The sequence below is a fragment of the Pyrus communis genome, chromosome 4, assembly GCF_041283825.1.
Source record: "Pyrus communis isolate YQ-2024b chromosome 4, ASM4128382v1, whole genome shotgun sequence".
Classification (NCBI taxonomy): Eukaryota; Viridiplantae; Streptophyta; class Magnoliopsida; order Rosales; family Rosaceae; genus Pyrus; species Pyrus communis.
Genome location: NC_142568.1, coordinates 4,547,331 through 4,691,509, shown reverse-complemented (window position 1 = coordinate 4,691,509; position 144,179 = coordinate 4,547,331). Strand labels below are relative to the sequence as shown.

The 144,179-nt window shown below is 37.4% G+C and overlaps 10 protein-coding genes and 1 pseudogene across 52 annotated transcripts; 7 read left to right on the top strand and 4 right to left on the bottom strand.

Annotated features, from left to right (window-relative positions):
• The first annotated feature begins 5,541 nt into the window (after positions 1–5,541).
• LOC137723605 (pentatricopeptide repeat-containing protein At1g71490 pseudogene) lies at positions 5,542–18,387 on the top strand (annotated as a pseudogene). Of its 37 annotated transcripts, XR_015961503.1 has the most exons (12): positions 5,542–5,741; positions 8,026–11,112; positions 11,546–11,575; positions 11,835–11,926; positions 12,052–12,298; positions 13,671–13,842; positions 14,065–14,119; positions 14,276–14,320; positions 15,349–15,469; positions 16,056–16,103; positions 16,386–16,451; positions 16,806–18,387. The product of XR_015961503.1 is annotated as a pentatricopeptide repeat-containing protein At1g71490 pseudogene, transcript variant X37 (transcript). The 37 variants fall into 37 exon arrangements; XR_015961502.1 differs by having other exon boundaries at positions 8,026–11,926; positions 12,052–12,101; positions 12,206–12,298; XR_015961497.1 differs by having other exon boundaries at positions 14,588–16,103; positions 16,386–18,387.
• Positions 18,388–30,677: 12,290 nt separating this feature from the next.
• Positions 30,678–35,879, top strand: LOC137709139 (uncharacterized). Its single transcript, XM_088693208.1, has 2 exons — positions 30,678–31,655; positions 34,938–35,879. Exons 1-2 carry the CDS (start codon positions 30,678–30,680, stop codon positions 35,877–35,879), a joined length of 1,920 nt encoding a protein of 639 aa, XP_088549334.1.
• A 19,991-nt stretch (positions 35,880–55,870) lies between these two features.
• On the top strand, positions 55,871–58,787 carry CT-BMY (chloroplast beta-amylase). Its single transcript, XM_068461775.2, has 4 exons — positions 55,871–56,496; positions 56,966–57,176; positions 57,456–57,566; positions 57,698–58,787. The coding sequence occupies exons 1-4, from the start codon at positions 55,970–55,972 to the stop codon at positions 58,487–58,489; spliced, it is 1,641 nt and encodes a 546-aa protein (XP_068317876.2). The 5' UTR covers positions 55,871–55,969; the 3' UTR covers positions 58,490–58,787.
• Positions 58,788–59,419: 632 nt separating this feature from the next.
• Positions 59,420–60,777, bottom strand: LOC137722708 (Putative membrane lipoprotein). Its single transcript, XM_068461776.2, has 2 exons — positions 60,444–60,777; positions 59,420–59,560 (listed from the first exon to the last, which is right to left on the bottom strand). The coding sequence occupies exon 1, from the start codon at positions 60,648–60,650 to the stop codon at positions 60,462–60,464; it is 189 nt and encodes a 62-aa protein (XP_068317877.1). The 5' UTR covers positions 60,651–60,777; the 3' UTR covers positions 59,420–59,560; positions 60,444–60,461.
• Positions 60,778–62,415: 1,638 nt separating this feature from the next.
• Positions 62,416–65,964, bottom strand: LOC137723725 (putative nucleobase-ascorbate transporter 10). Its single transcript, XM_068462918.2, has 14 exons — positions 65,725–65,964; positions 65,499–65,596; positions 65,227–65,403; positions 64,996–65,096; positions 64,787–64,862; positions 64,483–64,542; positions 64,159–64,343; positions 63,958–64,054; positions 63,681–63,767; positions 63,518–63,576; positions 63,337–63,428; positions 63,157–63,234; positions 62,778–62,926; positions 62,416–62,681 (listed from the first exon to the last, which is right to left on the bottom strand). Exons 1-14 carry the CDS (start codon positions 65,936–65,938, stop codon positions 62,463–62,465), a joined length of 1,692 nt encoding a protein of 563 aa, XP_068319019.2. The 5' UTR covers positions 65,939–65,964; the 3' UTR covers positions 62,416–62,462.
• A 12,080-nt stretch (positions 65,965–78,044) lies between these two features.
• LOC137722640 (light-harvesting complex-like protein 3 isotype 2, chloroplastic) lies at positions 78,045–80,118 on the top strand. The gene is made up of 3 exons (XM_068461687.2): positions 78,045–78,616; positions 79,513–79,650; positions 79,748–80,118. Exons 1-3 carry the CDS (start codon positions 78,235–78,237, stop codon positions 79,999–80,001), a joined length of 774 nt encoding a protein of 257 aa, XP_068317788.1. The 5' UTR covers positions 78,045–78,234; the 3' UTR covers positions 80,002–80,118.
• Positions 80,119–83,193: 3,075 nt separating this feature from the next.
• LOC148697331 (F-box/FBD/LRR-repeat protein At1g13780-like) lies at positions 83,194–84,691 on the top strand. The gene has a single exon (XM_088693207.1). The coding sequence runs from the start codon at positions 83,194–83,196 to the stop codon at positions 84,538–84,540; it is 1,347 nt and encodes a 448-aa protein (XP_088549333.1). The 3' UTR covers positions 84,541–84,691.
• Positions 84,692–86,143: 1,452 nt separating this feature from the next.
• On the top strand, positions 86,144–88,331 carry LOC148697330 (uncharacterized). The gene has a single exon (XM_088692384.1). The coding sequence runs from the start codon at positions 86,869–86,871 to the stop codon at positions 87,814–87,816; it is 948 nt and encodes a 315-aa protein (XP_088548510.1). The 5' UTR covers positions 86,144–86,868; the 3' UTR covers positions 87,817–88,331.
• A 587-nt stretch (positions 88,332–88,918) lies between these two features.
• Positions 88,919–93,093, bottom strand: LOC137723127 (glutamate dehydrogenase 2). Its single transcript, XM_068462296.2, has 9 exons — positions 92,704–93,093; positions 92,482–92,595; positions 90,498–90,719; positions 90,308–90,382; positions 90,081–90,197; positions 89,734–89,984; positions 89,524–89,599; positions 89,349–89,435; positions 88,919–89,264 (listed from the first exon to the last, which is right to left on the bottom strand). The coding sequence occupies exons 1-9, from the start codon at positions 92,809–92,811 to the stop codon at positions 89,079–89,081; spliced, it is 1,236 nt and encodes a 411-aa protein (XP_068318397.2). The 5' UTR covers positions 92,812–93,093; the 3' UTR covers positions 88,919–89,078.
• Positions 93,094–104,866: 11,773 nt separating this feature from the next.
• LOC137722748 (tRNA/rRNA methyltransferase (SpoU) family protein) lies at positions 104,867–124,567 on the bottom strand. 6 transcript variants are annotated; one of them, XR_015961466.1, is made up of 31 exons: positions 124,282–124,567; positions 123,866–124,195; positions 123,511–123,673; positions 123,240–123,377; positions 122,772–122,853; positions 120,485–120,759; positions 120,253–120,366; positions 119,520–119,779; positions 119,045–119,293; positions 118,782–118,943; positions 118,013–118,150; positions 117,652–117,888; positions 117,039–117,166; positions 116,485–116,608; positions 114,502–114,663; positions 113,343–113,490; positions 113,147–113,247; positions 112,472–112,633; positions 112,114–112,161; positions 111,667–111,774; positions 111,464–111,538; positions 110,910–110,960; positions 109,521–109,664; positions 109,291–109,421; positions 108,662–108,776; positions 107,640–107,699; positions 107,312–107,564; positions 106,860–107,011; positions 106,683–106,753; positions 105,629–105,785; positions 104,867–105,516 (listed from the first exon to the last, which is right to left on the bottom strand). XR_015961466.1 is itself a non-coding variant. In XM_068461826.2 (31 exons), exons 1-31 carry the CDS (start codon positions 124,351–124,353, stop codon positions 105,349–105,351), a joined length of 4,551 nt encoding a protein of 1,516 aa, XP_068317927.2. In that variant the 5' UTR covers positions 124,354–124,567; the 3' UTR covers positions 104,867–105,348. The 6 variants fall into 6 exon arrangements, 3 of the variants coding, with proteins under 3 accessions (XP_068317927.2, XP_088548509.1, XP_088548508.1); XM_068461826.2 differs by having other exon boundaries at positions 108,689–108,776; XR_015961465.1 differs by having other exon boundaries at positions 105,051–105,516; positions 108,667–108,776.
• Positions 124,568–129,657: 5,090 nt separating this feature from the next.
• On the top strand, positions 129,658–134,497 carry UGLYAH (ureidoglycine aminohydrolase). Its single transcript, XM_068461858.2, has 13 exons — positions 129,658–129,856; positions 130,102–130,230; positions 130,820–130,907; positions 130,981–131,057; positions 131,144–131,183; positions 131,316–131,382; positions 131,990–132,075; positions 132,346–132,427; positions 132,660–132,716; positions 132,800–132,838; positions 133,548–133,618; positions 134,140–134,193; positions 134,320–134,497. The coding sequence occupies exons 1-13, from the start codon at positions 129,820–129,822 to the stop codon at positions 134,387–134,389; spliced, it is 897 nt and encodes a 298-aa protein (XP_068317959.2). The 5' UTR covers positions 129,658–129,819; the 3' UTR covers positions 134,390–134,497.
• The last annotated feature ends 9,682 nt before the right edge of the window (positions 134,498–144,179 follow it).

Below are 144,179 nucleotides of genomic sequence, written 5' to 3'. Positions count from 1 at the left end.
GTGGTGATTTGGGGTTCTTGTTTGTGTGTGATTCAGAGAAGGGAAAGGGAGGGCACGACAAGAACGGGGGAGAGAGCTAGAGACAAAGAGAGAAGGTAAGGGAGAGAAAGAAAGTTGATAGTTTTAGAAAGGGAGAAAAAGGGTCATGGGTCCAAGAAGAAGAGGAAGAAGGCGGGCCGGGTAAGGGGAAACCAAAAAGGAACAAGGGCCCCACGTGGCACACACATTAAGATCCAAAAAAGAAATTTTAAAATCGAGGGTGGGTTTTACAATCTACCCCCTTTAAAAGAATTTCGTCCTCGAAATTTGAAATAACTTACTACACTGAAAAACTCGAAGATAGGAAGAAGAAAAAAAATATATATATACACACACACACACACGTAACGAAGAAACCACGTCGGAGCGGTTGCATGAAAGGGAAAATTCCACACCGTCATGATCGGGTTGCAATGATTCAAGTATGTAAAATACGATAACGTCAAATAGATATGTCCTAACATATAGGTCAAAAGCTCGTACTGCACTTAAAATTGAAAATGGAAATACTTCCCCAAAAACATTTGTAACGTCAGATAACACGTATAACTATAATATAGTAAGTTAAAAATACTTGTATTGGAAACCAAAACCGAAAATGAAAGTGGGTCTCACCCACACATACGTAACGTCACGTACTATGAGAAAAGTTGTCCTTGGGTCAAGCCCTAATAATGATTACTCGAAAACATATACCGTAGACGGGTTTACTTGCCTACTTGCTTACTAAACCAACGAAGAAGCCATCGATATCACAGTCGGCCGACCGCGATATCGACCACACATTGTTGTCTCAATAAGCAAGCAGTAATTTCCTAAGGGTGCATAATTTCCCACATTGTAAATTCGATTCTCCAGAAACAAGCTTGCAAAACTCCTCTATCAACTAGTGTTACCTGCAGAAACTCTCGTACCCTGTCGCGAAAGTGCTATACCCAAACCGAACAAAACAAAAACTATTGTCGTAAAAACTTCATCCAGTACCAAGCACACCATCCTCCTCAGTTCTTCCAAATGTGACCAACTACTCCAAAGTTTTGCCAACAAAGAACCCGTTGAAAAATTTACCTTAAGATTTAAGAGAAGTGGCTACCATGTTAATAGTAGACCCAAAAGCTCGACCTAAGCAAGCAGAAAACAAGAAGTCACCTTCCTCAACAAGCAGTATCTCTTGGGAACTGTTGTAGTGCTCAATCCACCTCTCCATTTTTGCTTAGTTTCAGATTTCTAGTCAAACAAGGTCAAAGTTGGTGGAAAAGATAGACTCATAAATGATTGACCTAAAAACCCCATAAGAGCACACACCATTCGAGAAAAGTGTAATTTCTAAATGTGCTTAAATCATAAGACAAGTGAACACAACGCGTCTTCCAAGATCTAGATAGTTCGAGGATGATACCCTTAAAATAATTGGGCTATGAACTTATATATATATATATATATATATATATATATATAGTTGGGAAATAACTACTAGAGTGTGATATGATGCCTAAGAATTGTAGCAAGATGATATGAGATGTGCCTATTCATTTCTGCGTGAAGATAATGATAGGTGATGCAATCCGCTGACCACCTGCACTACAACCTTCACCAATCCCTTACTAAAAGGTGGCTCAAACCTCAAGGCCACATGAAACTCTTCTTGATAGTCTGGTGAGCTTGTGAAAAAATTATGCTCCTAAAGTTCCTGTTCAAATCGGTAAAAATTGGGTGCACACTTCTGGCGAATCGATCGATCGTGAATTCCTCACTGATTGAACGAGAAATCATGTCGAGAAGGCTGAAAGAACACTAAAGAATTTGAGGGTCAAAACAAGTCCATTAAAATCTAGAGTACAAGATATCGGGATTTGAACTAGAAACCATACCGAGAACAAAGAAGTCACTGTTTATGATTATTTGGTTAATCATCACAGTAAGGTTGACTGGTGCAGAGCCAAAAATAATCAAGAGGCGACACGTGAATTTTTGGGTAAAAATGACAAAATTACCCTCAAGGCACACCAAAATTCCTACGCGCGAGCAGTGGACAATCATCCCTCAATCAAATCAAAAGTACCCAAATATATATTTATTTATAACCTATTTCATCCACCTATTTCATCCATCCCTCATCATATCTTCTTCACAAAGTAACCCCTAAATCATTCCTTTTTTTATTATATTAATTAGCTAATTAATTGATTAATTATTCAATTAATTTGCTAATTAAACACAAATCATGAACTTCACCCACAAATCCATCCAAGTGGTCGGTCCATCTCCTCCCAAGGTGGCTGGCCACACCCCTATATAAACACCGTCATTTTCTCCAAAACTCAACTCGAATTCTCTTGCTAAATTCTCTAAATTCTCCAAACACTTTTCCCTCAAAATTCTAACTTTGGCATCGGAGGTTCTTCGGCCAAAGCCCCCCTCCCCCCCATTCATCGTGGGTGCGTGAGGCTTTTGGCCTTGACCTAACGTGTTATTTGTTTTGTAGGTGCAATTTTGTTCAAGAACAAGGAGAAAGAAATTTGCATCCACAAATTGGTACTTTCATTGAGAGTTAAATCACACACTCGTAGAAGACTCTCGCATCCAAGGTTTTTCGTTTTCTTATTCATTTGTAGATTTTTCGTACGTTCTTATTTTTGGAATTTTTATTTTTAAAAATTCTTCGATAAAACGTAAAAGAAAAGTACAGTGGCAAGAGATTTAGAAACCTCGAAGAATGAAAATTCCAACATTTAAGGATTAGAATCGCGGCGACTTACAAGGCTCAACACAACAATGAGTGGAGCAGCACCACCCTCATGGGGCACCATTGTGGTGCCACGGTGGCCACCACGACAGCCACCCTCGACAAGGCCCACAGCGCCACAACCACGACCTAAGCCGTGCCATTCAAGCCTACACGGGCCTAAGCCCAAGGCGAAACGGCCCAAGCCACTTAAGCCCGATGCAAACCCAATACGTTACCAAGCTGAGCTCTAGCCTCGCACACATCTGCACCACACGTCGAGCAGCCCACTCTCGTGGCCCAACTTGCTCCTGCCGGGCAGCCCACTCTTATGGCCCAGCCTGCTCCCGTGGCCTTCTAAGCAGCCCAAATCGATGCAAGATTAGTTCCACCATCCCTGCTTCAAGTTTCTGGGCCTACAATTGGATCGGGGGCATTTTTATCATATTTCTCTACGAATTTGACATTTCCTAACTCAAATCTCGTGCCCGGAGTGTGACAGCCCGTCCGAAATGGGTATATTATTTTATCAGTGATCTATATAGACTCTTTATACAGCAGTGTTGGAGTCTTACGACAATCAAGGCAGTCGCTCCCAACTACATCCAATTACATGAGTGCCTATACTGTTATCTACATCATCCTTGACTTTGTAACCATAATAGACAAACTTGCTTTTACAACAATGAGTGTCTATATTGTTATCTATATCATCATTGACTTTGTAACCACTATAGACAAACTTGCTTCACAACAATGAGTACCTGTACTATTATTTACATCATCCTTGACTTTACTGTTATCTACATCATCCTTGACTTTGTAACCACAATAGACAAACTTGTAAAATGAATTTGTAACCACAATAAACAAACTTGCTTTACAACAATGAGTGTCTATACTGTTATCTACATCATCCTTGACTTTGTGACCATAATAGACAGACTTGCTTTTACAACAATGAGTGCCTATACTGTTATCTACATCATCCTTGACTTTGTAACCACTATAGATAAACTTGCTTCACAACAATGAGTACCTGCACTATTATCTACATCATCCTTGACTTTACTGTATATTACTTTACAAAAAAGGCATATGTGGTATATTACTTTACAAAAAGGCAAAAAGCATTGGCTGATGACTAAATTGAGGGGCGTTTTAGGCAGTTCGCTATTAATGAACAGTAACGCTGAGTTTGGGTTTTAGTATATATATATATATGTAAATAATAGTATGTGATATGTGAGAAGGAAAATTTAATTCAAACGAGAATCAAAATCTCAATTCTCGGTAGAAATCCATTTTAGCAAATTTAAACATGACAAGTCCTAAATTGTAGGAATTTAAAACTCTAATTATGGGATCAGTTTGATAATAATACTACTACTAAAGATATTGAGAGAAAAGCAAAGATCAAATGCTAGAAAGCAAATGTATCAACATTACTACATATCTATAATTCGAAAATAAGCAAAGTTATAATACAAAGTTGAAAGTCGATATTAAAACTTCTCCCTCAATCTCTCTTAACCACAAGTCCATTCATTCATCCATATATGCTTATCCTCGTATTCCTCCTTATTAGTTGTTGCATTTTGGTACAGCTGGTACTTAGAAACCGTGCAATAGACAACTACGTCGAATTCGAAGCTTGATCTTGAAATCTCGGATTTGTATAGATGAAAACGCAAAAATAATTCATGTTCAAGAGAGAACAAAAGACATTTGTCATTCATCTTGTGTCTCCCTAGAAAATGCGACCACTAATATGCAAATTGTTTGCAAACAATGAATATTTCTTGGAAATATTGAAAATATCGAGAAAACTGACTCATTTTCGAAAATATCACGGATATGAGGTGAAGTTTAGACTTCACCCCCTTTCCATATCGTTCCCTGAATTTTTGAATATTTCAGTGGAAATATCAAGCATATCCACGATATTTCAAACACTGTGTTGGATGATAAATTTAAGATTAGTAAAGAATGTCTATTTTTAAATTTTGTTTTAATTTTCTTATTTGGTTAATCTAAAAAAACAATAAAATTTGAATACGAAATTTAATATGTGTATATATATAGTCATTAATATATACTAGCATATGGGCACACACAAAGTGTGAAATTTTTTTTTTATTTTTGTTTTTGAAATAAAAGGAGAAACGAAGAGAGTGATAGAGAATGTGAGAGAGAAGGATTTTTTTTTTTTTTTCAATTAGAAATATGTTAGGATTATATGTAGGTGATACTTTGAAGAAAAAAAAAAAACAGCAAAATTTGGTTGTGTGAAATTACATTTATGCCCTATATTTCTTATTCATGTTCTGTTTTAATTAGAGAGTTAAACTGGTAATTTCATATAGTTTTGGTTGACAATGAGTGGTTTATTAAACAGTAGAGATGAGAGATACTAGTTAGAAAATGTAACAGTAGTGGTGGTAGTGACGATGGTGATGATAGTGTGTAGTGGTTGCAGGTTGTGATATCAGTGGTGGCTATGACAGGGGCCACAACCGTATATAGTGGTGCCGGCAACCATGATGGTGATGATGATCGTGAGTGGTGGTGGTAGATGACGGTGACATGTGACAGTCGAAATGACACTTATTTATATAGAATTTAAATTTAAAAATTAGAGATTTCAAATTCTAAATTTTCTTTTTCCACTAAAAAATTTTAAATTACTAGGTTTATGAATCTTTGGAAGTAGTGGACGTCAATTTATAATTTTTTTTTTTCTAATTTAAATTATTTTCTTCTTCCAAAAGTTAATTTCCAGAAGCGATACGTGTTTATCCATTTGCGTGGCACGTCATGATTAATGGGGTACTGGTACATAGTATCTAAGAGACGCACGGCGGGGTAAGCGAAGGAGAGATCGGAATGGACGGCTCTCCAGGCGGCGATCTGTGTTCGGTTTGTCATGGCAACTTCGACACTCCTTGTCAGGCCAATTGCTCTCACTGGTTTTGCGGTACCTTTCTTCCTCCCTCACTCTCATTCCTATTTCCTCGCTTACATTTCAGTCAGTCAACCAATGTTGTTATTGGTTTTGTGCAATCTAAAAGAACCCTAAACCCAATTTGTCTTCGATTTCTCCGTTCAACTGTATTTTATGCATTTTCGAGAAATCGCTTTAGATATCCGTTAACAGTCATTATCATTTGATATCATAGAAACCGGTCATATTCATTATGGACTGTTAGTCTCTTGATCTTATTGAAGTCAAAACAGGATGTCATTTTGTACATGTAATTATACTCTGCAGAGTTCTGTAAATAGGAAGAACACTTTTGTGTAGGTTTCCAAGACTTGCATCTTAAAAATGTTGAAAAGGAAACGCGTATATGTAAAAAAAATATTCCCCTCTCCGCTCCCAATGTCTGTTTCATTCCAAGTAGAATGGACTTGATATTCTTGGTCTGCCTATCATTTAACGTCTGATATAGCCAGTTTTTCCAAGCACAATTCCAAGTCTGGTTATAGATCCCGCGGATGCCCGTGGTGCCTATATATATATATATATAATGATCATTTGATTTGAACTTGATGATACAGCTCCTTAACTCATTCATCATTCATAGAGGCCCAATGCTGTTTTGAGCTTGACTCTAGTTATAGAACATCTCTCGCTTAGGCTTTAACCTTATGTTTGGATGAGAGATTTTCGAGTACCAAGGAAATTTAAGCTCTATTGTTAAAATGCATCACAAGAACACTACCAATGAACTACTCAAGCACTTTTAAGCTACTACTAAAACACCTTTAAATGACACCTTCAAGGAGTTATTTGAAAGTTCTATCAAATGTATTGCATCTAGTGATTTTCAAGTCCCTTTATCTATTTTTTGTAGTGCATTCTTAACAAATTTGTCATACATTACATGGAACTTAAAAATCCCCTCTCCAAGCGCACTATAAGGACTTTTGATGTTTGACAAGTTTACTGCTTCTAATGGGTAGTCTTAGTTTCTGGTTCCTTACTGGAATACGTGATGCAAGACAATAGGAATAAATACGAACGGGGTAGATATCTGGACTCACCCCGGCCTTTGGTATCACACCAAAAGAGTATTTAGATAAATTCCAGCATCACACCGACCTTCTGCATCACAACTGATTTTAAATACAGATTGAAGGGAAATAATGCAAAATTTCCTTCTTGAAAAGAAGGAAAACTTAAATAGGACCACAATTGCCAATTTTATTAGTTCAATTCAATGAATTACTTTCTCTCTCAGAGACCTTTTTTTGTTACAAGAGATTAGTACAGATTCTAGATTCCTAGTTAAGAGCTAAGCCCTATACCCTAAGCTTTTAAACGGTGACTACATCCTAAAGTAATCAACCATAAATTCTACTCTCTAAGCCTATAAAAGATTAAAGAAAAAAGAAAACTAATGAAAAGGGCTTGAAAACTTTGAGTTTTAACGATAAGGACAAAATAAAGGTAAAGTTAATAGTATCAGTATTGACTTTTTAGTGTAAAAATGTGGTTTTTCGTTAAAGTGAACAGTACTGGGAGCTTTTTGTTAAAGTTCCCTAAAGAAAATGGTCTTTGTGCCAATGGGTGTGGAAAAGTAGAAAAGCAGCTGGGCGCTGTGAAGGAATAGGACTCTACTTGTGCGTTCCCAAAAATTCAGAATTTGTTACTGTGCCAGTGGCCACATCAGAAACTGTGTAACTTGCCTTGGTACTTTTTGTTTTCGCAAAGTACTTAACCAAAACCTGTTATGTGTTGTCTTGTCATTTAGTAGTTTGAGGCACTCCCTCATGCACACACACAAGCACACGCATAAACACACCCTACTTTCAAGTTATTCTATATGAACCATTTAAGATGTATACATGTGGTGACTGGTCTCACATTTCATGACTGTATAAAGGCCTTTTAGCCAAAATGGTTCTTGAGGTTGGCACAACTCCTCACTTTGGTTTTTGAGATTTAAAATTGACAGAAGTGGTCCCTGAGATTGTCCATTGTCAATCATTTTGGTCATTTCGTGAAAATCTCCATTAAATTGAGGGTATTTTTGTCATATCAACCCCTCCACTTGAATTGGTGGTTTCTTAAATTTAACGAAGATTTTTCACAGAAGGACCAAAATGATTGATGGTGGACAATCTCATGGAGCACTTCTATCGATTTTAAATCTTAGGGACTAAAATGAGTAGTTATGACAATCTCAGGACCATTTTGGCTAAAAAGCCTTGTATAAAATATGCCCTTTCTAACACTTTCTCTAATTATTTTTCAGGAGAGATATGGTTTTCTTTTTAATCTGATCAGTTGTCCTTGATCTTAATAATCAAAAGTGGATCTCCTATTAGCCAGTTTTCTTGAGACCCCTGCTGCAAATTCGGGCAAAGTCATGCAATCAGTTCTTGCTTACCATATTATTATGTGCAGAAGATACTTTATAGTGTATGCCACCATCTTATTCTCGTTTCATCCCAAGAGGCCTTTCTATATCTCAAATCCAAAGATTCATACCTAAAAGTTGGAAGGAAGGAACGAAACAATTTGGGAAATCATCTGCTTTATGTATTTCGGAAACAGGTTCAGCTGTTGATGATTCTATGATAGATTCTCTTCTTACATCCATCAAGCATTATGCAAGCCAAGGAAATTTATCAAAAGCATTCAAAACTATCTCTCTTGTCCAGCTCCATGCCGCTTCTCCTACTTGTGACCTTATCTTACATTCCATCTCTTCTGTTATCTTATCTTGTGCCAACCATAAAGCATTACCACAGGGTGAACAACTTCATGCACATATTGTCAGATTGGGGTTTGAACAACACCCCATTTTGGTTCCCAAGCTGGTTACATTTTACTCAAGCTTTAATCTCCATGCTGAGGCTCGTATCATTCTTGAGAATTCAAATATGTTGCATCCTCTACCTTGGAATGTGCTCATCTCTTCATATGTTAAGAATGAACTTTTGGATGAGGCTCTCTCTACGTATAAACAAATGGTCAACAAGGGGATTAGGCCAGATTGTTTCACTTACCCATCTGTTCTCAAGGCTTGTGGTGAAAAATTGGATATAAGTTTTGGCAGGGAGGTGCATGAGTCCATTGATGCTCATTGTCAAGAGTGGAATTTATTTGTGCATAATTCATTGGTCTCCATGTATGGGAAATTTGGGCTTCTCGACGTTGCTCGTCACTTATTCGACAAAATGCCCACAAGGGATGCAATTTCTTGGAATGCAATGATCTCTGGTTATGCCTCCAAGGGCATGTGGACGGATGCATTCGAGCTGTTTGGAAACATGCAGATGGAGGGTATTGGGGTTAATATCTTACTTTGGAATACCATTGCTGGTGGGTGCTTGAGGACAGGTAATTTCAGGGGCGCTCTTGAGTTGCTTTCTCAAATGATAAGTTGTGGTATTTTATTGGACTCAGTAGCATTGACAATTGGTTTGAGTGCTTGTTCCCACAATGGAGCCATTAAATTAGGGAAGGAAATTCATGGTTTTGTGATTCGTAGTGGTTGTGATGGGTATGATAATGTTAATAATGCATTGATTACATTGTATTCTAGGTGCAAAGACCTTAGGAAAGCCTATACTTTGTTTGAATTGATAGAAGATAGGAGTATAATTACTTGGAACTCCATGCTTTCTGGTTATTCTCACATGGATCGAGCTGAGGAAGCTTCATTCTTATTTAGGGAGATGTTGTGTTCAGGAACTGAACCTAACTATGTTACTATTGCCAGCATCCTCCCTCTCTGTGCTCGGGTAGCAAACCTTCAACATGGGAAGGAGTTCCACTGCTACATTACAAAGCGTGTAGTGTTTGATGATTGTTTATTGCTACGGAATGCCCTTGTGGACATGTATGCCAGATCGGGCAAGGTTTTACAGGCGAAAAGAGTATTTGGTTCAATGTCGAAGAGGGATGAAGTAACTTATACTTGCATGATTGTGGGATATGGAGTCCAGGGTGAAGGAAAAGCTGCACTGAAGTTATTCGAAGAGATGACCTTGTTACACATAAAACCAGATCATGTAACTATGGTTTCAATTTTATCAGCCTGTAGCCATTCCGGTCTAGTAATCCAAGGCCAAATGATATTTGAAAAGATGCTGAGTGTATACGGTATAACTCCCGATTTGGAGCACTATGCCTGCATGGTTGATCTCTTTGGGAGGGCCGGTCTGCTAAACAAAGCAAAGGAGATTATCACAAGGATGCCTTACAAGCCAACTTCTGCTATGTGGGCTACACTTATTGGAGCATGTCGGATCCATGGAAATATGGAGATAGGGGAATGGGCAGCTGGGAAGCTGTTAGAAATGAGACCAGAAAATTCTGGTTACTATGTGTTAATTGCTAACATGTATGCTGCTGCTGGTTGTTGGAACAACCTTGCGAGAGTGAGGACTTTCATGAGGGACTTGGGTGTGAGGAAGGATCCTGGCTGTGCTTGGGTTGATGTGGGCGATGGATTTTCACCCTTTTTGGTGGGGGACACAACAAATCGGCTGAGAGATGAAATTTACCTTTTGTTGGATGGCTTAACGGAGTTGATGAAAGATACTGATTCCGTTGTCAATGGGGATATAAGTTCAGGTTATGATGTTTTTGAGGATTAGAATAGAAGGAAGCTGATTATACAAAAAGGATTGCTAACACAATGTCATGTAAATTTATTTCAATTCTGTAATCTTGAGAGATACTTGCAGATCCATGGGTTTACCAATTTTGAAGTGAAAATTACTCTCTTCTAAAACCCCGTGGATAGGTACTGTTCATTAACAGTGCCCACCGGTTTTACCCCTCTTTCTCTTCATGTTTTTTCAGCTTTTGTGGGTTTGTATGGTGATTTGGCCATTTTGCCCCTCTCTCATTTATTTTTCCCGTGCGTGCGTGTTGTGTTTTCTAGAGAAGATGCCTTCCACTTTTCACTTTCCTCTTCAATTCTTCTCTCTGTCTTTCCGTTTCTCTCTATTTCTCTGTCTGTCTTTCGATTTCAATTCTGATCGGATTGTGTGGAAGGGTGTTTGGCCTGTTTATCTTGCTGTTTTCCGTGGTTTAGGTGTGTTTGTTCAGGGATTGCTTTATTTAGAAATTTTTTGAATTGATTGCTGTAAAAATTCGACTTTTCACCTTTTTTGCTAAGCGTTTTGTTTTTTTATGTGCTTTGCGTGTCGTTTCGTCTGATTTCGTTTTTTGGTGCAGGAAACATTCATCTTCCAATTTTAGGGGTTTATTGTGCGAGCTTGCATGCCCTTTCTGGGTCATATATGATTTGGTTCTTTTTTATTTTCAGGAAGAAGTGGTCATCATTTTTTTGCCACTTTTGTGTGTAGGGTTCGAGGTGCTTGAGGTATTTGCTTCTAAGTTGTTTAATTTTTTTTTCCTTGAGTTTTAAACTTTTAACTGAAATTTGTGACTTTTTGTGCATAGGTTAATTTGTGAGTTTCAAGGGGATTAAATTACCCAAATTACCCAAATTACCCAAATATACATATATATTATTTGAGAATGCAATTGAGAATTCACTGATTTCTGGAATTCAAATAATTTATAGGTTATTGCATTCACATCTTTATAAGGAGATATTGACATGGATAAATGCAGTAGATTAATATCACCATCTAAAAATCTGCACTGCATTCTATTACCACTCATTTTAATAACATTTATAATCACATCTGTCATGCTAAAATTTTGTGCCTGTTTCTTTTAAATTTTTCTGCTGATAATGTTAATAATGTTGTTGATAATGTTTTTGTTTACAATCGACGGTCAATGGACAGAACCTAGGGAAAGAGTGAAAGAGTATGCAGGTATTTCCTTTGTTTTGGTTGAGTCACAATTGCCCAGTGCATATAGTTTGCTTCAATGTTCATCTTCCGGATTCCTGTGCAATTTTTTTGAATCCCAAATGATTCAAATTCAAATTTGTATAAGTTGATAAGTGTTGTTGTCGACACCCAATTAGTTGCAAGCTTTCAGCTTCTTAAAAAGCTAAAACGTCTTTCTTTTTTACTACCTAATTGCTTATTTTCACCAAATTTACAGTTCTCTCTCTATGTCTCTCCTCAGCTGGATCGATGACAAAAAAAGTACATAGGGATGCATTTGGCTCCCACTTTTGAAGTTCCTTCCATGAGCAGGCACCTAAAAACTGGCGATTGGTGAGCTCAAAAAAGTTGATTTTTTTCTTTATTCAAATTTTTATGATTTTAGTTTTAAAAATTTGGATTAAAGAAATATGGAAAGTTTCCAGGTCTGAAATTAGCAATTTTACTTCATGCAACAGTCCAAGAAATTCGTTGTCAGATAACGGCTGCAGCTTGGGCTTTTCCTTTAGTAAATTCTTTAAGTTTTCATTTGTTTACAACCAAACTTTACTGTTGTTTTACACTCTTAGAAATTTTCGCTATTGCTCTTTAATCTGACTCTTTAGTCAACAGAAAATCTTCATTGAGTATATAATGCTTGATGGAATGAATGATGAAAAGCAACATGCACACCAACTCGGAAAATTGCTAAAGATATTTCAAGTGGTAAGTTCTAATCTATGAACTTGCACCATATGTGGAACTTCGGTCCCTTCTTTGTCTGTATTTGTTGTTTCTAATCTTATACTTCATTAATTTAATACCTTTTAATCCAATTGGTATTCTGAATAAATTCACAGCCAGTAATGAAAACAAAGTTACAAGCTTCCAAAAAATTCTACGAGACACTTATGGCAATCGAACGACAATTTGCAAGGAAATGAGTCAGGATATAAGTGGAGCATCGGATCAGTGGTGAGAAACGTAAGCATGTCAGTCAATTCTCTTAGAAATGGATAAGTAAACTGGGTTGTGGGTTTTCGCAGACGATATAGTGTTGATAGATGAAACTCAGGAAGGGGTAAATGCGAAGCTTAACCTTTGGAGAAAAGTGTTGGAATCTAAAGGTCTTCGCATAAGTCGGTCAAAGAGAGAATATATGGAGTGCAAGTTCAGTGCAAATGGAGGCCCAAATGAATTAGGGGTGAGGATCGGAGACCAGGAAGTACCAAAAAGCGTCCGCTTTCGCTACCTAGGATCTATCTTGCAAAAGAACGGAGAATTAGATGGAGACCTCAACCATAGAATACAAGTTGGATGGATGAAGTGGAAGAGTGCATCCGGCGTGTTGTGTGACCGTCGTATGCCACTGAAGCTCAAGGGAAAATTTTATAGGACAACAATAAGGCCGGCAATGCTGAATGGCATGGAATGTTGGGCATTGAAGCATCAACACGTACATAAAATGGGTGTAGCGGAGATGAGGATGCTTCGTTGGATATGTGGGCACACGAGAAAATATAAGATTAGGAATGAGGATATCCGAGGTAAAGTAGGAGTAGCCGAAATTGAAGGAAAGATGAGAGAAAATCGATAACGGTGGTTTGGACTTGTGCAACGAAGGCCTACTGACACTCCGGTTAGAAGATGCAACTATGGGACAGAGGTCTAGGGCCGAAGGGGTAGAGGAAGACTTAGGAAGACTTTGGAAGAGATTCTAAGAAAAGACTTAGAGTACTTGGATCTAACGGAAGACATGACACAGAACCGAGCGTAACGGCGTTCTAGGATTCATATAGCCGACCCCACTTAGTGGGAAAAGGCTTTGTTGTTGTTGTTGTTGTTGAAGAAAGTGATTATAGATTCTGATATTGAAGGTTTGTTTCGTGATGCAATTGCTACACACATTAACTGCAACAAATTCATTTAAAAGAAACTTTTGTTCTTGCTTTTTGCATTACTGGTTGAGAAATATCCATCACCCTATCTGCTTATAATTTTTCTTGCAAGAAAAACAAGTAAGTTGTGAAATATCTTTAAGTTCCTTAAAAATTAAGATTATTGAATTATTTTCCTTTTTTTTTCAATCTCAATGCAGCTTTGTCCAATCCGCTTAACTAATGGAAAGGGCCAGCTTCACTGGTAGCAACGCAGAGGAACCACCTCTTAATGGTGCTTTTATGAAAGCAGAAATCTCTTAAATTCTCTCTTTAAAATTGTTATCCTTTCCTTGCGTGCAAACATACCCTTTCTTTGGGTTGATAGCATTGGTTTGTACCTCTATCCTCTTTCTTACTTATTAAGTATACTAATCCTTATTTCTTCTTAATTAAGCTTTTCTTGGTTGCTATTGGTTTCAGTATTTAACTGTCCTAATTTGTGTTTTTTTTTTCATTGTTTTAGAGAGTTTTAGTTCTTGGTTTTTCTCTATTGTTCTCTATTGGTTTTATATTCTGGGTTGATTTAATTAATTGGGTTTCTTTTCATTTCAGATTAATTGGGATCAATCAAAGGTTAGAAGGGTGCAACCGGTGGTTTTTGGAAAGGGTTGGTTGTTCAATTTTTCATTTTTGTCTTTATGGTTGTTTGAATGGACCTTTGTATAATTTAAATACAACTGAATTGAATGGCTATTTTTCTAAGTTGTATTTGCTTTCTTAAATTGATTCATTTTCGTTGATAAAAGGTAATTTGGTTTTGTAGGTCAAGGTTTTTCGGCAAGAAAATTAAGCTGGAAATTCAATTGAGGTATCAATGCTTGCACTTGTTTAAATAAGTTAATATGAATATTGATTTCGATTTGACATTAAAATATATCTTGGATAGGCAGCAGGTATATATTTGTCAGGAGTACTAATTAATTACGTACTGTAGCTCACCGATTTGTTAAATTCATTCAAGCGTTTTTAATTTTTTTGCTAATTAAATTACAAATAAGTATTAATGGCCTTCATTTGGTACCAATCAATCAGGAAAGAGATGAGTTGTTTGAATGTTTGATTTTACTTGAATCAGAGTCTCCAACTAGGAGAAAGAGAAGGATCTGAATGGGAGCAAGGCACAACATGAAACAAACGAGTTCAAGAAAATTTTATGTTCAGGGGATTTGGGGAGAGGGTGACTAATTATCTGAAAAACTCAGTTATATGGTTGTTCCTCTTCGAATTACATGAACATGGTTGTATATTTATTTCTTTTGTGTCAATTATTAGAAAGAATGCACTGGATATGGAAATTCTTTTAGACATAATTAACAGGAACATCAAAATGGTTAATTCTACTCTGCCCCCGGTTATATATTTTCACCTCACAATGTTCCTTTCCCTTCTCTTGACATGGTAATTTGGAATGGTAGTGCATGATAGTAAGAGTTATATATTTGATATGCCACTTGGAAATCTGGTAATTATTTGGGCAAACGATCGTGAGGTAAGACTAAAATGGGTTCAGTTATGTGTTCATTCAACATAGAGTTCATGCCATTTAATTTTGGGAACTTTAACGAAAAGCTCCCGGTACTGTTCACTTTAACGAAAAACCACATTTTTACACTAAAAAGTCAATCTTGATACTATTCACTTTATCCTTTATTTTGTCCTTATCATTAAAACTCAAAAGTTTTCAAGTCTTTTTCATTAGTTTTTCTTTTAATTTTTCTTTTGCTATTTTCTTAGTTTCTCATCCACAACATATGGAGTGTTGAAGATGGACCGTTTTCTCTATGTAAGTACTATGCTAACCGTTGTGCCAATTTTTTTTACTTTCTTATGTGTCAGTCGATCAGAGCAAATGTTGAGTGCATTTGCTCTTGACAAAGAACCATATATGCACACTTTGGAAGAGGAGACCACTCCATTTGGGTTGCTTGCAAGGGGCATTTATGCAGCAAAACTTAAGGTGCGTGGTAGTTAGTTGGGTGAATGATCGCGAGGTAAGACTCAAATGGGTTTGGTCATGTGTTGATTCAACATAGAGTTTATGTCATTTAATTTTTCTTTTGCTACTTTCTTAGTTTCTCATCCACTGCATATGGAGTGTTCGAGATGGACCCTTTTTTCTATGCAAGTACTGTATTTCTTTCAATCCAAAATTTCAGTGGTCATATAATCTCGATCATCGTAGCACTTATTTGTCACTATCGTAGCACTTATTTTTCACTATCATTATAATTTTCTGAAGGGTAACTGAATAGAACAATATTTTTGTCATTTTTTGCATGTAAATGGGACAATGTGTATTAAATCTTTTGTATGCAAATACCATTGTCAACCCAAAGCCACAAGAACTACCTAGGTGGAATATGTCGATTTAATTTTTTTGACAAAGCTGTCCAGTTAACGTTTTCATTGTAAATTGGGTTAACTGCCGCAATTCTTTTACGTAATGTATTGGTTTTTTTATTGGGCTTGTATTTAATTCTGTTGTGTGTGTAATTTTGTGTTTTGTTTTGGTTTTTAACTAATATGTGATGGTTGATATGCAGGAAAACTTTTGGTGCTCCGGTGGACAACTTTTGTCATATTTTATCAATGTAAATCAAACAATATATATATATATTTTTTTTTTGTTTTTGGAGTAATGAGTTTTTTCAATGGTGCTAATTTTTGAACAATTTATGATGCTAGTTGTAAAATTTAGTCAAAATTTTTTTTTAACAACTATGAGATAGTTTGATTTCAATTCATAATTACTTATTTTATTAAATTTAAGCTTGCATCTGTTAGTAAATCTTTATAAATACATAGATAATGTTGTATGTATAGTTTTTATAATGTTGTTAAGCATTTTCAGTGTGTTCTTTTTGTGCATGAAGGGTGAAAAGGGCGCTGTTCGCAGAGGCAAAACAGGGGACATCTTCTACTTCATATGGGAAAAAGAGGTTAGTTTGATTGTGATTGCTTTTCTGATTTGGTTAAATTCGAAGTTAGTTGGCTTGCGTCTAATTTAGTCGTTTGCGTTGTTTGCATATGTAGTTGTTTTGTAACATAGTTGATTTGGGTTTGTACAGGTTTTTTCCATACTATGCACATGCATATTCATGTTATACTCAATGTTATTCACTTCATCGGATATTAACAATATTTTTCTCTTGCATTTTTTTCCCATGCTGAATTGTCAAACGACAAGCAATATAAACTTACATGAATTTTGTTTCTTCATTGTTAATCTACTGATGCAAGGGATAATTTGAGCTTTTACATTCTTTTGAACATTTTTCATATTTCACTTGCAGGATCAATGTCACTGTACACCTTTCCGCAACTTTTTGTTCTGTCTATCTGCCTTCCTCTATGTAATTTTAGTCAAATTGAACTACTTTTTTTTAACTTGAGATTTAACTGAAGTGCTAAGAACTTGGTAAAATGAAAGTTTACTTTGGTTTGATGACATTTAGGTGTTCAATATTGAGTCTATGATTATATGGTCCACAATCATTGGATATATGATTTTTATATGTTTTAACCATGATATGTCATAAAAATTTTCAATCTTGCAGCTACAAGCAAGTCACACTACCCGCAGCAACGCACAGGTCACAATTTCTAGTATTCTGCTAATATGGTGCATGATAGAGTCTCATGAAGAATGCTTGAGTTGTCCCACTTGAACTTATCACATGATTCACATCAAAAGATTGATGCCGGGCATAATTGTTTTCAGATTTTATCTTCTTTATGTGCTTTGACATTTCGGTTTTGTAGTGCATGACTGATTTGACATAATTTTGCTAATTCCAGTCCTGCTAGTGGCTATTTGCCGAAACTTCTTTATAGAGAAGTTGCACCTTTGTGAACTGACAACATTATTTCTTTTCTGAGTGCAGAGACAGCAATAGTAATTTTCCTAGAATATGATTTTTACTTATTTTAGTAAGGTTTTTCTAATGCAGACTACAATATCATGTTTTTCGGTTTTCTAATGGCATCTCATTGTCTATTGACTTCTCAAAACTCAAGTATTAGCGGCATTCAACACTTCTGTTTGTTTATAGGGATCGGTTACTTTTGTGTCAAAGGGAAACTGCTGGCGTTATTTTCCTGTTACATGCACCTGGTGGTGAGAGCAACTTCACAGGTTTGTTCCTTTACTCGAAGTCCCAGTCTCCTGCTGGGTTTGGGTTTAATTTCATACGGGTGTTTTCCATTCTTCTTCTAGTCTTTTCTCCTATGAAAGTAATTATATTTTGAGTGAATATTGCCAGAGCTGGTTTCGAGGGTATTGTCTTGATCCTTGACTCCCGCGAGTCCTGGTCTCCGCTGGATTTTTGTGCCTTCCACGTTTATTTGCGAATGCTGTGGATCTCTAGTGGTTGATTCGGAGAATGGGATTAACTGTTCTTATTTGTGTTTGAGGATTGTTTTGAATTCAGCTATGTTAAGGTTTCTTTGGATTAGATTGATGTCTAGCTATGGTAGCTGGTTCTTGATATACATTTCATAACTACTTCAAGCTTAGAATTGTTTGCACCGTAACAATATTTTATCGTGACTAGAGACAACATTTGGTTCTTGCATTAGTTTGTACTGTAACAAAATTTTGGGCCTTCGTGTGCTGTTGTATTTTTGGCTACGGAACAAGAAGGCAGGTGGTGTATAAAAGAAGATATACCGTATACGGCTTCGGGGGATCGATCCTCGAATTGAGTTTTATTTATTTTTTTTTGCAATTGAGAAGCAATCTCCTTGCCAAGGAAGGGAAAACCCTTCAACTACTACCTAATTTTATTATGTTGATAAGATTCGTCTGTTTCAACGATAAATTCTTGTTATTGGTTTGTTCAGTTTAATAATAATATCCAGTTTCTTTATTGATCAGTTGATGTGTGTTCGCTACTTATACGTAGGGCTGGTTTTGGTCCGGTAATCAAAACGAAAGTCCCATCTCGTAAACTGAACAGAAAAAGTTGGGAAGGAGAAAATAAACCAAAACCAAACCAAAGCAAGAATTTGTATATCTTAAGAGTTTTTCCAAAGTATTATCGTCAAATCTTCCAATCAAAGGGAACTTACTAGTTGTATCTTGATTATGTTAAAAAAACGAATCAAATAATGATATGTTGAAGGCGCAACCTCGATGCCCTAGGATTGTTGGCACAAAATGTTACCGTAGCAGTGAACCTATGCAAAACAAGTCTTTCTCCTTTTTTAGACACTCAAAGTTTTAGGGACCAAAGTGAAAGAACTTTAAAACTTTAGGTGGAAAATAAGAAATTAACCATTTTTTAATACAGCCTAAATCTTTTTACTTTTTATACTATAAAGAACTACTACTTAAGGCCCCAAATATAACATTTACCAAAAATAAATCACGGCAGCCGGATTATCATGGGCATGGCGGAGGCCGGAGGATCAAAAAGTAGTACACAAATCTAGAGAGAAGTTTTTTCAAGTCAATTGACGCTTGAACAAAGCAGCACCGTCCTCAACATCAACAGTTTTAATTGATCCGCTGTGTGCCATAAGTACTCTGTACACTCTCTTGGAACAAACCTCACCCAATCTTCTGTCTTCGCCGAGCAAACCTTCCATTATCAAGTCCTAGAGTTGAAATTCCTTAACGGAGAAAGAGATGAGTGGTAGAGATGGTCCCACCGGGCGTGCTAAATTTGTAAACACGAATTTTCCTAAAACAAGAACATGTGTACAAAATAATATTTTGTATTAATTTTGGGGTTACAATCTCTTTTACAATTTGTTCCTCTGATTCTATCTTTGTAAGGTGTAGATTTGTGAATAAGCTGTTGATCCAAAGGGCCGTCGGGGCTTGATCTAGGGATGAACAGTAGTGCAGATTTGTTGATGTTGTTGATCCAAGGGGTCGTTGAGGCTTGATCTTGAGGAACAGTTGTGTGGATTTCTTCAAGGACCGTTGGGCTTGATCTTGATGAACGATGATGAATGGATCTTCAAGGGCCTTCGGGGATTGATCTTGATGAACAGTTGATGAACGGATCTTCAAGGGCTTTTGGGCTTGACCTTGAAGAACGGATGTGTGGATTTGTTGATGTTGTTGATCCAACGGGTCGTTGGGGCTTGATCTTAGGATGAACGGATCTTCAAGGGCTTTTGGGGATTGATCTAGATGAACAGTTGATGAACGGATCTTCAAGGGCTTTTGGGCTTAATCTTGAAGAACGAGTGTGTGGATTTGTTGATGTTGTTGAACCAAATGGTTGTTGGGACTTGACTTAGGATGAACGGATGATAAACGATGAACACTTTCTTCAAGGCCCGTCGGGGCTTGATCTTGAAGGTTTAGGGAAGTTTCTTCAAGGGCTGTCGGGGCCTGATCTTGAAGGAGGATTTGACGAAGAACGAAGAGGGCTTTCTTGATCCTTCGGGATTTGCTTGAGAGCTTTAGAGTTTCCAAGCTTCAAGGTTTTGGTGTGATGTCAATTGGTGAAGTGAAATGAATGAAATTTGCTTCTATTTATAGACCTTTTCAAGGCCTAATTTTGAATATAATATTTAGATGAAATAAATCATTTCTGCCAGGTGTTGACACATGTCATATTTGATGACTTTTCTGATTTATTTCGATTTTTCATTGAGTCACATGTTACGTGTAAAATTTATGTGACACGTAAGTGTTGAAATTTTAATTATTGGTCAACATTTATTTCACCGAAATTTCGATGTCTACAACAATATTCTCGAGTCCTTGTTAGTGTGAATTATGATATGCATTGTGGTTAATGCAACCACAATGCATACGCTATGATGTGGACTATAAGCAATTTTCTTGCGTACGCTGTGATGTTTGGGTGGAATGCTAAGGGCTATTACGCATGCCCAGTTTGCAAAGGGAACACAAAGTCTAGTTGGCACGCTGGAAAAATTTGTTACCTAGGGCATTGTAGATGGTTGCCGTGGGACCATGAGTGGCTTCGAAATGAGACAACCTTCTTCAATGACACATAGATTTGGCCAACACCTAGAGAATGGTCCGGCGATGAAATTTTGGTTCAGGCGAATTGGTTAGATTTTGCTTCGTTGGGCAAATCTATAAATAGGACAAGGCCACACACACATCTAAACTGGACACACATGACGAGGTTGTTCGAGCTCCCGTATTAGTGCAAATTAAAATTGAGACACAACATCAATGTAATGCATGTTGAGAAAAATGTGTTTGATACACTGGTCGGAACTATACTAGATATCGAGAGAAAAACAAAGGATGCAATAAAAGCTCGGATCGATCTGAAAAAAATGGGGATTAGACCAGGTATATGGATGACGAGGGATAGAGACATAGCCAGAAAGAAGCTCGCATCGTTTTCGGTGAAACCGGATAAGAGGAAAGAGATTTCTATCTTTTGTAAAGTTTCCAGATGGGTATGCATCAAACATCGGTCATTGCGCAAACGTGGATGGAGGCAAATTTTTTGACCTCAAGAGTCATGATTGTTATGTCATACTTTAACGCCTTCTCTTAGTGGGAATTCGACACCTCTTGCCCCAAGACGTGATGAAACCGATTATGTTGTTGGCGAGATATTTTTTCTCAATTAATTGCAAGATCTTTGCACAAGTCCAATGTTAAACAATTGTCATGATCCACGTGATGATTCACTTGCCGGAGGAGGCACTTCTAGCTGGACTCGTCAACTATCGATGGATATATCCGATAGAAAGGTATATAATCGTCATAAATACTTTAGTTCATGATGTATGTATGATTTGACTAATTTTATACGATATTTTGTTTATTGATGCAAACTATTGTGTGAATTAAAAAAGAGTGTACAGAACAGGACAAAGCCCGAAGGATCAATCGTGGAGGCATGGGTCGCATTTAAGTCGCTTACATTTTGTGCAATGTACCTACAAGACATTGAGATTACGTTCAACCGACAGCAACACAATAATGATGGTGGTGTGAGAAGTAAAAAACTTTTTGTTTTTGCCCAAATCACACAACCCTTTAACGAACCAATCAAAAGGGAGTCGTTTGACAAAATGGACATGGAGGTAGCATATTGGTTTGTACTTAACAATTGTGACGAGACAATTACTTACCTAGATGAGCATGAAGAGTTGATGAAGCGGGAACATCCTTCACATTTATATGCCAAAATGCATCGTGAATTGTTTCCTCGATGGTTTCGTGAAAATGTAAGTTGTTCGTGTTTTGGGTTATTTACATAATTTGTAAATGTTAAACTAACACGGCAACTTTTTCTCATTTATTTTGGTTCTTTTGAGCTAATGATTGTTTTAGGGGAATCAATTCTTATGTACACTAAACTTCCATCGGTGTCGTGTGCATTTTTATTAACAATAAAAAGCTTTTTCTCTGTATTGCAAACAAGTCTTCTTATAATTAAAATATTTGAAATCCCTGGTCTGTAATCCTCTTGATTCATGGTTTTAACGCCTCCTGATGAAATAACTACAATGTCATCACTTGTTTCATAGATTAGACTTAAACATTCTACCCATTGTTGAGTTTCTTTAACGAGTTTCACCCATTTGTCATAAAATTAGATGAGGTGACTTCATACCATCTCAGAGTGTTGTTAGAATAGAATATAATATGATATTTGATTCTTTTTTTTTTCTTTTTCCCACAAGTCTCAATTTGTATTTGAAACAATATGTAATAAACTTACCAGGTCTTCATTGCTATCATACTTTTACAGGTTTTGTTTTAAGGTTTTGATTGATAAAGCAAAAGCTCCTACAAATTTAGCACAGTGGACTAAGAATTCGGGGCTTTTATCAATGATATATCATAGGCCACTTTAAAGGTAAATCCAGATGTGAATCGCTATGCAATTTAGTTTTTACTTTTAGCATGTTCCGAGTGACCCTTGAATTTGCATGTTTAGTTGTTTTTGTTTTACTATTCTGATGGGTATGTGCGTATAACTATTCTGTTTATCCCCATTCTGTGATGGTGTTTGCTGCATTGTTGCTACACAATCTCTTATGGTTCCATTGCTGGCCATAAAAGAAATTTCTACTATTTTTTTCTTTTCTTTTTTAAAATTTATTTATCTGCATATTATTTTGGTTTGTTGAAATTTCGACTATAGTTTGCTTTGTGCTGGACGTAAAAGGTTTTTCTTTAATAATTATATATAGGTTCAGTGGTGGGTTTCTTTGGTTCATGTCTTACATGGTGGTTAACCATGTTTTTCATGGTGGATCACCTTATGACTAGCTTTACCTTCTTAATATGTGTTCGTGTGTGTGTGTGTGTGTGTGTGTGTGTGTGTTTATGTATGTATGTATGTATGTATATATGGTTACACAGATGCTTAGACATGCCACCCAAGCCTAAGCATTAGGAAAAGTTTGTTCTCTTTAGTTGGTGAAAGAGTTTATATTCTTTCGGTCTACAATGGATGTACATTCCATTGGCAAGTCCCGTTCTTACAACTTAATTTCCATGTAATTTTGTTTTTTTGATTTAATTGGGTTTGCAAAATTTGGAATTTTTGTGTTGATTTTGGTTTGGTGTTTATGTCAATCTGGGTTTGAAATTTGAGTTCTTGGCAATCAAAATTTTAGCAAATTTTGTAGGATCTGTCAAATTGAACCTTGAGCTAGATTTATTAATAATTAATGAAATCCCAACATAATTTCGATTTGGGAAATCGGAATTTTGCTAGAAGTTGTGGATTCAGTCACAAATTTGTAATTTGGCTCATTTTTTCATATGACTTTCACTCTGTTTGCAGCTTTGTTTTGATTTTTTGGATTGCCCTTTTGATTGTTTGGTAGGCAAGACTACGATGCCGAAGACGGCGAATGAAGTGAAACTGATGAGTTTTGGCAAGATTTTGGAGAAAAAAAAGACAGTGGGTCAGTGTAAATTACCTTTGGTTGATATTGGTGGGGGAATTATCATGATGCGTGTTGTTGGACAGCCAGCTATGGAAAAGCTAAAACAGGTAATGTTTCCGTTAGGAACTTAATCTCGGATTTTGTACAAGAATATGCTGGGGTTGGGTGGCCGACGGCATGACATATTAAATTTGGCCTTTTAGTGTGCCTAAACTGGCAGGGATGATCAGAATTGATGTTTTTAGTTATTAAAACGTGCTATTTATGCTGTAAACTACACCAAAGGAACGGGGGATGGTTGGAACTTTGAACCCGGGATGCAGTGGGGCTAAGAGAAATATCCTCCCCATCGGCCAATCAACCACTTGCAAAATAGCTGTTAAAATACCTCTGCTAAAAATATGAGCTTTACTTCCTGCACTTTATTTTTACTGTGATGTGGAAGTAGTCTTTATAATGGCTTATTTGTGATAATTGACAAAGAGGTTTGTGTTTAAGACGAGAGCAGTGCGGTCTTTTTCTTGCAGTGAAATATGTATTTGTGAATGTGGTTTTGTGGGATTGTTTTGATTATTAATTCATTGCCAGGTGCTGTTATCCATATTGTATCTTTTTTTGTGGAAATGATTTATAGCTCATCCGGCTTATGGTTTGAAAACCCGCAGCGGAGCTCGGGCATTTTTGCTGGTTTGATCTAAATTAATAGGTGAATATCTTTGTCCTGCAACTTTCCTTGCAGTTCGATTGAACACTTAGTTCGCAACATGCTGTCGTGCTTTGTCTATCCCTTGGTATGAAGCTGAAAATTGTAGTGTCTTGGGGCTTGTTTGGATGTACTTTTAAAATGATTGAAAGCATTTTTAGAGAAAATTTTTTTTTGGTTCCAAATGCACTTAAAATACTTTCTGCAAGAAGCATCAGTTATGTGCTTCTTCCAGGAAGCACTTTAAGTGTTTTTCCATAATTTACTTGCATTTTTACTAATGATTGGCTCCAAAAACATTTTCATTAAAAACGCTTTCAGTCATTTTAAAAGTATATCCAAACAAGCTCTTTATCCTTTGATTCACCCACTGTAAGCCTACTTAGCTCCAGTTGAAGCCATTCAGGTCAAACTGTCTGTAGCTTGAAGTTACTTTTATTTTTAGAAATGTTTATTAATTTTTTAAAATTTCAGCGGAAATCAATTGAAACGAAGTACAATTTGATGATTGAATTCAGGGAAAATGCAGTGGAGAGCCTTTTCTCGCTCTCAAATCTAGCGAATCGAGCTGGACCACCAGTTCATCCGCACCACCAACGTTCCTCCACTTTACTAAAGGTAAGCGATCCATCCTACTCTAAATTTAAAAAATTTGAGGGGTTTTGTTTCATTTTCAATACCAATCAGGTAATCAGTCTGCATGAATGGATTTGATAGATTGAAGCCCCGTCGACCTGATTGGAGTGGTCTATGCCAGCATGGAGATTGTTTCTTTGCTCATTAGAGGCTGGCCTTTTTTGACCCTGCTTCTGGAGATCAACCTCTATACAGTGAAGATAAATCAATTGTTGTCGCGGTAGGGTCACGTTATATATTTTTAAGTTTTGTGTGGTTTAATTTATTGAATATTTGAAAAAATAGATAAATTTTCAATTTTCGATTACTGATACGATGCATATGTTGATTGGTGATTTTGTTGGATTCACTCAGCTCAAGTATATGATATTTGAATTGCTACATTTGAGAATGTGATTATGTTCCTACCACCATTTTCCCCACCTTTTGGGGGAATTATTCATGCTCACAATATATGCATTCAACCCCACATTTTCTAGTGGAAGCTAAAGCTCAATCAAGATTGAACACAATATTTGGGTCAAATAGAAATAAAAAGTAGTTTGATTAGTGATCAGACATGCTTTACAACAGAAAAACAATAAAACCAAGAATCATAATTTGTGAAGATCAATCTCAGCTTTCTTCACAACAACATCAATAGCAGGGAGAGGTTGAGAATAGATTGGACAAGAGGGAAAGGTTGCCCAATCAATCATTGACAAGAAAATTTAGTATCGAGTTACACAAACCTACTTTGTATTAAGATTGAATGAGTTGCATAACATTTATGGATGAAATGATATTAGAGAGAGAGACTACAATATGTGAGTAATGAATTAGTCAAATAAGCCGATGAGCCAGTTACCCGGTTTGAATGATCACTCACATATTGTTGTAAAGCTCATTGACTTGATTGCTAAGCCTTGAATGAATTGCAATACATGATCTTAGGTTTTTATTTTCTAAATGAGTGTAAAGATAAATTTACATATTAAATTGGATTTGTGAGGGTAGCGTAGACGTCAAAATTTCGATGAAATAAATGTTGACCAATAATTAAAATTTCAACGCTCACGTGTCACATAAATTTTACATGTAGCGTGTGACTCAACGAAAAATCGAAATAAATTGGAAAGGTCATCAAATAGGACACGTGTCGATACCTGGCAGAAATGATTTATTTCATCTGATTATTTAAATCCAAAAATCAAGTTTTGGAATTCTATAAATAGGAAGCCAAGGCATTCATTTTGGAGGGGAAAGAAAAGAAGAAGGGAATTTACATCACACCAAAACCTTGAAGCCTTGAAACTCTAAAGCTCTCAAGCAAATCCCGAAGGATCAAAAAAACACTCTTCGTTCTTCGTCAAATCCTCCTTCAAGGTCAAGCCCCAACGGCCCTTGAAGAACTTCCACTGACTCAAGATCAAGCCCCGACGGCCCCTTGAAGAAAGTGTTCATCATCCGTTCATCCTAAGATCAAGCCCCAACGACCCTTTGGATCAACAACCTCAACAAACTCATACACCCATTCTTCAAGATCAAGCCCAACGCCCCTTGAAGATCCATTCATCAACCGTTCATCCTTAGATCAAGCCTCGACGGCCCTTTGGATCAACAGCTCATCCACAAACCTACACCCTACGAAGATAGAATCAGATGATCAAATTACAAAGAGATTGTAACCCCAAAATCATTAAACACAAAAATATATTTTGTACACGTATTCTTGTTTCTTGTTTCAGGAATTTTTCGTGTTTACAAACTTGGCACGCCCAGTGGGACATCTCTACCTCTCATCTCTATCCTCAAATCATCGAAAAACGCAAATGGCATCAAGAAAGGATCAAGCTGTTCCTGCAATCAAAGCAAAGAACAAGAACATCATCGCCGCAAGTGGTGATATTTCGGGCATCATAACCCGAAGTAAGGCAAGAGCTCTTTTTGCCGCGGCTTCCGCCCCTGCATTAACTCTGTCAAAGGAACAAGAGCACTTGAGGTACGAGTCTGTGATCACCCTAGCCTCGCTAAGGGCATCAAAGGGGGAAAGCCCGAGGAAATACTCAGAGTCCCTACTCTCCGACGTTGATTCGAGCGGCAGTACAACCATGCAAGTCATGACCACTGGAGCAACTTCAATCGAGGAGCAGCTAGCTCAGATGAATGAAGCAATCGCAAAGCTCACACGGACTGTGGAAGAAAAGGACTTGCAGATTGCCGCACTTGTCAACCAACTAGATGCGCTGCCCGACGTGAAAGTCGACCCAAATGTTGGCCTATTAAAGAAAGAAGTCGACGAAGAAGAGGAGCCACCAGCGGAGAAAGTTGAAGAGAAGCCGAAGCTAGACCAAGCAACGGTATTCATGGGATCTCTCTCTATCCAGCAGCTACAGGAGATGATCGCAAGCACTGTCAAGACACAGTACGAAGGAAGCTCGCATGACTCCGTACTGTACTCAAAGCCTTACTCCAAGAAGATTGATGCTTTGAAGATGCCAAGGGGTTATCAGCCCCCAAAATTCATGCAGTTCGATGGAAAAGGCAACCCGAAGCAACATGTCGCCCATTTCATTGAAACTTGCAACAATGTTGGGATAGAGGGAGACTACCTCGTCAAACAGTTCGTGCGTTCGCTAAAAAGTAACGCTTTTGACTGGTACACTGACCTCGAACCTAAGGCTATCAACAGTTGGGACCAGCTAGAAAGGGAATTCCTCAACCGTTTCTACAGCACTCGTCGTACTGTAAGCATGCTAGAGCTGACCAGTACGAAACTGTGGAGAGATGAACCTGTCGTCGACTACATAAATAGATGGCGCTCCTTAAGTCTGGATTGCAAAGATCGGCTTTCTGAAACCTCTGCCATTGAGATGTGCGTTCAAGGCATGCACTGGGGGTTACATTACATCCTCCAAGGCATAAAACCAAGAACATTCGAAGAGCTAGCAACTCGTTCCCACGACATGGAGCTGAGTATCGCTAATCACGGGAAAAAGGAGCCGATTACTAACTTCAATAAAGATAAAGTATTCGCCCCAAATGTAGACAAGACCGGGAAGAAGCCCGCTAAGGAAGCTTTCTCCATCAACACTACCCTCATCAAGACCTCCTCGGCGCCCATCAAGATCTCCTCCAAGAAGAAAGCGAAGGAGATAAAGACAAGTGAGCCTTCTCGCACCCAAGACAGATACAAGAGCACCTTGAGAGAGTTGGAACAAAAAACGTACCCTTTTCCTGACTCTGACATAGCTGCCATGTTAGATGACTTGCTGGAAAAAAAGGTGATTGAGCTACCTGAATGCAAGCGTCCTGAAGAAATGAATCGCACAAACGATCCTAGGTACTGCAAGTACCATCGTATTGTGAGCCATCCTGTTGGCAAGTGCTTCGTTCTCAAAGAACTCATCATGAAGCTAGCACAACAAGGGCAAATTGAGCTCGACCTTAAGGACACGGCCGCAACGCATACCACTACAATTGCGTTTGGATCGTTTAATCCTGTGCTTCTCCAAATGACACCTGACCGTTCCCGTGAATGCTCAAGTTGCACGGCACCTCCTACACAACCATCACTGGAGAGAAGCGACCAAGATGCACATGCTGATGATGAAGAAGGATGGATATTGGTAACCTACAAAAAAAACAAGGAAACCAAGACCACGAGTCATACAGCCAAAGGTGGAACAAAGAAGAAATCACCACGGCCGCAACAATGTGAAGCCTAAAAGAAACATAAAGCATAATAAAACAACATATGCTAGGGAACCTATGGAGCAGGAGCCACGCATTCCCGTTTCCTTGCATGAGTATTTCCCGAATGACTTTTTCCAACAGTGCACTACCGTGGCCTGTCACATGGTTGAAGTAGAAATAGAAGAGCCCTCAAAAAGCAAAGCTATCGCCACTGAGGTAGAAAAGACCCTCACACTTGAAGAAGGTCTGCCAACACACTTTAGCATCGAGGAAGCGCTACCATTGCCAAAAAAGATGCGAAGAGCACTAGCAGCAGTCTTGACAGGTCCCGACGACCACGAAGTGCAAGAAAGTAACGACGAAGGCTCGAAGCTTCAGCCACATGAATGTGCCATATGTTGTGCCACCCATGACGTAATTAACTTCACTGACGAAGACCTACTGTTGGGATCAAAGCCTCACAACCGTCCTCTCTTCGTCTCCGGGTACATAAGGGAATACAAAGTCAACCACATGCTTGTGGATGGTGGGTCGGCCATAAACATCATGCCAAAATCAACAATGACCATAATCGGCATCAAGGTGAATGAACTATCCTTGAGCCGTCTGCTGATCCAGGGTTTTAACCAAGGAGGACAAAGGGCGATGGGCATGATCCGAGTAGAGATGACCATGGGTGAGCTCAAATCAAGCACAATATTCCACGTGATTGATGCAAGAACTTCCTACAGCTTGCTCTTAGGAAGACCTTGGATCCACGCAAATGGGGTAGTACCGTCCACCCTTCACCAATGCCTAAAATTTTACCGAGAAGGAGTGAAGGTGATCCAAGGTGATACCAAGCCATTCACAGAAGCCGAATCACATTTTGCAGACGCCAAGTTCTACATGGATGAAGACATGGTACCCGAAGCCCTTCCGGAGGAGATCAAATCCACGGGCAGAGCAGCACTTAAAAAGCAGGAGTGGCAAGCCATGCCTAAAAAGCAAAAAGAGCAGGTCGTGCCATCTTCAAGTAAAGACGATGACGAGTTTGCTAAACCTGCAACAACCAAAGGGAGTAGGATGCCGTCAGAAGAACCGAACGCACCCATATTTCGATATATCCCGATGTCAAGAAGAAAGAATGGTCAATCTCCATTCGAAACTGGAACAAGAAAAGCCGACACACAGTGGCACGCGGATAATGTGAAGTTGCTCAAGACAAATGCAGTTTTGCCTTTGACACAGCTAGGGGGTGCTAAGGTCACAAGACTACCACAAGGCTTCATAAAAGCTCTACCAAAGAAGGTGGAATCAAGCTTTCTTCCAACCAAGAGGACAGAGGAAGGTTTCGACCCTAACGCCTACAAACTCATGTCAAAGGCCGGGTACGACTTCGCTTCTTCTGCGGTGGCTGGAAAGAAGGTTTCAAACACTGTCAATGACGAAGAACGTAACCTCACCAAAACTCAAAAGAGGTTGAAGGAGCATGGTTACGGAGTTAACAACAACAAAGCCGGACTTGGTTTCACACCAAATGCACCTGTGATGATTTCAAACAAAGCGAAAAACATTAGCACTCAATACGTCAGCGTGAGTATTGAACTAGACCAAGAAGAGCCTAAACCCTCCCCTCGGATGTCGGTCTTCGATAGGATGAGCCATTCAAGCTCCAGAACTTCAGTGTTTAATCGCATTGGTGGTCAAGACCGAACCTCCGTCTTCAAGAGGCTTAACGCGCCGACATCCCAAAGCTCTGTTTTTGAAAGGTTGTTAAAGCTTAAAAAACAAAGCAACACAGTTATCTCTCCTCTGCGACGATCAGTTTCAGAAAGATTTGAAGATAATGAAAAGCCTTTTGGAAAGAGGAAGACAACACCAAAGGAAGAAAAGCTCGATGGGTTAGGAGAAAAAGACGACGTTCGAAGCTTGATTCCTTCAAGGATGAAGCGCCAAGCAATCCTAGAGGTCGACACAAAAGGACCACTGAAGGTAAGGAGGTGCATCATCGTCCACACTGGCAAATCTTCATGCCAATAAACCCAAGAGAACGGCACTGAAGATGAAATCCCTAAGAAAGATGTCACTTCTGGCTCTTTCGACTCAAAGTCTTCACCTCGACTGTTGGGGGCATGCTACAAGTCAAGTGAAATTGAAGGATGTCACTCCGAAGAAACTACACGAGAAACATATGTCTTCTCCACAAGTGCACCAATCAGAAAGGAGGGAAAGCAGCTTTCGCCAACCTCCAGAACAATGTGAAAATGTTGGAGATAATGAAATTTCGACACAAAGATCGTCGATCCCCATCACAATGTGCGGCCTCTTCCCAGAAGACTTCTTCAATTACTCGGTCAAGGTTCCTTCCTATGAAGATTGCGAGGAACGCCTCTCCCAGAACACCAGACAATCCTTATGCCAACAAGCTCGAGAAGACAGCACTGAAGAGGAGATCCAAGATGTTTTCCACATCACGGTTCAAGAAGGTAAAGAAGACGAAATCCCCGAGGAAGATGTCACTGCTGCACCACCACAGCTCGAAGATGGGGGGCAAGCCACGGTCGATGATCTCAAGGAACTCAACTTAGGTACAAGCAAGGAACCAAAGCCTATCTTCGTAAGTGCATTATTAAGTACAGATGAGATAGAGGAGTATTATCAGCTGTTGTTAGAGTACAAAGACGTCTTTGCCTGGACCTACAAAGAAATGCCCGGCCTGGACCCTATCATCGCTGTTCATCATCTTGCGGTCAGGCCTGGAACACGACCGATAAAGCAAACTCAAAGACGCTATCGATCTGAGCTTATCCCACAAATCGAGGTCGAGATCGACAAGCTAATCGAAGCAGGCTTTATTCGAGAAGTGCAATACCCCAAGTGGATCTCCAACATCGTCATTGTCCTTAAGAAATCAGGACAAATACGTGTTTGCGTAGACTTCCGGGACCTCAACGATGCTTGCCCAAAGGATGACTTCCCCTTGCCAATCATTGAAATCATGGTGGATGCAACCACTGGCCATGAGGCACTATCATTCATGGATGGCTCTTCTAGGTACAATCAAATTCGCATGGCCCTCGAAGACGAGGAACTAACAGCCTTTCGTACTCCAAAAGGTATCTACTGCTACAAGGTGATGCCCTTTGGTCTAAAGAACGCTGGAGCTACGTATCAACGCGCAATGCAGAAAATCTTCAATGACATGCTACACAAAAACGTAGAATGTTACGTAGATGATGTGGTGGTTAAGACGAAGAAAAGATCAGACCACTTGAAGGATCTGCGAATAGTGTTCGAAAGGCTGCAAAAATACAACCTCAAGATGAACCCGTTAAAGTGTGCGTTTGGCGTCACCTCTGGAAAATTCCTTGGCTTCATCATCAAGCACCGTGGTATTGAAGTGGACCAATCAAAGATCAAGGCCATTCAAAGCATGCCCGAGCCAAGAAACCTGCACGAGCTGAAAAGTCTACAAGGACGGCTAGCCTTCATCAAACGCTTCATCTCCAACCTCCCAGGGCGTTGTCAACCGTTTAGTCGCCTTATGAAGAAAGATGTTCCATTCGTATGGGACAAAGCATGCCATAATGCTTTTGAAAGCATAAAGAAATATTTGTCAAGTCCACCTGTCCTGGGGGCACCTGTGCCCGGGAAACCACTTATATTGTATATTGCTGCTCAGGAAAGTTCAATCGGAACACTCTTGGCGCAAAAGAATGAATCCCAAAAAGAATGAGCACTTTACTACCTCAGTCGAACTCTCACTGGCGCTGAGTTGAACTATTCCCCAATAGAAAAGATGTGCCTCGCTTTGGTGTTTGCCATTCAGAAACTCAGACATTACATGCATGCTTACACCATCCACTTGGTTGTTAAAGCCGACCCTATCAAATACGTTATGACTAAGCCAGTCTTGACAGGGCGACTCGCTAAATAGGCTTTGCTTCTTAATCAATATGAGATCATCTACGTCCCAGCTAAAGCCGTCAAGGGACAAGCGCTAGCAGACTTCCTTGCCGATCATCCAATCCCGGCTGATTGGAAAATCTCAGACGACTTGCCTGACGAAGAGGTGTTCTACATCGATATTTTCCCGACATGGACGATGTTCTTCGATGGATCCGCACGAGCAGACGGAGCAGGGGCATGAGTAGTATTCATGTCGCCACAAAGGCAAATACTACCTTACTCCTTCCAACTGAATGAGCTATGCTCCAACAATGTTGCTGAGTACCAAGCATTGATCATCGGGCTCCAAATGGCGATCAACATGGAAATCACAGCTCTTGAGGTATATGGCGATTCCAAGCTCATAATCAATCAACTCTTAACTGAATATGAGGTGAGGAAAGATGATCTCGTCCCATACTTCCGGCTAGTGACCCAACTGCTACAAAAGTTTGAAGCTGTGACACTAGAACATGTGCCAAGAAAGGAAAATCAAATGGCAGACGCTCTCGCCAATCTAGCCTCGAGTATGACACTAGGAAAAGATGAAGTTGCAGACGTGCCAATTTGCCAAAGATGGGTGATTCCGCTCGTTAATGAAATGTCACTAGATGATACAAATGTCATCTCAGTACTTCCAGTCGATGCTGAAGAGTGGAGACAGCCGCTGATCGACTACTTAGAGCACGGAAAGCTTCCAGATGATCTTAGACACCGTTCCGAAATACGTCGACGAGCACCTCGCTTCCTTTACTACAAAGGAACACTCTACCGACACTCTTTTGAAGGAGTGCTCCTGAGATGCCTAGGTGAGGAAGAAGTTAATCAAGCCATGGAAAAAGCACATTCAGGTGTGTGTGGGGCACATTAGTCTGGACCAAAGCTACATTTCCAGCTTAAAAGAATGGGTTACTACTGGCCGAGCATGGTGAAGGACTGCCTGGAACACGCCAAAAGGTGCCAAGCCTGCCAATTCCACGCCAACTTCATACATCAACCGCCCGAACCATTACACCCTACAGTTGCTTCATGGCCGTTCGACGCATGGGGATTGGACGTTGTAGGACCAATTACGCCAAAGTCATCTGCAGGGGAAGCTTACATCCTAGCTGCAACAGATTACTTCTCCAAGTGGGCTGAAGCCATACCTTTAAGGGAAGTAAAAAAGGAAACTATTGTTCGTTTCATCAAGGAGCATATCATCCACCGATATGGGGTGCCTCGCTACATTATCACTGACAACGGAAAGCAGTTCTCCAACCGACTCGTGGATGAGCTTTGCGACAAATACAAGTTCAAGCAGCACAAGTCTTCCATGTATCATGCTCCGGCCAACGGCCTCGCGGAAGCATTCAACAAGACGCTATGCAACCTCTTGAAAAAGGTAATCGGCCGAACAAAGAGAGACTGGCATGAAAGGATAAGTGAAGCACTTTGGGCATATAGGACTACACATAGGACTCCTACCCAAGCTACACCTTATTCTCTCGTATATGGCGTAGAAGCTGTTATACCGCTCGAAAGTCAAATTCCCTCACTAAGGATGGCTATACAAGAAGGCTTGACTGATGAAGAAAATGCAAAGTTGCGCCTTCAGGAGTTGGAAGCGCTGGATGAGAGAAGGCTCGAAGCTCAACAACACTTGGAATGCTACCAAGCACGGTTATCCAAAGCATTCAACAAGAAAGTCCGCCCAAGGTCTTTCCAAGCCGGAGATCTCGTGCTGGCATTGCGTAGGCCTATCATTACAACTCATAAGACAAAAAGCAAGTTCACATCAAAGTGGGATGGACCCTACGTAATACAAGAGATCTACACCAATGACGCCTACTTAATCATGGCAGAAGACGGGTTGAAGATCGGCCCCATCAACGGTAGATTTTTGAAGCGTTACTACCCCTAAAGCAAACGCACCACGCTCCTGGCCCGCAAGAGCATAAACTGTGTACGGCAAAATCATCATCAAAACCATCACTCATTTGAACTACGTCATGACTTGATCCCTCCTCAACCAAGGGTACGTAGGCAACTTGAAACTTCAAAACTTCAAGTACAATCACATCAAAAAAAAAAAAAAAAAAAAAAAAAAAAAAGGCATTTGAACTACGTCATGACTTGATCCCTCCTCAACCAAGGGTACGTAGGCAACTTGAAACTTCAAAACTTCAAGTACAGTCACATCAAAAAAAAAAAAAACATATGTTACTATGTATTAGAAAAAATATATATATTCTCTATCCAAAAAAAAAAAAAAAAATTAAAAAAATTAAAAAATTAAAAAAAATTATACATGTTAAAGTGGGTTTGCCTACACTTAAGACCCATGCCAACTCAAAGAAACAGAAGTTGAAGTCCACAAAAAGGAGCAGCCCAAATCCAAGCCCAAGCCATGCCCTCATAACCTCCATCGGATTTCGATGTGCAGCTCGACCTATCACTCTATTTTCTCTCAATGAGACCGAAAAGCATATACCATGTAAATAGGCCCATATGAAGATGGCTTTATAGTATGTCGGCAAACCCAAATCTCTCATGATGGGCTGGATTGCCGAGCAGGAAGCCCAAAATGAGTACGCAGTTAGAAGCCGCCCACTTCCTCTCTAATCCCAATCCAATTATGGGGAAGATCTGTTTCTCATTTGACATCTTCGCCGTCACCTCCTGCGATTTCACCACCCAGCCGTTGACGGAGGAAGATGAGGAGGTGGTCAAGTCCGTCGTGGTAGGAACCATCCCTTCGTACTCTCTGGAGTCAAAGCTCGGAGATTGCAAGAGGGCGGCAGCTATCAGGCGCGAGGCACTGCAGAGGATTACAGGGAAGTCTCTCACTGGTCTGCCATTGGAGGGTTTCGATTACGAGTCAATTTTGGGTCAGTGCTGCGAGATGCCAGTTGGGTACGTTCAGATTCCGGTTGGGATTGCCGGGCCTCTTATGCTCGACGGTAGAGAGTTCTCCGTGCCAATGGCCACCACCGAAGGTTGCTTGGTTGCCAGCACCAACCGTGGCTGCAAAGCTATCAACTTGTCCGGCGGAGCCACCAGTGTGTTGCTGAGAGATGGGATGACCAGAGCGCCTTGTGTGAGGTTCAACTCTGCTAAGAGAGCTGCCGAGTTGAAGTTCGACTTGGAAGACCCCAACAATTATGACACCTTGTCCACGGTTTTCAACAGCTCGAGCAGATTCGGTAGGCTTCAGACAATTAAGTGTGCCATTGCTGGGAAGAACTTGTACATGAGATTCACCTGCAGCACTGGTGATGCTATGAGAATAAACATGGTCTCCAAAGGTGTGCAAAACGTTTTGGATTTCCTCCAGAATGACTTCCCTGACATGGATATGATTGGAATTTCGGGCAACTACTGCTCAGACAAAAAGCCCGCTGCAGTGAACTGGATTGAAGGTCGCGGCAAGTCAGTGGTCTGCGAGGCTGTGATCAAGGGCGATGTGGTGTTGAAAACCAACGTGGCGTCCCTTTGTGAACTTAACATGCTCAAGAACCTTACTGGGTCTGCAATGGCTGGAGCTCTCGGTGGCTTCAATGCACATGCCAGCAACAGCATCCACTAACTACCTCAAGCTCCTCACTCCGGCCACTGTGGTCAAAATCGGCGAAGAACTTCAGTGACCGCTGTCAAACGACTAGCCGATCGCGAAGCTCGATGCTTTGCACTACTTCAAGCTCTGGCTGCTTCTGCACCTCCGCCATGACTGCTGCCTTTGAATGTGATCAACAAAACCAAAGTTTGTCAACTCACACCCAAAGACCTCATCCATCTTCTTGCCTCTGCTGCTGCATTTGAATCGGAGAAGAACTTCAACGACCGATGTCAAACGACTAGCCGATCGTGAAGCTCGACGCCTTGCACTACCTCCAAGCTCGACTCCAGCTCTCTGTCCGTCTTCGTCCTCCTCTGCGAGCCCTCTCCTTCTACCGATCAGCTTCAGCAGCACGGACACCCCTTCCTCCTCCGTCTTCTCTCGAACTCGGCCTGGGTTTTCATCCACAAACCTAGCCTTGCAGAGCACCATATATATATATATATATAATATAAAAAAATAAAAAATAAAATAAATAAATAAACAAAATAATAGTAAAGAAGAAAAGTATTGATGGTGCCAGGCGCACCGAGAGCAATTATACAGACAGAAAGAAAAAAAAAATGATGCATGCTACTATTAGCAAGTCAAAAGAAAAAGGAAAAGAGGAAGCAATGATGATGTTGGGAAGCAATGATGAAGGCCATCATTCGTGTAAAAAAAAAAAAAAAAAAAAAAAAAAAAAGAGGAAATAACACATCTTGGTGATATATGTTTTATCTATATTTAGCACAATACACTGAATAAAATAAAGCATGTCCATTGATCTCCGAGAAATTACAAGTGCTTACCAAAAAAAAAAAAAAAAAAAAAAAGATGGAGCTTTCACAAAGGTTGTTCACGTGAAGCTCCACTACTTGGCAAAACTCCAGGAGCGGGAGGCATCGAAGATAGATCATTCGAGGCCTCAATACTTGGTGGAACGCTAGATGACGCAGGAAAAAGGTGCCTCTAGAAGAAAGCCGCAAACCTTTCACGGTCACTTTGAATTCGACCTTCAGATTCTTGCAACTCATCAAGCTTCCTCTTCATGCTTGTCGAATAATTATTTGCAAGCACGTGCAAACCTCTATTCTCGCGCTTAAGCTGTTGGATCTCTTGTTTAAGATTTTCCACCTCCGCCATCAATGATTCAACTTGACGGGATCGAGCAAGTAGGCGTTGGCCCATGTTGGACACAGAGCCTGCACACTGAACACTGAGAGCGAGGGACTCTTGAACGGCCAACTCATCGGACCGTCCTGAAAGCAGCCTACTATCCTTAGGAGTGAGAAGGTTCCTAGCTACTATTGTAGCTGTTGTTGCATCCGTCATCATGGAGTCTTCACCTGTAAGAGGGCCATTAGAAGATAAGAAAGAAGGGCGCCATACATTACCTTGACGGGGCGCAACCGGATCACTGCTGAGACTCAAATCTAAGCAGATGTTAGATGGGTTAGCCATTTTTCAAAGGTGTTCAAAGAGAAGGTTTGGAGGGAGTAAAATCTCAAAGGGCCGGAGACGATTTTCAAGAATGGGCAATCTTCAAAGTGTGCATGTTGGAGGTGATCGATACCTCTATAAAAAGCCAAGGCGACACGACCACCGATTAAAAAAAAATCGGAATTTCCTGCCTAAAGTTCGGCGACGCTCTCTCGGCTTTTCAGAAAACGCGTTCAACTTTGTCAAAAGATCTCTGACAAAGTTGAAAACACGTGGAGGTCATCATCGCAACTACACACTTTTGCCGACAAGCGTGAAGTTCGGCGACGCTTTCTCTGCTTTTCAGAAAACGCGTGCAACTTTGTCAAAAGATCTCTGACAGAGCCGCATCCGCACTACTCCTTGCCGTTCAGAAATCGAAGAGGCGTTTGTTCAGAAATCGAAGAGGCGCTAGCTCAGAAATCAAAGAGGCATTCGTTCAGAAATCGAAGAGTCAGCACTCTTTTTTCAAAAAGCCGGATTTGCTGGATCAAAATTTTTGTCGACAATGGTAAAAGAACAATACCACCACTTGCTATTGGGAAATCCCTATATATGTCAACCTTCATCTTTTATGGCAAGGCAGACCTGCAAAAAAAAAAAATGTCCAACTCTTCCTCAACTCTGAGGGCGCACTCATAGCAAAGCCTCTCGAAATACTCAATTTTTTCTTCTTCCCCGAAGAAGATACCAGATGCCTGGAGTACAGATGAGGCAGGAGGAAACGGTAGATAGAAACATGCGGAGACAAGCACAACAAATATATGTGCTGATTCATTCGCTGCTTCTTCAAAAGCAAAAGTATCTCATATCATCAAGGGCGAAAGCAAAGGTATCTCATATCATGTTTTTTCCCTGTCTTTTCCTTTGCCCTTGTTCTCACCTGCCAGGACAAGGACAGAGAAAGCAATATGTCGGAACCTCCACTCAAGCTTGCGTTGCCACCAAGAAGTGATGGTCCATTCAAATGCAAGGTTTGCATTCCACTCCTGCATCAGAGGACAAATACTACAAGAGAAGATGCCAAACCTGCATAAGGAAATACCACTTTTGCAAAGAGAGCAAGTAAGGCAAGTGAAAATGATACATCGAAGCATGTGGAGACAAGCACAACAAATATATGTGCTGATTCATTCACTGCTTCTTCGAAAGCAAAGGTATCTCATATCATGCTTTTTCCCTGTCTTTTCCTTTGTCATTGTTATTACTCGCATGGCAAAGAGAAAGAGAGCAATCAGCCGGCACTTGGAATCAGTCTTCCGATCTGGAACCGACTGTCTGGAATCTATTCCTTGGTTGCTTACCTAGCATTGCTCTCGAGTAGTCATCTTCAACGGTTGATACACTTCCAGAGAAGGGATCGCATCTGCCTGGAGAACAGCTAAGACGAGTGACAATGAAACATCAATCTTGTGGATCGTCAGCAAACGCAACAACTGCATATGCTGAGTCATCCTCTAACCCTCTTCAAATATGAATTGGAAAGATTGAACAAAGAAACAGGTCATCACCTCCACCTCGTGCTTGCCTGCCATGTTTCTGAATCCTGAAACCGCTCATGGTCTTATTTTCACTCAAGATCAAGCCTCGATGGCCCTTGAAGAAATCACAAGTCCGATTCAAAATGAAGTGTTCACCACCCTTGAATCAAGTTCAACTCCAAATAAAAGGAGTTAAGTTCAGACCTTCGGGGGAGACCAAAAGAACCCTCCAGCCCAGTTCAAGATTAAGCCTGTGGAAGATCAACGATTGGAGGAAACCAGAAAATCTTCCAGTCGAACTCAAGATCAAGCCTCGATGGCCCTTGAAGAAATTTCCAGCCCAATTCAAGATCAAGCCTCGACGGCCCTTGGGTTGACATCTACATTAAGGGACTTCAAAACACATCTTCTACACGTGACAAGCACATGTCTACGACGCGCCTTGAAGTGGGGGCATTTGTAGACGTCAAAATTTCGGTGAAATAAATGTTGACCAATAATTAAAATTTCAACGCTCACGTGTCACATAAATTTTACATGTAGCGTGTGACTCAACGAAAAATCGAAATAAATTGGAAAGGTCATCAAATAGGACACGTGTCAATACCTTGCAGAAATGATTTATTTCATCTGATTATTTAAATCCAAAAATCAAGTTTTGGAATTCTATAAATAGGAAGCCAAGGCATTCATTTTGGAGGGGAAAGAAAAGAAGAAGGGAATTTACATCACACCAAAACCTTGAAGCCTTGAAACTCTAAAGCTCTCAAGCAAATCCCGAAGGATCAAGAAAACACTCTTCGTTCTTCGTCAAATCCTCCTTCAAGGTCAAGCCCCAACGGCCCTTGAAGAACTTCCACTGACTCAAGATCAAGCCCCGACGGCCCCTTGAAGAAAGTGTTCATCATCCGTTCATCCTAAGATCAAGCCCCAACGGTCCTTTGGATCAACAACCTCAACAAACTCATACACCCATTCTTCAAGATCAAGCCCAACGCCCCTTGAAGATCCATTCATCAACCGTTCATCCTTAGATCAAGCCTCGACGGCCCTTTGTATCAACAGCTCATCCACAAACCTACACCATACGAAGATAGAATCAGAGGATCAAATTACAAAGAGATTGTAACCCCAAAATCATTAAACACAAAAATATATTTTGTACACGTATTCTTGTTTCTTGTTTCAGGAATTTTTCGTGTTTACAGGTAGTTTAGGTAATAAATTTGGATTTAAAGAGATATTGATAGTTTAATTAAAAAAAAATATGACTCTAGAAAGTAAGTTAGGTGTAGAAAGAGATTATATGAGTTTAAATAAAATTTCCCTAGGTCAATTTTCCTCTGCTACCCCTAAACGATAGCCCTCGTCCATGCGACGGAAAACACACCTCTCACTCATCAGGTCACCATGGACAGTGCATCGGCCAAAAATACTTAACGAAAAACATTTTCATCATTTTAAAAACATTTTCAAATGATCCATCAATTTCTATTATTAACCGGAAAAGCGTTTTTTTTTTCTTCTTGAAATTCAATTTTATGGTGAAATTGGAAATATTTGGTGAAGTGGAAACATAGTACGAAATATTGATAATATCGACGAAATATCGAGGATATTTCAATTTTTTTGAATCATGGATATTTCGGAACATATCCATGTACATATCGTACAAATATCGACAATATCGAAAAATATCGATGTCGATAATTTCGCTCACACTTCAACAATATTTTGTCAAAATATCGGTGTAATATCGCTAAAATATCGATGTAAAGGAACGAAAAAACACACAAAGGGGATTTGAACCCCTCTCATTTTACTCCTCCAACACCTTAACCACGATATATCACTTATGCTTTAGTGATAATATGCTAAAATATTTATATTTATATGAGTGGCATGTTAACAATTACATGCAAATGGCTTTATGTTGCTTGTCATGAATGTTACCCTTAAAATAAAATTCAAATGGTTACAATTTTCTTTTAATCTTTTTATTAGTGGGAGAAGGGGATTTGAAATCGGGATAATTTCAACGTTGGAAGAGAAATACTACTGAACCAATATCTAGTTGGCAATCCATGGGGAATATTGTATTTTGAATCCGAATGCATGGCGTGTGTTTGTGTGTGCTGAATATGAGGGAGGGTGAATTGGACCATTTTGTGGGAGAAAAATTGAGAGGGGAGTTTAAGAAGGCTGGTGCAATAGAATTAACTCTGGGATATTAGGTTGGTTTGAAAGTACTTATAAAATAATTGAAAATATTTTTGATATTTAAATCAATTCTTCATAAAAAAATTCAAGTAAATTCTAAAAAAACATATAAAGTATAAGATATGCATTTCTGGTAATACTTTTGAAATTCAAAATCAACAAATAACCAGTGTATGAGACTATGAGAGATGCCAAATAGATTTTCTCAAAGTGGGATTCTTCATAAACTTTCTCTCACCTCATGCTTTTGATACAATATTTTATAATGTTGACATAAAAATTATGTAAAAAACAAGAAGTGATAGAAAATTTATAAAAAGCCCCGCTTTTAAGAAAATCTCATTGGCATCTCTCCTAAGATAGTAACTTTAGGCTATCTTCCGGAAGTACAATGTTACCTTTAAGCTATCTTTTGCTGTGCGGGGAAAAGTGCTTAGAAATGAGTGTTGTCCTTCCCATGTTTGAAAACCCCAGCCTTTGAGAAATGATTTCCTGCGTTATGGAAAATAGCGGAAAAATACCTGAATCACAAAAAGCAGTAAAAAGCTAACCTAAATCCCACTTAAGCTCAAACAACCAGATGACCAAATCTCCCCAATGTCATCAACTAATGATTCGAATGTTGTGAGATGAGAGAGAAGCAGTGGTTGGTGCGACTGGTCTTTCTGTCTTAGTGGGCGTCTCTAATTATCAGATAGAGAGTGAAGATGAAGAGAGAACAGAGCTGGCGAGAGAAGGAGACGGGGAGAATGGCGAATGAAGGCGAGAGAGAGCAAAAAGAACCCGACTAATAATCTAGGCCTTTTGGACGGTTTTATTACGCGGGTGTACGGCGTATAAAACGAGCGGATCGTATTAAATTAATCTAGTCCAATTTAATACGGGAAGACGCCAAACGACTGAGTTCGTATTATTAGTCTTATCCGCTCACTTATACTACCAGCCAAACGAGGCACACAGTTATGATTGGTATTTTAAAACATTATTTCTATGTTTTTAGGCTGGATTTTAGTTGTTTTTATGATTTCGTCTCTTCTTAACATATTTAAAAACTAGTGAAGTTTCTTGAAATATAATGAAATTTTTTTTGTTTCTATATATCAAGCTCAAAAAAAAAATAAAAATAAAAAACTAAAAAAATAATGTTTTAAAACAAAATAAAATATAAAAACTATGGCCCACCACCCTCACATTAATCTCTCGCAGCCTCGCCCTTTCATTTTCCCCAACCTTTTCTATCTACACTTCCTCCCAAGCTGCCATGGCTCACCACCATATCCCATCTCCAACCATTCCTCTCTACACTTCTTCCCACGCCGCCATGACTCGCCACCGCAACCCATTAAACTATCTTTTTAACGTTATTTCTTCTGAAAATCAAACCGTTCGTACCCAATATTAGACCATCGAGGTCGTTGGATGGGTAGAATTCTTGGCTATTGGATGAGAATATTGTCAGAATAATTTTCAATTATTTTCTAGGGATAAAATTGTGGTTTTAACCATAATAATTATCTCTTAATAATATATTAAATGATCTAAACTTAATATTATTTTCTTTACCACCTGGTTTGAATTATATGGGAATTATATCCTTGACTCCAATTGAAAAAAGGAGTTCAAACATTGTGCAAAGATGGGGATAGTTATCACCACCAAATATCTTTGGCAAGATGCCAAATATTCTAATCAAGTTGAATTGCATGCATTATCACTCTCCAAAAACGTGGGATAGATTAGAATATGTTGGTGGCTTGGTGATCAGAGTTGGAAATTGGAGATAAGGGGGAATTGCATGCATGTGGTTCCTAATGGTCGGCATAAGGTTTACATAATTCCTAATTGGATGGGGTTGTTACAAAGGTGCACGATCAGGATGGGTTTCATGGCTGAGAAATATCCCCATAAATACAAGACCTTGTGCGACAAGAAAAAGACCTTGAACTCAACACACAAAATTGTTTGCGCAAATCTTCGCTTTACATGAAACTCTCTTAAACCTTTGAGAAAGCACTAACTTTCCTACCTTCATCAACAGACCTTCATTTTGGATTAACAAAACTATGTTGGCAACCGGTGACATGTTATCTTAACTTCGTCAACAGAACTTCAATTTGGATTAACAGAACTGTGTTGGCAACTGGTGACATGTTCAGGTTGGAATAACAACACTGGAGTCGTAGAGTCAGGCGATTTAGAGTAACAACACTGCTTCAGGTTTGGTTGACTATTTATCCAAGTCTCTGTCGACAAGGAGTCTTTGAGTCCTTATTGAAAGAGGTCATATCATCAGCCTTTTTGGCAAAGTAAGGTGTTACAAAGTTACTCAGTGTTTGGCAAATTGAAAGTCGAACCTTATTTGGACTTCACATAAGTTCATCTCATCAGTCTTCTCGACGAAATGAGGTGTTACTTGATTACTCAGTGTTACCAGGTTATTCACGAGCAACGTGCTTAATGATATAAAAAATAAATGAAAATTATAGGCTGAACATTAAATTCAACCTGTATTAAATATTGGCCAAACATTAAATTTAGTTTGTACTGAATTCAGCCTGCATTAAAGGTCGACCATTACATTTGGCCTACATTAAAGGCTGAACATTGAATTTGGTCTGCATTTAATTCAACATGCTCTAAGCAACGCTCTGAAGATCTAGAATTTATCACACACTCGCATTTCAGTTTTAGATTGTGTGGTGCAGGGATCTAAATGAGACATATTGAGTATCATCCACGATAATTCGCGTTGTTTTTCCAGAAATGTTGATGTTCTTATCTCCCCTTAATGATGAGAAGACTGTCTCATCAAAGTGACAATCCGCGTAATGAGCGGTAAAGAGATCACTTGTCAAAGGTTCTAAGTAACGAATAATTGAAAAAGAATCATAACTGACATAGATTCTCATCCTTCTCTAAGGACCCATTTTTGTACGTAAGGGCGGCGCAATTGGCACATAGATTGAACTACCAATGAAGCATAGATGCAAGATGTCGGGCTCGTATCCAGTTATCAACTGAAACGTAGAATAAGGTTGGATCACGATAGGCCTTCGGTGGACCAACATGGTTGCGTGACTTTATATGCTGACTAATTATTTAAACTTATAGGAGAAGAATCACTAGAGTAATAGATAATCTAAAACAAAATTTATTTAGGATTTACACAATCAAAATTCAAAAAATATTTATAACAGATACATGACTTTATATGTTGACTAATGATTTAAAAAAAAAAAAAAAAAAAGATTTTATGAGAAATACCGATGCATGTATATCCATATCTACCAAATTGCTTGCCAATTATCATGGTATTACCTACCTTTTTATTCAATGCTATAATAATTTGGTGTCGAAATCGTCGTCGACAAAGATTTACATTAGTTGAATGCTAGTCATAGAACCATTATGTGCAAAATTTCATACCAAGTGTTAAAATATAAAAGCTTTAAGCTTGGTTTATCCAAATCACGGGTGGAGCCACCTTAAGCTCAAAGGGGGCGGATGCCCCCACTCATTTTTTTTTTTTTTTGTGTGAAGAAAAAATGTACTCTTTCAGTTGTTTGTAGCATTAGTATTAACTCTTTCATATGCTATTTTTATTGTTGAAAGAACATTTTCGGTCATGAAATTTATAAAGATTGATTGTGAAATTGTATGAGAGACTAATGGATAAATGATAATATGGTTATTTTTGTAGAGAGAGATGTTTGATGGTATTGGTAATGAGGTTGTCATGCAACGCTTTCAAAACATAAAAACACATCGATGGATATTGTGATATGTTATATGAAAAACCTTATGGACTAATATATAAGTGTTTTGTTTAGTATATTTTTGTGCTTTTTAATTTGTGACTTTATTGTTTAAAGATGCTCCCATCCATGCATATCTTTGGCTTCGTCCCTAATCCAAACACAAAATTTATTGTTAGAGCTTTTCTCACCGATGTATGAGTATCCCTCATTTCATTCCTTTCGCAGCGGCCGACCCTAGCTATTTCCAGGGTCGGTGGCAATCATTCTCTTCTCCTTTTTTTTTTTTTCCTTCTCCTTCAGTTTCCATTTTCCTCAACTCAGTGGCCTGTTTACCACTTTCCTCCAACCCCCTGTGCATCAGCTTTCTTTGATTTTTTTGCCCTTTTTCTGATTCCCCATTCCTTCCACTTTTTCCCATATTTCCTTCCTTCCACCTTTCCCATGTTTCCTTCTTCCATCTTTTTCCCTTTCCCCTTTACTTCCACCTCCACATTTCTCGATCCGGATCCGCTTCATCCTTCAACGTCTTTGTAATCTAGATCGGCACCCGCTTATCTTCACCACCATTTATTGCACTTCTCTTAGAAGGTGTGTAGAGCTTTAGCTCCGGTGTTCACTATCACCTTTTTCTTTTAGTTTTCCTTTGTTGGTATTGTTGCTTTTTCCCATTAACTTCCTTCGATTTGTGTCGGCTACCGCTGTGGTGTTCGGTGACGAAATTTAGGGGGCGTTTGTTGCGCCGGACTATCTCGGACTGGATTAGCTTCAAGGACTAAGCTGGACTGGCTTAGACTAAACTAAACTGGACTAACTTAGTGAAGCGTTTGGTGCAGTATTGGACTAAGAAGCTGGATAATAACAAATTCTAATATTATATTATTTAATATATAAATTATTAATATTTTATTACGATCTTATCTTTTTCTCCATCTTTTCCTACCATTTCCGTCCCACTCTTTTCCTCATCTCTCATCGTCCCACCATCTCCCTCTTTTTTTCCTCTTAGACCTCTCAATTCATGTCTCTTTCTCATTCCTGGTCAAACTCCTTATTGATTCCAGTCTCTATTTCTCTGTCCTCCCTCCCTCTCTAGCTATGCGTTGTTCGAACGGAACCTCACGGCTTCAATTTTCCCGACGAGTTGCAGGTTTCCCGATGTGTTTTCTGGCCAACCCTCGTTAAATTGGATGAAGTTAGCACCGCCAAAAAATTCATCACCATCCCTGGATCGAGATCTTAGCTTTGAATGCTCGAATCTGTCATGGATTTGAAGAAGCCCAAACAGGCCGAGACTTCCAGGCCATTTTCCGGCCACATTCGACCACATTTTAGCCTCGATTCAGGTAAAATCGTACTCTTGTCACTCCCAGCTTCAATTTGGTATATTTTATATGAAAGTTGGTTGTGAAATGGATCTGAAAGAGAGTCGGAAAGTTAATGATTGATCTAGGTGACCGGAGATGACGAGGAGTCTGTCGGGAGTGGTTGTTGAGCATGACGAGGACGAGAAAGATAGGATAGTCTTAGCTAGTCCCATGGTTATTGGGGGTCTCGCTAAGACCTCTTAGTGAAGGGTTTTGTCCATGCTAGTCCCCTTTAGTCTCATTAATGTTAGTTCCAGCATAGAACAAACACAGTATTGGACTAATAGCTAGTCCAGTCAATCCAGTCCAACTTAGTGAGGGCAAACAAACGCCCCCTTAGGGCTCTATGTGCTGGGGATGTTCGTTCGGCGAGCGGGTTTTCAGCAGTGGCGGTAGGTAGTTGCTAGGATTTGCTTTGGTTTTTTTTTTTTGTTGGGCTCAAAACTTTGCTTTGGGCTATTCGGTTACCATGGAGATCTATTTTTTTGTTTGTGTGTTTACTGTATTTGGGCATCTTCTTATATTAATTATGTTATGTTGGTAATAAAGTAACATTTGACAGAAAAAAATAAAAATAAAATAAAAAACATAGAAGTTATTGACTTTTGGTGAAAACCCCATGCAGAATTTTAGGTAAAAATTTGGACCTCAGTGTACATTGGATTTTCAATAATTCAATTCATCTCATATTATACAAACATGTTTATGAACTTTTATATTACGTTAAGTGATGGAAGAATCCTGTTAGTGATAGATTTCAACCATGACAAATATATTCTTATTTTGCTTTAATTTCTTTCAAAATCTATTATTATGCATTTACTTTATTTACAATTTTGCGGATTATACAAATGAGGATAATGAGATTGACTTTCAAGGTTTATAAGGTATAGCTTTTGATATAAAATTTGGTGGATACGTACAAACATACATATTTAGAAATTAAACATGTCATTAGGAATAACTATATTAGGTATGAATTAGGTGTTTTCAACATATTAAGGTAGTCACTAAACATGCATAGATATTTCTTTAAATTGATTTACTCGGCACGTAAGCTTTTAGTCATCATATATTAACACGTATCTATCAATATTGAAATAATAATTGACCTTCTATAAATTCGTAGATTGTGATTAAATTTCAAATCTATCCCCCATTGGTCAACTTTAAATAGAGAGCCTTTTGGACCACTATATATACTTGGTTATTGTTGCAGACATTTCAGATGTTCTAAGAATATTGTTTTCTTTGGGTTTGATACAGTTGGAGGTAAACTCTAGTCGGTCGATGATTTACCAAGAAGCTAATCAGAGAGTTTGCATCTCGACTTAGCTTCCTGGTAAATCATGGATTCGATTAGAGCTTGATTCCATGTAATAGTTACTTAGTAATGAAGACGAATTCTAATTGGTTAGCAATTTACCAAAAAATCTTTGGAATAATATGCCATAGGTTTTTTGGGTAAATCGTTATTCAACTAGAGCTTGGTTTTTCAAGAAGAATTAACATGCTATCACAAGGTTTCCGCCAAATATGTCACCCTTTTTTCCTACGTTTTGTTTGTTTGTTAATATTCCATTTGGTTTTTAATTTACTATCAATTTGCCCTTCTTGTTAGATTGTTGCCTCTTTATCTTCAATGGTTAGGAAAACTTTGCATATGAAGGCCGGTGACGTTGAAATAGACACATTTCATAGGTGTATAATATATGACCGACCATTTCAACATGAACAAACCGGGCAAGTAATTCCACACGCGCCTTGCCAAATAGGTCACAAATTCTCCAAATTGATGAACAATCAAAGATGGAATCGCTTCCAACAAAAGCTCAACCTATCACCAAAAAGGCATATTTGATTACAAGGTTCTAAAATGTGTTAGTCGGGCAGCTTGCAAAGACTTAGCGTTTAGAAGCTTAGGCGGTTTTTCTTTTAACTAAATTTATTACCTAATGATAATAACATATATTTAAATGTTTCATTATAATTTAAAAAAAAAAAAAAAGATTTTCTATTTGAAAACAAAATGTAAAATGAAGGATATATCAATTATAAAGAACTAGATGAAGCTCACACACTATGTGTATATGAAAGATATAACAATATATATATATATATATATATATGTGTGTGTGTGTGTGTGTATTAATTAATGAAATCCTCTTTGTCAACCAAAAGAGGGTAAAAAGACTACTTAGTCTTCTATCACACAAAAAAAATTGATGGACAATAATGTAATTTCATAGGTTCAAATTTTACTATTTTTTATTGAAGCCTCACCTACAGGTGATGTTAATATACCTCCTATATTTATAAATAAAATAAAAAAATAAAAAAATAAAAAAAAAACCAAAAACAAAATGGAGTTTTAACGAAAAGTCCCCACTCCTCCCACGTTCTCTCTCTCTCTCCCTCTCTCTTTCTCATTTTCTAAAAAAATATGTTCATACACACAAAGTGTGTGGGCAAATGCTAGTATACATGGAAGAAAGAGAAATGTGAATAAGAGAGGGAGAGGTTTTTATTTCTTATTTTTTAAATTAGAGACATGATTAATGATTTCATGATATGTGGTTGAGGGAAGAAAAAACAACAAGTGCATAACAATTCAGATTACTTTGCAATCAAAAAACAAGAAAATTTAAAGATTGCTGTTGTTATTTCACATCCAGACCTGAAGCAGTATCCTATTGAAAATGGTCGTCTGCAAAGTCTTGGCTCGAAATAAAGCATCGTTGACCTCCTCATCATTATGGTTCGACCATTTTTATTTTCATTTGTTAAAACAAATCACTCTTATTTTCTTAACCATTCGGTTGTTTCAGCGACCGATACTTAAGAAAATAAGGGGCCCATAAGCAACGTGCTTACATATATAAAAAAGAAAAAATTATAAGCCGAGCATTAAATTTGGCATGTATTAAATATTAATCAACATTAAATTTGACTTGTACTGAATTCGGCCCCTATTAAAGCTCAACATTAAATTCGGTCTGCATTTAATTCGGCATGCTTTGAGCAACGCTCTAAAGATCTGGGATTCATCGTACTTTAGTTTCAGATTGTGCGGTGCGAGGATCTAAATGATACATAGTGAGAGTCATTCACAATAATTCGTGTTGTTATTCAGGAACGTTAACATTCTTATATCCCCCTAACTATGAGAAAATTGTCTCATAAAGGTAACAATTTGCGTAACGAGTGGTAAAGAGATGACATGTCAAAGGTTCTAAGTAACGAAGGATCGGAGGAGAATCATAACTAACATAGATTCTCATCCTTCTCTGAGGACCCAATTTTGTACGTAAGGGCGGTGCAATCGGCACATAGACCGCACAACAAAGACATGTAAATGCAAGATGTCAGGCTTGTATCCAGTTATCAACTAAAACGCAAAATAAGGTTGGGTTGCGACAGGCCTCAGGCAGTCCAACATGGCTGTATGAAGTATTGCATGGCCCTAGGTAAAGGTCGGGAGCCTAGTACGTATGTACAACGATCGAGCAATCAATTGAAGGTGCTTAATGAACGCTTTTGCCAAGCCGTTTTGGGTATAAACATGGGGTACAAGATGTTCAACTTCAATCCCAACGAACATGCAATAGTTATCGAAGGCGTAAAAAAAAAAAAAAAAAAAAAAAAAACCAAGAGGAGAGGATTAATTTTTCCTTCAAGTACAATCCTATGGGAAAAAAATCACTAGAATAATAGATAATCTAGAAACCAAATCTATCTAGGATTTACATAATAATAATTGTATAATGTTGATATTAGATACGTGACTTTATATGCTGACTAATTTTATGAGAAAATACCGATGCATATATGTCCATATCTGCCAAATTCCTTGCCAAATATCATAGGTATTAACTACCTTTTTATTCAATGTTATAAGAATTTGGTATCGAATTCTTCATCAATAAAAATTGACATTAGTTGAATGCTAGTTTTAGAATCATCATGTGCAAAATTTAATCCCTCTTCTTTCCACCTTCACATTCCTCAATTCGGATCAGCTTCATCCTTCATCGACTCCACAATCTGGATCAGCTCCCACTTATCTTCACCACGATTTATCGTGCTTCTCTTAGTAGGTGTGTAGAGCTTTGGCTTGAGTGTTCAATCAAACCTTTCTTTTGGCTTGCCTTTGTTGGCACTGTTGCTAGTGGGTTGTTTTTTCCCACTAGCTTCCATCGGTTTGTGGCGGCTACCTCTATGATGTTTGGTGGAGGAGTTTAGGGCTCTGTTTTGGGGCTTTGTGTGCTTAGGATGTTTGAGGCAAGCGGGTTTTCCTTTGTGGCGGTAGGAAGTTGCTAGGGTTTGCTTTGGTGTTTTTCTGTTTTAGGGTCAAAACTATGTTTTGGGCTATTGAGTTAAGATGGAGGTCTGTTTTTTTGTTTGTGTGTTTATTGCGTTTGGGCCTCTTCTTGTATAATTACTTTATGTTGGTGATAAAGTAAGCTTTGACAGGAAAAAAAAACACACATAATTTACTAATTTTTGGTGAAAACACAATACAAAATTTTGGGTAATTCATATCATATTAATTATACAAAATTTTTATGAACTTTTTTATTACGTTAAGTGATGGAAGAATCCTACTAGTGTTAGATTTCTACCATGACAAATATATTCTTATTTTGCTTTAATTTTTTTATTTAAAAAATTACTATTATTATGCATTTACATTATTTACAATTTTGCAGATTGTATAAATGAGGATAATGAGATTGACTTTCAAGGTTTATAAGGTATAGCTTTTGAATAAAATTTGGTGGATATGTACAAACATACATATTTAGAAATTAAACTTGTCATTAGGAATAACTATATTAGTTATGAATTAGGTGCTTTCAACATTTTAAGGTAGTCACTAAACATGCATAGATATTTCTTTTAAATGATTTACTCGGCACATAAGCTTTTAGTCAGCATATATTAACACGTATCTATCCATATTAAATTAATTATTGATCTTCTATAAATTCATAGATTGTGATTAAATTTCAAATATATCCCCAATTGGTCAACTTTACATAGAGAGCCTTTGGACTACTATATATACTTGGTTATTGGTTCAAACATTTCAGATGTTCTATGAAAATAAAATTGTTTTCTTTGGTTTGATATAGTTGGAGGTAAACTCTGGTCGGTCGGTGATTTACCAACAAGCTGATTAGAGAGTTTGCATCTTGACTTAGCTTTCTGGTAGATCATGGATTTGATTAGAGCTTGATTTCATGTAAAAGTTGCTTAGTATTGAAGATGAATTCTAGTTGGTTAGCGATTTACCAAAAACATTGTTGGAATAATATGCCATAAGTGTTTTGGTAAATTGTTGTTCAACTAGAGCTCAATTTTTCAAGAAGATGGAACATGACTATCACAAGGTTTCCACCAAATATGTCACCCTTTTTCCCTACCTTTTGTTTGTTTGTTAATATTCCATCTTGTTTTTATTTTGTGGTTTTCTTTTACTATCAATTTGCCCTTCTTGTTAGATTGTTGCCTCTTATGTTGAATGGTGAGAAAAACTGAGCTCCATATGAAGGTTGCCCAATAACGTTGAAATAGACACATTTTCATAGGTGTATAATACATGACCGACCATTTCAACATGAACAAACCGGGAAAGTAATTCCACACATGCACTTGCCAAATAGTTCACAAATTCCCCTAATTGGTGAACGGTCAAAGGTGGAATCGCTTCCAACAAAAGCTCAATCAATCACCAAAATGACCATATTCGTCATTCTTTAAACCAGATTCTAAGATGTGCTAGTCAGGTAGATGTTAAGAGTCTAGTGTTTAGGAGGCCTAAGCGGTTTGTTTCTAATTAAATTTATTATATAATAATAACAAAATATAAATAGGGAATTGTAATTAGCACTCCAACAACCTCATTTGGTATTCCAAACTTTCTATAATTAGAAAGAAAAATACACGTGTGAGAAGTATAAAATGAGATTGTTGGAGTACTAATAACATTTACTATAAATAAATGTCTAATATAATTTGAAAAAAACTAGTATTTGCTATTTGAAGACATAAAATGTAGAAGGAAGGATATATCTAAATGAGGCCCACACACACTGTGTATGTAAATATAAAAACAAAAAAAACAAAATTTTTATTTGTGAAAAATTATTTTAATGCCTATAATTTATATTTTCTAATACTTTCTTTCAATTATGCATGGAAGGGTATTATAGTATTTTTATTAGTTTTTCTTTTTGTTGACATATATCCAAAATAAAGTAAAAAAGTTGAGGTTTTAGAAACAAAATAAAACTAAAAGAATAATGTTTTAAAAACAAAATAAAATATAAAAATTGTGGCTCACCACCCTCACCTTAATCTCTCGCCATCTCGCTTTCTCCAACCTTTCCTCCTGCACTTTCTCCTTCGTTACCGTGGCTTACCACCACTATCCATTAATCTAGCTTTTAAACAGTGATTTGTACCAATTTCTGAAAATCAAACACAATTCTCAACCAAAAATTTCAATTTTCGACCTAGCACAACGATTTGTTTTACAATTGCACGTCCAGACCGCCTAGGCATATAGAATTATTACAATATGAGTACGAAAAATTTGGTGTTCATATTGTCATATCAAGTCAGTAGAATATTTTTTCATACCGAAATTTGGTATAATAATACTAATAAATTTTATCATACCAAAAATTTAATACAAAAATCTTGATACGATAACCGTCCCACGTCCAACCCTAATCATATCAAATTGTCCCATTTCGGAAAGCAATAACTGGTTACATAATCTCCGACTTTAATTATTCGACTATTTTGTTTCTTCCTTGTTTTATTTTGTTTGGATGTGAGTTGTTTTGGTTCACGTCTTGAAGAAAGTGGTAATATTTTTGCCACGTCGGCTACACGTCTGCAACACCAGGTTTTCTTGGCACCAGATTTTCCTTTTATAATAATTATTTTTAATTTTAAAAAAGAAAAGAAGATAATTTTAACAAAAAGCTTATAATACTGTTCATTTTACCAAAAAATCATATTTTTACACTAAAAGGTCAATTCTAATACTATTCACTTTACCTTTTATTTTGTCCTTATCGTTAAATCTAAAAAATTTTAAGTCATTTTCATTAGTTGTTCTAAAGAATAATTGCAAAAGCAGATGACTCAGATATGAGAGTGACTGAGAAAGTCAAAGAGATAAGGTTTTCGTAACCTCCACAAGAAAACTTATGGTCCACCTATTAACTACACGCCCACTCCAAATCATCACTTGCCTAAAAAGGACCACAAAAATCAACATCAAGATCTAAGAGGTTCATTGAATGCTTTTTGTTATTTTAATGAATATCGTACTTTTTTTTCGTACGATCTAATGATCATCTTAATTAGCATCGTCTAATCTGAATCTTTGTAAATTAATATCGTTTTTCTACGTACGTTCGAGAGCAATATTCGTGAAGACGAAGGTTGGATTTTATATACAAGTTACTTTTAAAATAATTCTTCCACTTGTCCATTTAACAAGCCAATTAAACCATTAAGCATGAAGAAAGCAAGGTGGTGCTCAAAATGTTCGGAGCACTGCAGATTTATTATCAATAGGATGTCGAATTTTTCCCAGCAAAACTTAGGTCGATATATTAAAAAACATGCGACATTTATAGATTAATTTGGTTAATTTCAAACATATCTCCCTCTCACGTTTTCTATTACCGGGTTGCTGGTGGTGCGACTAGGATGGGAATGGCCGTGCACCCCTCCTCACATCTACTCATTGCGTGATTAGTACAGACGATGCGATCAAGGCCGAGCTTTATAATTTGGTAGTCCTACGCGAGCCTTAGAAGTGGGCTCTAGAGTTCTCTGACCTGTGACCCTTTGTACATGGCCGGCTCTAGATGCGATTGTGAGATGAAGGTGTACATGGACTGCCAAAACTTTCTCACAAACAACTAAAAAAAAAAGGCAAAAAATGCCAATCCATGGAGAATCAGTCAATTAAACGAATATAAAAACGAAGAAAACAAATGCCGAGTCATTGAAGCAGTTAAGTTTGAATAGTTCATACTTGGGGGCTTAAAGACTTTGTTAGAACCACATGCCAAATTGGTAATGATATTCCAGCACTACTACCTTCTCTCTTATCCAAAATCAACCAAAGCCAAGAAAATTTGTAATTCTTGAGATATTTTCTGATTCACAAAAATGCAGTGTCGTCTGTGTGTGCGTGTGTGTGCGTGTGTGAGAGAGAGAGAGAGAGAGAGAGAGAGAGAGAGCATCCATAGACCAAAGACAACCCCAGCTAGCTTGTTTGTGCACTGTTCAAAACAAAACCACCCAATGCTTATCACAACAAACTACAGATATAGGTCCTACGTTTCGTTTCGTTTCGTTTTTCACAGAGAAAATTTTATGGCCTCGGTCAATTGATAAACTACTCCAAGCAAATAAACCAACATTCGAAAATAAAAGGAAGAATAACGTACCTGAAGATATTCTCGTATGCTAGCAATTACAATCTAGATATTTTGCAGAGTGGTACCTAGCTACATTTCATTATTAACGAACATTAAAAGTGTTAAAACATGTATACAGCAGTTCATAAACAGTTTGACATGCTCAAGCAACTTTCTTAAACATTTTTGGGATCCCTAATAGCGTCGTCTGATAACTGATCCCTAAGGCCAAGGTTATGGTGAATAGAAAGATAAACCTACTATTGCACTGTACTGGTTAGATACAATGGACTATAACCAAAATAAAGTAAAACTCAAATCACCTGCAAAATTCCTAAAATAAAGATCAAGACGATCGAGTGAATCAATTTAAAAACTGAATATAATTCCTCTAGCTAGACCAAGTTTAAATTACAGTAAGTATATACTATCTGGTCACCATTTTATGAGTTAAGTAGCCACCGAAACAAAAGCCTCAATTCAATCACTTCACGCGGGTTTAAGGATAAATGAACAAACTTGGATAAAAACACGGAAAATGACAGGTTAATATGGTATTTGGTCTAAAAATATCGCAAGGCATGAATCATCCGTTGAAGATATTTTCATCTTTAGAGAAGAGCTCAAGATATTCCAATTTTTCACAAGAGCTAGCTCAAGATATTTTAATCATATAAGAATATCCAACCAAGATGCATGCATGCATGCATGGTTGCTGCTTCAAGTGTGTTGATTGCAGCTTCAAGTCTGTTAAGCATTCTAAATAAACTATCCAAATCTTATGACTAATATACCCCTGAAAATCATTCCTAAGTCCTAAGTCAAGGCAGTCCCAAAAACAAAGGAGAAACAAAACCATTAAAAATTTAATTGGTTTTTTTAATTAATTTTAAAATTTTTACCTGTACTATAATTAAATCCAGAAGTCCTTGTCGTTAATTACTAGTTGCAGATATAGCAAACGACTTTGAAAAATACAAATTCAAAAGCTCCTTGTAATAAAATAAAAATTCACATTTTCCTGGAAATTGCAAGAATGGAAAAGGTGTAAACACTTAGAGAGAGAAAACGACTTTGAAAAAGTGAGCTGAGTCAGACCAACAAAATAAAATAAAAATAAAATATCAGCTGACCTATTTTGATCTTTTGCACTTTTTCCCCTTTCAACTGGAGCCCGCCAAACTGGCCAAAGAAAAAACCTTAAGAGGGAAGTCATTTTTATAAATAAGGAAGCAACCCCTTCATCCATTATCATCACTTTTTTCTCCTCTGCCTACCCTTCCCTTCCCTTCCCTTCAAAACACAAAACACATTTTCAGTAATTAAATGACATTAACTCTCCGTTCTTCAACTTCGTTCGTCAATCTTAAAGACCACAAGGGCCTGAAAACCTCCAATGACTCCCCTGGCACGATATACTTTGCGCAAATCAAGCCATCATGCCGTCTCCGGGCAAAGAGTTCAATGCAAGAAACACAGCTCTTGCATGAGAAGAACCTAATGACTATCTCCGATGGAAGGAGAGAGTTGCTCCACGCACTCCCAAATACTGCTCACAGCAGCACTGACAACAAGGTGCCTGTGTATGTGATGCTCCCGCTCGACACGGTGAGTCACGGAGGGCATTTGAATAAGCCAAGAGCAATGAATGCGAGTTTGATGGCCCTGAAGCAAGCAGGGGTTGAAGGAGTTATGGTGGATGCGTGGTGGGGATTGGTGGAGAAGGACGGACCTTCCCAGTACAATTGGGAAGGGTATGCTGAGCTTGTGCAGATGGTGCAAAAGCATGGCATGAAGATCCAAGTCGTCATGTCTTTTCATCAGTGTGGAGGAAATGTTGGAGACTCATGCAGGTATGTTTGCTGGTTCTAACTGCTGTCTGTTACGTTTAATGCTCCCTAGAGCTTTATACAAGTTACAACACATGCTATAAGATTTAGTAAAAGGTGAAACATGTTTGAAAGTGCATTTAGGATGGCTAATAGAATGACCAAAAGCACTTTCTAGTGCTTTCTAGATAAGTACCTTTCTTTGGAAAAGCACTTCCAATCGCTTTTTCAAGAAGCAATTGGATTTTTAATAGAACCTTTGACATGCTTAGAAAAAAGTGCTTATGGGCAAAACCTTTTTTATACATAAGAACTCCTAAACATGGTAGTCTTAACCTGCATAATTTTTTTTAGATTTAGATCTCCGTAATTAGTCATTAATTACTTAGGACTCGAGAAATTCTGTGTATTTATTAGTCATGTTTTTAATCTATCTCCACCTAGTGTGGATTTATGCACTGATCCACTAAACCACAATTATATGAATTTTCAGCATTCCTCTACCTCCATGGGTGCTTGAAGAAATCAGCAAGAATCCTGACCTTGTTTACACAGACAAATCAGGCAGGAGGAATCCTGAGTACATATCCTTGGGATGCGATTCATTGCCTGTTCTCAGAGGAAGAACTCCCATTCAGGTCTACACCGATTACATGAGGAGCTTCCGCGACAGATTCATTGACTACTTGGGCGATGTTATTGTGGTAATTATCTGCAACAAAGATGTTATGACTTTAATTTATGCTATTATTCTTGCAGTAGGAATTCAAAAGTTAAAAAAAAAAATAAATAAAAAAAAAAAACTAGACATAAAAAGATCTTTGCCAGTGTTTCGCAAGAACAATAAAAAAGATTATCAAACAGAACAAAACTAATTTGGTCTAGGGCAACAAATGTTAACATCCGTGTCAACTTAAGGTCATTTTGAAGTTTACAAGGGGCTTGTTTAAAGGTCAGAAACTCAATTTCAATTACTTCTATAGGAAATTCAAGTAGGCATGGGTCCTTGTGGGGAGCTCAGATATCCAGCTTATCCAGAAAGCAACGGAACATGGAGGTTTCCTGGAATTGGAGAATTCCAATGCTATGACAAGGTAATTACAGTGAACATAAGCATTTTTCCTTACTTTTGACCAATTAAAATAACCTTAAACGGAACTACATAATAACTCGATACAATTTCTGCCATATTCATTATTCCTAAACATGCTTTTATGACATGCAGTACATGAGAGCTTCCCTGGAAGCATCAGCAGAGGCACTGGGGAAGAGAGATTGGGGAAGAAGTGGACCACATGATTCCGGCCACTACAATCAATTTCCTGAAGACACAGGATTTTTCAAAAGGGATGGAACTTGGAACACTGAGTATGGACAGTTCTTCCTTGAATGGTACTCCGGAAAGCTACTAAGACACGGAGATAGAATACTGTCAGCTGCAAAAGGGGTATTCCAAGGATCTGGATCTAAATTATCTGGAAAGATTGCTGGGATTCACTGGCACTACGGATCAAGATCACATGCGGCTGAATTAACTGCGGGCTACTACAACACTAGACACAGAGACGGTTACCTACCAACTGCCAAAATGTTCAGCAAAAACATGGTTGTATTAAACTTCACCTGCATGGAAATGAAAGATAGAGAACAGCCAGAACATGCAAATTGCTCACCAGAAGGTCTAGTGAGGCAGGTAAAGATGGCAACCAAGAGAGCTGGAATTGACCTAGCAGGAGAGAATGCACTGGAGAGGTATGACACTGGTGCGTTTGCACAAGTTTTAGCAACAAGCAGATCAGATTCCGGTAATGCCTTAAGTGCATTTACATATCTCCGAATGAACAAGAGATTGTTTGAGGGGGATAACTGGAGGAACATGGTTGAATTTGTGAGGAGCATGGCAGAAGGTGGCCGGAACAGACGTCTGTCAGAGTGTGACTCCACCGCAAGCGACCTCTTTGTTCATTTTATCAAAGAGAAGAAAGTTGAGAAAACAAAAGAAACTCTTCTCGTGTAGAGATGTTAGAAATTATTTATGTGCAGCTTCTAGTGCAAACAGAGTATAGTTTAATTACTTTAATATAAAAAGAGAAAACAAAAGTATAATTATATGCAAACACCATAATTTGCATCACTGAGATGTAAGATGGTTAAAGAAAAATTAATTGTATATGTATCTGCTACATGAGTGGCCAGTTGATGTTCATTCAATCCTATCCAGGTATTCATAAGTTTAGTTTAGAGGATGTTTGGCTGACTCTTTTGAAAAGGTTGTAAGTCCGGTTTGTAAAAAAATAGTATGCAACATCCAAGAACTTCGACATAATGTTCATCAATTTCTCTGTTTTTTCTTTGCTTAATGCCTCAATATATCTGTATTTCTCCATTCAAATGATTCATTGTACTCTTCTTTTGTTATTTACATATTAGCTGAAAACTATTGATAACACAACCAAACCAAGAGTAACAGGGATGAGAAACATATTACATACCCCAATCACTTAGCCACTCGGTTTGACTGCCAGAACAATATGTGGAAGCCAATTTGTCTGCTAGAGAGGTCGTTGGGGCAACTTGATTTTAGCTTTTGATGAAACTAAAGAAAACACTGCATCAAAAACGCAAAGAACAACGTTCATAAGTAAATCATGACGATGGTTAGCCAAAGTCTGATCAAAACCAAGTAACACTGCCTTGTTAATCCAGAGAATGCTTTTCATTAATTCGAATTCGAGGACAAATAGCATGAACCATAACAATTTCTTGCTTTTGACAAGAAAAACAAATTTCATTAATGATAAAGGTAAAAGAAACGGCTTCGAAAACAGAACAATCCAAATTCATTCGTACTTCAACAACTATCTCACAACATACAAAAGGATCGAATGTTATTTGAACTCTACAAGACGGCACATTCCACCATCAAGGATAATGTTAGAAGACTTCAAAACATGGTCAAATATCCCCCCCACAGGAGTGCGTTTTGTGAAAGCCCTGAAGACATATTTCTTTTCTCAGTCCCAAGCCATATGGATGAAAGTGGTTTTTCTCACTGCCCACTTGATGCCATATACCTTGATCCAAGCACCTGAACATGTCACAACCTAAATTAAGTTCTATAATTGATACATTATTCAATAATTAAACTTGCGTTCCGGAGAAACATCGCAGCTATTCAAGTATTCAACCATATTTATTATACAGATGAACACTGAGAAAACAATATAAGAACCATAAAAGACCAATTAACACATATGACAAAGAACGTTTAGGTTTCAACGCAATTCTAATAAGGAGTAAGAAGACTATTAAAGCAAGATGTGGTTGTCAAAGAAAAGGCACAGAACAGATAAATCATTCCCTTAATAATTTCCTATACTGAAATAAGAACATATGGTTCTGATTCATGTTCATCCTCCAAGATACCATCAGAAACCCTTAACAATGAAGCATATTGATGAGTAACTCTATTGCAATCATACTCCAGTGCTTTGTTCTTGGCATTTTATCAGCATTACTATAAACAAAACTGTTGGAAAATGTACTTTGACAGGAATATCACAAGCATCCTATCTTTTTTTTGGTTCAGTCACCACAACGTTAGGTACGTAAAAAGTACGCCATAGTTCAAGGAAAACAGTGAATCATAGCCTGCTGGTCAGAGGATTTTTCATGTCATATATTAGCTTCTTCTTCTTTTTTGATGAAGATATTGTGCAACTGTTAAATTTTGAATTCCAGTACCTTCCTCACTCCAAAATCAATTACAATCTTTAGACACGAAACGGAAACACAAATTCATGGCATTTTGCAGAATCAGTAACCCACAATTACTTGCAAACAAATACAGATATCCATTCATTGTTAATTAACAGAGCTTGGATTCACTTGCAAGTTGCAACAACAGTTAATTAATCCCAATTAAAAAATTGAATACAAGCTAAATTTGGAGAGTGGGAGAGTAGAATTACCCCCAAATCAATTCAACTTCAAGCATGTGGAGGCGGAGGTGCATGTGGCGGATCGGAGTTAGGATTCTGGCGGCGAAGGTCTTCGATCAAGCTTCCGAGTTCTTTGCGAGCAGATTCTCTTCCGAACATGAATCCGTACCATCCGGAAACAGCAGAGAAGACAGTTGCAGTGACAATTGTATGAAGGAGTGTGAAGGTTTTCTCCATTTTCTTGGAATTGGGGTTTGGGGCGTTTCAAGGGTTTACGAAGGATCTTACACGGGAAATTTGGACAAAAGAGTCCAATTTTGGATCTAAATAGAGTTATATAGCCGGCTTAATACTACGGTCTAGTTTTCTTACTAGTCTAACGAATTTTCCAACAAAGTTTTCATTGCATTGTCGAGCCAAACGATGGATTCAGATTAGTGATTAATCATCTTTTCTAGTAACCGATTTATCTTATGTTTTATCACTTGAAACATTGTTTGCGAAGAGCAACTTCACCGTGGGCAATTGGCCTGTTGATGGGCAATGAAATCTATTGCCCATCCCCAACCCCAAAATACTTCAGCCCAGTTGGGTAATTAGGCTAAAGGCGAACCCAAGGAAGAAGTCAGGTGAAAGTTTATAGCCCAAACGCTTGAGTGGATGTGACGCAAGACTAATGTCAGTATGACGTTAAATATGTTATAAAAATATTTTGCATTGTCTACGTGCACGTGGGGGCGCGTCTCCAACAATGTTTCGAAAGGTAGAACCCACATGGCAGCCCTCTTAGTTACCGTTGCCCTGGAGCAACGTGACAAACAACCAATTACTATTCATTTAAAGGGATTGAGTTGCCTATTTTCCAGAGAGGCCTTAGGACTTATTTGGAATTGTGTTACTTTAAAAATTAAAAAAAAAACATTTTTTTTTAAAAACTGTTGTCAATTGATAGTAGAAAAGTATAGAAAACAGAAGCAGGAATTACTGTGTTTATGAAAAAAGTGCTTATTTTTTAAAAACATAATAATCATTGTCATTTAATGAAATGTTTAAATAGCAAATATACTGCCACATATTTTGCAAATTACAATATTTACCCCTCCACGGTACACCTCATCCACCCATGGGAAAGAAGACGTTAGAAGACCTGGAACCGTCTTATGGATCCCGACTACCATTGGAGAGCTTATCAGAGCAGCAGGGGGAGCAACTATAATTTTTACCGTGTGGTTCCGGTATAATCTTAACAGAAGATGCAGATAAAATTGTTGATGCGGACTGGATAAATAATGTTGGGAAGCTGTATTTGGTCAGTGAGACAAATTTTACAAACTCTTGGAGCAGGAACTCATGCACAAACAGATAATAAGGTTGCACTACTTCAAGTTCTAACTCAATGCCAACAACTGAACGGCGGACACGGAATTCCGACACAGGTTTATGTGAGTACCCCAGGCTGGTGTACTACATGCTACACTTTTCATGGCAATACGATGCCTCAAATCTCTCTCGTCTCTGCGATTCACCATGTTGGTGCATTGGATGCTTGTAATCTGTGATTGGTGAGATTAAAGCATCGGTTCCAATATGGAAGGAGGAGGTGTGTGAATCACTCATCATAGCTTTTGATCGCGCTGTGTATTTTTTTTAAACAAGGGGATGGAAAATCACTCAATAGATTCTAGCATAAACACAGTGGCCAAAAAAGGGGTGTGTGAATCACAACACGCGTGAAGCGTCCTGTGTCCCTCTTTTCGTCATCTCTGCTCGTATGATTCTCAGGACTCTCTTGACAATATCAACATGTTGCCACAAGGTTCTTCGAATTACGCATCCTTCTCTTCGCATGCCTGCCTGTGTATGTTTACGCATTGCTCAGATTAGTACAGGAAAGATTTTCATCAAACTCTGTTACTGGTTCAAGAAATAACAAGTTGAGGTTCACCGATAGGAGTCTCTCTTTTTGTTTTTTGTTAAGACAGTTGTGAATTACAAATTTCAACCACTTAACCACATAGCACAGCACTCGGACAAATTTTATACATGAATTCAAAGGGCCGGGAAAAGCTTGTTCAATCTGCATGGTAATGCATAGAACTCGTCATTCCTAATATCTGAACCATACAAGCTAAACTTCTCCCACCAGTACAAACCACTGTCTTTTCGAGATGCATCGTCTTCCCAGGCCAGTGAACAATCCAAGACCATTGCTACCATTGCAGCTACCGTCGTGTGAGACATGAAGATCACAGTAACTGCATCGTCGAACTGAAAGTAATTGAACAAGATTTGATAAGGCCAACAGTAACATTCTAATGGAAGCAAGACACAAACATTAATAGACTAGTCGATAAATATTCTCACCCATCCAGAACTGCTTTCGGCGCCTTTGTGATAATATTCTCTGAAGTATTGTGGGATAGAAATCCCCAAGAAGAAAGAGAACCCCAGTATAAATTTTGTTCTAAAACTGTTCAGGTTACAAAACTGAAGAAAGCCAAGCCCTGCAGCAGCTGCCAAAGGACATTGTAGGCGACTGTTAAATACGAGGCATTGCTAGCATCTTCTGTTTTTGTTGCAGTTTGTCCAGCAACTATCGCACATAATTATCTTTTATTCGAGCGATATTTTAATCTTTACTAAGGACGTGGATTCAAGATCATCATAATGCATGTTCTGTGAAATCATCATGTTGCAAATGTCAATATAAGGAGCAGATGTCTGAGGAAACAGAGATACATACCGACATAGCCATATAAGACGCAGTAAATAGCTGCTATGATTGGTGTTGGAATAGAAGCAAAAAGGGCTCCAAATTTTCCTGGTTAAGAACACCATCTTGGCAACATGAGATACTAGTTTAACACATTTCAAGTACAATAATCAACACGAAACTAGGTTGTAAGTAAAATCGCCTGCATACCAAATACTGAGAAGAAAATCATGAAGCCAGCTGAAATTTGGATGACTCTACGGCTTCCAACTTTTGTCAATGCTAATAGGCCAGCATTCTCACTACACCGAAAGCAGAAGGATGTAATAAGGAGAAAGCGTCTGAAACAAGACATTTTTTTGGCAAAAAGAGATTAGTGTGAGTTCATTACACTGATGCTGCAGAACCAGTTAGGGAACCAAACATCCCGTCAAATAAAACTCCTATACCCTGAAAGACAGAAAACCATATCAAAGTCGTATACTAAACAACGCAGCTATAATGAAAAGATTCACAATTCTGAAGTAAGAAGGCAACAGGCAACGATGTCTTACCAACCAGCCAACACCCCGGCTAACAACAGAAGGTGGTACAGGTGTGGCACTCCCGTATCTTGCTGTAGTGAAAAACGTACCAGTCGACTGTAAACATTGCAGGTACACTATCAATATAAATATAACTTGTATTGACATGTTCTCTAAACAAACCCTATGCTAATTATGAAATGAAGTTAACGCAACGGTACGAGTGTAGAAGTTTTAACATGAATCTAGTTTGAATTATTACTGCACTACACGCATTTCTAAATGACTTGAGGGAAAAGGAATGGACCTCAAAGGTTGAAACGAAAGAAGCAGCAATCATTGCAAGAGCTTCTCCTACATTAAAAGTAGGGCTCCCCCATTGAAATGGATATGGAATGTATATCCTGCATATTTACACAGAAAAAGGACAAGAAGTTCACTGTTGTCAATGAACTTGAGAGTCAACAGGAATTAATACAGAATTACAGATTTGCACATCGAGACCGACCAGGGAGCTGCACCAACAATGCCAGAACGATCAGTGCGGCAACTCAGTTGAGTTGTTGTAGGTTTGTTATTATATGCACCACTTGAGGTTAGAAGTTGTGCAAACAACCATACAATTGGGATGGAGAACAACACTGCAAATCTGTCGCATATTTTCTTCTTCGTATTTAAAATATGAGGAAGATACTGCAAAACATTTAATCATGTATAACATTACCTATTGCGATGAGAAAACTAACGGAAACAACTCTCATTCAATATCATACACTGTTCGTTATCTGGGGTAGACAGAGGTAATAACTAATTATAATTGATCAATATTTACCTGTGCAACGAAAACCATGACGATCAACTCTGGAAGCCCGAGTTCAACACATCTGGCCAACTAGAAGAAAAGGAAACGAGAGGTGGATAGTGAATGCACTGCCTATCAAATTTAATGGTGAAGAGTAACCGAAACACGATTGTCATAATACAAAACACCAGATTAGGATGATGAAGCTATTCATGAATCAATGTTTACTTCATGAATTTCCATACTTGAATGTAGTTTTAAGTGGATCGGGAGCAAGGAAGTGGGGAAGCAAAAGTATGAGACAAGAATGAGGGATCGATCAAGAACTCTTTACCGTAGGGAAACCGAGATGATAAACTCCAAGTCCAGTAAAAGTTATGTATGGGACAACAGAAAGAGGGCTAAGGCACCTGAATCAAGTAAAATAAGAAGTCTTGGCCACAACTCACAAAGTATCAACTATCACTAGTACTAATAATCTGAGAATTTTAAACAATTTCTTGCCATCCAAGAAACCAGACCTTCAGTTCAAAATAACTTTACCTTATAGCATTTCTCCACAAGCCTAGGAAGCCGATGATCATCTGGAAACTGGCGGTAATGATTAAGGCACCCTGTATACCTCTCATAGTGTTGAAAAACTTCTGAAAGATTCATTCATAAGGCCAAATAAAAAATAAAAAAAATTAGATTCGTACAGAAAAAAAAAAGTGAAATCCCTAGCTAGTAGAAATTATTCTTCAACCAAAAAGAAGAAAATAAATTAAGCCCGACCTCATGAGGATCTGAGTAATCCTTGTATCTACTGGCTAGGAGTATGGATGTTGTGGGGATTACATATGTATATGAAGCCGTTACCACAGTAGGAAGTCGGGTTCCGAATAGAGACTGGAAGAGCGTGTTGAACCCCGAAACAAAGAGCATGGTTTGTATCACCCTAGCCTTCTCAATCTGTGACAAAAGGGGAGTGAAGTTAATCAAAAGAACGCAAGCACAAAAAATAAAGGAGAGTCATAAAAGTTGGCAAGCAAGTATTAAATCCTTACATCTCCTCCACCCATTTTGGGGACAAGCATACTTGGAATTAGGACAGTAATCCCAAGAGTCAATAGGTAGTGCTGGAAACCCAGCATGATTGCTTCAGCTGCACAACGACGGAAGATATATTATATGTTTAGTAATGGTAAACATGGAGTATAACGGAATCTAAAAAATGAACATGAAACATTTGGTAATTTATATTTGAGAAAAAGGGTAAGGGGGAATGCATACGCCATGGTGGCGGGCTGTTAACACAATACTGAACGCCTGGTAATTGCTCTTTCAGTGGGTGTGGTTGTAACTCCTCGGTTTTGTTGTTGTTGTTGTTGCCACCACCATTTCCACCATTGCCACCACCACTCCCACCATGCCCACTACCATTTCCACCACCACCATTGCTACCTCCGTTGTTATTGTTACCACCGCCACAACAGCCTTGAGCCATGTCCTGCTAGTTTAAGCACGTTTACGGAGGAAGGAGAACCCAAGAGTTAAGAGCAAGCAAGAGCTAAATGGGAGTAGAATTCAACCTTAAAACCTGTCACGTATTAGACCGTTACGAATTCAAATGACCAACATTTACTGAATTGAATGATATTTTTGGCTGTCAATTAATATTTGTAATTTTTAATTGAATAGTGAACATTGTCTAATGTCTACGGTTTTTCATATATAATTAACCACTAATTATTTCTGCTTTTAATCGAATTAAATGGTAGACAATTATAGCTTGCTTACAATTCAAAATCAAACTCATTGCATTTTAATTGCATAAATAATAAAGAAAAGTAATGTTAGGTAGATTAAATTTGCAAATTAAATTTTATTTTATTTTTTTCAAATTTGGCTCAAAGTCCATTCCAGTCCATAATTGCTATCATAGGAAGTGACTTTGAGAAGAATTTATTGATAAACAAGAAAAATACAATATGTCAAGGGGGACATGAGGTTAAACCTATACCATTAAAGAATTCATAACAACAAGTCAAAACTCTTTTAGCAAAATCTATAACAAGGGAGCTTAGAAAAGTTGTGAGAATAAGCAACTGCAGCATAAGGAGGGCATGAATCCCACCAATGGACACCGGGGTGATCAAAACCATCATTGGCCAAACAATCAACAACTTGGTTACCCTCTCTAAAAATATGAGAAATTTGAACCTGTATGAAGGATAAGTAAAACTCGACAGTTATGCCAACAGACTGTGACAACCCGTCCCTAATTTTACAATTTTATAAATTTTAAATATGCGCAGCGCATACGAGTTGGAGTTGCCTATGGTAACCTGTACGAGTCGTTATACCAATGGTCAGTAGAAGTTCCCGAACTAGTAAGTATTTTTCCCTAGAATCATCTGAAACCATCTATCTGAGTGGCGCAGCGAACGCTTGGTGGGCCCATAACCCATAGGTCCCAGGATCAAAACTTGGCTCTGATACCAAACTGACACACCCCAACCCAGAATGTCCACCTGGACACCGAATCGAGCTGTGTTGGCCGACATTCGGATGGTGACGAAGCCATAAAGTGTGGTGATGTGGAAAATGTGAATAAATTTAAACCTAAAAGTGCCTAAATACAAAAGTGCGCTGGTGAGCAGGAATAAACCAATTTCACACGTGATGTCAGAGCATAAGTAAAGTACAGTAAAGTAGGATGAGAATTATATCATTGAAGGTGATCTTCAATACCAATATTTGCTAATAATCCTCGTCGATACAAAAGCTCAACCATTAAAACCTGGAAGGGCAAAAAACAAGGGTGAGTGGACCTAAAAATAAAATTTTGTAAAAACCTTTTCCAAAATATACATTCTACATATAGTAAGACAATACTTACTATAACCTGCAATACCTCAAGAATTCATTATGACACAATATCTCGTAAATAAGTGCATGACGATCATAATCACAAAATCTCGCATAAGCAAACATATTATATCGAGTGCTCATCAACACATGCTGACACACGAGTTCATGCAGAGGTATTCTGACATGAACATGACTGGGTGTAACAATGATATACGCTATAGTACTACAATCATGTGAAGACTGGCGCTATGCACAACAAATACGAGTTGAAGTTGCCTATGGCAACCTGTACGACGGGATTGGCACCTACAATGGATCCAAAGTGAGTGTATGGTGCGATGTGCACATACACGTGAAAGACTGGCCTTGGTCCGGGCGAGTACCAACACTGGTGTAGCAAACGATGAGCAAATAACATCAATATAGTCATGTCATAGTAATTCGATAATTCTAGTCAACATAAGAGTAATAAATAAGATATTACTCATGACCGTAATTAAAACCCCATAACAATACACATATATGTGCATCCCGTAGGATTTCTGATAATTTCGTAACTTTTCGTTATTTTGCAAATTCTTATAAGCATTAGTCTAATCTAGGCATGCGTAGGAAATTCTTTTTAAAATGTATAAATGGAAACTAAATAAATATATATAATATGTAGAAGCAAAGACCCACTCATAGATCATGTCGTTGAGTCGAACCCATTCAAACTAGAATAGCCGAAGTCACCAACAATAATCGCACCTAAGCATAATATTAGGATCCATTAGTAAAACTCCACTAAAATGATTAAATTTGGGAAAACGGAGTGCGAATTTGGAATCAAGGCATTGAAATACGCTAAGGTGGGTCCCTGGCATATTTTGCAAAAAGTCAAAAGTTAACCCTAAAAGTCAACCGAGACGCCTCGGTGGTCAACTACATTAAAACTTTGGAATTTCACTAAATGGAGATCAAAAGTGGACTTAAGACGTCGAAATTAGTATAAGAGGGTTTCCGAGACATTTCTGAAAAGCCAACATAAGGAATATCCCAAGAATATTCCAAAGAATAATCTAAGAATATTTCAGAGAATATTCTTAGACTATTCTGAGCCCAATTAGGTAAATGGGCTAACTAGACCATGGGTTAAAGGGTCATGGGTCAATGGCCCAAAAGTTTGCAACAAAGATTTTGGGTCGGGTTTTGGGCTTAAGTAATCGCACCATTGGGTTCCTCGACCATGGCCAGAGTTGGCCGAAAAAGGGCTCGAAAGTTGCCGAAAAATTTGGAAAGTCTTCCCCGCAACGGTTCCTTGTAGGAAGTTTGCGAACTCCGGCGAAAAACATGGCGGCGTTCCCCGTTACGTTTCTGTGCAATATGCATGAAGTCCAGAGAGTGAAAAATCCAAATGAGAGAATGGAATGAGTTATTTTGTGATTGAAACTCATTCAAACGACGATGGTGGTGGTTCGGTGTTTGCCACTGCACCATCTCAGTGCATCCCAAAGAGACAGGAGAGTAAGAAAGTTTGACGGGGATAAGAGAAAGACTGAGGGAAGAGGGAAGAGAAAGAAAACCCAAGTGGTGGTTTGGTGGAGCTCGCCAAAAAAGATGGCGAGTTGATGGACCCTGGTGTCACCATTATTGTTGTAGGGTGAGACACGGGAAAGAGGTGAGGGAGAAGTGAGAGTAACAGAGAGAGAAGATAGAGAGAAGAAAAAGAGCGTCTAAGAGTGGTGGAAAAGATGAAACATGGTAAGAAGATAGTGGAGAGTTTGTGTGGTTATGGGCCCCACAGGCCAAAAAAATTATAAATATTTAAAATATCCACTGAGAAAATATTAAAATAATAAATACCCAATATTCAAATTTCATGGAACACCCTTAAATTTCGTAGTTATGTAAAATCTTTATCGTAGCTCCAAATTCGATTATGTGCCTACACGTTTGTATCGTTGAGTAATTCGAGGTTACGGTAAAATAATAGCTCATATGTGTTCCAAAATGACAGTCAACAAAAGTCAACAATCTCGCCTCTAGGGGCATTTTCGTCCATTCACTCCTTTAAAATTAATAAAATCGTAAAATTAGGGATGGGTTGTCACATGTCGGAAATTGGGCTAACAAAATTTTAGGTCAAAATCTCAAATTTCAGCCCAAAAACCAAAATTCAATCCTGATCCGTCCTGAAATATCGAAAACATTTCGGGAATTCCAAAATTCGACAATATCGAAATTTCGGTTTAGAATCGGTATTCGGATTCCTATTTTGAAAAGTGTTAGTTCGGGCTTCGAGATCCCACTTTTGGTTTAGGATCCTATACTGAACCAACCCTAATAGAATCTTATGATCCGATGAATAAGTTTTCATTTGATGTTGAATTGTGTCCATTAGATTAAGATTATTTTTTGTTTGGTTACTCTTCATCACAACTAAAATAAATTTAATGTACATAGTGAATTCTTTTTTCTTTTATACAAGAGATATTGTGTCCATAGGCAATTTTGTAATCTAGCTTTAGACGAGTTAAATTTTTTTTATGGGTGACTTGGCCGTTGTGTGGTCTATTTGGTAGTTCACTAGAGTGTTGAAGGTGAGTTGGTTGAGTTTGTTGGATCTACTATTAAATGGTGATTTTGGGATCATAAGATGATTCAGAGCTAAGATGTCATTCCATGCAAAGTCCAGATAGAAGCATAATATATTCTTTCATATTAATGTGTAGCACTGTATGCAAGTGATTTTTATAGTTTCTTTTAGTTTCTTACTGCTTTTGGGATTATTATTTTGCAGTTTTGGATTTTTATTTGCAAGAACCCCATCGTTGGAATTATGTTCTTCTTTTTTTTTTCTTTTTTGATAAACTGAAGTATTATAACCAGGGGAGCCAAGAAAGCCAAAGAAACGGCAAACAGAGCAAAAGATATATGAGGTCAGGGCATACATAGACGCCGCCAAACATGGCACAAATGTTGACCCTACCCCATGATGCCAAAAAACTACGGAGGACATGGTAACCCGTCCTTGTTCAAAATTCTTACAAACAAAGATGGGGGTTTTTCAACCCAAACAGAGTAACACATCTCCGTAGACTAGAACAACGCCATGAAGTCCGCCACTTCATTCCCTGATCTTGGGACCCAAGACCAGGTACATGTGGGTAATGAATTACTAACATCCATTGCCCGAGACAATATGGGGTACACCTCCCAGTGTGCATTGTCCATACTATCCAATAAACAAGAAATTATATGTTTGCAATCATATTCCACAACAACCTGGGATAAATTTTCCTGTTGGGCAAGCAAGCATCCCTCCAGAATCGCAATTGCCTCGGCTGCATGAGCACTTCATGCAACTATCTCCTTTCTTCAAACCGCTAGGCACCTACCCAAATAATCCCTCATCACCACCCCCAATAGCACCACGAAAATTACTTGCCTTCCAGCTAGCATCTACGTTAATTTTTATCATATGTGGGGGCGAAGGGGTCCACGAGCACCGATGCACCTGAGGACGAGAGCTAGGGACCGGAGGGATATTGACCAAAGCTTTGTTCTTCAAGAACAACTCCATATCACAAACTATGGCATTAATTGTCCAGATAGAGGACAGAGGTTTTCGGTTGATAATTGTCTTGCACTGATTTTTCCAGATATTCCAGCATGTAAATGCCACAACTGTAAGGAGAAACTTCTTGTCATCCAAGTTGCCAGAGCACTCCTTAGAAACCATGAGGATCCAGGCATTAAGAGTTGCCATTGCCATTCGATCCACCATGTAGTTTAGCGATCTTCCAAACCAAACCCGAATAGTCCACGGGCAAAGAAGAAGAATATGCTCAATTGATTCCTCATGTTCGTTGCATAAATAATAGATGAGGGAGGGGGAACATCTTCTCTTGAATAGATTCAATTGCGTCGCCAATACACCCTTCAACCTTCTCCACAAGAAATTTCTAATTTTAGGGCGAGCGTTAATGCCCCATATGCACTTCCACACCGAGGGTCAGTTGCTCTAGAGGAATAAGACCTCTGAGATCTACGTTGTTGGGCTCTAACATGTAACCACCAGTACCCGAACTTAACGGAGTACACACCTCATTTATCAATCGACCAAATCAACCTATTCATGTGCCTGGGATTTCCCACCTAAGTCAAGGAGATGGCCGCACACTCCACCTTCGAGATAATGCCGCCAATGGAATCCCATTTCCAGCCATAGGAATATGGCTGAATAATGGAGGAAACCCGTTGATTTGCATCCACAGAAACTTCAGGAATAGGAGTGGGATGACCAATAGGGATACTCGGGATCCATCTATCAATGCAGAGTCATGTTTGATCCCTACTCATAATCTGCCAGTGGGCTACTTTCAATAGCAAATCTTTGCCCTCCAATAAACTGGACCAAGCCTATGAGGCTCTACCGTATTTTTTTGCTTCTAAAAACAATACATTGGGGAAGTAGTGGTCCTTTAAAACCCTGGCCCAAAGAGAGTTGGGGTCGTGGATTAGTCTCCAACATTGTTTCGCACGGAGGGTGATGTCAAATTCCGAAAACCCAATCCCCCTCAACTTTTGCAGATCCCAACATATCCCAACTGACCCAGTGAATGCGTCATTCCTTTTCTTTGTGGCCCCACTAGAACCTGGCAATAGCTGCATCAATATCTATGCACAAATTTTTTGAAAGTTTGAACACATTCATAGGGTAAGTGTGACTGCCTGAATAAAGGTATCCTTTCCAGATTGTGATAAAAATTATTGCTTCCACCTGACGATTTTTGTCATAATTTGATCCTTTACATATGCAAGAGCATTCCTTTTTTATCTTCCCCATATAGTCGGGATACCAAGATAACTCTCGGGATCCTCCACCTTCAACATATGAAGGATGTCACAAAGCTCCTCATAGATCGTCGGTGGAGTATTTGTATTGAAGTAGACAGTGGACTTTTGAAGGCTCACTTCTTGCCCCGAAGCATGGCAGTAGGCATTTAGAAGCTCAACAATATTGGTGCAGTTTGTCTTTGTAGCCTTTAAAAATATTGGAGTATCATCATCAAAAAGAAGGTGGGATAAACATGGTCCATTTCCATTAACATGTATTCCTTCAATAAAGCCCATTTCCGAAGCATTCTGAATGAGCAACAATAAGACCTCGCTAACAATAAAAAATAGATAGGGTGACAATGGGTCTCCCTGCCTGAGTCCTCTAGTCGGCTTGAACTTCTTCCCAGGCCTCCCATTAATTAGCACAGCAAAGTTAACAGTTGTAACACAATTCATCATTACCTGGATCCATATCCCATTGAAACCCATCTTCCCCATAACAGCTTGGAGGAAATCCCACTCCACTCGGCCATAGATTTTGTTCATGTCAAGTTTGATACTCAACTTGAATCTCGTCTTGGTTTTTCTCAATTTCAAGAAATGGAAGGCTTCATGAGCTATAATGATGTTATCCTGAATTTTTCTTCCTTCCACAAATGCATTTTGGCTTGGAGAAATAATAGTTGGAAGGAAATGCTTCAACCGGTTTGCCAAAATCTTCAAAATGACCTTGTATGAGTAATTACAAAGGCTTATGAGAGTGAAATTGATTGACTGATTCGGGATAAGGAGTTTTCAATATTAATACAATGTGAGTCGAATTAAGATCTCTTGTTCTGTTTCACCAAGAATAAGCCCAACTGCTAGACCCCGAACTTCTGGCGAAATGATCTCCTAGAAAGATTGGAAAAAAAAACCCCGAAACCCATCAGGTCCAAGCTCCTTCAGGCTTCCCATCTGAAAAATGGCATTCTTTATCTCCTCATCATCATTTGGCATTGTCAGATTTTCGTTCATTTCCGTTGTAACAACTGGTTTCACACAGTCCAGGAGGGACCCCCAGTCACGGTGACCGTTAGCAGTGAATAAGTTCCTGAAATGATCATCCACCGTACATCTGATACCCCATTCATCCATCATCCGCTGACCATTGGCATTCCTAATTTTTGCAATCATATTTTGTCTCCTTCTTTGAACAGTAGATTGATGAAAAAAGGAAGTATTGGGGTCATCAGCTTGCAACCACCTGATTTGAGATCTTTGTTGCCAATACAGTTCCTCTTGCACCTCCAACCTGTTAACATGCGCCAATGTATCCTTTATTTGCTCCATATTTTCCTCCCAATCCATTTGGAGATCCCCAAGTTTTGTTGTGAGATTCGCAATTTCCAGCTTTCTAGCCTTAAACTTGTCTTTACTCCACTCCACCAGATTTTTTTACAAGTTTCTAGTTTTCTTCTCCATTTGTATCCCCAACACCCATCAACTGGAGTCTCCCAACTTATTTCCACCACTTCCTGCAGCCCTCATCTTTAACCCAGAAAGCTTCAAAGCGAAATGGGGGTTTCCCACGTGGCCTGGCATGATTAGTTGAAACAATCAGGGGGCAATGACCAGACCCCCGGATTGTCTCATGGATGAAATTCGTGTGAGGTCAGAGCTCCTGCCAATGGCCATGAACCAAACCTTTATCCAATGTTTCTTAAACCAATTAGTTATTCTGAATGCCCCTCCACGTGAATCTCAGATTGCTAAATCCTAAATCAATTAGAACCAAATTTGACATGAAGTCCTGCAGATATCGAGGCCTCAAGTGTGATCCCTCACATCCTCCCAATTTCTCAAAATCCCAGAGGTATTCATTTAGGTCTCCCCCACAAAACCAAGGTTGGTCCGAATGTTGTAACACAACCATAGCCCACTTCCAAAAGTCCTCATTCTCAGCCCTATAAGGGTTCCCATACATCCACGAAGCCTGAATCCAATCACAAACCCTTATACTTCTTATCTCTGTGTGGATCAAATTTTTTGAAGAGAGTTTCACATTCACCTCCATAGGATCATTCTAACCAAAGGCTTAGTCCCCCTACGGCACCATTAGGCGAAACATCAAAGCCCTTATTAAAGCCCATTCGCCGTCTAACTCCTTCTATTCTATGGTTTTTCATTTTTATTTTTGATAGAAAAACCATAAACGGTTTATGTTTCCTTATGAGCCTATGTAGAGCTCGAACCATCGTGTCCGACCCTAGACCACAACAATTCTACATGAGCTATCCCATGGCAATTGTGCAGCTATCATAGGTCAGCCGCCACCGTCTTAGGGTGCTTTCCCTTTCCTCCTAGTTATAATAGGGTCAGACTCCTCTTTTTCATTTCCTTCGGCTGATGTCCACACTTCCTCCTGTTGAACAAGTACCTGCTAGAGGTCTTTTTCATCAAATGGCTTACGCTGCCCACCCATTCCGCTAGTCTAATTTCCTGCACTGCTTTTACGTTTTCTCTCGCGACCCTTGGAAATCCTTGCCACTCCTTCTGTTGTTTTTTTGTTAGTGATTGACATGCATTAGTGATCATGCCTTCACCCATTCTCTTCAATCCCAACCCCTCGTAGAGTTTCTCGATTCGTTTTTAACCTACAGTGTCCTAGGTGCTTTGTGCCTCAATGGTAAAGGTTGAGCTCTGCTGGGGCAATGGATCACTTTAATTTCTTCCAATCATAAGTGTGTTTTGCCATCCTGCCTGGGTGCCCCTAAATTTCCTGTTATGTTGTATTGGCATGCCTTATGTTTCACCTCCCAACTCTTGGATTACAACCCCATTAGATTGGGCCACATTATCCATTCTGAATATGTGCCATACAGGCCTTTACCTCGACCCACTTCCTTCAATTATTTGTTTAAGCCCATGTGGGGTTGTTTCCCCAACGGGCATGTGGTAGGCTCCACTCTGAGATGTAGACCTGCTATTTTCATCTATGGAAGTATGAAGAGCATACCTCGTGCTTTGAACTTGCCCATGCATCTGGTGAAGATCGTTGGACCCACTAGGCACTAGGGTACTTTGTCTAGGCATTTCCTCATGCGTGTGATTTCCTATCTCCTGAGCACTGGTTCTTTGCGTGGGTTTAAACATTCCTAGATGTCGACGTTCGATGGGCTATGTCCTTCTCGGTTATGGTTCCTCTTGTTCCTCCATGATCATTTTTGCTTTAGTCCATTCCTTATAGACCAAACCACATCCCTCACCTTACTCAGAGGAGCATTCCCTGTCCGAATGACCGATTCTCCCACGTTTATAGCAAAAGTTTTGTAGGCGTTCATAGCTAAATTATATTCATGTGTCTTTATCTCCATCCCTAAGGAGCCAACACCCAGCCACCAACAGGTTTTTAGTATATTTTGACTCGCAAGAATCCTCTTGCTTTAGCCAGATCCTTCATTACAATGAAATCTCCCACCTCCCCAGCAAGTCTCATGGCGTTCTCCTCCGTACTTAAGAACAAAGGTACCTCTTTCATTTGTACCCAAAATGGGACCATCTGTGCTGGAACTTCCTCTACAGCCAAATCATTAGGCCATCTCTTAATCGAGAAGTTTTGTTTCATCATAGCCCATAGAACCTGGTTAAAAATCCGAGAGGCTGTCTCTTCATCCTTGACGATGATGATGAACATGTTATCCTTCACCCAGGTAATCGTGACCTCTCCTAAATCTTTCCGCACACTTCAGAGTAAACCTGTAAATGGGTCGGGTTCAACCCGACCCGTTAATTTAACGGGTCACCCAAACCCAACCTGTTAAGCTAACGGATCATTCGTTTCAACCCGTTAACCCTTTCTTTTTCTTTTTTCTTTTTTTTTTTTTTTTTTTTTTTTTTAACATTTCATCCAAATCAATTACAGCCTCATTTGTCAATATCCTCGAAGATTTCCTTGAGCTTAAAGTGGTCATTGGTCTGTGCATTTAACATGACCGCGGCGGAGACGATGGGGAGCAAACCCGGCATTTTGTTTTGCTTTGGCAGGATTAAGGGCTTCGAGAGCCTCAGGTGGAGAGCGATGAGCATCTTAACTCTTAAGCCTGTGAATTTTTAAGCTAGAGACGCCATGGTTGTCTCTCTCTCTCTCTCTCTCTCTGTTCTTTTGTGTTGCTTTGCTTGCAGTGTGGCTTTTGAGGAAGTTGAAAGCATAATTTGCACAGAGAAAGCATAATTTGCACAACAAAAGTAAAAAATGAAAAAAAAGGCAGAAGGGAATCAGAGCTTACCAGAGAGAGTGGTGGAGTTCAGTAACAAAATTTAGGGAATAAGATGAGGGAGATAACCAGAGTTAAAAGGAAAGGAGCACACCTATCTCTTAGAGAGCAACGGCGTACGCAAGAGAGAATGGAGAGGGACTGAGGGCTTTCTATTAGGACTATTGAAATTACACATAACGGGTGAAACGGATGGTTAACGGGTTTCACGGGTTCACCCAAAATGAACCGTTATTTAACGGATGATTAACAAGTTGATCCATTAATCACCCGACGCGTTTATCACTCACCTAGAAACTAATTTTAACTGGTCGAGTTGGATCGGGTTGAAAATGTCAGGTCTACTTCAGAGATATTTCTTACTCCCCATTTGTTGAGCTTTTGGTCCACTAGTACCGCACTGACCATCTTCACTCCTTGTTCCATGGTCCATAACTCAAGAGATCTTTCCAACTGTGCCACTAATTCATCCACCGCCGTTTGTGCCATCACTGTAGATTCTCTTCTGATTTTTGCTTCCCACCAACCCAGATCTTCCAAAAGAATTAACTTTTTGTACCCCCAACAACCCAACTGCAAAGTCTGGATTTTTACTAGATGGTTAAAATTCTTGAATCCTAGACACAAGCATAGCCAAAGAACAGATCTGAAGGCCAGGAACACCAGTAATTTTGGAATATTGGCTCGCTTGTCTTGGGTTCCTTTGTTGTAACCAGATCTGGAATTAAATGCTTCTCTTCCGATAGTTAGCTATCTTGTCGAAGGGGTTGTGTTCCCTGGTAGTTTTAACTGTCTTTCCCCTAATAAATTTGCCATTAAAGCACTCCCATCCAGACAATAACTCAGTTCGTAGTGGTTGAGGTATGTCCTAGGTAATCAATTTTCAGATTGGGATGGTGGGTAGGAGCATTCAATGCTCAGATTGGAAATTGATTAGGAAAGTATAAAGATGGTGTAGCTTTCTGGTAGAGAGAAAGCTCTCACAGCGGAGAGAATTGATCAACTGGGGTTTTGAATACATGTTCTTTTTGTATTGAAATCTTATATTTGCCCTTCTCATAAATGAAATATGTCGATCTCTTGGTTAAAAAACAAAAACACTGACGACAATCAAACAAATTCATTTGAAAAGTAAAAAATTTGACCTACCAAATGGAGATATTTTAAGATTGAAAGCGATTTTCTTGTTTGTATATATCATATAAATTCATTTGCAAAATAACAAGAGGAGCTTGGCTCCTTGAGGTTGAGTAGTAGTTGCTCCTCTTCAATTTATTTATTTAGTGTTTGATTTGATTCACAAAATTTTGTATTTATAATCGTAATCATTTATATTATAAATCATTTAAAAAAATCATCTTTACAAAAAATAATTAAAATCATAGTCGTTTAGTCAATCAACAATAACAAATAGGTAAACAATTTATAATTGTTTTACCGAAATCGTCCATTTGTTTTTGTATAGTTTGATAGTTAAATGATCTTATATATGTATACATATATATATTTTTTTTTTGTAAAAATAATTTTAATAAAATAATTTATAACATTAACAGTCCAACTATAAAGCTAAAGTTTCATAAATCAGTCACAAGTTAATTTCATTAAACAATCCAACAAGGTGAAGGCTCCGATCTCGTGGCATCCACAATTTACAACACTTTTCCACTTGTATTAAAAAAATTATAAAAAAAAAAAAAACTGCCAAAAATACAAAACCTGCCCATTTGTATTTTGGGCAATTCTAAGGCTGAGGAGCGAGTGAGGATAGCCCAAAAAGAAAAGCCACCATGTTCTGAGTGGCAGCAACCAAATCCCCCTCTCCTTTTGCCGCAAATCAATCAGAACAATGTCCATTTCCATGACCTTGTTTTCTCCCACAACCCATCTCCCAACCTTCTCTCCTTCCTCCTCATCACACTTCAAACCCCTCCTGACCCACAAGCCTTATCTCTCTCTCAGACCCAAGAACCTCCACAGAGCCTCAGCTGAGAATGGAGCTGGAAGCTCAGCTGCCACTACCGTGGAGCCCAAAGCAGAGCCCGATGTCCCGGAACCCGGCGCCAAGGCGGTTCTTGAGAGCTCTGCTGGGGCTAACGGGTCAGCTGGACCAGCTGAGGAGGTGACGGTGGGGAATTTGTTTGCAGATGGGAGATGGGTCAATGGGACTTGGGATTTGAAGCAGTTTGAGAAAAGTGGCAAAACTGACTGGGATGCTGTTATTGATGCTGGTATGGCTTCTGGGTTTCTTTCCTTTTGTTCTGTAATTGTCTAATTCTTTAATTGTTCCTTGTTTAGCTCTCGCAACTGTTTGATTGAGGGGGAAGCATGATTATGCTGGATTTAGAATGTTTGTGTAGACCGGGGGGAATATCTGCTGAATTTGCAAGACACAAGTGGTTTAATCTGATTTCTGAACTTGCACGTTAATTTTAGAGCTAATAAACTCATGAGTTTTCCTCCCCAAATGTAACTTAGATGAAGAAATTTCTATTAAGTTGCCAAGAAACTGAATTGGCTTTGTCTTAGTGCTTCGTCGAAATCCTTTGTCTCAGACTGTTCTATTTACCTTGATCCTCAAACTTGTGCTGCTTCATTTTCTTATGTTGGTTTTGGTGTTCATAGATGGTTGTGTGCTCACTGTGCACTCATTCCCCTGTTTCTCAACCAATACATTTTTTCGGGCTTCATTTGGGCATCGGAAACTGTAAAGAAAAGAAGTCGTTCACTTCAGAAGTTGGGTGTTATTTCTTCAGGATTTACGCATTCCTCGTTCTAAAGAGTTCTTAGATCCTAAGCATGACCCAAATTTCTATATTAGCTTTATATTATTTGAGAATAAGATCTTCTATCCAAGTCTTTTGTTGATTCTTTTTGCAGTAGAGCATCAATTTCCGCCCCAAATAGAATAGGATTGAATGTACATCTTTAGATGCTTGTGCACCCTTGTATTTACCTAAACAATTTTGTGAATTTCCGAGGTTTCAGTTTACAAAGAAGAAAAACAGCCGAGATGAATCTGTGATTCGTTTGAAGTATTCCTTTGACAAATAACCTGTTATCTGAACTTGTTATCTTTCCTGATAATTCAGAAAATACATGTTTTCTAATGCATCACCATTTTCAGAGGCCAGGAGGAGAAAATGGCTCCAGGACAACCCGGAATCATCCAGTAATGAGAACCCTGTGTTTTTTGACACCTCCATTGTACCTTGGTGGGCATGGATAAAGAGATACCATTTACCTGAAGCTGAACTACTTAACGGTCTGTTCGGATCCACTTATTTTAACTGAAGTGTAATGAAGGAAGAGGACATACGCTAAACTAACATACTTTCTGTAATTTTATGAGTTTCCTGCAGGACGTGCTGCTATGATAGGTTTTTTCATGGCGTATTTTGTTGATAGCTTGACCGGAGTTGGCCTAGTTGACCAAATGGGCAATTTCTTATGCAAAACATTGTTGTTTGTAGCTGTTGGGGGAGTGCTTCTGATCCGCAAGAACGAGGATGTTGAAAACCTAAAGAAACTACTCGAAGAGACGACGTTTTATGATAAGCAATGGCAAGCAACCTGGCAGGACGAGACCCCGGCTAGCAGTAGCAAGAATAAGTAGTTGAATTGTTGATGTTGAGTTTGGACTTTTGAATTTAGGTTGTTTTCTTCTTTGTTCCTTCGGGATTCTATGTAATATCTATGTGCTAATGGATAGTGAAGATTCTGTATTCAACCACTGTATTTTAATAAACAACTTGAGTGAGTTTGATATGTTTTACTTTCAAACGTGGCTCAATAAAAAATGTCATGTATTTTTTATTTTTATAAGCCGAAGAAAAATTAAATACCATGTTTATCGTTAATTAGTTAAATCAATAAAATATGTTCAAGTATCATTTAGCCACATCACAAAGTATCACTACTTAAGTATTATCCTAAATTACATTAGGTTAGAGAATCTCTAATCATACTTTCTATCAAGTTAAATTTTAACTAAAAAGTTATTTTACGAGCTCTCTTAGAAACTTTTCACGCTAATCACATATTCTAATTCGTGGAGTCGTAATGAGTGTGATACTGCTAGGAGATTATTTCTCTCTCTTTCTCTCTCTCTATATTTAGGAGCTCTTAGAGGTGATGTTATCTCTGAGCATAATAGAAAGTGTGATTGGGGTCTGAAGATGAATTTTTTCGACTTCTCCCTATACTTTAGCTAATCTCATTTACAGAGCACATAAAAGAAGATGTTCACATATTAGTAGTGAAAGTGTGAGAGTAGTCTAAATAAGGAATTTGTGATATCGAAGCCATATAATTTAGATGCTCCTCGTCTAGGAGTCCCATTCATGATGATATATCTTTGATTGTATGTCCACACCACATTTTTCTTAACTCCCCAAGCATTAATATCATCTAAGTTTGTCTAGAATTAGCTATGCCTTTTCTTAATCCAAAATAGATCTCAACGTATCTGGATTTTTTTGGATTATGAAATGTGTCACTGCGGTATTCTTTTAGATTATGAAGTGTGTTAATTCAGAGCTCTTTTGATATACATGATTGAATTTGAATGGAATAAATAATTCTCAAATTAAAGAGGATTGAAATTAATAAGTACCGTCTTGCGTTGGCACACTAGCGTTCTTTAATTTGCTTCTTTTATTTAGAATAATTTTTTAGTATTTCTTCAATTTGATTCAATTTTGAAAACAGAACCATGTTTTTAGAAGTGGGATTGATGTGGCCTACAAAACAGAAGCTAAATGAAGACCGAACTAAGTTGCTGGGAAGCTGCAACAACAAAGTCGTGAGCCCAAAATGCTAAGTTTATGCACATATTTTTGGTGTTGGTTATTCAACCCATTTTGTTGTCTCTACATGGCCTAAATAATCAAGGGCCTAAGGTGGGTCCCAAAAATTGTGATCAAAGGTCCAAGCACATTAAACGTTCATTGCTCTGCACTGTCTTGTTACTTCATGCGAATCTCGATTATATTATATAAGATTATTGTTATATGTCATGTCATGACATGTGACGTATGTGCTTTGTCTATAATAATACCTTAATTCTACAATAGCTTATCCACCCATGACATATATATTCTCTTTTTCTATACTGAGACATACGTTTCCCCTGAACCTATTCATGTTGCAACCCGATCCACCTTTTTAGCCATTGAAAATAAGTTATTTTCAGCTCCTCGTATTATCCATAGGACATAAGGAGGTTCCAATCTGTTTATTTACTTGCTAGAAACAAGTAATTTTTGCACACCTTTTTATCCGGCAAAAATAAAAGAGTCTTTACCCTCTATAAAAATAGAGTAAAAATCAATGGAGAGGGGGAGGGTTTCCTTCAGTTGCAAGCATAGAGAAGTACATCTTCTCCTAGCTGCATGAAATCTCTTTTTAACGGCTGCTGCAATCCTTCGTGCAGCAGCTACAAGGCCAACCCCAAGCTTCTCACTCTCTTGCCTTCGAGTCTTTTCCTACCAAAACTATTGTAAAAATACCAAACACCCAAGCCTTAGCCACAAGCCTACCATATTCCTACACATGAAACCCAACCACTACGGCCAAACTCATCCACTACCAAATCACTTAGAATCCCTTATGCCAAACTTAAGCCTAGTTAACACCAACATTTTTAATAAAAATTTCTATGTGAAAGCACATTTTAAATGTAGTTTCAAACAAGCTTTTTCCACCAAATGACTCGAGAAATAGGTCACAATTGATTACCAAATTAAAAAGAATCCCACAGAGAAAACAAACCATTTCATATTTAATTTGTCCAAAAACTAAGTTCCCATACATGACTACTTAGTAGTATGGTTTAGTGGCACACCTCATTATTTGTAAATCAGATATCTTAAATTTGACTCTCATAGATGCGATTTTGGCATTATCAACCAGCATGGTTTGCTGGTGGTGCTTAATTAACAATTCGAAACCTTGCTGCTGCTGCATAGATTAGCGACCAATGCCATGCCCTGCAACCTTATCTTCTCCGTAAAATTGATCGCAAAATTCAAGACCTATCTCCCAAACAACAGCACAATATTCTTAAAGAGTGATGTATCATATATACATCCTTCAATTAATTAATAATTCTCAAAATAAACATGCATAACTCAAAATTACAATTCCTCTGATTGTTATACTCTATTAAGAATTTGGTTTGGACTAATTTGTCACCCATTTTCTGCTCGATTCTTGTAAAACAATAAGAACTCTTATACTGCCAAAATTCTTAAAATATATAGAATATCTCGAAAATAAACTTTATTAAATACACAAGCCATAATTACATCATGTTCCAATACAATCAAATAGAAAGCATTTCGTGCCCTCGTAGGCAACATGTGATCCCAGATATCAAAATCTTAAATAGTTAGTAAGCGCTATACTTATGATTGCATCCGCTAGAAAATGACTCATGTAAATATGCTTTCAAGAAATAGCAGTGAAAGACTCCGCCAGCACATTAATATATATTAGAAGAATTAATCTGATATTAATTGGCTAGTTTCATTTTGTCAGGAAACCCTAATATTTTGTGAAATTAAGGTACAAAAGGATGCCGGTTTTGCCAAATTGTATAGGACAAAGGTTTACCCTAACCAACATGAACGGTTTTACCAAATTGTATAGGACAAAGGTTTACCCTAACCAACATGAATTCGTACTAGTTGCGGTTTAGTATCCTTCAAGGATATTAATTAATCCAACATTTATAAATAGATTTAGTCTTCCATCCACAAACCCCCGACCCAAATACAGAAAGAAGATCAATCGTAGCCGAAACGTCATGGCACACCTTCACTTACCTGACCTCGTTACGCAAAAAATCATCCAAGTTCTTCCCACCAAAGCTGCCGTCCGTATGAGTTTTCTTTCCAAGCAATGGGAAGGTGTGTGGTGTTCGAGCTCCGTCTTAGATTTCGACGAGGAAAGCGTTGGTTTTTGTCGAGACAAGCACGGTGATAAACACAGAAAGTTCATCAACAACATCTTGATAAGGTATTTGAGATTTTGTGAGAATGATAAGCAAAAGAAGCTCACGTTACTTAAACTGAGGCTTCATATGACGGGCTACTTGTTTAGAGAGGACACTAACATCGTTGATAAGTTATTAACTTGTTCGTTAGAGAGAAACGTCAAAGAGTTAGATATAAGCCTTCGAAGGGATTGGCATGTCAACGAAAACTACTACGGCTTATCTCGAACCACCTTTCTCGTTGCAAAATCTTTAACTACTCTCCGTCTGGCGTATGTGAAGATAAAGGACATACGCAGTGCCAACGATGGACGTCATATAGATCGTATAAGCCAGCTTCTTCCCTCCTTGAAAACAATGTCCCTCAAAAGAGTTCGGTTTGATGAGCGTGCCCTCAGTTCCTTAATTTGGGAGTGCCCTTGTATTGAATATTTGTCATTAACTTCATGTTCTTATGAAGACAATCAAGAAGACGAACTCTCCATGTTTTATATTTCAAGTTACAGTCTCAAATTCTTGGAAGTTAAGTATTGCAAGGCTCAAGATATTCAAGTTGACGAGACAATAAATCTTGAATCTTTTACATTTGTTTCATCAAAGTTTCTTCACGTTGAGCGGATAATGTTGCGCGATTCTCATAACTTGAAACATATCAACATTCATGCTCATCACCTGAAAAACTTACGCTTAATTGCATCTCATCGTAGTTTGGAGGCCACGATCAATACTCCGAATCTAAATTCTATATATTTCCTTTGTGGTTACTTAACGTCCAAGATTTCTTTGAAAGCTCCAAATTTAGGGGAGGCCGCCATCTTACTGTTGGACTTCTGGGACATACAATTTCCGACTGCCTTCAACGGGCCATGGAAACATTTACCTGTACTGGCCGATTTTCTTACAGAATTTGGTTGCTCCAAGAGTCTAGACCTCTTTGTCGCTGATTCGAAGAATGTCATCTTTCCAACAGAATTCAGAAACACCTGCTCTTCAGCAATATTGCCTGGTCTCAACAACAGTCTTGTGCTCAAGATGTCCAATTATCTTCAAATGGATTCAGATATTGGTGAACTGGAGGACTCTTTGACTTGGATAGCACCTTCTGCAAGGGATATTTCTGTTGAAAAAGTCATTGGAACGCTACTTTTTGAACTTTGAATAGACGGAAATTAAATGAGTTGTCCAAGCCAGCCCCAGACTTGTCTTGATTATTCCAAATTTAACGCTGTGCAGCTTCACCAATTGCACATTTATATATCATATATGCATCTTAACCACTTCGTTAATTAATTGCCTTCGTTTCATGAAAGATATGGGATTTGCAGTTATAAAAGCTATTCAATCTTTTGTATGTGATAATGTGGAAGAAATTATAAATTATATTTTTTTGTAAATAAAAAGAAAGTTGACATGAAAGTATGTTATTAGTAAAATGCTCAGGTGTTTAAAGTCAAGGGGCTTTGACAAAAAAATTAAAAATAAAAAAATAAAAAAACTGAAAACAAGTGTTGTCGTCAAATATTAGGGATTGGATCCTAATTTTTTTCTTTTAATACTGTGGACTGTGTAAATGTTATCGTTAAATATTAGGAATATGCGGATGGAGATTCATAAGCCAAATAAAAAAAATACAATCAAATTAATGTGAACAAGTGTTACTGGACCCACATTAGTGTCTTATTTTCCCACCCACATGATAATCACACCCATCATAAAATGTTATTTTCCCACCCATTATTATTCCCAAACAACCCTAATATATTTTGGGTCAACTTGGTCTTGTCCTTGATGATACCCGTCAGTTGATGGATAATATTCCTCAGGGGAAGGTTTCATTTTGCAATCGGGAGGCCAATAATGTTGCACATCGCTTGGCAAGGTATAGCTTGACCGTAATCAATTGTTTGATGTGGCTTGAGGAAACACCAAATTTGATTTTAGATTCTCCATTTGAGGATAGTAATTTCATTTTGTAATCTGGTGCGGAACGCTCTTTTTCCCTTAGACCGGGTTAAATTCATGTCAAGGTTTTTATCGAGGCCCTTAACATGCACCCCAGTCTTAGCATTGTACATATCCTCTCATTATTGATGAATATCGTACTCTTCTTAAATAATTAACTCTAATATCTCTTTAAATAAATAAAAATTGAAAAGAAAAAAAAAATGCAAGACTTCGACATTCATCATTTCTTTCAAACCACGCATGTCCTTAAACTGATGACATCCCTTTCATAATATCTCTTCCTACTAACCCCAAATCTGCCACCCCGATTTTTTCTAGATCCCCACCCTCTATTTTCACCGAATTCCATATCTATGGCCCAAATTAGAGACCTCAGATCCCAAACCACTCTTCTTCCTCCTTTTCTGTGAAAATCGTAGACCTCACCCGAAGTCGTTTTCTCCTCTGTCTAGCAAACACTTGTTCCTTTTTCAAACCTTTTTGTCGATTGTAGCCCAAATCTTTCTCAGCCTCTTTTCGCCGCACATATCAAACCCTACCCACCATTATTATTAAGAACATTTTTATTAAAAATAGTAGATGGAGAAATAAGACAACGGATGGTAATATTACCCCTCAGAAAGTAGAAAGGCTTATTTACACTTCGTCCGTGCATTGATTTGACCGCAAGCCTTTGATTCAGTGAAGCCGAAAATATCCATTTCGCCCTCCAATTTGCAATCCTTTTACGAAGCATACCCCGCTTTCAAGTTTCATCCGTTAAGAAAGAAACCATTCACCGTTTCTACACGAATTTCCCGTTTCAGTTGGGTGCTTTGAAGAAAGAAACCGTTCACACTACAACACTACCAGGTATATATATAGTTCTTGAAATTTCAAATGTGTTTGCTTATTGGGCAGGCGTTACTTTGGTTCTTTGAATTTCCTTTTTTGGTCGAATGTTTCTTTCTCCATCATTATCTAATATTAGACTGCTTTCCAGGTTTTCTTGGGTTTTTTAAAGGGAAAATTAAGCAAAACCCCTCCAAAAACTTGAAAACAGCAATAAAAATCGAGGGCTTGAAGCAGAAACAACAAAAGAATCGAGGGCAATAAGTAGGATTTAAAAGCCCCCTTTTTTATGATGAAAATTGGATTCTTGGGTTGATAAAACGTTGATATATCTTTTGCTTTGTTGATTTTAGAAGTATGGAGGTTCTCCAAGCTTAGATATTTGGTTCGAAATGTTTGCAATTTTTGAATGGTCAATGAGTAGTTTCGATGGCATCTGGGTTTGGGTTTTTGAGTGCTTTAAACAACGTCTTGTTGTACAAGTAATCTTGTGCATTGTGAGATTTGTAGCTTTTATTGTTTGACCTCAGCGAATGCGTGCATTTTTAATGATTGCTCTTGCTTTGGGCTTTGGAGAATTTCATTCCATTGGGTTGGGAGTTGGAATGGGGATCATAGAGGCGGTTTAACATTTGGAATCATCGAAAATAACTGATTCGCTTAATACTTGTCATTTTGAGGAAATTGCCCATGGAGTGCTCTGTCCAGACCAAGTTGCCCAAGTTCAACAGGGAGATAATCTCTGCTGTTCGTGATTTTCCCCCGGGGAGTGGACATTTTGCTCAGTTAAACTATTTGAGGGCTTCTCTGGTTACTTCTGTGAGTGTACCAACAGAAAGTTTGGCTAGTGGGGATAAAAATGGTGATGGGCATGCAGTTGAAAAAATGATGCGCTCAAGTGGTCAAGTGGATAACACTGACTTGTCCAATAACAAGGATGTGGGTACTGCGGGGACAATTGAATCAGTAACAGCCGTAGAACATGAAGCACCTGAATTCTCGAAGAATCTACATCAGTTAAACAACCTGAGACCTGTTGAAGAGGCAGCTTCTGTTGGTAATGCTGAGCATTTGATTACCCGGGATAATAATGGTGATGGAAAAGGGGTTGAAAATCTGACTGTTTTGACTGATCATGTGGATGAGACTGGCTTGACGAACAGTAAGGCTGTTGGTACCATGGAGATAAATGAATCTGTGACTGCCTTAAAGCGTGAAATACCCGATTTCCCAAAGAATCTGCATGAGCTAAACGATTTGAGACCTGTCAATGAGGCAGCTTCTGTTGGTACTGCTGAGAAGGTGGATCAGACTGTCCTGATGACTGGTATGGCTTCTGGTACTGTGGAGACAGATGATTTTTCAACTACTATGCTGAATGAAATACGTAGTTTGTTGAAGAGCCCAGGTCAGCTTGGTGTGGCTACTCCAAAGGAAGATACAGAGACTGTTCTGTCCAATAGAAATCTTTGTTCGCCGCCTGATGGGTCCATTTCTGTTTCTAATGGAAATGATCTTGAGATAACTGCAGCCAATGAATTTTCTCGAAAAGTAGTATCAGCTATTCGCAACTTCCCTCATCTCTGTGGACCAAAAGCTGCTCTGAAGGTGAGGAATTTTGGTCAAGAAAGTTCATGACTTCCATCATCATCGAACTCAGTGAAGACTAATGTGAAACCAACAGGAGAGAAATGCTTAGATAAATCTTATTCTCGTAAGCAATTGCATGAAGAAGATTTTGAAAGTTTAGAACTTCCGTCACACAGGACGATTGTGCTGGGATTGATGGCTGGTCCTAATTGTCCATGGAGGAACCGAAAAAGGGTCTCCAAGCAGCAAGAACATGATGTGAAGCAAACATGAGAGGAATGCATGGATAAATCACTTTCTCATAAACAATTGCATGAAGATTTTGAAAGTTCAGAAGTTCCGTCGAATAGGAGAAATGTGCTAGGATTGATGGCTGCTTCAAATTGTCCATGGAGGAAGGGAAAAGGGGTCTCCAAGCAGCAAGCATATACCAGATGGTCGTATGAGTGACAAAAGCGAACGAAACTTGATTTTAGATGTCACCTAGAAAGATCTAACTGCATTCAGTACAGATAAGGTGGATAAATTTCAGAATCATTCATCAACAAATCGCAGTTCAAGTTTGTTTTGTGTTCTTGTTTCGGCTTAGAAGTTTAACCCTCATATTTTGGAGAGATTTTTCAGTGTGACCGTTACACGGATGGTACACCACGTGTCGTTATATAAATGGTGGGATATGTGTGTTAAAAAGTTAATAACTTAAAAAATAAAATTTTCCACCACTTACATAAAAACACGTGGTGTACCATTCGTGTTCCTGTCACAACTAAAAATTTCTCCATATTTTGGCAGCTGCCCTGTTTCCCAGAAAACTTGGAACAAGGATTTATTCGTGAATGACGATTAATTTTGAAGAGTAATCGTTTCTTTTTTCTTCGACAGTGAATTAATCCTACACCTCTGCATACAGCACTGCTATCTAGCATGAAATTGGCTCAATTTTGCACATATCATCATTATACACATGCTTTCTTTTTCTTTTTTGAGTTTATTGCACTGATTCACAAGGCTTAAACCTGAATTCAGTAAACCAGGGTTATAGGTGTTCCTGCTGCTAAGGCTAGTGACGGTAGCTAAAGCTTGCCGAGCTTATGGACACACTTCACATGAGAAGCTAATAAGAAAATGTGTTAAAAGCACAAAAGAATACTAATGTAAATGAACTAAAGTACCTTTATTTCTTTCTTAGGTTGGTTTCTCCTGTTTGCTCGAGTATCCGGTTTTTCGATTCCCATTACATTGCATGACTGATGTCAAGAAGAAGCATTTGATGGGCACAAAAGGAGAAAATTAAAATGAAAAGACTTCATTCATGCTTCCCAACCCCTCAAGAGTGTAGCACGTGCGACTCGGTTCACCCCGAGAGTGAAAGCTCCCATTCGCAAGCTGCAGTCATGAGTTTGACACAATGCCTTGATGTCAAGGAAGGCCTTGTGCATGTACTTTTTAAGCTCACAGTTAACCTTGTCTTCTTCCCACATAAATCCTTGAATATTCTGCAGACAATAGACAGGAGGACTTCAAGCCATATTGATTTAGATAATAGGCATTTACAACACACCGCAATAGCTTCTTTTTACCTGAACCCATTCGAAGTAGCTCACCGTCACACCGCCAGCATTTGCATATATGTCAGGGAGAATAACAACTCCCTTCTTGGACAAAATCTGCAGCAGAGGGGTTTTATACCTAAGTAGGAGATTTCAGCAACCAGTATGCTTATTTAAGTTGAGAAAATGCAGTTGTCCTTGTTACCTCGTCTGCTTCGGGGTCAGTCGGATGATTTGCAGCTTCTATTATGAATTTTGCCTTCACATCAGCTGCATTTCCCCTTAAATATAAATTTGAATACATCAACATCAAACAGTAGGAAAGAAAGGGAAAACATACAAACAATTTTGACACAAAATTTCCTAGAAAGTCCGGTTATGATGTTCTTAATGAATAAAGAAGCAGGGTACATACTTGTTAATAACTCCTCCTAAGGCACATGGAATCAAAACATCACATTCATGAACAAGCAAATCATTTGGGTCCATAGCATCTCCACCTTGGAATTCCTTCAAACTTCTATTGCCATCTTTGTGCTTCAGAAGATCTGGGATATTGATTCCAGCAGGGTTTTTAATTGCACCTGTGATGTCACTAACAGCAATGACATGACCCCCTCTATCATGGATCAACTTGGCTGCCCATGAGCCCACATTTCCAAAACCCTAAAATGTATCAACAAAGTTAGAAGCCGAACACATATTCATGTCATCGCACATATGGCCTTGGAAAATAAAATTTTATCATTATTTAGGACATACCTGTATAACAAACTTCATACCAGAAATTGACTTTCCGTATTCACCAAGTAAAGACTCAGTTGCAAAAACCACCCCAAGTCCAGTCGCAGACTCCCTTCCAAGTGAACCCCCAAGATCCTGAATTGGAAACACAACGAATATAAGAAATAAAATTCTTTAGAATCATGATGATTTGATTCTATCCAGTGACCATAATTATAAACCGTCTGTGGATGTGCGGTACTTACAATCGGTTTTCCTGTCACAACTGCAGGTGAATGCCCATGAAACTTTGAGTACTCGTCAAGAATCCATGCCATTGTCTGTACAATTTAAAGAACTAAGCATGTGTAGTTTACACCAAAGACAACAATATATTTATTATTTTCGACCAACAAAGACCGTACTCTCAATTTACTTTGAAAGGAAACAGGATACCTGGGAATTAGTTCCCATGTCAGGGGCAGGAACATCCCTGTGAATTCCAATGAGATCATGGATCTTCTGAGTAAAAACACGAGTTAAACGTTCTAACTCACTGACGCTCAAGTCCCTCGGGTTGCAGCCAATCCCACCCTTAGCTCCACCATAAGGAATGTTTACTACAGCTGTCTTCCATGTCATTAGCTGGGCTAGAGCATTCACTTCATCTGGGTCAACCTTGCACCATTGAATATTTGCTACTTCAGTATTCGATGCATATTAAGATGGCTTAAATGCATAAATTACGAGAGGATTCACAGGTTAGACCGTAAGAGTAGTTTATACGTGAAACCCAGTTAAGATTTATGTGAGGGAATTCTCATAAAACGTAATGCACGAGACAATCCTTATATATTCGAGAAACCTCTCGTATTATTTAAAGAGAGAGGATCATCGCTGGATCCTCTTTGTGAGGATCCCAGGGATCCTCCAATCACATCCGTTCATCATATATCATGCGGCTAGTTTTCGTCAGGTACTGTTTATATTCAATTTTAAATAAAAAAATTTACAATGATTTCTAACCGCACAATGTAAGATGAACGGATGTGATTTGAGGATCCGGTGAGGATCCTCTCACTTAATTAAAAACACAAGAATAAAGGAAACATGTAGCAAGGCATAGAACTGCTGCAGGACAAATGTAGTTCATTGAACGGTAATCTGTATGCATGAAGAATTAACTCTGCAGAAAAATCAATGGTAAATAATTCCACTGTGTTTTAAGGTCAGTTGAATACTTTTCTGAAAATAAAACAGTTATGGTGCTCTACATTTGTGGGTTTGTGGTCATACATAGAAAACCATTAAACATATATTATGTTTTGAATTCTTATCGCAGTTACTGCTAACAGCAGCACCTTCTTTGTATGGTGCCCAAGTAGAATTTTATTAACATTGATAGAAGTAGTACTTGTTAAGGACATTTTTACATCTAATTACTCCATTGACTCGCTAGCAATATTGAACATACCAGTTACAAGTACTACGAACAACATGGGTTGCTATAACAAGTGGAACTCACCATGGAGCACAGTCTAGGTAATATATCCCGCACTTGCTATCTCAATCCAGTTTCCCCTTCCAATTGTTGCATAGTCCTAAAAGGTTCTATAAATTTATGGTGTGGGCCAACTCAAAGGGAAACAGATAATCTACGGTTACACAATACAACAATAAATGTGCTGAAAAGGAAAATACATAACAGAAGAAACTTTACTTATCAACAAGACGACAACCAAAGACATCCAATGATCTCACAATCGATGTTTGGGCTTTACATTATACATACAATCAATGCCGTTTCATAAGGCGTTTATAACCAGTCAATTATTGGACATAAAAACAATGCTACGTAACACAATTGTCATTTCTCAAGCAGCTTAAAGACATTTTCCTGAAATAGAAACCAATAGTAGTTTGGAGAACACACTATTCACTCGTTAGAAAAAGATCAATTTTGGCAAAAACCAATCAAACACAGACAGAAGTAGCATTACCCATGTATCTCCCCTTCACAGGTTTTCTAAATAATGAGAAGGAATCTGATCTCATTTCTAAGAAAACCCTCTTTGTTAAATCAAATGTCTTGAAGCACACAGATATAATACTCATCATAAACAGAAACACAGGTTTGACAGACGAACTGTGAAATTGAGCCAAACTATGACAGTGGAACCGCGAATCCAATTTAAATTTTCCCCAATGATTGAGAACATGTAGCCATCAAAGTTGAGCGAATTATAAATATAACCAAAAGATCAAAACCAGATGAATGAATATAATCTACAATAAAAACCATAAATTGGAATCCTAACATCAACAGATTAAGTCCAACTTTTCGATTAGGCCAGAAACCAAAACCCCAAATCAACAAACTTGGAGGGATACGCATGGAAAATAACAACGTTGACATAAAATGAAAGAAGGATATATAAACCTCAGGATGGTAACGGATTCCCCCTTTCATTGGGCCACGGGCATTGTCATGCTGGATTCTGAATCCAACATAGGATACCAGAGTGCCATCATCTTTCGGAATAGTACACTCAACCTGCAAATCAAACACCATAAAAACCCAAAAAATTATGAACAAAATAAGAGGAAAAAGAAAAAAAGAACGAAGAATTTATGGAATGAGAAGCAAATGGAAATTATTTACTTTGATTTCTCTGAAGGGAATCAAAAGGCTTTTCTCAAGCTTGGAATCCAGACCAAGAATGCGAGCTGCATGTCGAAAGTTGCGGTTGGTGGCTGCAAGAGCATTCATGGCTGCCTCTCTCTGCCTCTCTCTGCCTCTGCTGAAATCAATGAAACAGTAAAACCCCAGAACCTAAAAGCAAGCAAGGACTGAGAACAACGGGACAAAGATGGTGAGATGGGTCAGTCAGATTCAGTCAAGAAAAAGTAGCTAGAAATTTATCGGAAAAGAAATGTAGGCGAAAAGTCTATCAATTTTTATGGAAATAAGTATATAAAAATAAATAAACGTTGTCCTTTTTTATTTGACTTATGAGGCCCTGACACCACAGTGCATGAGATGGGTTAGTGTGACAGTGACAACAAGGTTTGTTCAAAATTAACTACGGTTGTAGCGAGCTTTTCTCAGTACCGCGTTTTAAAAATATTTTCTTTCGTTTGTAGGTAGAAGGTTTCAAGTTCGATTCTTTTTGAAAATAAATTTGAATCACATTTTTATTAATTTTAATATAAATAATATTGTTTGTTAAAAAAATACATATATTTAAAATAAAGATATACATGATAAAATATTTAAGATACGGAATATTTTGGAGCACCGACAAATTTTTTATGAACCTGAAAAAGTACAAATCTATGATTATGGTGCTTAATTAAAATGAACTAGATTAGTAGACAAATAAATGGGAGTCAACAATGGGCAGTGAGTGAGTGAATCCTTTTACTTTAATTAATCAAGATCCGAAAGAATAAGAGGGTCTGCATTTTACAACTATAGGCTATAAGAGCATCTAAATGGAGAATTGCAAATTTTGAGTTGTAAAACTCATATTTATGTCTCACATTATATTTTTATAAGATGTAAATATAAGTTCTACCTTAATGAGAAAGATATAAATTTGGGATATCATTTATGTTTCTCTTTTCGACCACCCGAACCCACCTCCAAAAGATGCAAACATACATTTTTATTTACATATTTTGGAGAAGTTGAATAATTTACATTCCACCATTAAAGAATTTTCTAGATAATTTACGCATCATCATCATCAAATACAGATATATAGATGAAGGTTATCTGCCAAGTCATAAGCACAATTTTTTTTTTAAAATTTTATTACTCAAACAAAACCAAGTGAGCATTTGCAAGATGCTTAATTTACAAAATGACTTTCCTAGAGATCACATATGTTAGAAAGCTTTCTAGGGGTATGTTCTGTTGCCGTGAGTGGTATTAAAAAAGAAGGGCATGTAAATACATTGTAAATATTAAAATCCTTTATTAAGAAGGATATGTGTGTGTCCTTTATTGTTTCCTTATAAAACAAGGATTGTATCTTGTATATATTGTCTATTAAGCAATACAATGAAAATTAAGCTGTAGATTCAATTTGGCATCTGAACCAAGCGTAACCCTAAAAGTTCCCACCGTGTCGTTGTTACAGTAAAAGCAGGAAAAACCCTTGCACATCTGAGATCTATGCTGCGTCTCTGCAGCAAGTCCGGACTGCCCATGCTGCTATCGTAGGAAACAAGGACCACAACAAACTTCGGTGTTTGTGCATCCTTGCAGCAAAAATGTGTGCTTGTTGCTCCGCACCGTGTGTGTGGTGTGTATTGTGATTAATGGTGAGTGACAAAGGAGAGGATGTGCTGAAATTGGAGGGTAGGGCATCTGGCTCTACCCACGGGTCAGTTGTCAATCCTGTGGTTATTCAAAGTGATGCTTCAAACGTACCAAATACCGTAAAACTCAATGGATCAAATTACCCTCTTTGATCCAAAGTATTAGAGATGCATATTGTTGGGCGTGGAAAGAAAGGGTTCATGACAGGGAGTACTAAGGAGCCCAATGAAGGCAGTGCCGAATATGATGCTTGGGAGATTGGGAATGCAATTGTGAAATGATGGTTGATAAACTCCATGGATCCTACTATCATGGGTTTTTTCATTCATCTTCGTATTGCTGAAAAAGTTACCAGGACGAATTATGATGGATCGAATATCTCTCAGATTTATGAATTGAAGGTGAAGTCATTCCGACTTCGCCAAGAAGGGCGGCCTATTGGTGTATACTATGTCGACCTTAAAGCTGTCTGGCAAGAACTTGATCAGAGAAGATCAATTAAGATGGACTGTGCTCTTAATTTGAAGACACTTCAGGAAGAAATTCAACTAGACCATGTGTATGCTTTTTTAGCAGCCCTCGATGATATTTTTGACAAAGTCTGTAGTGATATTTTGAGAACTCAGCCTCTACCATCTGTGGTGGAAGTGTTTTCAGTAGTTAGGTGGGAAGCTTAATGTCATGCTACTATAATGAAAGGTAGTACCGTTGGGAACCAAGGAGGAAACCCCCCGGGTGCCTATGGTGTCACGACCTCTTTCTTCTGGCCGACCCTAGGGCCCATCTCCATCAACCAATTCTCGCCCTTTCACTCGAGAGAATAAAGATGATTTGAAGTGTACTTTTTGTGGGCAAACCCGTCATACGGAAGATAGATGTTTTAAAAAATATGGAGTAGTTGAATGCTTTCCGGAATTGAAGAAGAAATTGTGTGTTAAAGAGCGGGCTTCTAGCGAGGCTAGTGGAAGGCGTCCACCTATGGCTGACATAACAACTAGAAACAAAGTTGTCGTGCCTACTCAAGGGAATCCAAGTCAAGCCTTGTTCACCCGACTCAATCTCAGTAAGTCTTCGTCCAATACAGATACTGATGGGCGTGTTCTTTTAGCCTTTGGTACTGAATACCATACAGGTTGGATTTTGGACTCTGGAGCAACTGATCATATGACGTTTGATAAAAGGTTATTTAAGTATATGACAATGACACATCAAAAGTTTGTTGCCACGGCAAATGGCACCACTACCATATTGACTAGGGCCGGCACAATGGACCTCACACCATTTCTTTCTTTCCACCACTGTTTGCTTGTTCCGTCGTTGTCTCACCATTTATTATCTATTCCCCAAGTTACTGAGCAATTAAATTGTGTTGTACTTATGTATCCATTGTTTTGTTTGATTCAGGATATTCAGACCAAGGAGATAATTGGGTGTGGCACTAAGAGAGAGGGGTTGTACTTTGTGGATGACGTCATTCCTAGCAGAGCTAATGCAGTTCAAACATCCCGTACTGGTAATCTGCAAGAAGTTTGGTTGTTACATCGTTGGTTAGGACATGTTTCTTTTGGTTATTTAAGGCATATGTTGCCTCGTATGTTTCATGAAATAAATGAATCAGACTTACATTGTGAAGTCTGTATTCTTGCTAAGAGCCATCATGCTTCGTTTCCTTCTAGTATGAATAAAAGATTGCTTCCATTTGAGCTTGTGCATTCATATGTTTGGGGGCCTTCACCCGTTAATACAGTTTTAAGAGTTAAGTGGTTTGTCACGTTTGTTGATGATTGCACTTGTATGACATGGGTGTATTTGTTGAAACATAAAAGTGATGTAAGTACAATTATTCGGTCTTTTTCTCAGATGGTGGCTATTTAATATTCCTCCGTTTTAAAGTTCTTCATACTGATAAGGGGGGAGAATATATTAACTCTGAGCTTTCTAATTTTTTTTTTCTGTGATCAAGGAATTTTCCATGAGACAACTTACTTGTACACCCCACAACAAAAAAGGGTTACTGAGAGGAAAACCCGTCATATTTTGGAAACTGCTCATGCACTGCTTATTGGTAGGTCCATGCCCAAGAGTTTTTGGCTAAACGCCATCACTTATGTCGTGTATGTTATCAATCGCATGCCATCCCGGGTTGTAGAATTTTGTACTCCACTCCAAATGTTGACAGAGCATGTTCCGATTGTCTGTACCAATACTCTCACTCATCGAGTGTTTGGCTACGTGGCTTATGTTTATATTCACAAGATTCATCATAGTAAATTGGATCCTTGTGCTCTTCTATGTGTCTTTGTGGGTTTTGCATCACACCAGAAAGGTTACAAGTGTTACCACCTTGCCACTCGCCACATGTATATCACCATGGATGTGACCTTTTCTGAGTCTAAATATTTTTATACTACCATATCACCACCTTTCAATCACAAAGGGGGATAGTTCTAGTTATGATCTTGATGGTGTTCTTGAATGGTTGGATGTACAAGAGGAAAAGTCTTCAGGGGGAGTGCACGGTGTGCCAAGTGATGCAGGTGATGATGCTCGGTCTCTTCTTGCCAAGCATGCTGTTGCGAGTAGACAGCAGGTTATCACTGCACCTGTTCCAAGTATCCCGCAGCTTCTCACCAAAGAAGAGACTGCTAGTCCGTGTGTTGGTGCTATCGAAGGGGAGTGCACTGGTGATCAGCCAACTATTACCGAAGCTTCCCCCTCTCTCTAGCTCAATAGTGTGGTCGTCCAATGCATCTTTTTTGGATATCCATAAGGTAAGCACTAATAATACTCATGTAACTAATGATGTTATAAGTACATATAAATTGCCACCAAGGCAAAATCATGGTGTACCTTCTGACAGGTTCTCTCCAAATGGAAAAGTGAAGTATCCCATAGCCAATTATGTGTCCTGTAAAAATCTTTCATCCGAACATCAAGCATGGGTAAATAATGTAGATTCAATTCAGGTACCAACTCGGGTAGAAAACACTTTGAAGAGTCAAGAATGGATCGAAGCAATGGATGAAGAGATGAGAGCATTGTAGAAAAATAATACTTAGGAAGTAGTTGAGTTGCCAAAGGGAAAGAAACCAGTTGGGTGCCGATGGGTTTTTACTGTTAAATACGAAGCTGATGTATCACTTGACTGGTATAAAGCAAGGTTGGTGGCAAAAGGGTATACTCAAACGTACGAAGTTAATTACCAAGGAACTTTCTCTCCTATGGCTACGATGAATAAGGTACAAGTCCTTATCTCACTAGCTGCAAATTTGAATTGGCCACTGAAACAGTTTGATGTAAAAAATGTGTTTCTTCATAGACATTTGGAGGAAGAAGTGTATATGGATTTCCCTCTAGGGTATAGCAACGGAGGAAAAATAGGAGTGTATCGATTGTGGAAGTCTCTTTATGGGCTCAAGCAGTCACTACGTGCATGGTTTGGGAGGTTCACTCAAGCTATGGGAAAGAATAAGTATTATCGGAGTCATTCTGATCATACTTTATTTGTGAAGTGGAGAAACGATTAAGTATCAGCCTTGAGTATTTATGTAGATGATATGATAATAACAGGTGATGATTCAGATGAAATTGTCAAATTGGAGAAGAATCTTTCTACTGAGTTTGAGATTAAGAGTTTAGGTGACTTAAAGTATTTCCTTGGTGTGGAAGTTGCTCGTTCGTCCAGAGGTATTTTCTTGTCTCAACGGAAATATGTTCTGAATTTATTGAAGAAAACAGGTATGCTTAGGTGTAAACCCGTGGATACTCCCATTGTGGGGAAACATTACTTAGGAATTTATCCGGATCAAGAACCAGTGGATAAATGCAGATATTAGAGACTGGTAGGAAGACTAATTTATTTAGCTCATACCCGTCCAGATATAGCCTATGCAGTAAGTGTGGTGAGTCAGTTTATGCACTCATCCATTGTGGATCATATGGCAGCTGTTATGCGGATTTTAACTTATGTGAAGTCGGCTCCAGGAAAAGGAATTTTGTATAAAAATTCTGGTTATCTGAGGATTGAGGGATTTACTGATGCTGATTGGGCAGCTAATGTAACTGATAGACGCTCTATTTTTGGGTACTTTACGTTTGTTGGCGGAAATTTGGTTACTTAGAGGAGCAAGAAGCAAAACGTGGTGTCAAGGTCTTCAGCTGAGGCCAAATTCAGAGGTATGGCACATGGAATATGTGAAGTTCTTTGGTTACATAAGTTACTTGGATGTCTAGGTTTCAAAGCAAAGGAGGCGACAAGCTTGTATTGTGATAATAAATCCGCATGGGAGATTGCAAAGAACCGGGTACAACATGACAGAACAAAGCATGTGGAGGTTGATCGTCATTTTATTAAGGAAAAGCTGGAGAAGAAAATTGTATCAATACCATTTGTGAACTCGGAAGAGCAACTTACGGATATCCTCACTCATGCCATGTGTGGTAGCTCTTTTGGTGACTCACTTGTCAAGTTGGGCACGTGTAACATCTATGCTCCAACTTGAGGGGGAGTGTTGCCATGAATGGTATTAAAAAAGGGCATGTAAATATATTGTAAATATTAAAATCCTTTATTAGGAAGGATATGTGTGTGTCCCTTATTGTAACCTTATAGAACAAGGATTGTATCTTGTATATATTGTCTTATGCAATACAATGAAAATTAAGTCGTAAATTCAATTTGTTCATGGCTGGTGAAGGCATCAACAACCATGTTGGCAAGAAACTTGCCTGCCATTGAGGGTTATTCCTGTTGTTTTTTTTTTTTTCTCAATCAAACCCAAAGGTGCTCATTGCTCACCCAAACACACAACCCTAAAGAATATTGGCAGCCACCGCACACAACCCAAGAATGGATTTTGTACTGGGACTTGTCATTAGCACTCCAAAAATCTCATTCTACACTCTAAACTTTCTATATTAGGAAAGAAAAATACACTTGTGAGGAGTGTAGAATGAGATCTTTGGAGTGCCAATAACACTTCCCTTTTGTACTCTCACTCAAAACACAAAAAAGATTAGAAGTTCTGGATTTTGTTGGATCACCACAACAATCCTTGGGTCTCAATATTGTTGATAATGAGATGATGGTCTTTTGGGACACACCAAAATCAATCAAAGATGGTTGGAAAGTGGAGATAGTCTTTTGTTGAGGAGGGATGCATTGGAAGATTTGCCTGAATCCAACCTCGTCTATTTGATGTTAGGAAAATTTTCTCGCTTTGAGGGAGTTGAATGCATAGAAGATTTTCTTGATTGAGTTGAAGTTGAGAAGCAATTCTTAGAGGAGATAACTACACAAAAGAAGATGGTCAAGTTAGCTACTTATAGTTTAATGAGAAATCATGCTATTTCGTGGGATCGGTTACAGAAGATGTAGAAGTAAAAGGAAAGTATCCAACCTGAACGTGCCATGGATGAAAGAAATTATTCTAAATACATGGTTTCAGTTTGAGTATGATTTGTAATTATTAAAAACCAGCGAAAACGTCAAAATTAAAAGAAAAAATGGTGATGCCAACTTAGACCCATACCCACATGATAAAGTTTAGGTATTTTCAGCCTTCGAGGTCGAGTTCTTTAGAAGTTGAAGAGACAAAAGTAAGCCAGAAATTGGGTTATTTTAAAGGGAATTTTAATGAAAAACTCACGGTACTATTTATTTTAACGAAAAGTCATATTTTTACACTAAAAGGTCAATTCTAGTACTATTTATTTTACTTTTTATTTTGTCTTTATCGTTAAAACTCAAAGTTTTCAAACCTTTTTCATTAGTTTTCTTTATTTTAAATGAAATAAAATTAAATAAATAAAAAAATGAAATGGCATTTAATCATGAAAGCTAAATTATTTCTAGGTATCATCGATGATTCAGAAGAATGTTGCACTCTCTTCTCCTTCACTTTGGTTTTGTCCCAATAAAATTTTCGAGCAAAAATTTAAGGAGGCAACTATATTATTGTATGGTCACATCCAAAAGAGAGAGTATGATAAATGCATGACTTAGTGAATGACCACCATACCTCATACTAACTTCAACCTTTCAATTCCTTGTAACTTATGCACCAAAAATAGGTGCCTCTACTAAAGATGAAATGAACAGGTTAGAGCATCTCTAAAAAATATGTCAAAAAGTCCACATTAGTAATAACAGTAAAAAAAGACAGCACTAGTGTTTTCAAACCGAAATTCCAATTCATATGCGGCATGACATGGAATGGTAGCAGAGGGAGTTGTTGAATTTGACAGCAGCTTCAAGTCTATTTTTAGTGGGTAATAGATTTACAAAAAATATCAATGAGCCACTTAAGCCTTCAAATTTAAATACATCTCCTTTGGAGATGGTTTTAGAATGCAAAGTTTTTTCTTTGTCATATCACTTTTCTCAATATTTTTTATTAGTTTAATAACAATGTAATTGTAGTTTTGAATTATCATATGAGTAATGATAGAGAGACTAAATTTTGTAAACTAAATGACATGGAAGTTGATGATTAGATTATTATCTAAGTATTGATTAACGTGCTTATTTCTTATTGATGACATGTAATTTAGTTTGCAAATTTAGAATACAAATTTAGCCTACCTAACACTACTCTTATCATATTATTAATAACTTTTTGAGATTTTTTTTTTTGGTGGTTTTTTGATATAGATCCAGTCAACGTGCACAACTTTACCCACTAACGCTATCATTTATTAAAAAAAAAAAGATATAGATCCATGTTAACGTTTAAAAGAGGCCAACAAAAACCAGAATGGTCAACCATTGGTGGGCTTATGATGTAAAGCTAGATTATGAACAAAAGAATTTAGGGAAATTGCAAATATGACCCATTTTCTTAATCTTAGCACTGAAATATGACAAACCAAATATGTATAGAGTATGCACACGCCATGCACAACAATATGATAGAAATATGATTTTTTTTTTCTACACCTTGAAATGATCAAATTACCCTCTCTATCTCTCACTTTCTCCTCTCTGTTTCTTTCTCTACAAATTACCCAATTTGCGGCTCTCTCTCTCTCTCTCTCTCAATTCTATTAGTTTTCTTAGCACTTCCTATTGATGCAACGGGTCATTTTTTTGGAGCTCGAGGGTCACGACAAAGATTGGAGCTTTGAATTTTTTTAATTTGGGAGTTTTGTTTTTACTATGAGAAATTAGGGTTTTTTTATGCCATATTTAGACCGTGTATCGATTTTGTAATTGACGTGTATCATGTAATTAACGGCATTGCGGGATATGTGGGGGTCTAGATTCTGGAAATCCCTTAGGAGGTGTTCGTTTCCCCTCACTAAAGTTCACTGGATACTAATGATTAGTCCAGTTCCATGTTTGTTTCTGGTATGGCCTAGATTTAATGAGACTAACTCTCACTCGCTAGACTAAAACAAGGGCTAGCGGGTCTTAGCTAAGCGCCCCCCCCCCCCCCGCCCCAAAAAAAAAAAAGCATGGGATTGCTAATCCCGTCTCCAAACCTGACGATCGCATGCTTTTATGAACGTTGCAAGTCTGCTAACATGCTTCTGGGCAACTCCGTTTGCCAGCCCATTTCCCAGATCTGAAACCTAGCCCCACCCACTGCCTAAATCTCAACACCAAAATTCGAAAAAAAAAATTTGCAAAACAAAAACACAACAATCCCCATATAAAAATTATTCCTTATTCCCAAAAATTCCCAAAAAAAAATCTTTTCCCAGAAAATTACTGAGAAATGGATAGAGAAAGGGAGAGAGTAGCTTTGGTACGAAGAAAAATGGAGAGATGGAGGAGAGAGTAGCTTTAGGGACGATTTTGCAGGAAAAATGGAAAAAATGAGTGCTGGGGGACGACACTTACGAGGAATAAAATAAAGGAACTCCCAGGGAGAGTCCAAATAGAGGATGAGTGTTCTAGACACTCTAAAAAACACAAAGAAAAAGCTTGAATAAAAAAATAAAATATTAGATGTGTATTAAATGATATAAAATTATAGTTGTTAACTATTCTTTTTTTTAGTCCGGCATTCTACCAAATGCCTCACTAAGTCAGTCCAGTTTAATCTAGTCTAAACCAATCCAGTTTAGTCCTTAAAGCTAGTCCAGTCCAAGTTAGTTCGGTGCAACAAACGCACCCTTAAAGATTTGTAGTTTACAAATCTTTGACCTGAACTTAGATTTTGGAAATCCCATTAAAAATCATCTATTTCCAGTAACATGAACACGACATGCACATAACATGCTTATAGATCTGAGCCAACCCAAAAACTCAAAGCTCACATCTCTCTCTTCGAAATCAGAAAAATGACGTCATCATCTGTGAGCTTTTACATTTTATATGTGGGTATTTATGTTATTTCGCTTTTGTGCATGGTCCGATTTTATATGTGGGTATTAAGAAAATGGGTCATTTTTTGGCAATTTCCAAGAATTTAAGTACACCTCTAAATATGGGTTACTTCCAACGAAGTAATCTGATTTATATTTAATGTGGCTTACTAGAGCATTTTACAACAGTGAAATATAATTTTTCTCTTGTGGATCCGACTGCTTATAAGGGGTACTCGACCCTTTTATATAAACATTGAGTGAGCTCCTTGACTTTTAATTATCTATTGTCCTATCATTTAATGGGTGAACTTGTGGACGTGGCCTATAATATGTTCCTCCATTATCTACTCGGCGTGTGGAGAGGAAGTTACATTTACATAGAGCGCATCTAAGCTATTTACTGGTTGACATGTAACGAGTGTAGTGGTCGTTAAAGAGTGGTCGAAAGTCACTTTACTTGACCGCTAGGTCTAACAGTATTCTGCCCCTTTATAGATTTCTATTCTTGTCGATGGCTAACACATAGATCTAAGTTAACATTGGACATACATGTCTATGGAGGTTTGCGCCATAAAGTTGTATGGTCTGCTAACTAGCTTGAGCTGTCAGAAAGTACTTTAAGTTATGTGCTAATCTTTCTTTTTGTCGGTAGACAATCTAGAGCTATGAGTGGTCATTTGATGATAGTCATCTTTCATTCCCGTAGTGTGGTTTTGTCATTGGGATTATTTGGGCCGTATTGTGGATCAAATGTCTTATCCTTTAATCGGCTATCTCGGTGCCTCTCCATTTGGCTAAAAAGCAACCATATATTATTTAGATAATGCTAGGGAGACCTAATTTTTAAACCAAATTTACAAACCAAATGATGTGTCACTAATATGAAATAAGTACGTTAATCAACATTTAAGTAATAATCCAATCATCAACATTCATATCATTTGGTTTAGAAATTTGGTTTCCCTATGATATTATTTTAAGGGTAATGTTAAGGAGACCAAATTTGTAAATCAAAATGACGTGGTGGTTGATGATTGAATATTACTTGAGTGTTGATTAACAAGCTTATTTTATTTTGGTTACACATTATTTGGTTTGCAAATTTGATTTAAAAATTTGATATTTCTAGCTTTATCCTTATTTTAAAGGTTCTAAAAGGATTATGTGTTAACAACTCATTCAACATGCAACAACTTCACTAAAAATCCTTTTTAATTTCTTTGTCAATTTTACCCTCCATTAACCTATAATTAATTAAAATTCTTAACTATGCATTCTTCTATTCCCTAATTTGAATTTTGAATTGTGAATTATTAATAATGATAATTACGTGTGTCGAAGATATTCAAACTCTTATTTAGATATGAAAAAGATTAAACTAACTACTAATGAAAGATTTAACAACCAGGGAACTCTTGGGTGTTTTGGACCATTTACATTTGAAGCAATGTGGTTGTTGCACCCTAAGTTTAAGGATTTTGTGAAGGAAGCTTGGAAGAGTGAGGATGGTCTCTCCCCTTTGGATAGATTTAGGGCTTGCGCTGGAACCTTTACTTCCTGCTCAAAAAATGGAACCATAACACTTTTGGAAATCTAAAGAAGAGAAGATGGTATTATGCGGGAGTTAACTGAAATTCAAGATAAAATTATGAAGGATGGGAGTATTGCAACAAATAGAGATTTGGAACTTGAGAACAATCTCACTAAAACTATGCATACAATACTCAAGCAAGAAGAAATCAAGTGGGCTCAGAAAGCCCAAGTTAACTGACTTCAATTAGGAGATAGAAATACTAGGTTTTTTCAAACGCTGAAATTTGGGAAGCTGTCAAAGGGGGAGGCAGATTCTCTGCCCTCCCACTTCCAATGCCCTCCCGTGCCTTCTTGTTTGTGTGATCACGGTTAAATCACATCAACATTTTATATTACTATTTCTTTTTGTCTTATTATCTCGATAAGAAAACAATATAAAATATTGACGTGGCTTAACCGTAACCATACAAAACAAGAGGGCACGGGAAGTGGGAGGGCAGAAAATCTACCTCAGTCAAAGGGATAGGTGCGTTAAAGGCCCCAGGTCCTGATGGACTTTGCGCTGGATTCTACCATGAATGCTGGGGTCTAATCAAAGACTCAATCATACCAATGGTAAAAGATTTCTTCCAGAATGGCTCAAGCTTAAGACTAATTAACCATACAAATATTACATTAATAACTAAAGTGGAAACTCCAGAAGTCGTAAACCACTACAAACCGATAAGTCTTTGCAACGTTAGCCACAAAATTAATACAAAAATTATAATCAAAAGGCTAAAGCCTTTACTGGACTTGTGTATCTCGAGCAACCAAGGTGCCTCTGCACCGGGGCGTTCAATTCAAGATAATATATTAATAGCTCATGAAATATTTTCAAGTTTTAAAGGTAAGAAAGGTTCTATTGGTGCTCGTTAGGAATTTTCGATTCCCAAGAGCTAGAAAACTGGGAAGGCAGGCAAACATCTTAATCAAAGTGAAAAGTGATGTTTGAAGATTACATCTAGCATATTTCAGTTAATGGTACAACAGCCTCTGAGTTCCATGTTGCAAAATTGGCTGTTCAGAACTGCCCGTGTCTTGGGTTGAGAACGTTTCTCGTATATAGCCAAGCCAACAGAGCAAGTGAGATGCCTACTGGGATGATCTCTGCTGTCGAGTATATTCCCACAGCGCAATGGCACCGCTGACATGAACATTTAAAGATCTAACAACTCCCAACTGTGGAATCTCAATGCAAGCATCCAGAATATGAATGATATCCACCGGTATACCTTCCTTTTCACGCCCAAGGACCAGTACCTATACAATCGATTGGATGAAAATTGAGTAAAGCTACAATGTCAACTGGACTTTCCCAAATCCGATCACTTGCTAGATTAAGATTAAAGACTGGGTTCACATAGTAACGCACCGTCTTTTTAGGAAAGCTATACTGGTCAAGCGGTACACTATTTGCAGTTTGCTCTAGTCCCAAAATTGAAAAGCCTTCTCGTTTCTTTCTCTCAAGGAAGACCTTCAAACTATCCACTGGGACTTCAATGATAGGAACCCACTTTTCCGCAGTCACACTGGGGAAAAACAGTAACTAATTTACTAAGAGAACAACATTTGAAAAATCCACTTCAGAACACAAAATATAATAGACAAATAATAAGCCGAAATATACCATCATTAAAATGAATAGCCTTGTAGTATACGAGAGGGAGATCAGTTTGTCTTGCAACAAAATATGGACATACAAAACCTAATTGGCAATAAAGACATTTAAATAATTTCTCTAGGGCAGTTACTACATTCTCTTAAAAGGAGGTTACATCGTTTTTACTTTAGACATTGTTGATACTTGGACCTTATAACCTTCAATCTGTTGCCGATAATCATATATCCTTCAAAAGTGTTCTATGTTTATATTATGTAAATGTACAGTGGATAATTCTTAAAAAAAATAGAAGGTTTCGATCATTGGATAACATCTCAAGATTGGTCAACAACAATTCTTACTCAAATATAAACCAATGTTCCAAGAAATAAGCAGTTTATTGCTCACCAGAAATCCCTATGTTGTGCAACAAGTGGACCACCAAAGTGACTAGAAATTCTTTTGCGAAGTCATAATGGTGAGCGACGTGCAGTGTGTCACAAGTGTGGTGCACAGATGTACCACACATTGGAAACCTAGAGGCTAGAAGGAGGTCTTTTTGATGAAAGATTAACACCATTTTGAAATTTTTGTTTGATTTTATTTATGTGGGGGTTACTGATGAAGGACCATGCTCTGCATCCCTAATTTTGGTACGCTCAGGTGTTATAAAACCCTGAGTTTACCAACCTATTTTACTTTTAAAAAGCTATACTATATTTCCGATATCAGCAAACAAACACAAAACAAAGCACTAGGATAAGTAAGGACTTAGAGATGCATGTAATCTAAGTAACAAATGGATAGTGCCGAATTAGTAACAAACCTGATGAGCTGGAACTGTTTGTCATGTACTACGTTTGCATCCGCAACAGCCAAACCCGACACCTTAAACACCTGGTAAGAAAAATGAAGCAACAGAAACTCAGCTAATATACTCTTCATGCATAAAATGAAGATCACAAGAGTCGATAAAATGCCCGTTATAATCCCCATCACACACCTCACAAGTCCGTGCCAGGCCAGCAAGGTTAGGTATGCGATCAAGAAGAGATGCCACAAGAATGAGTTGTTGTCTGCTTGCTCTCTCTCTTTCCATTGCCTGACTTCTAGACTGCAGCACCTGAGCAAGAAGCTTATCTTCCTTCTCCATTTCTGTTTTATTTCAAATCAGATTACATTAATTTCATATGTCTGTTACAAGCCTGCTTTTAAAATGGAAACTGCTATGGAAGCCAACAGTTTTCCGAACTCTTGTTTTCTCAACCTACTAGGTATCTTCAAATTGAGCACTATAACAATGTCCCTTGCTTAACACAATAATCTGATGTGGTTATATCATGTGCAACGTGAGTTGGGAGAAACATGGAAATAAATAGGCATTTTCCTTTAAAAGTTTGACTATTCACAAGAAATTTAACACCTAAGAAGCTATTCAATGAAGTTTTTAGATACCTTCAAGTGGTTTGTAAGTGTCTTGGTTGCCAAAGAAGGAATTTACGGCTATGTCATGCTTCTCATGTTTAGAGAGGGTAATCTTTTTTTGAAAATCCAGTGAAATATCTTTGGGCTGCTGGGTATGTGAGTTTCCTTCATTTGCATTAGATGGTATTGCTGTGCAATTTTGATCTTCATCAGATCTTAAGCTTTCATTCTTAATAGCCACAGCATCTTTTGCCATTGAACTCCGAAGATCTTCCCTGACATCCTACAATGCTAGAATCTGAGAAGCCGATCATAAAAGAAATAGCCAGTAGAAAAAAAAATATATATATATACTTACATTTAAAAAGTTGAGCACTTGCTCCGTAAGTGACACTGGTACACATTCAAACTCGAGTGCCTTTAATACAACAAAAGAAAACTTGATTCAGATATCCCTGATTTACCAAAAGCAGAGGTAATCCTGACTATCAAGCACAAAGATTGTACACAACTGGCAGTAACAGGGGGGAAATGGCTTCGGTTGTCTTTGCATGTTAAAGTGATACACAACTTTGTTAGGTTTTTCCAGCCCATGATAAGTTGTCCTAAGTCTATAAGGAATTATAGTCTTAAAGGATTAAATTGTTTTCCCAATTGGAGTTAGTTTCTCAATTGGAGTAGGATTTATAACTAGATTCCAATTAGGATTAATAATCCTTATTGAAGAAGACCTTTATTATGTCTATATAAAGGGGCTATTGTACTAGTTTTGAATTGGAGGGAGCAAAACAATAAATTGTATACCACTCAAGGGATTAGAGTGAGAGAATATTGTAAAGTGTGTGCGAGAGAAAAGAAAAGAGATAGTGTATTTCTTGTTCTTGTTCTTTCAGGTTTTTTGTCAAGTCCTAGTTCTAGAGATTTGGCAAGATTATTGGTTGTACTCATTATTGATATGGTGAAAGATTGTTGTTGCTGTCCCGTGGACATAGGCACATATTGCCGAACCACGTAAATTCTTGGTGTCATTTATCTTGGTTATTTGTTTTTCAATTTCCGGAGTTCGTTTTTTTTTTCCCATTCTTAAACGCGATATTCTCAACAAACTTTATATTATATATATATATGTGTGTGTGTGTGTGTGTGTGTGTGTGTGTGTGTGTGTGTGTGGAAATAAGATATGTGTATTATTCTTGCTTTATATTCTTTCAATTGTCTCATATTTTGATTATGCTTCAAATCCATCTTTCACTTTCTAGAATATTTTACTGTTACCTTTTCAACAACATATTAACAAGAGGAAAAGATAGAAATGTACAACTTTAAAGAAGGTAAGAACTACAGTGCTAAAAAAATACTTAATGCGAAAGATATTGTAACCTAACTGTAGCCCATCAAAAGTCCCACCTCAACCCGGTTGATGAAAATCCCAGCAGGAGTGACAGAGCTACTGGGACTGTAGGCATCAAGAAATCCTCCCATTGATGCTCGTAGGCTGAAATGTAAACAAATCAAACTGATATCTCAGATCTCATTAAAATCATACGTATACAAGGCATGAACCAAAAGCGCCTTCATTATGCTAAACTTGATTGCAAGCCAAAATACATACATTTGTACATATGTTTCGCATGTAAATTGATTGACTAATCTACCAGTGAACAAACTCATTCCAAGTATATGTCTGCTAGAAATCCATATATGTTGGATATAAATCTGATCTGATCATCCTACTTAATCAACTTGATCAATAGCCATTTATTTTTATTTATTTAATTTACCATTTTGCTTAACTTTTTCTATTCTCGTATATGTACACCCAGGCACATAACAGCCATCCTCACCAGGTTAAGTAATGAAAATGTAGATCTTAACCAATAAAGCACAAACTTAACCCTAAACACTTTTAGGAATAGATAACTGGTAATAACAGTTTTTGGGCAAAGAATTAATAAAAAATGTACGTGACAGTACAGTTTAGGGAGGAAAACCACATTGGGATATCATACCGCACACAATCAGAGTTCTTTGCCAGGTAGGATTTCAAATCCTCAAAACACCTCTTCTCTAAAGTCATAGTTCCAGGGGCCCTAGAGTCCAATGGAGGAAACAATTTGCAGAGAACTTGGTAAACCAATAACTGCAAACCGAATCAACACACAAGAAATGAATAAGCATTACAAAAAAAATTAGAATATAATTAATTAACTATTTATTCACCAACTTTTAAATAGCCAACCTGGGCGAAACCACGCAAACTGTGGTGATGGGATGTTAGTAGTGGAAATATAGGAGGAAGTAATTCATTCAAATGCTTGTCTTGAACAGCTTGAGATGCATGGAGGATGACATTGGCTGCTATAAATACATATGAAGAGAGTGCCTGCATTTAATGTTTAGTAATTAGTAGAAGAATTAATGTCTACTATACATCAAAGCATATTAACCTCGACTAATTGTACCAATGTATACACAAATAAAAGGAATTAAAGGGAACTTAAATCTCCTTAGTAAGTAATGGATGCGTGCACTTACAACAATCAATTGAAATGGTTAACCAATTCCTCTGACATCAACCAATGAACCTTATATCTCATACCATTCTAAGATGCAATTCTGAAGAAAATGACTAACCAATGAAGAAACAAATAAGGTTTCTTATCGAAGATAAGATGTTTCTATAATTAGTACGACTAAGTTGTACCCATAACACAGCATGGAACAGCACCATTACATCAAAATTTCTAGTTACACTGTTAAATGCTTTACAGTCTCTTAGTCCATGGAGATTTGTTGATTTGGCATTATTTCTAGAATTTTCATCATATTTGCTGGCCCTTGCGCTGAAACATGGGAAGTAAAATGAAGACAACCAAGAAAGAACTGCACAGGTCCAACTGACACACTCATATCATGTAACCATTCAATAGGCTCATCAATTTGGAGTACAATTTTCTATTCACTTTATTTTTCAACATTCAGTCTGTGGATCGGTCGTTGGGAAAAAATAAGTTTGTGGATCTTCAATAAACCAATGATTTTCAGTATCAGAGTCACCCCACTGTTGAGGAGCACATGACCTATTGGCATTGTGGCATAAGCTATATGCACCTCTTCGTATTGTGGCATAAGCATGCGATTAGAAACACATTAGCAGCAAAGGTTAAATGAAACTGATCAGGAAAGCCCTAATTCAGCAAGTGAATTAAATGGGTTAAGTTCTTGTGAAAAATCAGGGATACAGGTTATAATTTCAGTCTCAAGAAAAGTTCACCAATATTCACAGCTTAGGTGTCTTGTGTCCAAGCTTACAACAAATATTCATAAAAGTGACTGTAAATTTCATCGACTTGGATTTGCATGAAAGAGGGTTCTAAATTGCATCTACATGGAACATAACGTTGTCAATAGACAACTGCAATCCCCAGAAGCTCTTCAGTAGGTACCATTTAGAAGTGTGGTTCTGAGCAACAGTGTTCCCTTCTAATATCTCTTGCTCCTAAAATCTAAAGATTCCAAGAGGTACTAAATAACACTTTTCAACCAATAAGAATACGAGAGAACTGCAATAGTCAGAAACCGAGCAGTAAGGCCATAAACTCATAGTGACTCCAAAATAATATTATACCTGAGGCCTCATCTCATAATCTCTTAATACAGGGACTAGTTGCTCCCCAACCTGCAAGTCCACCAATAATGTAGGAATTTATAAGTGTCGATCTCAGTTTTAAGTGAGGATAGCCAAAAGGTAGTTTAAAAATTCATCAAAGACAAAAATTAAGAATCCAAACTACACAAACATAGTGCTACTGTCCAAAATATCTCCTTTGTCATTATCACTCAAACTCAATTTACGACCCAAGCCGAACCAAATAAGCAGATTTTCTTAATCAAAGTTTGTAAAGTTCAGTTTTCGTTACATGTCAATTAAATGAAAGTTATATTATAATCAGACAAACCACATGCACAAGCCTACTTGTTCCCACATATACACTTAAAAGTAGAGTGAGTGGGAATGTTACAGTTTAGCTACCTCCTCTAAAAACAAGTACCGTGCAAAACATGTCCACTCTCATTGAATGAGGAAATAAACATCCTTAAATGCCATAACTAATCAAACTACACCCGCATGCTCCCCTCGCTCTGTCCACAACTATTATGAAATGCAAAAGAAAGCCTTACCAATGATGGGAACTTCAAGTACATATTAATTGCGAATGTTTCCAAGTATTGACGAACTGCAGGTAAATTGTTCATCTGCAATTAATTTTACAAGTAATTAATTAAACTAACAGATGAGTAACATTGTATCTCCCAAACAATTACTTGCAGAGGGATATCTGCAGAGGAACGAGACCAATTGTTATGAAGCATTGCTTACTTACATAAAGGCATATGTGCAGGCAACGTGAAACTTCAGAAACTATATCTTGACATATGAAACGTGACAAAATACATATCATTTGCCATGCACGTACCTTACGCCTGTGGATCTGTTAAGATCAACAAAAATAAAAGTAAAATAAAAGAAATAAACATAAACAAACAGAGAGGTTGTAATCCCCACCTAATTATCCACAACCTATCTGCTTATTGAAAAAGTACAGTGTTAACACGTCTTATTATTAATCAAGCAGTTAACATGTCGTATTATTGTAAAAAAGTAGTGTTAACTTGCATTTTATTTTCTTAATAACATCTTTCACTAGTCATTGACAGGAATTTCCATTGTAATTTTGTTTTTAACTTAAAACAATTATCATGGTTACAGTTTGAGCACTGAAAAAACTGAGGTCCCTATTCCAAAAAATTTAGAGGGAAAGGATACTCACTGCACTGTATTTCTTATACAGCTCTTTCGAAAGATCCTTGTCGTTTACCTACATTGGCAAATGATGTAACGGACATCAATACACCATGTTCACAATTTGTAGCTTTCTATAGACAAAAGTAATATGAACCAGAGCAATTTATGGAGAATGCATTGCAAGGAATTACCATTTTTGGAGATTTGCACATAATAGGATTACCTATTGTATGTTATACCACAATAGAAATTTCAAATGGGCATATGATATCTAATTAGTTACCAAGTAAATAATGCCTAAGCACATATGGGGAAGCACATCAAGAAACATGGGAAAGCTATAAATTAGAAAGACTCGGAAAACAAATTAACAAAATAAATACCGCAGAATCTAGAAGCTCAAGCAAAAATATTTTTCCAGATTCCAAAGCTGCATGGCAATCTTCATTTTCATTTGGTGATCCCACCTTATCGGACAAGTCTGATAGCTTGTAAAACAGAACAGCAACAGAGGCACGTGCATACAATTCTGTGTTGATAAATTCCTGATAAGAGATTCCAAAAGAATATTTAGATTATAAACTTCAAAAATACTTAAGAAGTAACCTGGAGAGATTAAACATGCCTACAATTCTGTTCAAGTTGTAACCAGAAAAAAGATGCTATCTAAGTGAACCAAAACAAAAGAAAAAGAAAAGAAACAATTCCCTGTAGAGACTTATTATACTTGTATACGTTTTAAAGGTCCAGGTATTCGACTTGACCAAATTCGAGAAAAACATAATAAAAATAAATGACCTAAGGCAAGCAAGTTGCTTCTGAATGGAAAACCGATATATATATAGAAGTTTCCTAGTCATATGAACAAACTAAATTATTCGATACCAAAGGATCCATGTTGAAGGTGCCCAAGGAAACTCTAAAGTATGCATATCAAATGGACTCAGGACTATGCCGTTGTCAAGGGTAAATTATTTGAAGGTGCCACAAGGCAGCTGTAAAGTACATATTTTCAACAACATATTATCAACAGTAATTCAATTACTAATGTAGCCTACTTTGGTAAGCTCAGGATCAGGGCCTTTCGCCAATAAAGAAACTTCAGTCCTTGTATCATGATTATCAGCTAATTCACCTTCAAAGTCCTCATCGAATGCAACTGGGACAGTAAACATTCAGGTTAAAATTATATTCTATGAGAAGGAACTACATAAAATATCAACACAGCTCAATTATATAAGTTGTCTAACCCACCAGAACCATGTAGTGACAGCAGCTTCAACTCCTTCACATAGTACTTTATAATCCTAGGATATGATAGAAAGAGGCCCGTTAAGTGTAATGCAGCAAGACGAATTGTGCGGGGACTTTTTGTGCCTTCCTCCAGAATTTTCTCAACAAACTGTCACAAAACAAAAGGAAATAAGAAAAAAAAACATGATCAACAACCTTATACTTGTACATTGGTATTCAACAGAAATTCACACGTGTGCATACACATGTGAACAAATTGTACATAGAACATCCTTCTATTGAGGGGTCAATGAAATAACCTTGTGAGGCTCACTTCGTTATTTTTTCCAATGATCCAACCCGTCTATATTTTAATTCATACATCGTTGCAAAATTCTAGACAAATCTGAATCCAGTTGAAGTGAAGAATACGCAAACACAGTGTTTCCAAGAAACATTAATATGACCACCAATTAATCCAATGGTCATATGGTTTCCGATTTGTGTGATTTTTTTCCATAGATATGATTTTTGAGGGAAGACCTAAAAACTACACGGTTTAGATCAATGAAATACAATTTGGTGTTGATGGTACAAGGGTGCCCCTCAAATAAGCTTATTTGAGGGATACCTCAACGAAGCTCACTAGATTATCTTTTAGGTATTCCCATAAAGATCATCTCTACCTAAAATAACCTAAATCGGAAATCATTTAATTGTTTGATTAAATGGTGGTCATTTTAGTGTTTCATTGAATCACCGTATTCGTCTATTTTCTTCACTACATTTAGATTATCTTTTAGGTCTTCCCATAAAGATCATCTCTACCTAAAATAACCCAAATCGGAAATCATTTAATGGTTTGAATAAATGGTGGTCATTTTAGTGTTTCATTGAATCACCGTATTCATCTATTTTCTTCACTACATTTGGATGTCTTAATGGTTTTGAATATTTCTAACTTTTTGCAAGGATAACCTATGAATGAGAAATTAAATATAAATGGTTAGGATCGTTGGAAAAAGTGACTGAGTGGGCCCCACAAGTGTCCCTCAAATAAGGTTATTTGAGAGATCCCTCAATAAAACAGGACTGTACATATATACGTATATACACAGAGAGAGAGAGAGAGAGAGAGAAGAGAGAGAGAGAGACAGAGCGAGACGGAGAGACTACACACCCACTTCAGAGGCCCAGGTGCATTGTCATTCATATGCATGCTCTCATCACTAAATAGGGATGAATGCAGAACAGAAGACAAAAGTGCAGCAATAGGTGCAACCTTCCTCTTGTTACAACTGACATGCAAAATCCAAGAAGACTGAACCAACTGCCACATCATCTGAATAAAGCAAAAGTAAAATGAAGGTTTAGCTATTTCACTTGAAAATTTATCTACGAATACTTAAGACATCAATTTTGACCTAGGCAGCTTATGCATTAAAATAAAATGGGTATATCAACAAAAATGAAAGCAAGAACACAGGAAAACAATGTAACAATCCTCATTATCCGGGAAGTTGTTCTACCATTTAACACCAATGGAAACAACATATCAGCTTCATACCAGGTTAGCTTATGATGTGGGCTTTTGAAAGTTTAACTTCTTCCCAGGTTAATAGAACTAAATTAACCAGTTAAACCTTGATCTTTGTTGCCCCCATTCTCATCCAGAATTTCCTTAACCATGGCGTATAGAGTACATATGAGTACCACCAAAGTTTCTGTATTTTTAAGAACACTTCTATTGGAAGGGGCTTGGGGCCCAAATTGTTAACAGCCTTTACCCCTCCATCCAAGGTCCTAGGTTCGAATCCTCCCTCCCCCACTATAGCATGTGTCAAAAAGGAAAATACTTTAAAAACACAATAGCACAGATAGTAAACAAGATATCCACCAAAAAACAGATACTGCAAATAAATTAAAGACTTATAACAGCCACAAACAAAACTTTAACAGTCAAATCATCCCACAGCTGCCTTCCAATGTAGGAGAATAGACTAACAAGAAAATCCCTGAATTCTGACAAAACAGAAGGCCAAAGTGAAGACCAAAACCTCACCCTTTCCCACAGCCCTTCTACCCCCACCCCCTTATTTTTTTCAAAAATTCCCCTGTACCTATCTATCCAAATCACCCACAAAATAGCCATCCAACAGCATCCCCACAACACTTTAGCCTTCTATCCTTTCCTTTGCCAAACCCAGCAATACTTTCACCAAGCAATGAGTGGCACCCTTCTTTCATTTTACACATGATACACCAACTAGGAGAAAGACAACTGGGTAAGAGAAATCTCCCGAGCAGATCCCTTCTTTCATTTTCTTGAGTAGATCCTACATATTGACCCGCTTATTAGCCACAAACCAACCCAGAATCTTCACCTGTGTTGGGACCTTTGCAACCCCCAATCACCTTGGCTAGAATAAAGGCTGGATGATCTGAAGAATCCATCAAAATGAATTAAGATTTGCAAGAGAAATCTCCTGATGTTCCAACTTCCAATGCCTCCTATCCCCTCCCATTTTAACACACAACTCATTCTAGAAGTGTCAATGGAGCTGATAGTTCATCTATCTCTTCGTCATTCAAATTATTTCTAAACCCAAAACCCCAACTTCACGGATAAAAGGCAAAGATACAAATTTGGCAACCATATTCTGAAACCTGAATAATCTAAATAGCCTTCGAAAAAGCATGGCCAGTGGCTGGTCCCCCACCCACGAAACTCCAATAATCTAAACCACTGTAGTTAAAAAGGACATTAACTGAAATGCTTATATATGCAATTATACCAATTGAAAGGGGTAATTTTCTGAGTCCGGAAAGCAGTACTCCAAAACCATTTGAAAGCCAAAAAAATATGCAAAATTCACAGAAATTTCTTTTCCCAATCAAAAAATCCCAGATAAGTTAATGAGCTCTTACAAGAACCATGTATGTGAACATTCTGAAGAGTGCAAAACCAATAGCCAAGAACAGTTTTACAGACAACATAGAAGGATTGGCCCCAAATCCAAGATTTCCATAGAGGGGAAATGGTTCAGAATGGGACTGAAAATTTATTTATAATTAAATGGTAGTTAACCAGTGCAATATAACTAAGTTGTCCATAGACACAAAGCATGCACACAGCCACACTTATTGGAGTTTCGGAACGAACCTGGGCATCCACCCCATCACATGAATAGACAAGTGAACCAGACTTTCCCCCGGACAATAGGCCCAAAACTAATCGGACTGATCTGAGCATTGGTAGAACAGAATTTTCTCCAGCATTCTCTAGGCTGCACATTTAGCGGAAGAAAGTTGGTGAGTCAAAAAGGAAAACTAACATCTCCGTCGGCAAAAGGTATTGTCATGCACTTAGACATCAGGCAATGGGAAAAGAGAATCTAAAGTATATGTCTCAGCTATTCAGAGAAGCCAAGAAAAGAGATCCTGAGAAAAAGATTGCCTCATTGCATAAACATGTAAAAAAGAGTAAGATCTAGGAAACCTATATGTAGTTAACCAAGTAAAAGTAAAACATGAACTAACAATTATTAAATAAAAAAAATGAATTGAGCAAAAATTCCTGAATATGGGAAAATAATAATGCTGGATAACAGCCTTCTTCCCCAACCCCAAAACGAAAACCCAACAAAAGTTAGATCTCTAATGAGAGCAGAACAAAACAACAAAAGTCATGGTACCAGCAGGCTTCTTATTTCTTACCTCTCAAGAAGATCAGTAAAAATCAATCTGAGAGTATCACCTGAGAGCAAAAAATTATTGTCCTCTAAATGAAGCCCTTTTTTTAAAGCATAGCAAGGAATTGACAGTAGAGATTCTAGGCAAATCCACTGCACCAGTAACAGGAAACTAGTTAATATAGAAAGATCCATCAATACCATAAGAAATTAAGAATAAATTAAGGGATTGTTTGGGAAGTGCTTTTAAATGACTGAAAGCGCTTTTAAAGAAAATGTTTTTGGGTTCCAAATGCACTTGAAGTGCTTCCTGCTAGAAGAAACAGTTATGTGCTTCTTGTAGGAAGTACTTCAAGTGCTTTTCCAGGATTAACTTGCATTTTTACCAAGGATTGGTTCCAAAAACATTTCTCTAAAAGCTCTTTTAGTCATTTTAAATTACTTCCCAAACGAGCCCTAAGCTTTGTAAAAATGACAAGCACCAGTAAATGCCATAGAATATTAAGGAGAGAGAATAATAGCTGATGTGTTAGTAGTATATAGCAGAGAGACTTCATTTATGAAATTTCAATTTTCAAGATGTAACAAAAAAATTTCTCTTTTTAAATACATGTAGCCAAGACATTAAGATTCCTCACCTTCCAATTCATTAAAACTGCACGTCGAGTCCGTACAAATAGTCCAATTGCTAGGAGATTATTTATGTTCTGAAGAAAAGAAAGAACCAAGGAATCTAACAGAGGTTTTCCATCTGATAGAAACAGATTGCCATTGTTCTTGACAAGATCCAACGATTTAGGAGAAAACATAGACACTAGTGCTGTGAGAGCAGGAGCTAATGCTTCATATGCTGCAAGACACATTTCCGCCCCAGTCTGCTTTGGAGCACACAGACGAGACTAAATTAGCTCATGAAAAACTAAAATCTTTATAAGTAAATCTTCATTACAACAGAAATCTGCAATTACTTTGAAAAGATACAATTAACATGCAAATTACCTCTGAATCAGTAACTGGAGATGAAACAGTTTTCCGGTAGAATTCCCACATAAAATTAAAAGCAAGATCAAGTGATGCATCAGCTATAAATTGTGCACACCATGATGAGATAGTTGCAAGAGCCTTCATGGAAATGATCTGTTTTTACCAACAAAAGACAGAAAAAAAAAAATATCAACACTAAGATTCCGTAAAAGCACTACCATTACTAAAAGGAAATAATCAATGGTTGCTGAAAGATATTGAAAATGAAAATGCACATAAAACCATACGTGAATGTCTTAGTCATATAAGGTACCACAGTGAAAAGGGCAAACACTAAAAAACAAATCCACTAGATTGAATCCAAAAACAGCTGCTACCGAAGTAATAAAATTTCTTAAATAACAATCTAAAATATCAAGTTCCCATCATTGATGTAAATCACAATCACAACAAATATGGACAATGGAATAAACAAAAATGAAACATTCTATAAGGAGAGGCACCAGAAGGTGCATGAACGACAAAACATTGTTGACTAAGCTTAACTGTAAACATTTAAGGGTTGCAGTACCAAAATGAAAATGCTAAGGGAAAGTAAAAGGATCACTCTTAGGCTATTAAGTAGTCATATTAACACAGATATCTGCCAACCGAAAATTTGCATGAAGAAGTAAAACAGTAATTAGGTATATAAAACAAAAAGATAATATACACCCAATGTGCTTGCAGATGGTGTTTCAAATTTCAAGCAAGCAAAAGGTAACTAGAGGACACATAATCATACCGCTTGCAACACAGAGGTGGTGGTCGAGGATGACAAACGGCGTTGACTAGGGCCTCCAAGTTTTCCTTTCACTGAACCAGGAAGGCTGGCATCTGCCATCTTAGTGGTATTGGCATGTGAGAATATAGAACAGGACAAGTTTGCCAAAGACACCAACTCCTTCTGCAAGCCAGACAAACAGAAGAGCCATCAATAACAACTCGAAGGGGAACCACATTATAAAGGAAGAAGTTTACAAGCTTAGTCCAATTTGTTCCCCATACCATTATAAGAATAAAAACATTGGTAAACTTCTGGTATAAGTTAAGAGCATCTGGATGACCAAATTGATCCATTAATTCAAGCGCACGAGATTCTGATTTGGTTCTAACTGTAGATCCATATTCAGCAACTCTGTCTTGCATCATCTGAAGCTCCCACACCAAGCTCAAAATTACAATGAGAAACTTCACAGGAATTTGATCCAAATTGTTGTTTTCTTGGCAGAGACCAAGAGCATGAGTTTGAATAAACTGAATAAACCAGAAAAAGCAAAGTCAACACCTCCCAGTAGGAAAATCATATAAGTAGTTCGACAGAAAAATATGTAAGAAACAGGCCCCAAAAAGATTTGATTTCTCAGACGGAACACAGTCATGTACTAACCAAAAACTGGAAAAATATAAAGGGGACAGAAGCAGAAATTAAATTTGAAGACCACAAAAAAAAAAAAAAAAAAAAAGAGGAGAAAAGGTTCACCATCAGTGTAGGTATCAAATGATATTCCTCCTGGCATGTAAGAAAAAGCACTCGTGCCCACCGCTTTGCTTCAAATTCCCAGGATTCCAAGTCTTCATCATCAAACGTGATGGACCTATCAACTGAATAATGAACTGTAAACCTACTGGGGAATTCATGGAGACCCTTCAGAAGCTTCGTCTCAGTACTGCAGCAGTTGCCATGACAATTCTTCTTACCACACCCCATGAGCCATTCTTGTAATTTCACTCTTAAGGAACCTAGAATTAAGAGAGAGAGAGAGAGAGAAAGAGAGGGAAACATTGTGAATATAGCATTTAAGAATAGGAAATACAAGACAAACTCAGGAAACCAAAAACACATAATCAAGATAATCAAGATAAATAACACCAAGAATTTATGTGGTTCAGCTATGTGCCCATATCCACAGGGCAGCAACAACAAACTTTCACTATATCAATAATGAATACAACATAATCTTGCCAAGCCTCTAGAATTAAAATACTAAAGGTAAGACATGTACTTGAGTACATGGTGTACATTGCCAGAGAGTCCGGCAGGGAACATTTATCTATGTCTTGTATAATAAATGAAAATTCAGACATGTACTCAATTACACATGTGAAACAAGTACGTGCCTGACACGTGTGGCATACAATGGAGAACTACCCTTACTATTTCAGAGATCCAAAGGAAATTAAGCTGAATAAAAAATGACAAGGATAAAACATACCACCAAAGTCAGTAAATTCCCAAGGAAATGTTGAAATGAAGTGCATAAGTATGTCAAGAGGGAGATCACATGCACACACCACTGAGGTAGCAGACTCCAGGATTTTCTCACAAACTGGAAATATGAAGATAATCAGTTATGCTCTGGCCTTTTAACATATAACGGTAGCAACACAAGTATTCAATTGTAAGAGACAAAATATTATGATCTAACCGGATTAGTGATTAGAGACCTCGAAGGCGATAATTAGGATTGAAATGTTGTTTGCTGCTCTCGATAAGAAATCTCAGTGCATCAAGTAGAACAACTTTGTCATTGGGAGCACTTTCCATTTGGATCATGCCAGGAATCACATCTTCAAGCCACTGTCCTTCACTTTCATTATTATCTGTACGAACTTGACAAGCAGCTGAAGAAATGCATTCAGCAAGACACATTAATCCAACTCTACCAAATGATTGCACCTTAGCAGTGCGTGCTAGATTGATCAGAAATGAAATGCACGTCCTGTCACAATAAGTAGGAAAACAGAAACAGATATCAACCTCATCAAGCTCAATAAGTATGTTAAAAAAATAGCAGGTGAGTTGAACATGAAAACTGCCCTGTAAATTGTAACCATAATTAATGAGAACTTATCAATGACACAAGTACTCTCCATCCCTAGCAATAATATGCAATGTAACTTTGATAATAAAAAAACCTAATGAAGGGTGAAACCAAGTAGATAGATAGTATACGAGAGAACAAGCAAAAATAGAACTGAGTGTACAATCTAGTAGCTGCAGAATAAAGAAGTCATCCAAAACTGACAAATAAGGGCAGCGCAGTATAGATATCTAACAATAGAGAGAACATAAATATTAAATATTTAAAAAGGATCTGTGTTCCAACTAACTAAACTAATTATTCCCTTCTGAGTGTGCCAAGATTAATCCACTTCAAAGAAAAACAAAATATGACCTAATATAAAAAAGAGTGCAACACCTAACAAAAGGCAGGAACAGTTACAACATATGCATCAAAGCATTACAACAACAAAGCCTTATCCCACTAAGTGGGGTCAGCTGTTTTAATCCTAGAACGCCATTGCTTTTGGTTTTTGCGACAAGTCTTCCGTTAGCTCCCATTACTCCATGTCTTTTCTTAAAGTCTCTTTCCAAGTCTTCCTAGGTCTTCCTCTACCCCTTTTGCCCTAATCCTCTGTCTCATAATCGCATTTTCTAACCAGAGCATCTGTAGGTCTTCATTTCACATGTCCAAACCACAAAACTGAGCGCAATGGCGTTCTAGGATTCGTATAGCTGACCCCACTTAGTGGGATCAACTAACTAAACTAATTAATCCCTTCTGAGTGTGCCCAGTCTTCCTAGGCATCAAAGCATAACAATCCAAAACAAAACGTAATGCATTCAATCAGCAGTACATGTACTATTAATTTTTTTTAAATGTAAAATTTATAGTGCTATACCTAACCAATATGAGCAGAAATCAATTAAAATCAGAACAGAGGGCTTCCACACAAAATCTTATTGACTTCTGATGAACCGAAGTTTCATAAATAATCGTACAAGAGGGCAACTTCATTGTAATATTACAAAATCCCCACCCCCAGTAAAATAAACAGCCCCACTACAGCCCTTAACAAATTAAAACACTCATTACCACAGACCCCAGTCCTATCTTACAGCAGCCTCCTATCTGGCAAGACAGATAAATCCCCAAAACCATGGAAGCCCATAACAATGACCACAATCGAACTTTTTCCCACAACACCTCCATATCATCCCCAATATGACCCTGAATAAAAATCAAAACCTTAAATTTCTCCCCCTCCAAATCGCCCAAAATATTGCCAACTGCCACAGTTCCACAACACATTACGGAGGCCTTACAGTTTTACCACAGAAACAAAAAGACATGCTATTATATGTATTTGTGTGACTGCCTGGGTATGCACTATGCAAGCATATATTACATCTGAACATAAGTCCAAGTAACCTGCATTTCATGCTACATACTTTCAAGAAACTACAAAATTTGCTATTCATTAGATTGGAAAGCTTCTATTCAGGTTGTGTCATGTGGTTATGTTTTAGAGTAAGACCACATCTGTTTCTATATTCCAAGTTTTGTTTACGCTCTCCATTTTGTGGCCATCTTGTCCACTCCATTCATAATTTAATTGTTTTATGCAATAAAATTTGTATCTTTTCAAACAAATAAAGTCAGTCTAGATAACCAGCATGTCATGCTACATGCATAAAACTAAGAAATATTAGAATATAGAAAGGTAATTTCTATCTAATACTGCCAATTAAAGAAGAGAAAAAGAGACTACAGTACAGATACCCATACAAACCTAGTTCAAGTGAACACATTCTAGACCACTTAAACTGAAATATAATTAGCTTTCATACGAGACAACTCCCCTTTTTTTTTTTTTTTTTTTTTTTTTTGTAATTCTCCATTAACACTATATTCATTGGCGGAAAATCATCAAGCATATCATAGCATACCTCGCATTTAGGCAACTTGTATACTGGCATAGAAACCTAGCTGCACCTTCAATCGTCACTGAGGAGTATAGTCCTTTTACACCTATGTGAAGCGACAGAGTAATAAGTAAACCTAATGTATTGTGACACGATTATTAAAATCTATGCTCATAGAATTAGCAGAATGAAGACAAAGCATTAGGTCATCTTATTTAAAAGGAATATATGATGGGGACACACAAGAAAGCAAACAAAATGAGATAGTCACATATTCACCATCATGATATAGAAGATAAATAATACTTGCAAAGATTATGATAATCGAGACATAGGAGAATGACCTATAAAATTTATAATGAACCAGTAATACCTTGTAAGATTATGATGCAAAAGGGTCAACAATCATGCTGAATTTTATAGCATGTCCCCGAGGGGACGGACAAACATACTGAATTAAGATGTCATATAAAATTCAAAAAGATAACAAACCAAATTCTTTGTGGTGCACAGGGTCATTTAGCCCTTCCATCAGTGGACCCAGAACAAAAGATCTAGGCACTGATTTTGCATGATTTCCATAATTCTTCCAATCAATGCCCAAAAATGACTGCATGATCAAGCATCTAACTGCATTATACACAGAGGGGAATTATGTCATGATAAATCTGTATAAATTAAACCAGAACAAGTTATTCTGAGTAAAATAACAGTCCCATGAAATTAAAAATGATGGGATGGTTGACATTCAAGTGACTGTTACCTTGAGGATTATCGTGATGAAAACCCCGTTCCCACAAAATTGCTAACCAACTAAAGATTTCGCCTGGGCTTTCGATCAGGTTTTGATGAAGTACTTCTCCACTGACAGAGCTTGCCACAATACCATTACTTTGTGTGGTAGAATATTGAAGCAACAGGGATATCTGGGAAACAGAATGTTGTTAACATTATTACCTCCCCATCAATGCCAAAGTTCCAAACTTGTCTACTTTACTTGTTCAGCAAGTAATCAGTTAAATTTATAACAATACTGACATTTCATATAGCATAACTATAACGATAACAGCGGCATGAGGAACACATTCAGTTATTAACCATTTTTAAAACACACATACCTGGAAGTTCCAAGCTGCTTCAACCAAATGAGTGCCATACTCTTCTAGCATTTCATACAGCAGTACAAATGCCTCCCACTTCTGCCGGCTGTCCAGAAAAGACTCAACCGGGCTACACATTTTCCCAACACCCAATGACTTGGCTTCCTTATCAGCCCAAAGCTCCCTCTTTGTCATGCCACCACCGCTACCCCCACCGTCACCACGAGAATGACTTTCAGCCTCCAAAACACCACCGGAGAAGGACTGAGTTTGGCCGGACTCATTTATGCCCAGTGCTGTCTTGAGCATATGCAACGACTGCTTCCTCACCAAACTCTCCTTATGAACCTGAACAATAAAACCCAAAATTTGAAACTTCAATTCAATGCGTTTAAAGCAATAATCGATGAAGGTGCTAATGATAACGTGCGTACCAAGCCTCTTTTAATTCCGTCCCAGTATTCATTTTCTGCTCTGGTATCAAATCCTTCGAGTTTATCAGCCATGGAGTCAGCTCTTCCACTTGGGTTCGGTCTGGTCTGAATGCAAAGAGTGAGAAGGCGACGACGGCCGCGAAGGGGAGGCGGAGAGATTTAGAGTGAAAGCTGTGGAGTTACAGTTAGAACTTAGGCAGCTTGACTTGAGAGGTGACTGTGAGAGGAAGAGAGACGACGGCGGCTGAGAGAGAGTGAGATAGACAGAGTCGAATTGAAATGGGCCAAAAAACCGAATGGATGTCGGGTTAAGTCCTAATGGGTCCAATGGTTTTAAAAAAAAAACCTATTTCCTGTTTTTCGTAGGCTGCTTCTTTTTTTTTTTTTGGAAAAACTAATGAAAATGATTCGAAAATTTTGAGTTTTAACGAAAAATCATGTAATAATTTTATTTAATAGTTAGGACAAAGCCCAATACTAAATTAATCTAATTAAAATAGCCCAAATATTGAGTTTACGATTTTATCCCTAACGTCAAGTTTTTATCCGCTAATCTCTCTTCATTATAGATCTCTCTCATATTCTCTCCCTCATTTTTTCCTGACATTCAAAACCTTCCATTTTTCTTTCTAATCTCGCATAGCAACTCCATTTCTATCATTATGTAAAAACCACATCATCGACCCCAAACCTAATTTTGAGCTATCTCCATCTCTGTGAAAATCAGAAACGATCTCATACAAGTAAAACGGTATGATTTTGTCACTCTCTATCTCTCCCTTCCTCCCAAAATTTCTCACTCTCTCTCTTTCTTCTCTGTAAAGATGAGCAAGGGATATGCACTTTCACCGACATCGGCAAAAAAGCCAAAGGTGAATTTCTACCCTTCCCTCCTCATTCATCTGATTATTAACCTTTCAATTTGATGAACAAGAAAAGAAGAATTCAAGGTAATGTTTTTCAAAATTTCATAGTGTATTTGAGATACTGTTTTTCAATTTTTCTTCTTCAGTGGAGTTCATTATTTGTTTCTCCAAAAAATAAATTTGAGATTTGTTAGCTTTTTGTTAATTTTTTTTGTCAGATACAATGTATTTTTTTTTTCCTAATACAGTTTTGCCAACATTTTTTTCCAAAAACAGTGTTATTTTTTTGTTTTCCAGAAACAGTGTTATATTTTAGTGTTATTTTTTTGTTTTCCAAAAACAGTGTTATATTTTTGTGTTATTTTTTTGTTTTCCAGAAACAGTGTTATATTTTGGTTTTTTTTCAAATACAATTCTGTTTGTACACAAACAAAACAAACATTGTATCAGATTATTTTTCCTGAAACAGAGTTATGTTTTGGTTTTTCCATAAACAGTTTTATGTTTTGGTTCTTTTTTTTCTAGAGACAGTGTTAGTTTTTTCAAAAACCAGTGTTATTTTTTTGTTTTTCCAGAAACAGTTTTATGTTTTGGTTATTTTTTTTTCAAAAACAGTGTTATTTTTTTATTTTTCCAAAAACAGTTTTATATATATATATATATATATTTTTTTTTTCCAGAGACAGTGTTAGTTTTTTTTTTTTTTTTTTTTTCCAAAAACAGTGTTAGTTTTTGACACAAACATTGTATCTAATTTTTTTTTCCAGAAACAATGTTATTTTTTTTGTTTCCAGAAACAATGTTATGTTTTTCCAATAATAGTTTTATGTTTTGGTTTTTTATTTTTTTCCAGAGACGGTGTTAGTTTTTCATTGATTTGTTTTGACGATGGTTCTGATGCGTTTTGCACTTCTTTATCTCCAGTTTGTTCACATGAAGGTTCTAGTACGTTTTCCACATCTTTTTCACCGGTTTGTTTCGACAGAGGTTCTGGTACGTTTTGCACCACTTCTTCGCCGGTTTGTTTCAACGGAGTTTCTGTCATTGAACTTCTTTTGGCGGCTTTGTTCTGATGAATGCTTCCTTTTTCAACTTTGATTTGAACTTTGATTTGGCAGTTTTTGAAATGGGAGAATTCGATTTGATAGGAAGACAGAGAGTTATTATGGTGGTTTCGTGCTGGTTTGAGGTTAGTGAAGAGTCAGGACAATATTGAATCATTTAGGGGTATTTACAGAAGTGTAAATTTGTAATGGGTTGTGTGGATGCAAATTTCCGCCTCCTTCTTCTTGTACAAAATTGTACCTACAAAACAATTAACACCTTAGAGTCAAGGCCAAGAGCCTTATGCGCCCACGATGAATGGGGGGGTTTTGGCCGAATAACCTCCGATGTCAAAGTTGTAATTTAGAGATAAACGTGTTTAGAGAGTTTTTGGGGTATTGCAAGAGTGTGGGCTTAGGTTTTTAGAGAAAAATGGGTAGTATTTATAGGGCATGGTTGGTCCCCTTTGGAGAAAAGGTGGCCGGCCTTTGGGATGCTTTTTGTGTGCATTTTGTGGTTTAATGTGTGAGTTATTTGGCAATTAATGGATTAATTAGGTAATTAATCCATTAATTAGCCAATTAACACATTTTTGGAATGAATATTTTGGAGGTTATGAAATAATTACCTTGTGGAAAATATAGGATGAGGATGAATGAAATAACTTTGAATTTGTTACCTATTTTGGGCACTTTTGACTTGATTGTGGAATGTTTGTCCACTGCTCGCGCGTAGGAATTCCGATGCTCCTCAAACGTAATTTTGTCATTTTTGCCCAAAAATCTATGTGTCACCTCTTCATTATTTTTGGCTCCATAGGTTGGGCTTGTAAGTTTGGGCCATGGACAATATTTTTGGATGATTTTTTTATTAAACTTTGGGCCCTTTTGGTTAAATAATATTTTGGGATGATTTTTGGTTAAATATTTGTTGATCTAAGCCATTTTCATTAAAGCTCCTTTTTTTTCTATCAAAAAAAAAAAAAAAAAAACCAGCTGATGATTTCGTCGTGCCAATCCATTTTAGAATGATGTTATTCTAACATTATATTTTTTTTAAAATGAATCCGAATATTTTTGAAAAATGGTAATTGTAGAATGCATTTTGAGAATTCCAAATTTGCAATTCTGAACAATAACTGACCAAGTTTTCTTGAGACTTGAGAGTTAAAAATAAAATAACCAAAATATTAAAACATCAATAAGTAAATGTGTATAAATTGATTATTTCGATTAAATAAAAAAAATTATGGCCGCAACTCGGCCTAGTGTGATAAAATAATAACTCCGTTAAATGCATAAGATAATAATTCTTCTCAAATTTCTTAAAGCCCAATGAATATATAATATAGAAATTAATGAAATACATAAAAGGAGTAGCACATAAAATTTATAACTCATATTAAGGAACCTTTTACTTCAAATATTAAGGCCTAGCATGGCCTTTATATTGAGGGGTTTTTAACTTGGGTTGAGAGGAACCATCGTAGTTGTTGTCTACCCTGTAGATCTTAAAAAGTGGCGCCATAGAAGTAGGTGTGGTCACACTTAGGGTCATCAAAACTCCTATGAAGAGCGAGGAATTTGCCCCTCTAAACCTGCACAGAAGGTATTCAATGAAATGCCTAAATTAAGGCATGTCACTGATGCTGAATTGCGCTTTTGCGGAAATAACCCTAATATTAGAGCAATGTTGACGGCAAACACTTTGGCAGCCAACATGTCGACGGCTGTGGGTGCAAAAGCTGATGAAGGTGTAATTTGCTTATTTTGTGCTGAAGATTTATCACGGATATTTCACTCATGATCATGAGTTGCTGCTAAGCAAAGTTCCTTGTGGTCATGTCTACCACCAAACTTGCATGGCAACACAGGCTCTCCATTTCTAACTATCCCTCTCTAATAATCATCCCGATCAACCAAATCTCTACTAATTAATAAAACACTCATTGTCAATCAAAAGCTTATGAAATTACCAGTTTAACCCTCTAATTAAAACAAAACATGAATAAGAAATATGGAGCAGAAATATAATTTCACACAACCAAATTTTATTATTTTTTTCTTCAAAGCCTCACCTACATGTAATCATAACATATCTCTAATTAAAAAAAAATTAAAAATTAAAAAAACTTCTCACCCCCACATTCTCTATCATTAGCTTCCTCTCTCTTTCTATTTCAAAAATAAAAATAAAAATTATCAATGCTTTAACCTTATTTAAGATAATTCTCTAATTCAACTGTATAAATGGAATTTGTTTCTTTTTTAGATATCATTTTTATTTTTTAAGTCAAATTTGATGCTTTTGAACCTCGAATAACATAGATTGAGTAATTATTATTTTTTTCTTTTGAGAAAACTTATCTCATTCACGAAGAAGTAGGCAAGGCTAGATTACACTTAGGCCTCGAACTGCTAATGCAACTTACTCTTTCCTCATATTCGGAGCAATTGGAAAGTCCCGATGAAACATACACCATCTAAAACTAAATTCCTTTTGGGTGTTTCTCATTCATCTGTTCTTATGCTTGTATTCATATTTGTTCATGATGTTTAAATGAATTGACCAAGCTGAAAAACCAAAAAGACTACAAACAACTGAGTGATTCAGGGTTAAGGACTGATACAATTACTAACAATATGTCACCCTAAACCACTCCAACAACACCTCAGCTTAGTGTGGACACGGTAGACCGTACTTATTTAGAATATGAATGATTTCCCATAAAAAAAATAAAAAAAATTAAGGAACATTTTCGGTAATAAATGCTAAAGAGATTTTTACATAGAAATTATATTCCATGTACATGAAATATCTTGAAATACTTTATCTTCTAAATTAGTAAATTTTAAAAACATTGGATCTTTTAGGTTTTTTTTTTTTTTTTTTTTTTTGAATAAACAATATTTTCTACAAAGGGCTAGTAATAAGGTGGTTCAAATTCGCATTTGGTGAAAATCGAACCTAAGATGTTTGAAGATGAATACTATTAAACTGTAGTACTAAATGACATATTTTAGGTCTTATATTATTATGAAATTTTTTGCGAATAAATTATGGGGTGTGATATCCACGTACCCCTTTTACTTTTCTTACATCTCTTATTAATTTCTATCATTTGTTTTTCTTCAATTCATTTAATCCGACAAAAAAAAAAAAATTAAAAAGTAAAAAATAGTGTTTGAATAGCACGCCCTAAATTATATCCACACAAGTGTTTCAAAATGTTTGGTTTTCGTCTAACTTCGCACCACTTCCTAGTCACCAATTTACCAACTTTCCAAGAGGTACACACGATGAAGAAAGTTTTAATTGGAATAAAAATACGGATGGTATACTACATATTTTTATACAAGTCGTGAAAAATTTTAATTTTTAAATTATTAACCTTTTAATACACATAACTACCATTTATACAGGAACATTATGCCACCTTGTATGACTGAAAATCTCTCCACACGGTGGATTCCGTGTCAGCCTTTGTTCTCTTCCCAAAGTCCAAATTTTGGTGCAGCCCAAAAACTCCCCACCTCACATTCCCACTCACTCACGGAGGAACACTGAACAAACGTAACTCAGATATATCCAGATCTCTCTCCCTTCCTCGCAGTCACACAGACTCACAATGAATCACGCTTTGCTCATCTTTTTCATCACTCTAAGTACTAACCCCAACCCAGCTTCTGTTTCTTTATCTGCTTCATTCTGTTTGGTTACCGGGAAAATGCTGAGAAAATGAGAAGGAAAATCGATATGAGTTGGATTGATCATTGTGTCTTAGTTGTACAACTAATTTTCTGACTTGGGTTTTCACTATTTGATCAACATAATATAACTTAAATGAATGATTAAGTTTTCAAACTCTCTAGTGATGGAGCCTCTCAATCTTCAACCTTTTCTTTTTCAGCGTTACTCAAAATGGCAGTGGCTGATGAGGGTTTTTGCCCTTCTACTTCAATGGTCGACTCGGGTTCGGACTTGAAGCATTTGTATTGGAAGGTCACCAATCCCACACTGTCTCCTTCCCATCTTCAAGGTTGGTATATAAAGATTCTGCATTTTGGTTGGAATTGTATTTGGGTAGTTGTGAAGGTGGATTTTATTAGTGATGATTGTTTCAGATAGTGGAACTTTTAAGAAACAAAATTGAACAACAAACTGAAATATGAAAAAAATGACTTGAATAAAAACATACAGTGCTTCGGATATCCAAAGCTTTACGAGAATCTTGCTTTGCATTTTCCTATTGGGATTAAAGGCAATTTTTACAGTCAGCTTTATGTGGATGGCTAATTCTTTCTTCCACTTTGGTTTTTTTTTTTTTTTTTTTTTTTTTTCGATTTTCCTTTTTCATTACATTGTAAACCTTTGCCTTTAAACCCTCTTCACCAAACATTCCAAGGTAAAATAGTTCATGCAGTTCATGGGATGCTTTGAGACTATGTAAGTGGCATTAGGTTTGCTGGATACCGGTTAAGAACTTGAAAATTAGCAATCAAACCGCTGGATTCGTCGTGCTATTTATTCTTCTTGTGTTTTTGCTTCAGTTGGAAATTTAAAAGCACGTTGCAGCTAATTGAAATTTAAAAATTAGCTGAGGTTTATATGGGTTCTTTTCTTCTCAGACTTGCCAGGGTTCACACGCAGTGTTTACAAACAAGACCATGCTTTAATAACACCAGAGAGTCATGTCTTTAGTCCTTTACCTGACTGGTACTTCTAACTCTGCATTATACTAGTTAGAAGGGTTCTCCACTGCTGCTGTAATTTAGATTTACTCTTACAGGACTCTGACATTAGGAGCGTATTTGATAACGCCGGCCATGGGTTCACACTTCGTAATGTACCTGGCAAAGATGCAAGGTTAGATAATTGATACACTGTGCTATGGTCACTTGTTTTCATCAATTGCTGATATATATATACATACACACTTTACCAATGCGCAGAAAACTCACGATCTGGACTCCCCCCAAATGATGTTGAAAGGTGTGGGCATCGTCTTTTCCTCAATTTTCCGTTTGTACTATATGATAGCGAATTTCTTGTACTTTATAATGATTTATTAGCTTCAGGCATTTGATTTTCTTCATAAGTCTTTTGCTCTCTTTTTCCTACTAGGTTCATATTTGTGGTCCAGGGTGCTGTCACTCTCACCAATGTTTCTGGTACTAGCGACAAATTAACGGTAAGAAAGCTCAATATATTTCAGTGTGAGATTTCTAGTTTTGGTGGATAATAAATTGATACTCATTATTAGTTGGTACATATGTCGTCTACACACACACCCAAACACACACAAACACATATTATGCACTCATGCATTTTTTTTAATTTCCTTAGTTTTTAGAAGTAGATTATGTTTTGATATGACCATCTTATTATCTCAACTTGAGCAATTCGTTTTTTGTGTTGGGATTTTTAAGTGCAATGAAGGCTGCTAGAAATCTGAATTCTGAAAATATAATTGAATTGAGTGACAGAGAGCACAGAAGTGTCATTTATCTGTTTATGTAGGACACATTATAATTTCAAGAGTGCTATTAGGAAACATATAACATACTTTTATAGGTACGATGAACAATTTACAAGTATGCATCCTTTGCATTGAGCAAGGACTCCAGACTATCTGATAGAAACGCTGCTTTGCTTCCAGTGCTTTTAGTAATGATGTTCATAGTATTTTTCATCTGTGGTAGAACAATTACAAATCTAATTATCCCGTGATGTGGTGGTGTTCTTGTGAACTTAAGTAAAGGTGAAAAGAAGTCTGATTCCGATTATATGAAACACAGGTGGACTCATATGCTTATCTACCTCCAAATGTTGATCATTCCCTCAGGTGTGATGCATCTGCCACTCTTGTGGTATTCGAGAGAAGGTTATCTCCCTAATACATTATGATTGCTTGGATTTCCTGTTTTCTCATTCTTTTAACTCTTTTGTTATCATTGTGGAATGCTGAGCACTGGAGTGCACTCAAAATCACCATTACATGGCACTAATGCTTTCAAATGGAGTGATAAACTTTGTTTGTCAAAGACAGTTTTCTTGATAATGAAATGCTGCTGAAACCAATGGTGTTTTTCTTAGGAGTTCATCGTTATAGTACTCTTCAAATGGCTAAATGCTCTACAATGTTTCCATATAGGCATGTTTCTCTGGAAAATCAATCTACTGACCAGATTATAGGTTCAACAGACGAGCAGCCACTCCTGGAAACTCCAGGCGAGGTAAGTAGTGACTTTTTTCAAGGTTTATTTTGATTTGGTATCCATAACTACCTACGAAATTGTTTGTGGATGCTTAAGAGTCGATCCTTGAATCATATTGATGAGGAACATCTCTCCACGAGATGTATCTTTCTTTGTTCTTCCTTATTGTTTAACTATTAGTTGAGTTTGTCTTGATGATAGATTTAAGATTTTGTAGCCTGTGTTTCACTTTTTCATTATTCATTATCAGGTCTTCCAATTAAGGAAGCTTATTCCGACATCTATATCCTATGACTTCAACATCCATGTAAGCCATTGGTTAATATCTGTGTTCAATCTTTGTATTCATGCTCGTTGCTGTCTCTTATAGTGTTCATCATTTTTGGGCAGATAATGGACTTCCAGCCTGGGGAGTATCTTAATGTGAAGGTATTAGTCTTTTCCTTGCTGTTTGAGTCTATCTTTTTGAGTTCCATGATTCACATTCTGAAACTTTAATTTCGGTGTTTTAGTTGATGAAATGAGTTTAAGTTGAGGTCTGGAGACCCTCGTCACTTTGGTTTGGTCACTGATAGAAACGAACAGAAAACTTGATGAAGCTTAAGGCCATAATAGTATATGACTAGAAATTATCTGTTAAGGCTTGGTTGTTGTTGTAACTGTTGTTTAGTATATGACTTGAAATTATCTGTTAAGGCTACCCATAATTTTCAATGAATTCTTTTCAATGACGTATCCATGGTCCATTACTGTTGGATATTTTTCTTTTTTGATTTATTATTTTTAAGGGAAGGGGAGAGTTCGAAACTATTACAATAACGTAGGGGAGGGGGGAGTTTCAAACCCGAGACGCATGGGTGGAAACTCAACACCCTATCCACTAGGATATTGGACCGCATGCCCATTACTGTTGGATTTTTTTAGCCAATAAGCAATGATATCATTCTTGTTGCTTGCCTCAACCAATCAAGAGCCTCCAGTTACCCAGTAGGGGCAGTATCTACAGTTGATCTGTATATCACTACTTCATCTTTGAAAGCTTTACTTGTGAGATTTACCTTGGTCCCCAGCTTGAAAAGGCTTTCTCTCAAACATGGGTCGTCCGTGATACCATGTGTTTGGTTTATTTCTTATGCAGGAGGTGCATTATAATCAGCATGGCTTGTTGCTCCTGGAGGGACAGGGTATTTATCGATTGGGTGATAGCTGGTAAGAGATGCATTCACGATCGATACTGCATGAGATTGACGTCCATTACTTGCTTGGGATTATATAGGACATAGTTATTGAATTTTATTATTCATATGCTCATTATGCATTAGAGTTTCTTATCACGCTGGCCAAATGGAATCATCAAATGGACTATGAAAGTATAAATCATCCCAGCAATTGCTCTTTTTTTTCTCTTCCCTGAAAATGGTGTGCGGCTTAACTAACAGAACGCTCTCATCACACGACACACCCTTAAAATCATACCCCTCAATTCTCAAGGTAGATTACTATTTGCATACACTTGATCTAAAAAGTTCCCATAATATCAGTTCCTCAAGACAAGATGATGATGCATAAGTTTTGTACCCATTACCAATCACAAAATTTATGAGTCGTTTCTTTTTCAGCTCGTGAGTCTGGAAACTAAATGATCGCTTTCTACCTGCAGTTCCGCTATTTTCTGCTACTTTAATAAATTCCAGTTTCATTGAATCTTTTGTTGATGATTCTGCAAATAGGTACCCTGTTCAAGCAGGTGATGTCATTTGGATGGCACCGTTTGTGCCTCAATGGTAAGTGATGAAAGGAATGCGTAATTTTAGCTTTCCATTTGGTATACAAGGATTTTGTTTTCCTATCTCCATATTGTATTGTTGCCATTTCAAATTCATTTCTCTTGCAATTTGCAACTGTTACAGGTATGCGGCATTGGGTAAAACCCGGACACGATATCTACTGTACAAAGATGTAAACCGGAATCCACTTTAGTCAATGTATCGTTAGGATGTCTGTGACAGTTTATCAATACAGATATGTGTGTGTACTGCGAACGGAAATCTTACAGTTGGAACGCCAATGGTACTACTGTTTCTCGAAGGTGAATGTTCTTACTCAACTAAACTAACTTTGATATACATAAGTTATGAAAGAACCAGAAATTTTTGGGGGCACGGTCGCGTATTCTTTCATGAAACAAATTTCCATGTTACATATACTCTCTAGACTCTAGTCGTATCGTGAGACAATAGAAGGTTATCATACACTCCCTTAATGAAAAAAAAAGGTCTATGTAGCATATCGTGTACCCGTCTCTATTTCACCACGACTTATGCGACGAGAGAGAGAGAGAGAGAGCACAAGGGTTACAACATGAGATATACAAATTCCTCTCATCTTCCACAACTAACCTAGAGGTTGGTATGATCCGGTTTGGATTGGTTTCACCACTCAAAACCGCAGCCAAACCAGTTAATATATAACAAATTGGTTTGTTTTGGTTTCAACTAAAATTCTGGGTGAAACCGAAAGATCGAGGAAGACCAAATAAAAAACTCGAGGACGAGTTATTGTGCAGTGGAACCGTATGACACCGAATCTGAACTCGTCTAATTAGTAAATAGTGCATTCATCATGTTTAATTTAAAGATGGTTCTTGTTGTCATTTAAGTTCATGAATAGTATTACATTAAGTTCATGCATAATAACCTATTCATGGAAGGTTGAAGGTTCCATGCCTAGACTATTTAAAACCCCTACTCAGGTATGGAAATATTTCATTCAGAAATTAAGAATTACTTTTAAACTTGGTTTAGTGAAGAGTGTTTTCTTCCTATCCTTAAAACTCTTATCTCTTTGGTAAATTCCTTAGGACTGTTTTGGCATTGCTAAAATTATTTTGAAAGCAGCTTTTTAAAGAAACTGGGGCTAAAATTGTGTTCGGTAATGAAAAAAACTGTGTTTTTTGTCAAAATTATGGATCCAAAACACTAGAAAGCAAAAGCAGCTTTGCCCCTGCTTCTAAAAACATCGTTTTTTTTTTCTTCACAGCACAACAACTCCAAACTAGCCTTAAAGTGGCGAGTTGTTTATCTTTTAGTGTTCACTTGTGGTTTCTCATTCATCTCCATTACCCGGTGTCACAAACTAAACCATTGTTGAGTAGTTTGGTTCGGTTTTGGTTTTGATCGGTTTTTGCCTAAGACCAAATTATACTTTTCTTTTGCGTTTTGTTTTCGAATTAGTTAACCCCAATTCCAAAGCATACTGTCATTCTAATTTGTAAATCTCAAACATTCTAAAATTCATCATTTCATCTAATAGCAAATTTCCAAGGAAATAAAATGAAAGATGATAAGCGTAAAAAATAATATATAAGAACGGAATGGTTCCGTTAGGTTTGAAGCGGTTTATAAAAGTGTAAAACCACGGTTGGACAGGACCAACTGTTTGGTTATGTTTTGAGATTCCTTGGTTTATTGATGATCCAAGCGAAATCAAACAGTCCACAGTTCGGATTGGCCGTTTCGTACGGTTCGACTAGTTTGATCTTCCTTGTCATGTTTAATACAATAATATATTTACATTAAGAAGTGAAAAAAAATCTTGAAGGCGTTTCAGTTGGAAGGTTTGACTTGTTCGAATCTCGAGGACGTCCAACACTGAAGATTTGATTATTTTCTTGTGCTTCTTGTCATTAGTTTGAAATGCTTGACTTCAAATCTAAGGATTACAATAAGTATAATTAACTGTTTGAGAAGAAAATAAGTACATGAATATCAAATGACTACTGTATACAAATCATTTTAGATTCAACATATTACATTGTTTGTATACAAATCATTTTTTGTCACTTAGGCTAACTCGTAAGTGGAAAGTTTTCAGTTTGATTTTCGTAAATAGCTAAATTGATATCAACTTATTCCTCATCCTCTTAGTGTACATGTTGTTGTATATATAAGATGTAGAAAAAACTATTGCATTTTGAATTATAAGTGCTGCCACCCCATGAATATGGTTTCGGTTTTTTTTTTTTTTTAAATTATCTAAATCATCTAAAACCCTAGTAGCCGACCGTAGCAACTGGTGGACTACTTAGGAATGAATAAAATCTGGTCCCGCGCGCATATAGTGATGATTGAGAGAGAGCACCAAGACCACCACCGCCATCAAAACCACCATCGCCATCACCACTGCGGCCGGCTTTTACCCTCCACCACTACTTTCTCCAAATTTCCATTAATCTTCTGTGTGATAACATCCAAGTCAGCGTTTTCCAAATTAGAATATTGTGGTAGAATACATTATCTGCCTTTTACAAAAGAAAATGATTTTTCTTAATACAACAATATATTTACACTACGGAGTGGAGGAATAAACCGGTGGCGAACTCGTCATTCACGAGATTCGAACTTAAAACTTTTCACTTACAAATGAAGAAAAAAAAAAGTTATCAACAACGAAATACTAACTGGCCCGAAAAATGATTTTACGATCTTTCTTTCTTCTAAAGAGCAACTTCGTCTAAATTTGTTATTATGGTGAGATTATATTGTTACAATTCCCTCCTACAGGTTTCCTTTTGCACTACTAGAAAATGGGGCAATAGCCACCTGTTTTCGCTGCTACATCAACTTCTCTAGCATTCATTTTCCTCTTCATCAAATTTTTTTCGATCGGTAAGAAAACGAATTCATGGAACAACCAGTTATACCTGATTCCTGCAGGGTGCTTTCGTCAAGAAGAAAGTCAGCATTCATTCCTGCTAAATCGTATTCCTTTCCTTAAGGCCTCGTTTGGTGTTTAGACATATTGATTGATAATCTCATAATAAACACACCAATTAATAGTTTAAAGCACACGCGGACAACTGATGCTAGATAAAATAGATGAGTTTGAAGAGGGGATGAAATATAGGAAAAGCTCTCTTTGTAAACCCTTCATCATGTAAGAATTGGGGCTAAACCTATTCTATCTTTTAGCCTCATAATTCATGTCTTAAATGAAGTTTTGCAAAAGTTAATATATACATATATACGTATGTGTATCCGTGATACCAACTTTTTTTACACTAGCTACTTTATGGAGCTCACTCCGTAATCTATTTTACCGATCCGAACCGTCTATCTTTTAGAACATCATTTATAGATCATTCTTGAAAAAAAATTAGACAAATCTAAGACAATTAAGCCATTCATTTGTAGCAAGGTTCTAAAATATATTAAGCGATAGTCGGACGGTAGGCTGGTGCCTAGAGCTTAGGCGGGGCCTAGGCAGACTATGCAAGTTTAAGTATATTTATTATGTATCGTATAAATAAGTGTCTAATATACTTAAAAAATACATAATTGCATCGTGATACATAAATTATAAAATAAAATGACATACATATTATAAAGTATTAGAATAAATTGAAAACATAGGGAACAAGCATATAATGTGTGCATCCAAGTATTTAACAAGTCTTTAGATTTTATTGAAAAAAATAAAATGCAAAATGAAAGTTATTGGTTTTCTGTTTAAGTGAGAGTTGTGACCTAGACGGCCTAGGTGGGCTAGGCGGACACCTAAGTAGGTCTATGTGTCATTTCTTAATTTTCAAATGCCTAGGGTTTAATTAGGGAAGGCGCTAGGCTAAGATTTTTAGGACAATAATTTGTAGTGAAAAAAATGGACAAATATGGTTCTACAAAGATACCCAAAAACTTAATCTGACAATCATGATTTCAGATTTGGGTGATTTTTGGTAGACATTGATCTTTGAGGTAAGACCTAAACGACAGACGGTTTAAATTGTTGAAATATATTACAAAATAGGCTCCACAAAAACTTGTGTAAAAAAGTTGTGTCGCAGATTTATCTCCATATATATATATATATATATATATATATATTACATATATAAAATGCATGTCTGGCTAGGCAGGGTTATCGTATGTTGCATTCAAATCTTGAAAAAGCAGAAGATTGATTGCTAGTTTATGTCACGAAACACACCCAAAACCCTACTTTCTTCTAAATATTAAAAAAATATACATGCAAATAACGCAAGTAGAACACTTTCGATGGGTGATACGCATGGGATTAAGAAAATATTAGATTTGGTATGGCGTGAATCATGACAACACTATTTGAACAATGCTCTTTAGCTGTTTTACCTTTCGTTGTTTTGATGTCGAAAGTAATGCTCTTTTGTTTCGTAAGTAGAAATGGACGGGCTCTTTTTGTTATGGCAGACCATATTGATAAATCTGCAGAATATTGTTCTTTATATGTTACGAAATTAAAGCAATATTTTGATAGGTTTTTTTTTGGTGTTTTCATATTTGGCAGAGAACTGTTTTCTTTTGTTTTCTTATGACAAATCCTTAGAACCGTTAATAATCCAACATTTTCGTGACAGAATTATTATTACTTAAATATTCTTTCTTGCTTTCTTGAGATGATGAGTCAGTGCACTGCTTAATCAAGAACCTAACTAATATCTTAGAACCAATAACAAACCTTAAACCCTGCGCAAAATACAAGAATTGCATGCACAAAAAGGTAAAAGTAACGTGTTATATGTTAGTTTTGCTGACTATGCTAACAAGCTGGATGAAACAACCATGTTGTTGAGAAATTCTAAACAATTGCATGTCAATATTAATAGGGAGGTGATTTTCAGACATCTTTTTCAGTTTTTCGGAAAGCTCTCTTTATATATTTCTAGCTATCAGATTGAATAACTTTAATGGAAACAAATGACAAGATTAAGCATTGATGTGTGAGAAACTAAAAATGATGTGTTTATTATTTTCCTGTTAATATTCATGGCCTCTCCTATTTGATAACCATTGAGGTTGCGTTTGGTATGCATATAAAGGGAATTTATAGGGGAACTTTAACGAAAAGCTCTTGTACTGTTTACTTTAATGAAAAACCATATTTTTACACTAAAAGTCAATTCTAGTACTATTTACTTTACCCTTTATTTTGTTATTTTCATTAAAACTTAAAGTTTTCAAGCCCTTTTCATTAGTTTTCCTAATTTATAGGAAATGGTTTCCCATTTCTTTTTCTAACAACAACAACAATAGCAAATTCATTTTCCCATTAAGTAGGGTCGGGTGTATGAATCCTAAAACGCAATTGCGCTCCGTTCTGTGCTACGTCTTCCATTAGATCCAAGTACTCTAAGTCTTTTCTTAGAGTCTCTTCCAAAGTCTTCCTAGGTCTTCCTCTACCCCTTGGACCCTGAACCTCTGTCATGTAATCGTATCTTCTAACCAAAACGTTAGTAAGCCTTCGTCTCACATGTCCAAACCACCATAACCGATTTTCTCTCATCTTTCCTACAATTTCGGCTACTCCTACTTTACCTTGAATATCTTCATTCTTAATCTTATCATTTCTCGTGTGCCCACACATCTAACGAAGCATTCTCATCTCTGCTACATCCATTTCCATTTCTTTTTCTAAGGGAAGGAAAATGCAAAATTCGTTTTCCATGTTTGGTAATATTGGGAAAGTAAGTAGGAAATAACAATTTTTTGAGATATATACTGGATATTTTTAATTGTCAATGAGGACATATTTGCCAAAAAGAGATATCAAATAATGGTTTTTTTGTTTCCCTGGGAGAAGGAAAGTGAATACCACAGAGGTGGAGGGATTCACATTTTCTCCCATTTTCCCATGAGTTAGGAAATCATTTCTCAAGTCCGGACTTACATATTGAAAGGCAGTACTTTCTCATTTCCTAGCTCTTTTTTCCTCATACCAAACGTAGTCTGAAGATGGTGTTGTGGTGTGTTGAGAAATTAGTGAAACAAAACTATCTCGTCATTAACTGACACATTCCAACCTAGAATATCTACCTGGACATCCGAATCAAGATGTGCTAGTCAACACCCGAAGGATGACAAAGCCAATAAGTATGATTGATGTGTAAAAGTGAGAATAAATTTAAACTTTAAACAAATAAACCAGAGTGCACAACATGATTGGGTGGTAACCCTTATTACAAAACGTGAAGTTCAGAGCATAAAGCAGAAAGATAAAAGTAATCTCATTTCATTTGTGTTTTAAATTCATTCAAATTATAACATGTGTTGTATTTGGAGTTTACTATTAATTCTAAAAATTGCATTATAAATTTGGTAAATTCGTAACACTACTTTGCCAGATCGTGTTATGTACTGAACGGAGAATTTTAGCAAGCTTCTCCAGTATTGCCAATTAAATTTCAGTTAAATGCTTAAGTCTATATAGCAATGTCTTCTTATCCGAAATAGGAAACTATGTAGCCAACTCCTACTAATGCGAAGATCTTCATGTGAACTAGGTCTGTAAACAACGAGCCGAATTGACTATCATTGTTCTTAAGTTTGGCTTGTTCAATTTTTTTGGCTTGCTTCTTATACAAGCGGAACTCGAGCGGGCTTGAAAAAATTCGAGCCCAATACCAAGTTCAAGCCATTTTGAGCTATTTCTTATAGTGAGTTGGTTTGATTGTGTAAAGGTTTTTGCAACTTTGACGATGAATGTCAATAGTAGAAATCATCATATATATTTTTCAAATACACTACTTTAAAATAAGAAACACTAACATTTTTTTACAAGTAAAAGTCAGTGAGAGGCTAGACCATCATCATGTCTATAGTTTCTTTAGATGCAAACATCTTTAAAAAAATGAACAAAAGATTATCATGCTAAACTTAAATATATATGTATAATGCCTTAAAGAAAATCACACACATAATTTTCATTCCAAACAAACTTCTTGCATAAAATCTTCATACATGTGGAAGAAAAATCTGTAGCAATATCTTATCTCTAAAACCTTTGAAGTTGACACTAGCACTAGGAAGAGGGAGCAATTTAGGCAATAGGTTATTCACTTTTAAATTTTGTAGTACAGTAAAATCTCTATAAAGCCATAAAGTTAGTACCAATTTTTTTTTTTTTTTAAACAAACGATATTATCTATGCTACATTAAGAGGGTGAGGGAATAGGCTAAGTTTCCCAATGAGCTAGCAATAATATGGTTCAAATTCGTATTTGGTGAGAATCAAACCTAAGACCTCTCATTTACAAGTGAAAAGGAATACCACTAGACCGTAGTACTAAACAGCAATCAATTTTATAACCTTAGGGAGGTTATTACTTAATAGAGGCGCAATTAAAAAAAAAAAAGTTATAGACTTATTTAACATTAATGAATGTTGTATTTCCTAAATATGATTGATTGGGCTCTAAGTATTTATTTCTTGTTCATACATACCCGCAAAGAAAAGACGTGGCATCGGCTCTAAAAAATAAAGCATGATATCCCTAAATAAGATTGCTTGGGCTCAAAGTATTTTATTTCTTGTTCATATGTACCCGCAATCAATCCTATTTAGGAAATACAACATTCATTAATGATAAATAAGTCAATAACTATTATTATTTTAAACTAGGCCTGTATTAAGTAATAACCTCCCTAAGTTATAAAATTGATTGCCACTTAGTACTATGGTCAAGTGGTATTCCTCTTCACCTGTAAGTGAGAGGTCTTAGGTTCAATTTTCACCAAAGGCAAATTTGAATCACATTATTGCTAGCCCATTGTAAGGCTTACCCACTCTCTCACCCCCTTAGTATAGATAATATCGTTTGTTCAAAAATAAATAAATAAAAATAAAAATTAGATTCAAGAAGGATACCAAACAAAGAAAAGATGTAATTTTTCGCATTTGGTTATACCAAGGCCTCTGTAGATCAACTATTTAATCCCTTTTTTACTATAGTAGAAAATGAATATAGCTATCTAGGTAATGCTCTTTTAATTATATCTCAAACTTTGACTTATCAGCATAGTGAAAATTAAGTCCATGGACTTTTTTTTTTCTTCAGAAAAATCAGTCCTTAAACTCATAAAAATCTGCCAATTACAACCCTTGAAGCTATTTTATTCAATTTTTCGTCAATTTAAGTTACATGATTTGCATGTGATACACTTTGAAGAGTAGATCGGTGGTTTTCATATATAAGTTTAAGGACATATTTTTTTTTTAAAGAAATAGAGTATGAAATTAACTTTGGAAGGTATAGATTCACAACCTAGATTCACAACCTATATATATGCATCTTTAAGGGCTTAAAGGCGAAAAATGACGGTATTACCATCTATAATGTGTCATGTGACTTAAGTTGACAAAGAAATGGATAATTGAATATAATAGTAGGGATGAAATTAGCAGTTTTGATGAATTTAGGGACTTATTTATCCAAAAAAATAATTTAGACACCTAATTTTCACTTAGATAATAAATTAGGGACCTAATTTCACTAAGATGATAATTCAGAGACTAAATCGATAATTCACCCAACAAATTAATGCTTTAAGTTTTCTTTCACTGGCTTAATAACCCCAACCACACTAGTGGCTGACAGCCATATAATGTAAACTTTGCTAGAATAATACAAAAACGCGTGTAAAAGAAGTAATATCATGTTTTTGTAGGATCCACTTCGTAATGTATTTTAACAATTCGAATTATCTTTCTTTTCGGATTATTAAATACATTACAAAATGAATCCCACAAAAATATGTGATACAAATGAAGTGAAAAAAGTAATAACACGGATCCGTCCCATATATATATATATATATGTATGTATATGTATGTCCATATGTGGATCCTAGCAAGATCTAATTATCGAAAAGAGGAATGCTTTTATGTTCAAGGGCAACCTAGTTTAGGAAACCGCACTTTCTTCTTAGTCACTAATGATATATGTTAAGCTACCTAATGATTTCATGGAGACGAAAACATGAGAGATAAGTTGGGTTTAATTAAATAACTATGATATACATATAAAGTCAAATCAACACATATATTTAGTGGCAATGCATTGCAAGTGCAGTTAGTCCTCATTAAAAAAAGTACAAGGTCATCTTACTTCGTCCCTTCCTCCTTATAAAAGGACTGGTTGCTACGATCCTCTCTCTCTCTCTTTACGCAACAAATTTGCTCTTTCGTTCGTTTTTCTCATGTAATGATTATTGTGAACCAATGGGCTAAAGATGTCTAGCTAGGGTTGGCATGTTGAAAGCAACCAAATAATAATGAGACTCACCTTCCTCAACTTCTCAATCATATTCCACATCTAGTAGCCAACTGGTCTCTATAGAAAATGCAGATCTATCTCTTTCTCTCCCTCTGCTAGTGTAGAATCCAGTTATGATTGTGTTGGACTAAGTTTCGTAATTCTTAGTGCACTTAGGTTTACTTGTACTATAAGTCGCTTGACTATATTTGTCCTATTGTGATATAAATCAAATCAATACAATTATTGTTCTATGGTATCACTCATTTAGGTTTCGCTTCCGGATCAAACCCTAGCCTCCCACTTTTCCCTTTCCTATCCCTAGTTTTCCCTCGTACATTCCCTTTCCCAAAAATTCCCTTGCCGTGACCCTCTCCTGCCTCTCATCCCCATGGCCAATCAATCATCTTCTTCCTCCACCTCTATACCCTCTCTCTCCGGTCCTAATGTTGCCTAATTTTTGAAACTCACATATAGGTCACAATTTATTTGGTTACATGGATGACACTATTCTGGCCCCTGCTTCCACCCTTCCTGCTGTTGACAAGGAGCATGCTAAATTGAATCAGGCTTTTGCTACGTGGTTTAAGATGGATCACATATTCCAAACCAAACATTTGACAAATCACCACCAAAATATTCAAGTTCTTTTTTTTTTTTTTTTTTTTTTTTTTTGTGACAAATCAGATAATTATTAAAAAAAAA

Coding starts and splice junctions, on each gene's coding strand:
- LOC137723725 (XM_068462918.2), bottom strand. CDS start 65,938: ATGGCTCAAGGCTGTTGTGGCGGTGGTAACAATAACAACGGAGGTAGC. Junction 63,429..63,517: donor ACTGGTTCTGCAGCATCAGT/GTAATGAACTCA, acceptor CTTTCGGTGTAG/TGAGAATGCTGGCCTATTAG. Junction 63,235..63,336: donor GATTTTCTTCTCAGTATTTG/GTATGCAGGCGA, acceptor GTTCTTAACCAG/GAAAATTTGGAGCCCTTTTT.
- LOC137723127 (XM_068462296.2), bottom strand. CDS start 92,811: ATGAATGCTCTTGCAGCCACCAACCGCAACTTTCGACATGCAGCTCGC. Junction 90,720..92,481: donor GAATCCGTTACCATCCTGAG/GTTTATATATCC, acceptor CAATGGTGCAAG/GTTGACCCAGATGAAGTGAA. Junction 90,198..90,307: donor TTGTGACAGGAAAACCGATT/GTAAGTACCGCA, acceptor TTTCCAATTCAG/GATCTTGGGGGTTCACTTGG.
- LOC148697331 (XM_088693207.1), top strand. CDS start 83,194: ATGGCACACCTTCACTTACCTGACCTCGTTACGCAAAAAATCATCCAA.
- LOC137722748 (XM_068461826.2), bottom strand. CDS start 124,353: ATGGCTGATAAACTCGAAGGATTTGATACCAGAGCAGAAAATGAATAC. Junction 113,491..114,501: donor CACCTGGGCCTCTGAAGTGG/GTGTGTAGTCTC, acceptor GTTTTGTGACAG/TTTGTTGAGAAAATTCTGGA. Junction 105,786..106,682: donor AAACAGTTCCAGCTCATCAG/GTTTGTTACTAA, acceptor GTTTTTCCCCAG/TGTGACTGCGGAAAAGTGGG.
- CT-BMY (XM_068461775.2), top strand. CDS start 55,970: ATGACATTAACTCTCCGTTCTTCAACTTCGTTCGTCAATCTTAAAGAC. Junction 57,177..57,455: donor ACTTGGGCGATGTTATTGTG/GTAATTATCTGC, acceptor TTACTTCTATAG/GAAATTCAAGTAGGCATGGG. Junction 57,567..57,697: donor AATTCCAATGCTATGACAAG/GTAATTACAGTG, acceptor TATGACATGCAG/TACATGAGAGCTTCCCTGGA.
- LOC137722708 (XM_068461776.2), bottom strand. CDS start 60,650: ATGGAGAAAACCTTCACACTCCTTCATACAATTGTCACTGCAACTGTC.
- LOC148697330 (XM_088692384.1), top strand. CDS start 86,869: ATGGAGTGCTCTGTCCAGACCAAGTTGCCCAAGTTCAACAGGGAGATA.
- LOC137722640 (XM_068461687.2), top strand. CDS start 78,235: ATGTCCATTTCCATGACCTTGTTTTCTCCCACAACCCATCTCCCAACC. Junction 78,617..79,512: donor GGATGCTGTTATTGATGCTG/GTATGGCTTCTG, acceptor CACCATTTTCAG/AGGCCAGGAGGAGAAAATGG. Junction 79,651..79,747: donor TGAAGCTGAACTACTTAACG/GTCTGTTCGGAT, acceptor AGTTTCCTGCAG/GACGTGCTGCTATGATAGGT.
- LOC137709139 (XM_088693208.1), top strand. CDS start 30,678: ATGTGCGGCCTCTTCCCAGAAGACTTCTTCAATTACTCGGTCAAGGTT. Junction 31,656..34,937: donor TGAAGGATCTGCGAATAGTG/TTCGAAAGGCTG, acceptor ATTATGGGGAAG/ATCTGTTTCTCATTTGACAT.
- UGLYAH (XM_068461858.2), top strand. CDS start 129,820: ATGAATCACGCTTTGCTCATCTTTTTCATCACTCTAA. Junction 129,857..130,101: donor CATCTTTTTCATCACTCTAA/GTACTAACCCCA, acceptor TTTCTTTTTCAG/CGTTACTCAAAATGGCAGTG. Junction 131,058..131,143: donor GTACCTGGCAAAGATGCAAG/GTTAGATAATTG, acceptor ACCAATGCGCAG/AAAACTCACGATCTGGACTC.